This window comes from Sus scrofa, chromosome 6 (assembly GCF_054392235.1).
Source record: "Sus scrofa isolate SSC_HxYL_T2T_F1_AM1 chromosome 6, Sscrofa_HxYL_maternal_Yorkshire_Landrace_v2.0, whole genome shotgun sequence".
Classification (NCBI taxonomy): Eukaryota; Metazoa; Chordata; class Mammalia; order Artiodactyla; family Suidae; genus Sus; species Sus scrofa.
Window position 1 is genome coordinate 66,196,950 of NC_139388.1, and position 107,680 is coordinate 66,304,629.

Below are 107,680 nucleotides of genomic sequence, written 5' to 3' on the forward strand. Positions count from 1 at the left end.
ACCAATCCAGATTTCTGTGGCCATGCTGGGCTAAGCACCATGCTGAGAGATCTCTAACAATAGACTGTACAAGCCTCCTCAACCTCTCAGCACCTCAGGAAAAATATTTAACTAAAAAACATAGTAAAAACTTTATAGGTATTATCCAGAAAATATTCAAAAGAGAGCAACCATTTGCTAAATTCATCCCATCAGTAAGTACTGGAACTGTTGACCTGGTCTGACTAGACAATTGTATGGTTTTTCACAAATTATGTTGCTTTGAGTTCTGCCAAATTCCAGAGCAGCCAGCTGTATCGGTATCTTTACCTCTATCCATCCACCACTCTGCTGATCCAGTCAAGATTTCCTTCATGTTGTACTGACTTTAAGCTAATTGTATTACCGAAGTAGCAATTGTGTACGGATATTCTTTTTTTTTTAATTTTTTAAAATTATTATTTTTTTTGTCTTTTTGCCTTTTCTTGGGCCGCTCCTGCGGCATATGGAGGTTCCCAGGCTAGGGGTCGAATCGGAGCTGTAGCTGCCAGCCCATGCCAGAGCCACAGCAACTCGGGATCCAAGCCGCGTCTGCAACCTACACCACAGCTCACGGCAACGCCGGATCCTCAACCCACTGAGCAAGGCCAGGGATCGAACCTGCAACCTCGTGGTTCCTAGTCGGATTTGTTAACCACTGAGCCACGACAGGAACGCCCATGTACGGATATTAATTCTTAATAATGTAATTGAGGAGTTCCCGTGCAGCCCTAATAAAGGCAAAAAGACTAAATAAATAAATAACTGGAGTTCCCGTCGTGGCGCAGTGGTTAACGAATCCGACTAGGAACCATGAGGTTGCAGGTTCGATCCCTGCCCTTGCTCAGTGGGTTAAGGATCCGGCGTTGCCGTGAGCTGTGGTGTAGGTTGCAGAGGCGGCTCGGATCCAGCGTTGCAGTGGCTCTGGTGTAGGCTGGTGGCTACAGCTCCGATTTGACCCCTAGCCTGGGAACCTCCATATGCCACGAGAGCGGCCCAAGAAAATGGCAAAAAGACAAAAAATAAATAAATAAATAAAAATAAAATAAATAAATAACTAATAAATAATGTAATTGACAGTTAGCTAAATTGGTCCTTGTAAAGAAATTGCTCTTTACTCCTGTGTTTCCAGTACAAATATTTTGTAATTTCAACATGGTGATTATTGTGTAGTTATTTACAAGAGTGAAGTCATAGATTACAAAGATTACAAAGTACATATCCTCTTGAATGGTATTGAAAGGTAAAGTGGACCATCCCTAGGGTGGGCACTGAGTGGTGGGTACTGAGACCAGCCAGAATCTAGGTAGAATGAGCAACTTATGCTCGAGGAAAAAAAATTTCAAAATTTATGGTCAGATTCTCTAGTTCAATTTCTTCCTGTGTATTTATGTTGTGTTGCCCTCCTGAATTAAATAAAACCTGTTGAAATGTTTAAAAAATAGTAAAAAGTTTAAAAATAGGTAATAAAAAGATAATAGAGAGATCTCCTTGTGGCTCAGCAAGTTAAGAACCCAATATAGTATCCGTGAAGATACAGGTTCAATCCCCTGGCCTCGCCCAGTGGGTTAAGGATCTGGCATTGCCACAAGCCGCAGGGTAGGTTGCAGATATCGCTTGGATCCTGTGTTGCCTTGGCTGTGCCGTAGGCCAGCAGCTACAGCTCAGATTTAACCCCTAGTCCGGGAACCTCCATATTCTGCAGGCACGTCTATAAGAAGAAAAAAAAAAAAAAAGATAACCTGCTTGCATTGTCTTTGTGTACTAACGTTAATTGGTGCTCAATTTCAGTAGTTCCCAAAGCAAACATCAGCATTACCATGGAATATGCTGAAATTGCCTGTCCAAGAGCCCCACCCCACCATCCACTAATAGCCTGAAAATGAAACTCCCAAAAGAGCACTAAATCCTGGGGAACTGTGAAAAATGAAATCACTAATACCCAATGGGACATCCCAGTGGAGGAGCAAAAATGAGGACATAATGAAGACATAATTTCAAATCACTCTGCCCATATGCCATTGCCCCAAACTCATTTACATGGGCCATGTAAGGGAAGCTGGGTATGTGCAATGAAGAGAAAATTGGATACGGGGAGTTCCCTCCTTCATGGCTCAGTGAGTAATAAACCCCACTAGGATCCATGAGGATACAGGTTTGATCCCTGGCCTTGATCAGTGGGTTAAGGATCTGGCATGGCCGTGAGCTGCGGTATAGGTCGCAGACACGGTTCGGATCCTAAGTTAATGTGGCTGTGGCGTAGGCCACAGCTTTAGCACCCATTCCACCTTTAGCCTGGGAACTTCCGTATGCCACTGGTACAGCCCTAAGGAGAGAGAGAGAGAGAGGAAATTGGATAGGAGAGCATCTACTCAGCTTGTCATAAAATCCATCAGTTTAGTCACCAGATAAGCCATTTTATTACTCCTCCTACACATTCAGCACTATTACTTTTGGGATGATAACCTCAAATTCCTTACCTCCATCTTAATGTTAGTATTTCTGTTCCTAATCTCAATTAAGACCAAACAAAAAAAATAAGTTGCCACTCAGTCCCAATGTAATCATGGTTCTGGAATACAGTAGAACTATTCATTTATTTGTTTTTGTTTTTTTTTGTTTTTTTGTCTTTTCCATGGCCGCACCCACGGCATATGGAGGTTCCCAGGCTAGGGGTCCAATCGGAGCTGTAGCCACCGGCCAATGCCAGAGCCACAGCAACGTGGGATCCGAGCCACGTCTGCAACCTACACCCCAGCTCACGGCAATGCTGGATCCTTAACCCACTAAGTGAGGCCAGGGACCGAACCAGAGTCCTCATGGATACTAGTCGGGTTGGTTACATATGTGGATGGAAACAACTGCTCATTTGTATTAAACATGAATAACATTTCCATGTGGAGTCAGAATGAAAGAATTAACACACAAAGTCACAATACATGTGCTGATAAAGGACATAATGGTTAATGCTCCAATGTCTTTGCCTGGGAAGACAAAAAAGTATAAATCTGTGCTCCACTGTTTTCAATAAGTGATTGTAAAACTTAGCTTAAACAATAACAAAATTAGAGTATTTGCTTTCTGAACTAGAATAAAATGTGTCACTAATTAATAGAAACTGTTTTGTTATGCCACACTTGCTGCATGTGTCATTTCCCATGGTAGGGGTCAAATCGGAGCTGCGACTGCCGGCCAACACCACAGCCACAGCATCGCCAGGTCCAAGACTCATCTATGACCTACACCACAGCTCACAGGAAAACCAGATCCTTAACCCACCAAGCAAGGCCAGGGATCAAACCCATATCCTCATGGATACCAGTCAGGTTTGTAACCCGCTGAGCCACAACGGGAAACTTGAAAGTTTTTTTAAAGTGGAGGGTGGTGCAGAAAAAGACCAAGGGATGTCAAAAAAAAGAGAGGGAGGATATACTTAAACACAAATTATGTATATAAATTATTATATTAAATAAATATGGAATAAAATAAACTAGCAGTTAGCACTTTTTTGATGGCTCAAAATTACCTTCACAGATTTTCAAAGGGAGGTTTTTAATTTGAATTCAAAGCACAACTAATAGGAGTTCCCACTGTGGCGCAGTGGATCAGGGATCTCGTGTTTTCTCTGAGGGGGAGCGGGTTTGATTCCTGACCTGGCACAGTGGGTTTGAGGATCTGGTGTTGCTGCAGCTGTGGAAGGTGGCAGCTGCAGCTCAGATTTGAACCCTGGCCACAGAACTGCCATATGCTGCAGGTGTGGCTGAAAAAGGGGAAAAAAATGCACTGCTGGTGCACCCTAAAAAGACAAAAAGGGGGAGGTAACATGTGAATAACCATAGCTGGATTTTAAGCATATCCACATACCTAACACTATGACAGGCACTTTATAAGACTAAACTTTAACCTGCATGACAACGTGATGTGGTGAGTTGGACAACCCACTTGTTTCATAAATAATGAAGTTGAGGAGTCCACGGTTAGAGTCCACGGTTATGTGATCTCTCAGTTGACAGGGAGATGAAACAAGTCTCCTTACTGCTCACCACACCCTCCTGCCTAAAAGCATCTAATTTGGGTACGGCCTTGTGTCAGAGAAATAAGAGCATGGAAAATTCAACTGCCTATACAGACATCATGGGGACAAGAAGCCATCCGTCCCTTTCTATGTCTCAAATAGGAACCTGCCGGAGTCCCGCTCCAGCCAGACCAGGGCCTCCTGAAGGATGAGCGGCGTCGGGCGAAAGAATGGACAGAGACCTGATGCTTCTGCAGGACTGCTCGTTTATTGTTTGAATCAACCAAGCTTATATACAATTTTTCTTTTCCTATGGCATACGTCGTGCATCATACATCTGGCGATATTTTTTAATTTTCCACTCCGTCAAATGTTACCTTATGACCTGGCACATGACCAGGTGCATTTGGGAACACAAATGATGCTCTTTTTTTGTACTTTCCACTTGACTTTTTAGAATTAAATGTACTCATGTTAATGATCTAACTTTGTGGGTAGCAAAAGCACAAACTTATTAACTTTATAATTAAGAATATTTTTATGTGCCTAAAACCTAAGGCCAAACTGTATTCTATTAGTAAAGGTTAATCATATATATCAAAGGTTATTTTGATTCTCAAAGAACTAGAAACCATAGCATCGACACTCCTTGAGGTTGGGCCAACAGGCCTGGCATAGCAATATACAAGTGACTGGGAGTTCCCGTCGTGGCTCAGTGGTTAACAAATCCGACTAGGAACCATGAGGTTGTGGGTTCGATCCCTGGCCTCGTTCAGTGGGTTAAGGATCCGGTGTTTCCATGAGCTGTGGTGTAGGTCACAGATGCAGCTTGGATCCCACGTTGCTGTGGCTGTGGTGTAGGCCATCGGTTACAGCTCCGATTAGACCCCTAGCCTGGGAACCTCCATATGCCATGGGTATGGCCCTAGAAAAAGACAAAAAAAAAAAAAAGGACAAAACAAACGAACAAATAAATAAATAAATAAATAAATAAATAAATAAAATAAAAAAAGAACAATTGACTGAAAGTAGGTAATTTCCTGACCTGCATTCAGTTACATGGTGCAAACTGCACAAGTTTTTCTATAACTAAGGCCCAATATCTACCCTATTCATCAATTAGTCCCTAGCATAGAAAAGATCTACCTGCTGGAGCATGGAGAGACCTGAGCCTCAAGCCTCTGTTATGCCTCCAGGATACTTCTACAGGTTAAACAATAACAGTCCAAACATGAAAGCATTCTATTAGGATCTCTGCAGAAAAAGGGGAGGGAACTCAGAAGTGAATGATGATTATCATAGAACAAGGGGGTTGTAGGAATTTTCAGGTAAACACTAAGCCCCAACGTTTACCCTCCTTGGGGTCTTTTTTCGGGGAACTTTGACAGCAATTTCCCAGCTCTCACAGTTTTTTTTTTTTTTTTTTTTTGTCTTTTCTAGGGCCAAACCCATGACATATGGAGGTTCCCAGGCTAGGGGTCTAATCGGAGCTGTAACCAATGGCCTATGCCATGGCCACAGCAATGCCAGATCCAAGCTGCGTCTGTGACCTACACCACAGCTCACAGCAACGCCAGATCCTTAACCCACTGAGTGAGGCCAGGGATCGAACCCGCAACCTCATGGTTCCTAGTCGGATTCCTTAACCACTGAGCCACGACTGGAACTCCTCTCGCAGTTTTTATTAACAGCATAAGCAGGCAGAGAAGAAGCAGCAGGACCGTCGCTTTCCCAGACATGCTGTGCAGTCTGGGGTCCTCAGTCTCCGGGACTTTGTCAGCAGGCAGACCTTCGCGAACGGCTCCCAGCAGGAACCCCCACTTTTTTGGTCATTTTAGGGCCACACCTGTGGCACATGGAAGTTCCTAGGCTAGGAGTCAAATCGGAGCTTCAGCTGCCAGCCTACACCACAGCTCATGGCAATGCTGGATCCTTAACCCATTGAGCGAGGCCAGGGATTGAACCCACATCCTCATGGATACTAGTCTGTTTGGTTTCTGCTGAGTCAAGATGGGAACTCCCCCAGAAAGGAAACCTGAGCTTCACTTGCTCATTCAACAAACTTGCTAGGTGCTGATGGAGAAATTGGGCCACAAGACCAAGCCATTCATCACATTTCCCATGGATGCAAAGGGCTCTCTTAAGGACTGAAAGGGAAAAGTCATTCCCTAGGCGTCACCTCAACATCCAAATTATGCACATGTCCTGTCTGCTCTGTCTCTGTGTAATGGCAAAGAACTTTCAGATGTTGAAAGAAGGTTCCTCTGCTGAGAACTAAGTCATGTGTCAGGAGAGACTGGTCTCCGTCTCTGTAGTGCACAGGCTCAGCTACAGGTAAAGGTTACAGCAGAGTCAGAGCAAGAACTGAGTACATGAGGGAGGATGGAGTTTCTCTTAGGTACAAACTCTTGGATGCCAAAGAACATTTTTCCTCTGGCCAAATGATCTGCCACAGTAGTTACTTTATTTTCAGTTTTTTTTTGGTTTTTTTTTTTTTTTTTTTTTTTTTTTTTTGTCTTTTTAGGGCCACACCTGTGGCATATGGAGGTTCCCAGGCTAGGGGTACAATCGGAGCTGTAGCCACCGGCCTATGCCAGAGCCACAGCGAAGCAGGATCCAAGCCACATCTGCGACCTACAACACAGTTCATGGCAACGCCAGATCCTTAACCCACTGAACGAGGCCAGGGATCAAACCTGCACCCTCGTGGATGCTAGTTGGGTTTGCTAACCCCTGAGCCATGATGGGAACGTCCCACAATAGTTACTTTAAAAAAGGTCTGTCTCCAGGATGACTTCTCTGATGTTGACAGAGCCCTGCCTTCTGGTAAAAGGCCTTCCCACACCTCTTGCACTTGTAGGATTTCACTCCACTATGAATCTTTTGATGGACAGTGAGGGTTGAGCTGTAGCTGTAGGTCTTTCCACACTCACTGCACTCATAGGGCTTCTCCCTAGAGTGACACCTCATGTGTCGAGTTACAGAAGAGCTATAACTAAAGGCTTTCCCACATTCTTTGCACTCAAAGGGTTTCTCTCCAGTGTGGGTTCTATTATGCCGAATAAAATCAGAGTGGTGGGCAAAGGCCTTTCCACATTCACTGCATGCATAGGGCCTCTCACCACTGTGACTCCGCTGGTGCTCTGTAAGGTGTGATCTGCGGCTGAAGGCTTTCCCACAGTCAACACAAACATAGGGCTTCTCACCATTGTGACTCCGGTGGTGCTCTGTAAGATGTGACCTGCGGCTGAAGGCTTTCCCACACTCAATACACTCATAGAGTTTCTCCCCCGTGTGAATGCTATAGTGTCCAGTGAGGTCTGCTCTCTTGAGAAAGGCCTTCCCACACTTCTTGCATTTATAGAATTTTACTCTAGTGTGAATCTGCTGGTGTCGAAGAAGGAAGCAATTCTTGACAAACCCTTTTCCACATTCCTTACATTTGTAGGAATTCTTCCTGTCATGAAACAATGAGTCTTTCCTTGATCCATGTGATTCACACTCTTGGGTAGCATCTCCTGTAGAGACTCCACCCTGTAAAGCATTTGAGCACAGAATGTCACCCATTCCCAAATTATCACATTCTGTGTTCATCTTTCCAGGGAGGGTCAGCTTGTGGAGGACTACTCCTGTCCTCAAGTGCCCTCTCTGCTGTTCTGATAGTTCTGGATTCCTGGGTTGCCCCAAAGTGGACACACTGGAGCCTTCTTGAGTCAGTGACCTCTGGAGTAAGCATCCCTCAAACAAGGATGGCTGAGAAGCAGTAGACACTGAGATCTTGGTTTCTGCTTTGTGATCTGAAGGGAATCCAATACACAAAAGAGGCCTGTCAGCAATGCCAACATAGAAGAAACAAAATCACCAAGCCCACAGGAAAGCATATCATTGCCCTGATACCTGATACCTGTTGGGTTCTCGCATTTCTGAAATGCAGGTTATTGTTTTGTTTTGTGCTGGTCCTTGGATTCTTGACCCCTTTAAAGGGACAGCCTTGAAGAGACTGTGAGGCAGGGGCTTGAGGGGGCAGAGTTGAGTCCCTTCCTCACTGTCCAAGGAGAGAGTAATGATGGCACTCTGGGCTGGACTTGTTCTAATAAAAGATGTCATGTCGTGCCACGAGAATAAAGGAAGGGAGCATCTAATCCAGTTCAAATGAGAAAAAAATCAGGGAAGGCTTTCCAGAAGAGGTATCTTGAGGTCTGAGTCCTAAAGAACTGGGAATAGTTATCAGATACAGAAAGCGAGAGGGCACTGCGGCCAAAGGAGACAGGGTGTACAAAGGTTCAGAGTGGATGTCCAGGGAATGGCAGGGCATGAGAGGATGCTAGAGATATAGACAGAGATACAAACATGGTGCTGATTCCCAGGGTTTGGATGGATGACTGAAAGGACAGTGGGTGACACTCCCAGGACAGGGGCTACAAGGCTGAGAGTGAGTAGGACCTGGGGGGACATATTAAACCTACTGGGTATGGGGAAACCTAGCCATTATAAAACATAAAAACATAGATAGTAAAATTTGAAATACTGACTCCAACGTATTAAAGAGAACCAACACGAATGGAGAAATTAATAACAAAGCTGTCAATTTTCTTCCCCACCCCACGACATATGAGTTTCCAGGACAGGGATCAGATTTGGAACTGGAGTTGCAGCCTATGCTGATAACTGTGGCAACAGCACATCCTTTAACCCACTGCAATGGGCAGGGGATTGAACCTGCATCCTAGCACTTCAGAGACACTGCTGCTCCTTTGCATCATAGCAGGAACTCCCAAAGCTGCCAATTCTCAACCATCTATGAGTTAGTTCATTACCACTCCAGATCAAAGGACTTTCCATAATACTTGACAAACTGAGTCTAGAATTTACATGGGCCAGGGACATCACCAAAAGAAAGAAGAGTAAGGAGAGAAGACGTGCCCTCTCAGCCACTAGGACTACGATGAAATTACAGACATCAAGACAGGGTGGTATTGGCACAGATAAAAGAAAAACTGGATACAGAAAACAGTGCTAAGAATCTGACTCATGAACATATAGAGCTTTCATATACAGCAGAGGTGGTACTGCAGATCAGGGGGAAAAGAAGGAAATAAACAACAAATGCAGCTAAAAAACTGGTTTCTCACATGAGGAAAAAGTTACTGCATGTCTACCTCACACCACACACAAAGTTAATTCCAGATGAGTTCTAACTTAAATAGCAGAAGCTAAATTTCAAAATATTTTAGTAAGCCTTAGAAAAAAAGAATATATTTTTGTTAGTTTAGTTTTGCTTCATCTTGTTTTGTTTTGGGCTGCACCCACAGCATACGGAAGTTCCCAGGCTAGGGGTCGAATCAGGGCTGTCGCTGCTGACCTACACCACAGCCACAGCAATGCGGGATCTGAGCCTCGTCTGCAACCTACACCCCACAGCTCATGGCCTTAACCCACTGAGCGAGGCCAGGGATTGAACCTGCGTCCTCAAGGATACTAGTTGGGTTCATAATCCGCTGAGCCACAGTGGGAACTCCCATCTTTTTGACTTTAGTGGAGTGGAAGATTTCTCAGCAAAACATGAAAAGCAAAAATCATAAGATAAAAGATAAAGTGACCTGGCTAAACAAAATACCTTTTCATCGAAAGATACTTTTTTTGGCCACACCCATGGCATGTAGAAGTTCCTGGGCCAGGGATCAAATCGGCACTGCAGTTGCAGCTGCAGCCTGATCCACAGCTATGGTAATGCCAGATTGTTAACTCACTGCACTACAATGAAACTTCCCATTAAAACATACTTTAAGGAAAATAAAAACACAAGATTAGCTCTAGTAGAAAACAACAGCGCATATAATGGGTAAAAAATTATTATCAGGAATATACAAAAAAAGCGACAAATCAAAAAGACAGGAGCAACCATCTTAATGGAAATTTGGGGCAAAAAAAAATCATGAGCTGGCAGTTCCTGCTGTGGAGTAGTGGGTTAATGATCCACTGTTGTCACTGTGGTGGCACTAGTTCAATCCCCGACCCAGTACAGGGAGTAAAGGATCCAGCATCACTGCAGCTGAAATTAAAAGGGAGAAATCTAAACAGAAACTGCAGAAATACAAAAAAACATGAGAGAATACTATGAACAATTATAGGCCAACAAATCTGACAACCTAGAAGAAATGGACAGCTTTCTAGAGACAGACCACCAAAACTGAATCAAGAAGAAATAGATCATTTGAACAGAACAATCACTAGAAATGAAACTGAACTGTAATAAAAACACTCCCTACAAACAAAAGTCTAGGACCAGATGGCTTCACAGGCAAACTCTACCAAACATACAAAGAAGAATTTATACCTATCCTTCTTAAACTTTTCCAAAAGGCTGAAGAGGAAGGAACACTCTCAAAGACATTCTATGAAGCCGCTAACACCCTATTACCAAAACCAGACAAAGATTATACCAAAAGAGAAAATTATAGGCCAATATCTTTGATGAATACATACATAAAAATTCTCAACAAAAGTTTAACCAATCATATCCAACAAATATAAAAAAGCTCATATGCCACGACCAAGTGGGATTCATCCCAAGTTCATAAGGATGGTTCAACATATATAAATCAATCAACATCATACATCACACTAACAAAAGAAAAGTAAAAAACCACATGATCATCTCAATAGATGCAGAAAAAGCATTTGACAAAATCTGACATCCATTCATGGTAGAAACTCTTACCAAAGTGGGTATAGAGGGAACATATTTTAATACAATAAAAGTCATTTATGACAAACCTACAGACAGTATAATACTCAACGGAGAAAAGCTGAAAGCCTTCCCGAGAAAATCTGGAATAAGACAAGGATGCCCACTCTCAACACATTTATTCAACATGGTATTGGATGCCCTAGCCACAGCAATCAGACAAACAAAAGAAATAAAAGCTTTCCAAATTGGGAGAGAAGAGGTAAAATTGTCACTGTATGCCGATGACATGATACTATATATAGAAAGCCCTAAGAACGTCTACATAAAAACTACTCGAACTGATAAATGAACCCAGCAAAGCATCAGGATACAAGATTAACATTCAGAAACTGGTTGCATTTCTATATACTAACAATGAAATAGGAGAAAAGGAATAGAGGAGTTACTGTCATGACTCAGCGGAAATGAATCCAACTAGGAACCATGAGGTTTTGGGTTTGATCCCTGGCCTTGCTCAGTGGGTTAAGGATCTGGCGTTGCCATGAGCTGTGGTGTAGGCTGCAGACGCTGTTGGGATCTGGCGTTGCTGTGGCTGTGGCGTAGGCTGGTGGCTACAGCTCCGATTAGACCCCTAGCCTGGGAATCTTCATATGCCACAGGTGCGGCCCTCAAAAGACAAAAAGACAAAAAAAAGAAAAGAAAAGAAAGGGAATATAAAAATACAACATCTTTCAATACTGCACCCCCAAAAATTAAATACCTAGGAATAAACCTGACCAAGGAGGTTAAAGACTTACATGCTGAGAGCTATAAGACATTAATCAAGGAGATTAAAGAGGATTCAAAGAAATGGAAAGATATTCCATGCTCCTAGAGTGAAAGAGTTCATATCATTAAAATTGCCATACTCCCCAAAGCAATCTACAGGTTTAATGCAATTCCTACCAAATTCCCCATGACCTTTTTCACAGAACTAGTATATATAATCCAAAAATTTATATGGAATCATAAAGAGGCATAACTCTCCCAGACTTCAGACAATATTCTAAAGCTACAGTAATCAAGACAGTGTGGTACTGGTACAAAAACAGACATACAGACCAATGGAACCAAAGATAGAACCCAGAAATAAATTGAGGGTCATCCAATCTTTGATAAAAGAGGCAAGAATATAAAATGGGAAAATGACAGGCAAGTGGTGCTGGAAAAACTGGACAGCTGCAGGTAAATCAATGAAACTAGAACACACCCTCACACCATGTACAGAAATAAACTCAAAGTGGCTTAAAGACTTAAACATAAGAGAAGACACCATAAAACTCAGAGTTCCTGCTGTGGCACAGTGGAAAAGAATCCGACTAGTATTCAGGAGAATGCAGGTTCTATATCCGGCCTCACTCATTGGGTTAAGGATCCTGCGTTGCCATGAGCTGGACAGTAGGTCACAGACAAGGTTTGGATCCTGGGATCCAGCGTTGCTGTGGCTGTGGTGTAGGCCAGCAGCTGCAGCTCCAATTCGACCCCTAGCCTGGGAACTTCCATATGCCATCGGCGTGGTCCTAAAAAGGCAAAAGGCAAAAGCCAAAAAAAAAAAAAAAAGAAAGAAAGAAAGAAAACAAACCAAAAAAAGAAAGAAGAAAAGACAAAACACCATAAATCTCCTGGAAGAGAACATACACAGACCATTCTCTTATATAAACTATACCAATGTTTTCTTAGGTCCACCTCCCAAGGCAATACAAATAAAAACAAAAATAAACCAGTGAGACGTGATCAAAATGACAGGCTTTTGCACAGCAAAGGAAATCATTAAAAACAAAAACAAAAACACCAAAAAGACAACCTACACAAAGGGAGAAAACCCTCCTCCCTCCCAGGGGCGGTTCCTCATCCGGACATGCTGCCCCTGGGTCCACACGTCCGTCCACGAGGAGGACTGTGCCTCTTGCTCCATGATTCGAGGTGAAGACAGAGGGAGAGCAGGCAGAGGAGAGCCCAGAACAAGGCGGGGACTCGGGGGGGGGGGTGGGGAGGGCGGGCACTGCCAGAGACCTGCCCACCTTCCCTCGAGGACTTGAGAGAGAGGATGGGACGAGTGGGAGGCTGCAGGGCCCCTGCCTGGAGATGAGGAGAGGTCTTACCCATCGAGAGCAGGAGCTGGAAGGTCTCCAGCATCACCTTCCGGTACAGGGTCCTCTGAGCCTGGCCCAGCAATTCCCGCTCCTCCCTGGTGAAGGTCACGACCACATCCTGGAAGGTCACCGGTGCCTGGAAAGTCAAAAGGAGCATCATGCGCGCTGGGGCTGTGGGCGGGGATCGGGGCCTGTCACTCGGTCCCTGGCTAAGGTGCAGAGACCCAGCCCCGAACCACCACCAAGCTCTGAGGACCGAGCTCTGTGCCAGGGTGAAGGGCGAGACAAAGGCTGCGGAGAGAAAAGCCTCCGAGGGCGGAAACGGTGGAGCCCGACACGGACAACGGCATTCATGGGAGAACTCGGGGGGCTCTGGGAGGACCCCGGGGGCTCTGGGAGGTCAGAGGAACAGGGAATGTGGGCGTGATGGTAATTCACACAAGGGTAACAGCAGCTGGTCCTCACTGCGGGCCGGCCCTGGCCTGAGGGCTTCACAGGCTGTGGTGAAGGGGTTAAATGTCCCCACCGCTGAGGCTGACTCCTGGGTTGGAAGTCCACTTTTTTTTTTTTTTTTCCCAGGCTAGGGGTCCAATCGGAGCTATAGCCGCCGGCCTACACCACAGCCACAGCAATGCCACATTCAAGCCGTGTCTGAGACCTACATCCCAGCTCACGGCAACGCTGGATCCTTAACCCACTGAGCGAGGCCAGGGATCGAACCTGCGTCCTCATGGTTTCCAGTTGGATTCGTTTCCGCTGTGCAACAACAGGAACTCCTGAAGTCCACGTCTTGAATCAACACCTGCCTGCTGGGTGACCCCAGGGAAGCCCCTTCATTTCTCTGGGCCTTGATTTCCACCATGAGTATAAGAATTCTCACTTCATCAGGTCATGTGAGAATTGGAGAGCAAATGTCCATAAAGCCAACACTGGAGTCCCTGGCACATGACAGGCTCTGCATATTTTCTCACTTTGATTCATCCTCCCACAACCATGGAGGTCACCAGTCAGAGCTGAGGCCCAGGGAGCGCTAGTGAGTTGCCCAGAGAGACCCCAGTCTACACAGCGGGGTGGGATGTGAAGCCAGTCCCTCTGGTCCAGTGTCCGTGTAACCCCCACATTCCAGAGGTGAAGCACTTCTAGAAACGGTTGCTGTCAATTCACCAGCCATCCCTTTACGTGCGTCCATGGCTACGGGCAGAGGACCAGAGCCGTCCTTACCCACCTCTCGGGAGAGGCGTGGGGAGGAGGGGTGCCACCTGCCCGTGGAGTGGCAGGGCCTGGAGCCACTCCTCGTGCCCACTCAGGGCCCCTGGCCCCGGGAGACTCCCAGAGGTGATTTCACAGGGACCCCCCCCGTCGGGTTTCCCTTCCTGAGTCCTGACAGCACTCAGCCCCCCAGGCATGGGTACCTGAGAGCCCAGGGAACCTAAGTGGGTGAGGCTCAGCTGCAGGCACTCTGACTGCTCATGTCATCTGTCCTGGGTGAGGGTGGGTGACCGTCCAACCAATGAAGGCACACTCTCCCCAAGCCACATCCAAGCCGGTGGGAGAGCCCTCGGCAACCACAGGCCCTCTCATGCCTCCTGGAACAGCTCTGTGCTCCCTGTCCCCACCCACAAGGATTCCTCTGCCTGGGGTGGCTCCCCCACCTCCCGTCCCCAAGCCCACTTGCAGGAGATAAGCCCTGCCCATCTAACCAAGTTTAATTCCAGGGTTATTCTCAGGCCATCCCAGCCAACTACAGCTGGGAACACAGGCTCTGGTGACACATGGTAGCCGATGAAAAAGATGGTGAGTTTCAACTCCGTAAGAGCTGTGTGACCTTGGGCAGGTAACAGCATCTCTGAGCCTCAAGTTCCTTTTTTTTTTTTTTGGCTGCACCCACAGCATGCAGAAGTTCCAGGTGGCCAGGGCCGTGACCCTTAGTGACAATGCAGACCCTTAACCAGCTGCATCACAAGAGAACTCCATTTTTTTTTTTTTTTCATATAAAGCATCTGTAACATGACAGAAACTAACTCCGAGGAGGTGGGGACTGAATGAGATGAAACATAACAACTGTTCCCCAGGGCAAATCCAGGGCTCAAGGACAGTGGAGCAGGAGGGCAGTGAGCCGGATGGACAAGGACACACAGGCAGCACAGAGGGACAGCCGGGCCACGGGGGTGGAAGGGGGTGTTGAACTTATTCTAAAAGTCAGGAAAGGAGTTCCCGTCATGGCTCAGCGGTTAAAGAATCTGACTAGGAACCATGAGGTTGTGGGTTCGATCCCTGGCCTTGCTCAGTGTGTTAAGGATCCAGCGTTGCCATGAGCTGTGGTGTAGGTCGCAGACGTGGCTCAGATCCCGCGTGGCTGTGGCGTAGGCTGGCAGTTACAGCTCCGATTCGATCCCTAGCCTGGGAACCTCCATATGCCGCAGGAGCAGCCCAACAAATGGCAGCAAAACCCAACCAGCTCTCCAACCAGCTACTGAGCCCCAGGGCAGGCGCTGCTCTCATTCTAGGGATGGAGCAGCAAACGCGGATCCACAGATCCTCAACGAGCCACTGAGTAACACAGCAAAACAATGTCAAGGGGCTCTAAGGGTCCTGATGACCAGAAGACAGAGTGGGCAGATTCGAGAGGCTGGGGGCAAATCCTGGAAGGCCTCTCTGAGGAGGGGCCACTGTGGCATGACTGGAAAAGAAGGGACAGGGCCACAAAAATGAACAGAAAGTGAATTCGAGCAAAAAGTGAATTCACAAGACAAGAGTAAACAGGGTCACGCGCTGGAGAGGCATCTGGTGCCTGTGTTGACATCCCAAAGCACACCCACGTGGCACAGTGCCACAACATGATGGACCCACTCTTCACATGAAAGTCAATGTTTGAAACAGAAAAATGAATGAACTCTGTGAGCGGCAAGCCAGCTTTGTGTGCTGTAAATAATCAGCAAAGGCCAAGATGAATCCATGACCTTCCTGGCTCCCAGTCCGCCCAAGGCCCTCCTAGCAGAGAAGCAGCGATTCCAAAAATGCTGCAGCTGCTGTGCATCTGTCCCCAGGCTCTCCCTCTTTCTTTCTTTCTTTTTTCTTCTTCTTTTTCTTTCTTTCTTTCTTTTTTTTTTTTTTTTTACCTTGCCTCTGGCATACAGCAAGTCCTGGGCCAGGGATGGAATCCCTGCCACCACAGTGACCACTCTGGAGTCTTAACCTGCTATGCCACCAGGGAACTCCCCCAGGCCTCAAGTGGATACAAGCCTGAGACCAGGGAAACCCAGGGCTGAATTTTTCCCTGGGTGAGTTCCTAAGATTATCACAGAACAAGAGGCTCTACTCCCAGAAAACTGGAGTGATGCTACCTGACCAAAGCCAGATAGCAGAGAACACATACCACACACAACCTCTCTGATCCCCTTAATCCAGGGCGAGGAATTTTTTTTTTTTTTTTTTTTTGGTCAAGGCATACAGTGGCTTCATGTGGGATCTCAGTTCTCTGACTAGGGACTGAACCTGGGCCACAGAGCGGCACAGTGGTGAAAGCGCCAAGTCCTAACCAGCAGGCCGCGAGGAAAGCTCTGAGGGAATGTAAATATTTTCACTAACCCCAAGAGAAGAAAGACAGGGGCAGTGCTAAGACTCGCTCAAGGTCACAGCCCCAGGAAGGGCAAGGTCAGAATGTGCACTGAAGCCTCCACGCTGTTGCTTGAGCTCTTTACCAAGGCCCAGTCCATTCGGCTGGTGCAGCAATGGAGGGGATTCTGAGATGTCCCATTTCTCTCGACTGCACTGCCATAAAGACAAGAGCAGGGACAAGGCCTCATCGGCCCCTAAAATCCGAGTAATGAGCAGTAACAACTAGCATTTCCTGCGTATCCCTTGGGTGTATTCAGTGGGTTTCACCACTGGCCCACCTCGTGTCTCTCCAGGACCCCCAGAGAGAAGGCACCGTGATTCACCCCAGGTAGCAGCTGAGGAAACTGAGGTGTCAAGACGCAGCTGACTTTTTCACTACCAGACAGAGCCTGGAGCTGAACTCAGACGGTGGGCTCCAAACCTCGTTGTGCACACCTGAAACACACACCTGGGCTGGGAGGGTGTCCATGCATGGGTGAGGGTTGCAGGGAGCTCCCCGCTGCCACGGACTCTGCCCACCCCCACGTCTGCTCTTCCCTCTACAGGTAGGGGAAGCCTACTAAAACCTGGGTCTGATCCTCTTCCTCCTCACTTCCACATCTTCCACAGTCCCCATCAACCGAAAAAGAGGCCCCGTTCCTTGGCCCGGCATCCCAGACCTGACGTTTTTCTCGACACTGTTCCCCACAGACAAAATGGAGATCCACAACGGCACGCAGCCCAGCCTCGCCACCCAGCATTTTTTTTTTTTTTTTTTTTTTTTTTTGTCTTTGTCTTTTCAGGCCCACACCCGCAGCATGTGGAGGTTCCCAGGCTAGGGGTTGAATTGGAGCTGTAGCTGCCGGCCTACACCACAGCCTCAGCCACGCCGGGATCCGAGCCGCGTCTGCAACCTACACCGCAACTCAAGGCAACGCTGGATCCTTATTAACCCAGTGAGAAAGGCCACGGATCGAACCCGCACCCTCGTGGATACTAATCAGGTGCGTTAACCACTGAGCCACAACGGGAACTCCCCCTCCCAGCATTTTCACCTAGTGGTTCCTGTGCCGGGAACACCCCTCTACAACTCAGCCATTAACTGAGCTGAGAACCGTATCAACCCTGGCCTGGATTCTGGGCACTAGGCTGGCACTGACTGACCAGCCTCCACCACTGCCGAACTCAAAGGCAGAATTAGGGGCAGTGAAAAGACACAGGACCACACTTTCCTCTATATGGGGGCTCCGGAAGGACGGGGCTGGAGGTCCAAAGGGCCTGGGGACCATCCACTCACCAGTGCCGGGTCCGTCTGTGCTTCTGGCGCTGCCATGGACCCTGGAAGGGACCCGGACCCGCAAGGTGCGAGAGCAGGAAGGGTCCAAAGGGCTCGGCTGACGCTCCTCCGCTGCCCGCCCACCCTCAGCCTCGCCTCTGTGCCGGCCGTGCAGGAAGCCTCTTCTCCAACCTCCCTGCGCCTGGGCCTCAGGCTTGAGCACAGCCCGGCAGCTCTGATCCCAAGAACTAAACCCGGGGCGGCCAACCCACTGCCACGCGGACGAGGACGCCGTGGCAAGTCTCGCCTGTCACGGGATCACCGTCCTGTGCCGTCATTGGCTCAGAGCTACCGCCTCGTGCCGCAGAGCCTGCTGGGTAACACGGCTCCGGCAGCTCCGCCAGGCACCTCAAGGGACTTCCTTCCAGGCATCTCCGGCGAGGATTAGGGGTGACCGGGTAAGGGCCACTGTGAGATGACACCTCAGCAGCCGCTGGGGCTTGGGTGAGGCCTCTGCGCTTCTTCTTAAATGGCCCCCCTCACTCCTCCCCAATTTCCAGCGCTTGTTTTGTGCCGTTTAGTCATGTTATTTCATTTGTTCCCGTGGCAAGATCCCCAAGGGCACACCAGCTGGTGGTACTATTATGCAGGGAGAGAGTCCACTTAAAGATTTGACCTAATATGATCTTGATGATCTTCAATTACAGGAAAGACTGAAGCTCGAGAGTCATTCTGTGAGCTTCACTACCGGTTAGGGACAACAGGAAAAAGACCTCAGAGAGGGGAAGAAAGCGGAGATGATAGGCAGCCTGGAATCACATAACCAAGATGCTGTCTCTTTTTCCTTCAGAAAGTTTTCCCGCCTGTAAACTCACTGATGGAATTCATGACCAACCCAGCCATCGCATCAATATAGCTGTTTCTTACTCCGTATTTCAAAGCATGTTCACTTCTGCTAGTAGTGTGACACCTGAGATCAGTTGGAAAAGGAGATTTACCAAATTCCAATTCCTGCTATGACGTTCCCTGCAGGGGTAAAAGTGTGTAGAAAGCGGCCACCGGAAATCTGAGGTAAACTTTCAGGTTTTCTTGATTTCAATCTGTTTCTGTAATAGCAGTAGGATCTGCCAAAGGATCTGAAATGATCTCTGAAAAACATTTGTGAAAGGCAAATGACTCACCACTTTCAGTCTCCTGGCAAGGTTTTGCACAGTTACTGCATCCTGTGAACTAATATTTATTCAATAAAAATTCACCCCAAGATGTCCCATGTTCTTATTATATACTATCTTTATTACTGAGGATCTGCACATGATTTTGGTTACACAGCTCTTTGTCCTTAGATCAGAACGTGGCTTCTCCACCTCCCAGTCAGCTTCACAGTACGCTAATCAGGATGACTCAATGTTTGTCTAAGCTGGAAGATGGATTTGTCACTGAGATGGGAAGGGTGGTGGTGTAGATGGGGGGGGGGTTTAGGAGAAAATATTACAATCTCACTTTTGAACATACCTATTTTCAGAATCTATCAAACACCCAAGTGAGGCAGACTATAGGCATTTTGGTGTGGGACTTTTTTTTTTTTTTTAAACAAGTCAGAAGTTTTATTCTTTGATAGACAGATTTTTTAAAGAATGACCATAATGGACTTCTCTTGTGGCAGAGGATGTTAAGGACCCCGCATTGTCACTGAAGTGGCTTGGGTCACAGCTGTGGTACTGGTTCAGTCCCTGGACTAGGAACTTCCACATGCCATGGACATGGCCCAAAAGAACCAAACTAAACCAAACCAAAATTATTTTTCTTTTTTATTATTTTTTTTTAGGGCCACACCCATGGCATATGGAGGTTCCCAGTCTGGAGGTCGAATCGGAGCTGCAGCTGCTGGCCTACACCACAGCCATGGCAACACAGGATCCAAGCTGTGTCTGTGACCTATACCATAGCTCACAGCAATGCCAGATCCTTAACCCACTGGGCAGGGCAAGGGATCGAACCCGTGTCCTCATGGCTGCTAGTCAGATTCATTTCCACTGAACCATGATGAGAACGCCTCTTTTTCTTTTTTAAAGGAAGTCTATGCAATCTAGACTCCTCAACTGAGGAACTAATGTTCAGAAATAACAGAAAGCAAAATGTCTCATTATAGATTCCTGCAATTACAAGTAAGTCCAAATTTTTAGTAAAAGTAAACACAGAAAAGTCTCTCTGGGGCATATTTAACGACTGTCTGCCTTGACGTTACAAAATGATGCTCCTTTGTCTCAATGTGGGACAAATGTGTGGTTACAATTTACAGGCCAGATCTCTAAAGGCGATCAGGTCAAGGTAGATTCCACATGAGGCCACACATTTGCATAGTTATCTTCCTTCCCCTGTTCTCTGTCATTCAAAACCTCCTGATAATTTCCCCTGAATAAATCATGTCATTGACCCCTATGTCAGGTTCTGCTTCTGCAAGATCAGACGTTAGGCGGAACACATTTGGGAAAAACCTAACATATTAATCATGTGAATTATATCAGTGATATTACGTTTCTTTTCCATAAGAAGATGAGCAAAGGCCAGGATAACTTCCTTAGATGTGTACCTGAAGAATCAGACTTAAAATGGTCCAATCCTATTTATAATAAGACACTGAGTTGTTTTTCAAAGACAGCAGAATAAAACCACAAGTCAAGCAGCCAAACCATGTACTGAGATTTTGATCTGAAACGACACCTAGAAGCAAAATTTCTCCAACACCCCCTCCCAGCCACTGCCTGTAATTTTCATTTTTTCTGATGTCTTTGTCTGGTTTTGCTATCAGGGCAATGGAGGCCTTATAAAATCAATTTGAGAGTGTTTCATCCTCTCCAACTTTTTGCAATGGTTTGAGAAGGATTTGTCAGCTGATCTTTATATGTTTGGCAGAATTCCCATGTGAAGCCATCCATGCCTGGACTTTTGTTTCCTGGGACTTTTTTTTTTTTCCTAAATTCTGAAGAACCCAGAATATATATTCTTTTCAAATGCACATGGAACACTCTTTAACATAGACCAGGGAGTGTCTATGGCCATCCACCCTGAACACACCCAAACTCATCTCAGATAGACCAGGGAGTTCCCATCTTGGCTCAGTGGTTAACGAATCTGACTAGGAACCATGAGGTTTCGGGTTCGATCCCTGGCCTCGCTCAGTGGGTTAAGGATCCGGTGTTCCCATGAGCTGTGGTGGAGGTCACAGACGTGGCTCAGATCTGGGGTTTCTGTGTCTCTGGCATAGGCCAGCAGCTATAGCTCTGAAGCCTGGGAACCTCAATATACCATGGGTGTGGCCCTAGAAAAAACAAATAATAATAAAATAAAATAGACCACATACTAGGACATGAAACAAGCCTCAACAAATTTAAGAGGACAGAAATTATTTAAAGCATCTTTTTTGACCACAATGGTAAGAAACTAGAAATCAACCACAGAAAAAAAAATGAGAAAAAAAAGTTACATGGAGACTAAACAACATGCTACTAAAAAACCAACTGGTCAAGAAAAAAACAAATAGAATCGAGGCAAATGACAATGAAAAAATGAAAACACAACCTTACAAAATCCAGGGGGTGCAGCAAAAGCAGTTCTAAAAGGGAAGCTTGGAGTAATACAGGCCTTCCTCAAGAAACAAACAAACAGAAGTTCCTGTTGTGGTGCAGTGCTTAAGGAATCTGATTAGGAACCATGAGGTTGTGGGTTCGATCCCTGGCCTTGCTCAGTGGGTTAAGGATCTGGTGTTGCCGTGAGCTGTGGTGTAGGTTGAAGACGTGGCTGAGATCCCACATTGCTGTGGTTCTGGTGTAGGCCCACATCTATAGCTCCGATTAGACCCCTAGCCTGGGAACCTCCATATGCTGTGGGATGCAGCCCTAGAAAAGGCAAAAAAAAAAAAAAAAAAAAAAAAAAAAAAGAAATCTCGAAAAAACTACCTAACCTACCACCTAAAATAATTAGGAAAAGAAAAACAAACAAACAAAACCCCAAAGTCAGGAGTTCCTGTTGTGGTGCAGTGGAAATGAATCCAACAATTATCCATGAGGATGCAGGTTCGAATCCCTGGCCTTGCTCAGTTGGTTAAGGATCTGGCATTGCTGTGGCTGTGGTGTAGGCAAGCAGCTGCAGCTCTGATTTGACCCCTAGCCTTGGAACTTACATATGCTGCAGGTGTGACCCTATAAAGAAAAATTAAAAATAAAATAATAAATGCTAGAAAGGGTATAGAAAAAAGGCAACTCTCCTACACTGTTGGCAGGAATGACAACTGGTGCAGCCACAATGGACAACAGTGTGGAGGTTCCATAAAAATACTAAAAACAGAATCACCATATGATCCAGCAATCCACTTCTGGGCATATATCCAGAAAAGACAAAATTCTTTTTTTTTTTTTTTTTTGGTCTTTTTGCTATTTCTTTGGGCCGCTCCCGCGGCATATGGAGGTTCCCAGGCTAGGGGTCTCATCGGAGCTGTAGCCCCCCGCCTACGCCAGAGCCACAGCAATGCAGGATCTGAGCCGCGTCTGCAACCTACACCACAGCTCACGGCAACGCCGGATCATTAACCCACTGAGCAATGGCAGGGACCGAACCCGCAACCTCATGGTTCCCAGTCAGATTCGCTAACCACTGTGCCAAGACAGGAACTCCCAAAACTCTAATTCAATGGGCCACTGAGGTGTAAGTGCTGAATATTAACCAGGAGAGCACCAGAGAACTCCCATAATTACTGAGTTTCGACATTGCTTCATGGATTATTGATTAAGGTCCTCTAATGGAGGTATTTACCAGTGAGGCCCTGAGAAGCAAAAATAAAATAAAATAACTAGAAATGAAATACTGACATTTGCAGCACCATAGATACAACTAGAGATTATCATACTAAGTGAAGCAAACAGAAATATTGTATCAGTTATATGTGGAATTTAAAGAATAATACAAATGAATTTATTTACAAAACAAACACACATGGACATAGAAAATAAAACATTTGGTTATCAAAAGGGGAAGGGGACAGAGTTCCCGTCATGGCACAGTGAAACAAATCCAACTAGGAACCATGAGGTTGTGGGTTCGATCCCTGGCCTCACTCGGTGGGTTAGGGATCTGGCGTGGCTGTGAGCTATGGTGTAGGTCGCAGATGAGGCTTGGATCTGGCTTTGCTGTGGCTGTGGCATAGGCCGGCAGCTGTAGCTCTGATGAGACACCTAGTCTGGGAACCGCCATGTGCCGCAGGTGTAGCCCTAAAAAAAAATAGCGGGAGTAAGGAGGTAAGGGAGAAACTAGGAATGTGAAATTAACAGATAGACACTACTATGTTGACAAACAATGATTTACAGTTTAGGGAGCTATATTCAATTAACTTGTATTAAGCTGTAATAGAAAAGAACCTGAAAAAAATTATACATGTAACCAAATCACTTCACTGTACACTTGAAACAAAATATTGTAAATTAACTATACTTCAATTTTTAAAAAAGAGTCCAAATTTTGATAACTTGAAACTCTACTGAGTTTTGCTAAGTTAAACAATGGAAGATTACTATCTAGATCTTCACAAATAAGAAACTAGGATCATTAATTAGTGAACACAGGATTCATGACGCAGAGAAATTAAAACCATTTAGGACTGTTGGAGTTCCCATCATGGCTCAGTGGAAATGAATCTGACTAGCATGAATGAGGTTGCGGGTTCGATCCCTGGCCTTGCTCAGTGGGTTAAGGATCTGGTGTTACCATGAGCTGTAGCGTAGGTCATAGACGTGGCTTGGATTCCACATTGCTGTGGCTCTGGCACAGGCCAGTGGCTACAGCTACGATTCGACCCCTAGCCTGGGCATTTCCATATGCTGCAGGGGTGGCCCTAAATTATAGAAGCAGGAAACTATCAGAAAAATTCTCTCCTTATATTTGGGAAACATTTTGAATTTACAATACCAAAAGAATAATCTGTAAAAGAATAAATAAAAAAAAATCAGACTACACTGAAATTAAAAACACTTTCTCTGGAAAAGCAACTGAAATGACAAGACAGAGTCTCAAAGAATATTGGTAAATACCTCCATTAGAGGACCTTAATCAATAATCCATGAAGCAATATCGAAACTCAGTAATTATGGGAGTTCTCTGGTGCTCTCCTGGTTAATATTCAGCACTTACACCGCGGGGGCCCAAGTTCAATCCATGTTCTGGAACTGAGCTGCCACATGAAGTCACTGTACACCAAGATGAAAAAACCCTCAAAAGCCAAAAACAACTCAGTAATAAGAATGACAAATTATGTTTCAATAAATAAATATGGGGGAGTTCGGTTGTGGCTCAGTGGTAATGAACTCGACTAGTATCCATGAGGATAGCGGTTCAATCCCTGGCCTCACTCAGTGAGTTAAGGATCCAGGCATTGCCCTGAGCTGTGGTGTCACAGGCACAGCTCGGATCTGGTGTTGCAGTGGCTGTGGTGTAGGCTGGCAGCTACAGCTCCGTTTTGATCCCTAGCCAGGAATCTTCCATATGCCACAGGTGTGGTCCTAAAAAGACCAAAAAAAGAAAAAAAAAAAAAAGGTATAGTTAAAAATACATCGAAAACCACTTACACTCTGTCATGAAGAAAATGCTAGTTAAAATCACTAGATTCACCTATCGCAGCACTGAAGTTAGAAAGCCTGACCATATCAAATATTGGAAAGAGTGTAAGGAAAAGGTTCTGGTGCTTCTGTTGAGACCATAAAAAGATACCATCACTTTAGAAAAGTCTGACTGACCGCACATACATTACTTTGTATGACATAAGAATCGTGCTGCTAGATTTTACTTTTTCCTTTTAAGGCACCACCATGGTACCTCAAAGATCCCCAGACCAGGGAATGAACCCAAGCCACAGTTGCAGCAACACCAGATTTTTTTTTTTTTCCATCTTTTTGCCTTTTCTTGGGCCGCTCCCTTGGCATATGGAGGTTCCCAGGCTAGGGGTCTAATCGGAGCTGTAGTCACTGGCCTACAGCACAGCTCACAGCAACGCCGGATCATTAACTCACTGAGCAAGGCCAGGGATGGTTCCTAGTCATATTCGTTAACCACTGCGCCACGATTTTTTTTTTTTTTGTAACCCACTGCACCTGGGCCAGAGATCGAACCCAAGCCTCTGGACCAATCTAAGCCATTGCAGTGGATTCTTCTTTTCATTTTTGGCCACCCGGCAGCATATGAAATTCCCAGGCCAGGGATAAGATCCAAGCCACAGTTGTGACCTATGCTGCACCTGTGGCAAAGCCGGATCCTTAGCCCACTGTGTCAAACCGGCAACCCAAGGCTCCCAAGATGCTGCTGATTCTGTTGCGTCACAGCAGGAGCTCCTGCCGGTGGATTCATAACCCAATGCACCACAGTGGACCTCCTTCCAGTGCTGCTAGATATTAACTCACATGAAGGAAAGCCTATGATCAAAAGGCACTTCCCCAGTGTGTACTTTGTTTATGAGCCTGGAGCTGCCTACAAAGAAATACACTCAAGGCATTTCAACAGCGTGGATTCTCTGCTGGACAATAAGACATGTTTTGTGAGTGAAGGGCCTCCCACACTCACTGCGTTTAAATGGTTTTACTCCAATGTGGGCTTTTTGGTGCCGAACAAGAGCGTACTTGCACATGAAGGCTTTCTCACATTCATTATACTCATGTGGTCTTTCTCCAGAGTGGATTTTCTGTGCTCATGAAGTTTAACTTTGTCACTCACTGCTTTGCACCTTCACTGCACTCATGACACCTCCATGCAGTGTAAACATTCTGGTGTCTCCTGAGGGCAAAGTTACTTGTAAAGAATTTCTCACACTTGTTACACCCATAAGCGTTTTCTAAAGTATGAATTCTCTTATGGACAATGGGACTTCCTTTGTAGATATAAGCTTTCCCACATTCACTGCACACGAGGTCTTTCTCCAGTGTGGATACACCGGTGATACAGCAGCCTTTTTTTGAAGACAGAGGACTTACCATATTTGCTACACACATAAGGCCTTTATCCACTATGGATGTGCAGGTGCACAAGAAGATTATTTTTGTTTTTTGGGTTTGTTTTGGTTTTTTGTCTTTTGCCATTTCAGGGCCACACATGCAGCATAAGGAAGTTCCCAGGCTAGGGGTCAAATTGGAGCTGTAGTCACTGGCCTACACCACAGCCACAGCAACACGGGATCCTTAAACCACTGAGCAAGGCCAGGGATTGAACCCACGTACTCATGGATCCCAGTCGGGTTAGTTAATCACTGACTCATGACGGGAACGCCAAGATTATTTTTGTAATGGAAAGGCTTCCTACATCCACTACACTTATGATGAGTTTCTCCAGTGTGGATTTTGTGGTGATGAACAAGTGAATCCTTTCAAAGGAAAGCGTTCCCACATTCTGACACTCATAGGTCTTTTATTATTTATTTATTTTTTGTCTTTTTGCTATTTCTTGGGCCGCTCCCGTGGCACATGGAGGTTCCCAGGCTAGGGGTCAAATCGGAGCTGTAGCCACCGGCCGATACCAGAGCTACAGCAACGCAGGATCCGAGCCGTGTCTGCGACCTACACCACAGCTCACGGCAATGCCGGATCGTTAACCCACTGAGCAGGGGCAGGGATCGAACCCGCAACCTCATGGTTCCTAGTCGGATTTGTTAACCACTGAGCCACGACGGGAACTCCTCATAGGTCTTTCTCCAGTGTGGATTCTCTTGTGCTCATTAAGTTTATATTTTTGGGCAAAGACTTTCCCACAACAGCACTCGAAAGGTTTTTCTCCAGTGTGAACTCTCTGGTGCTCCGTGAACTTATACTTTTTAGTGAAGGCTTTGCCACATTCACTGCATTCGTAGTGCCCTCGCCCAGGGTGGGAGACCTCGCTGCTCTTCCTCCTTCTCCGTGGATGCTCTCCATTGCAGGTGGGCTGGTGCTGGAGAAAGCCCAGGCTGCCTAGGAAATCCTTCTCAACCTCTCGGCACGTGAACATATTATCAGATACAAGTACTTGGCAGCTTGTCACAAGCATGGTGCCGTTCTCCTCCCTTCTGAGCTGTTTCTCTCCACGGAGCTGCTTCTGGTGCTGCTGCAAGTGAGAAGTGAACATTTTCCGACAAGCTCCAGGAAAGGACTGTTTCGGCCCAGGATACACTCCTTGGTGCTCAGCCAGGAAGAGAGCATCTTTTGCTACCAGAGCATATGTATCAGAAGTGAGAGTCTTCAGGAAGGACGGTCCAGCTTTGGGTTCCTGGCTTGTGCCACTTGTTCTATAGAAACACACTGTTCAGGTATGGCTTCCTCGGCTTCTCCTCCATGCCAACAATCTGAAAGGAAAAAAAAAATGCTGATAAGGTGTAAGGAAACTTTTGTGGGACACGAGCCCATTACAGAACATATCTGAGAATAAGTACAAGGGGTAGTTTTCGGAACAAGGGAGGGAAGGTCAGGCAGTAGAAAGGGATGGTGTGAGTACTGGACGTCTGATGGTCACAGAATAGGGGCAGATCTTATCAACAGCAAGAACACAGGAAACCAAGATACGGCACTACGTTAAGAGGACAGGCCTGGAACGATCCACTACTTGGCCAATGGTGTTCAGCAAGATACTCTGGTGATGAAAAGTATCCTATGCAGCTGTTCACAATAGCAAAGACATGGAAACAGCCTAAATGTCCATCAGTGGAGGAATGGATTAAGAAGATGTGGTATAGATACATAATGGAATACTACTCAGCCATCATAAGGAACAAAAGAATGCCATTTGCAGCAACATGGATGGAACTAGAGACCCTTACACTAAGTGAAGTAAAATAAGTCAGAAAGAGAAAAACAAATACCACATATCACTTACATCTAGAATCTAATATATGGCACAAATGAAACTTTCCACAGAAGAGAAACTCATGCACTTAGGAGAACAGACTTGGGGTTGCCAAGGGGCAGGGAGAGGGAGTGGGATGGACTGGGAATTTGGGGTTAGTAGATGCAAACTATTGCCTTTGAAATGGATAAGCAATGAGATCCTGCTGTATAGCACTGGGAACTCTATCTAGTCATTTATGATGGAGCCTGATGGAGGATAATGTAAGAAAAAGAATGTATAGGAATGTGTGACTGGGTCACTTTGCTGTACAGTAGGAAACTGACAGAGCACTGTAAACCAGATATAATGGAAAAAATCAAAATCAATTAAGATGAAAATAAATAAATTTTGGAGTCACCATCGTGGCTAGGAACCATGAGGTTGCGAGTTCAATCCCTGGCCTCACTCAGTGGGTTAAGCGTCCGGCGTTGCCATGAGCTGTGATGTAGGTCGCAGAGGCGGCTCAGATCACGCGTTGCTGTGGCTCTGGTGTAGGCTGGTGGCTACAGTTCCGATTAGACCCCTAGCCTGGGAACCTCCATATGCCAAGGGAAGCGGCCCTAGAAAAGTAAAAAATAAATAAATAAATAAATAAATAAATTTAAAGAAAATTATACTGGAGTCCCCAACGTGGCACAGCAGAAATAAATCTGACTAGGAACCATGAGGTTGTGCGTTCGATCCCTGGCCTCGCTCAGTGGATTAAGGATCCAGTGTTGAAGTGAGCTGTGGTATAGGTCACAGATGCGCCTCAGATCTGGCATTGCCAGGGCTGTGGCAGTGGCCAGCAGCTGTATCTCTGATTAGACCTCTAGCCTGGGAACCTCCATATACTGTGATGCAGCCCTAAAAAGCAGAAGAAAAAATAAAAAAAGTATACCATGCAGAATATGCATCCCACTCCAGGAAAACACAAATCAGCCACTGTTCTTGGATTTCATCTATATATATATGTCTGTGTGTGTGTGTGTGTGTGTGTGTTTGTGTGTGTGTGTGTGTGTGTGTGTATATATATATATATATATATATATATATATAATTTATTTATTTATTTTTGCTTTTTAGGGCCGCACCTGCTGCATATGAAGATTCCCAGGCTAGGGGTCAAACTGGAGCTACAGCTGCCGGCCTACACCACAGCCACGGCAACGCAGGATCCGAGCCACATCTGTGACCTACACCACAGCTCACAGCAACGTGCGATCCTTAACCCACTGAGCAAGGCCAGGAATTAAACCTGTGTCCTCATGGATGCTAGTCAGATTCCTTAACCGCTGAGCCACAACGGGAAGTGCAGGGACTTCATAGTTTCTCGCACCTCTCGTGTTACATTAGGAAGAGATCACTACTGAAAAACACAGCAGATAGAGGGACAGACGTGATGGGGAGGCCACTGACGTAGAAATCAGCCAAGGGTAAGAAGTGAGAGTAGAGGGAGAGCAGAGAGAGTAGAGCGGAGGAAGCCAGGCCGAGGTCCTCACCCCTCCGCCGCCCCTGCCCCTCTGCCACAGGCCCTAGGCACCTCTGTTCCCTGGAAGGGGAAAAAAAGCACCATTTCCCTTCAGCAACTCTGTCACCCAGCCTGACACCCTTCAGGCTCCAACACAGTCCGTGCAAAGCTCTGAGGCCCTGGAGGGGAAATAAGGCACCAGGCCTGCCCTCCCGGCATCCGAACCCCATCCCTGCTTCCCCCTCGGTACCTTCCTCACCCACCGAGACGCCTCTGCGCCATCAGGACCCCTCCCACCCCCACACTCACGGTCACTGTCCTGCCTCATCCTCAGTGATGACAGCCACCCCGGCCAGGGGCCCGGGCACCTGAGCCAGGCCATGGAGAATCCCCTCCCCACCTTCCGGGCACCGGGACCTGCAGGGCCTTGAGTGTGACAAGGTCTGCACACCAGCCACCTGCCTGGGAGACTCTCCCAAGCGAAACCCCCTCCCTCACCTCCAGATGTGTGTTCCCAGCTGCCCACCTGACACCTCCCCTGAGACACCCAGGTGAGGGGTCGAATCGGAGCTGTAGCCGCCGGCCCTCACCACAGCCCCAGCAACACCAGATCCAAGCCGCATCTGCAACCTACACCACATCTCACGGCAATGCCAGATCCTTAACCCACCGAGCAGGCCAGGGATCGAACCCATGTCTTCATGGACACTAGTTGGATTCATGTCCGCTGTGCCACAATGGGAACTTCCTGCCACCCAGCTTTATTGGCCCAGGTCACGGGTCCTGCAGATCCCCGGACACTCCCCTCGCCCCCTCGCCTCCGGCCACAGGGACAGGCTGACTCCCGGGGCTAAGGAACAGCTTATCCCTTGACCTTTTCCACTGGACACATTTGAACACCTCAGGACAACGCCTGTCGCCAAGCTTCCCGGGCCTGAGGGGACCCCAGGGGTCCAGAGCGAAGGACCGACCATCCCAGGACAACACTGGATCCTAAGTCTGGGCGTCAGGGCCAGGGGAGGGGACGACGTCCGGCAGACTTACCTGTGCGGGGACCATACCTACGGCAGCTCCTTGGGGACCCTGTGAAAAGAGGACGAGCTGAGGTGAAGGCGGCCTGGGGAGGACGGAGTGGCTGAGCCGGTTCTTCCTTTCTTCGTCCTGGAGATGAGTGATCTCAGGCCGACCTCCGCCCTCAGTTTCTCGGTCTTCGGAGCTGGAGCCGGACAAGTCTAGCGCCCTGGACAAACACGCAACCTACCTAATTCAGTTTCTAAATATGTAAAATAGCATCTCTTAGTGGTGTTCTTCTCCAAACACTGCATTGGTGCGTTTCCATCGCTAAGACTGAGCTATTGCGGGTCAGAAGATTCACATTTCCGCGTGTTTTTGAAAACTGGATATTGTTTATGTCTTTCGAGTCATGATATAAATACGATTTAATTTTTTTTTTTTTTTTTTTTTTTGGTGGGGATGCAGCTCTTGTGGCATGTGGAAGTTCCCTGGCCAGGCATCAAACCCGTGCCACAGCAAAAAGCCAAACCACTGCAGTGAGAACGCCTGACTCTTAATCCAGTGTACGAGAAGGAAATTCCCGGCAATTTTTACACCTCGTCTTCAGATTACCTCGGATCCGTAGGAGGTCCCGGGTGGGGTTGGAAGTGTAAACTTCTACTAACTGGATGTTTCTGGTGACCAGTCCCATCCTGAAGACATCTGGAGGACCCACCCTAAGTCACTTACTTGAACTCCTGTGTGAATAACAACAAAACACTCCTGAGGCTCAGGAAATTACAAAGGATCCAGAGTCTTATGTGAAGAGCCCGAAACAAAACTAAATGCACATATGTGTGTATATATATAATTTACATATACTTAAATTATTATTATATATATATATGTACACACAGACATATACTGCCATTTTAAGCAATTATTGCTTGCTCAAGAACAGCTTGGAAACCTGCTGAGGCACCTGTGCCCTTGAGGGGCCTGGGTGCTCCCCCAAGCAAGGCTGACCTCCTTCTGGCTCCACAAGGACTGGACACTCTGCTGAGGGTTGAGAGCAGTCGAGCTATGTCCCCTCACACCTCCTTCTCCATCTCCAGCTCAGGCCTGGCTCCTTATACCCTTGCTTCCCCAGGAAGCCCTAGAACCTCGGGGCCCTCCCGCTTCAGGCGGCCTCACAAGGTCCCACCCACTTTGCCCTGCCCTCCAGCGCCAGCTCTTTCTTCTTGCCTCTCACGTCCCCTCTCACAGCAAAGCAACAGGACAAGACGTTCCCTCCTACATTTGACCTCCAGACCTGGCCCGAGTCCCCCCAGGCACATCGCTGAGCCACCACCTCCTCCCTCAATGACAGACAAGAGACTCCATGGCACAACTTTGGGAATCTCAGAAGCTTGACTCGGAATCTTATTTCTTATATTTCTATGAAAAAAAATTAATAATGGAAACACCCAGTAGAGCTGGCACAGCAGAAGTTTGAGCCCTCATGACCTGAGACAATAACTGAATTTAAAAGGAAGAGAAGGGGTTCCCGTTGTGGGGTGGAAACAAATCTGACTAATAACCAGGAGGTTGTGGGTTGGATCCCTGGCCTCGCTCAGTGGGTTAAGGATCCAGTGTTGCCATGAGCTGTGGTGTAGGACACAGATGCGGCTTGGATCCAGCGTTACTGTGGCTGTGGCACAGGACGGCAGCTGTACCTCTAATTCAACCCCTAGCCTGGGAAGCTCCAAATGCCACGGGTCTGGCCCTAGAAAGCAAAATAAATAAATAAAATAAAAGGAAGACAAATCACTTCTTTCCTAGAAAGAAAGCAACCAATGAAACACTGTGGACACTCTGGTGCGTTATTAGCCCTTCTATCTTCCTTTTTATAATCTCTATAGGTGTTAGCTCACCATGGTTGCAACACTCCAACTGCATTTCCCTGGTGATCCTGAAAAAAACTCATCTTTATAGAAGAAATAGCGCTCAGTTTATCTGTTTGCGGCCACCAATTTTCATAGCCATCACTCTGGCCCAGAAACCACTTTATTCCTTAGAGTCTAATGCAGCAAGCTCTCCCAGCTCCCCCTGCCTTCACCCTCGTCAGCCTCTCCCTGGTCTGTTCTCCTCTGACCCTCATGGATACTAGTCAGGTTCCTTACCCCTGAGCCACAAGAGGAACTCTGAAAAAGTTGCCCAGCTCAGTGGGTTAAGGATCCAGTGTTGCCCGTGAGCTGCGGTGTAGGTTGCAGACGCGGATGGGATCTGGTGTGGCTGTAGCATAGACCCGCAGCTGCAGCAGCGATTCGACCCTTAGCCTGGGAACTTCCATATGCCGCCTGGTGCGGCCCTCTGACAAAACAAAAAAACAAAAACCCTGTAACTCAGAGTGTGTTCCTGCTTTAGTCACAACCCTTCACTGACACCAGATGCTCAGACTGCTGACTCCTCAAATTCTCTACCACTTGTAGAAAGGAGTAGGAACCGAGGATTCCCAAATACTCCGGGCCCTTGTTCACCTCCAAGGATTTGCTGGTGGCGCGCCCACGGCCTTTAACCCTCTCCATAAACCTGTCAGAGACGGAGCCACCACACACGCACACCTGATGTTTCGGAGACAGGAGGCTGAACCCCAATGCCCTGAGCGGAAGACCTTCACGGGGGGCTGGGGGACTTGGGTCAGGATCGCGGGGCGCAAGAGTCACCTGGGCCGTGGCCTTTGGCCCGCTGGTTGCCATAGGACCTTTTGGGCGCAGTGGTGCCAGGAGACGAGCGCGTGATGATGGTGGAGACCCGGGTTGATAATCCCGGAAGCACGTTCCGCAACCCGCTCGCTCCCGTGTAGTGTGGACCGCGCCCCCTCGGGCGCTTCCGCGTTTCCTTTATCTCGGTTCTACCCACTGACATACAGGCTAAAATCCTGCCGACAGCAGCAAAAGTCGCCAAACAACCGCCATCAGAAAGACGCCGGAAATCCTGTCCACCTGCTAGTCACATTTCCGGAAAAGCCCCAGCCTGGGGCGGCAATTGGTGCGGAGCTCAAGGCCGGTCTGCGCACAGTCCTCTGAGTAACGTAGTTCCCCTACCTCAGGTTTGTAATATGCAAACCTGTGGGTTATTAATGTCCCAAGTCTCTGAGGGAAGCAGAAATTGAAAACGCACCAAAATAGACTCGACAAAGTCTATATCTATAATTTTTACAAAAGTAGGACTTAATTCACATTCCTAAATATCAAAATGATACAGGATTAGGAGAAATAGATCATTCCAATTGTGAAAAGACTGTAAGCAGCCACAGTCCTTATTTGTTGTTTTTGATGGAAATCTTGGGAGGATTTCCAAGTAAGAAAAGTCAAGTCATTAAGATTTTGTAGAGTTCCGCTGTGACTCAGCAATTCTGACTAGTATCCATGAGGACACCTTGCTCAATGGGTTAAGGATCCAGCATTGCTGTGAGATGTGGTGTAGGTCGCAGATGTGGCTCAGATCTGGTGTTGCTGTGAGTGTGGCATCAGCCAGAGGCTACAGCTCCAATGTGACCCCTACCCTGGGAACCTCCATATGCTGCAGGTGCAGCCCTAAAAAGCAAGATAAATTAAATAAATAAATAAAAATTTAAAAAAAGAAAAAAACATGTCACTCCTGCTTCAGGACAAACTGAGAGGTCCCAGGCATGGAAAGAACCCTTTGATGAGAGACAGAGTGTTAGCAGTGGTACTTACCAGCTCTCCCAAACCCAGTGGCACAGCCACAAGTACAGTCAGAGCTGGAATGCATCCCCTTCCAGAGAGAGGACAAAGGAGGGTTCGGTCTTTAAGCCTCCATTCTTGGAGTTCCTTTGGGCTGCAGTAGGTTAAGGATTTGGCACTGTCACTGCAGCAGCTCTGGTCATTGCTGTGGCTCAAATCTGATCCCTGGCCATATGCCATATGCCACAGGTGCAGCTGGGCAGGGGAGAAGAGTCCATTCTTTCCCAAAAGATAGAAAACTATGCACATTCTGGGTTAACGATCCGGCGTTGCCGTGAGCTGTGGTGTAGGTTGCAGACGCGGCTCAGATCCCATGTTGCTGTGGCTCTGGTGTAGGCCGGTGGCTACAGCTCCGATTCGACTCCTAGCCTGGGAACCTCCATATGCCGCGGGAGCGGCCCAAGAAATGGCAAAAAAGACAAAAAAAAAAAAAAAACTATGCACATTCTCCTGAAAACAAAAAGAAATAGAGCTCTTATAAACCCATCAAAAAGTGCAGCCATACTATGTGCACTACCACCATGAAAATGTGAATTTGTGTGTGCACTGTGTTAAAAGGCTCTGAAGAAGGCTGCAAGTAGAGAAATGACCATTGTATATTTTCCCGTATAGTTTTTTTTTTTTTTTTCTTTTCCTGTACTCGTGGCATATGGAAGTCCCTAGGCCAGGGATCAAATCTGACCTAGAGCTGTGACCTACACCACAGCTGCAGCAATGCTGGATATTTGACCCACTGAGCTAGGCCAGGGATAGAACCTGTGCTGCCAGAGACAACACTGGATCCTGAGCCCACTGTGCCATAGCGGGAACTCTTGTATAGTACTTTTTTTTTTTTTTGTCTTTTGTCCTTTTTGAGCCACACCCACGGCATATGGAGGTTCCCAGGCTAGGGGTCTAATTGGAGCTGTAGCTGCCAGCCTACACCAGAGCCACAGCAACGCAGGATTCAAGCTGTGTCTGTGACCTACAGCACAGCTCACGGCAATGCCGGATCCTTAACCCACTGAGGGAGCCCAGGGATCATACCTGCAACCTCGTGGTTCCTAGTTGGACTCATTTCCGCTGTGCCGTGATGGGAACTCCATCATATAGTACATTTTTTAACCTGAATTAACAAAGATGATCTTGTGTAGCCTGAAAACTAGTCACAAAGAATCCCAGGAAAAATTCCATGTACTCACATCCAATGCAAACACGAGGGAATAAGCTTCTGGTGGCAACTGTGAACCCCAAGAAACACAACACCTGCAGGTATATATCTGAATTCACCTGTTACAATCTCTGCCACTTTATTTTGCAAAAAGGAAAAAACTTCACACAAACATTTATAATATCAGACAAGGAGAATCCTCCTCTGTATTTTATGAGTTTCTCACGAATTTAACTCAGATGTCTGTTTTATTTGAATGGTTTTAGCTCTAACGCAACCCCTAGAAAGCTGTATAGATGGGGACTGGAAAAGCCCAGTCTACTCCACAGGCTTAGAAAACCTGAGAAACAGCAGAGAGAGGAAAGAACTAGGACTCGCCTCGGAAGGTCACACACGTTCAAGATGATTACCTTGCTCTTGGAGAAAAGAAAGAAAAGACAGTTCCCGCTGTGATATAGTGGGTTAAGAACCAGTTGCAGCGGCTTGGGTCACTGCAGAGGCGCAGGTTCAAATCCAGGCCTGGCGCAGTGGGTTAAAGGATCTGCCGTTGCTGTAGCTACAGGGTAGCCCACAGCTATGGCTTGGATTCAGTCCCCGGCCTGGGAACGTACACATGCCTAAAGTGAGGCAATAAAATTTTTTTAAAAAGGAAGAAAACACACAGAATAGAATCAAGAAAGAGTGAGAGCGGGGTTCCCGTCGTGGCTCAGTGGAAACGAATCTGACTAGCATCCATGAGGACGCAGGTTTGATCCCTGGCCTTGCTCAGTGGGTGACGGATCCCACGTTGCTGTGAGCTGTGGTGTAGGTCGAAGATGCAGTTCGGGTATGGCGTTGCTGTGGCTCTGGTGTAGGCTGGCAGCTACAGCTCTGATTGGACCCCTAGACTGGGAACCTTCCTATGCTATGCGTGTGGCCCTAAAAAGACAAACGACAAAAAAAAGTGAGAGGGGTTTCCATCATGGCTCACAGGTAATGAACCCAACTAGGATTCAGCTTTGATCCCTCGCCTTGGTCAGTGGGTTAAGGATCCTGAGTTGCTGTGGCTGTGGCGTAGGCCAGCAGCTGCAGCTCTGATTTAGCCCCTAACCTGGGAACTTCTATATGCTGCAGGTGTGGCTCTAAAAAGACAAAAAAAGGAGTTCCTGTCATGGCTCAGTGGTTAATGAATCTGACTAGGAACCATGAGGTTGCAGGTTCGATCCCTGGCCTTGCTCAGTGGGTTAAGGATCTGGTGTTGCCGTGAGCTGTGGTGTGGATCGCAGACTTGGCTTGGATCTCGCGTGGTTGTGGCTGTGGGTGTGGCGTAGGCCGGTGGCTACAGCTCCGGTTAGACCCCTAGCCTGGGAACCTCCATATGCCGCGGGAGCAGCCTTAGAAAAGGCAAAGAGAAAAAAAAAAGAAAAAAAAAAAAGGAAGGGAGGGAGGGAAGGAGGGAGTGATGAAAGAGACAGAAAGAAAGAAAGAGCGTATTGGATGTTTAAAACTACAGGAGTTCCCTGGTAGCCTAGTGGGTAAGGACTTGACATTGTTATGGCTATGACGCAGGTGTGATCCCTGGGCCAGGAACTTCTGCATGCTGCAGGCATGGCCAAAAAAACTAACACAAAAAAACAAGTTTCGACAGCTTTTAGGGGTCACATTTTAATATGGACATTAATCTATGGATCATTTTCTCCTTAAAAAATACAAGTGTGATGTTATTTTCAGTATTCTAATTTCTTACAAGTTCAAGTAGCTCATGACTGAGCCTTTGCATTTCTCACAAAGAATTATGCTCCTGCAGTTTCCTGGTGGCTTAGCCAGTTAAGGATCTGGCATTATCACTGCTGTGGTGCAGGTTCAGTCCTTGGCCTGGGAAATTCCTCATGACCCAGCATGGACACACACACAGACACACACACACACACAGACACACACATGCTCTGAATGGCCAGAGATGTTTGGAACAAAGGTTTCCAACAAAAACCGGTAGAGTTGCCCTCGCCGTCCAACTTTCCTAACACAGGATGGCAGAAAATACGTATTAAAAAATTCCGGGCTGGAGTTCCTTCCTCTTTCCAACACTGCCTGACCAGGACATAAACGCAACACCAAACTGCAAGAGGCGTGGCCCGCGAGTTGGCAAGAGCCCGCAGAAGCATTTGCCTTTGCCATCTCTAGCCTTCGTCTCCGTCGCCTCCACCTCCCGTTTATTTTTGTTTTTAACATTAATGCTCAGATGGCTCAAGTGCAAACCAAGGGACAGCCCTGTGGCGGAAGGTTGATAAAAGCGCACAGCGACCCTGGGTCTGTCTCGTCTGCACTTTCACACAGGGAAAGCCCAGGCTCTTTCAAGGTCCAGCTGGACTCTGTGTGACAAGGGGTGACCTGACACAGGAGGCTTTCTCAGGGCACTCATAGGCGCCTCTTCACTACATACTCTCGGGACAAAGGAAGATTCTCTTCTTTCTGCTGAGGGTGTCCTTCTGGGGATCCTCACAACGTCCTTCCCGGGAATGATCGCTGCTGCTGATGGAGCTGCACCCATGGGTGACATGGTTCCTCTGCAGCATAAATTCTCTGCTTTTCATGGCATCCCCAAGGCGCCTCTCCAAGGGGACTACTTCTGCGTTTCAAGAGCTGCCCCCAAACCCTTTCCAGCATTCTTTGCACTCAGAGGGTTCTTCCCTCCAGCCTGGATGCCCTCGCCAATGGTGAAGGCGGAGCGGCAGGGGAAGGCCCTCTGCTCAAGTGTGAACCCGCTGGTGCTGCAGGAGGTGGGACCTGCGTTTGAAGGCCTTCCCGCACTTGGCACACCTGAAGGGCGTCTCCGCGGTGTGGATGACCGAGTGCTGCAGCAGGTACGTGCTCCGGTGAAAGGCCTTCCCACATTGGCCGCACTCGAAAGGCTTCTCCCCGGTGTGGAGCCGCTGGTGCTGCAGCAGCTCGGAGCCGCACCTGAAGGCTTTCCCGCAATCGGTGCAGTCATAGGGCTTCTCGCCCGTGTGGATGATGTAGTGCTGGATGAGGTGTGCCCTGTGGCTGAAGGACTTCGCACACTCTTTGCATTCGAAGGGTTTTTCTCCAGTGTGGGTCCTACTGTGGCGAATGAAAGTAGAGCGGTGGCTGAAGGCCTTTCCACACTGGCTGCACACATAGGGCTTCTCCCCGGTGTGGATCGGCTGGTGCTGCAGGAGGTAGGACCTGCGTTTGAAGGCCTTCCCGCACTCGGCACACTTGTACGGTTTCTCCCCCGTGTGGATGAGGTAGTGGCGGACAAGCGTTGAGCTCTGGCTGAAGGCTTTCCCACACGCGTTGCATTCGTAGGGCTTCATGCCAGTGTGAATCCGCTGATGGCGAACAAGGTACCACTTCCTGCTAAAGCCCTTGCCACACTGCTTGCATTTGTAGAGGTTATGAACCAGGGGGCCTTGTCCTGGTCCCTGGGGGTCACGGTCACGGAGGACATCTCTCTGAGAGATGCTTTCCTGTGCCACACTGTCGTCTGGGCCCAACCCATCATCGTCAAGGCTCCTCTTCCCAGGATGGGTCTCCTTGTGGGCGTCTGTCTCTGGCCTCAGTTGACCTCTCTGCATGTCCAAAAGCCTTTCCAGATCCCTGGCTTGCCCCCAGCTAGAGTCCCTTGAAGACCCCAGAGTCAGGCTTCCTCGGAGCAAGGCTCCCTCGGACAAAACTGATTGAGACGTGCTTGGCTCTTCGGTCTGACGTTTTGCCCTGTCACCTGAAAGGGACCCAATACACAAAGGAGGACGTTAGTTGACGCAACACAGAAGAGACAGAAGCAACACTTCAGTGGACAAGTGAGGATGCAAAGAAGCACCTCTGATGTTTGCTGTGTTCTTACATCAACATAACCTAGATTTCCCATTACTTGTTATGATTCTGGAACCCGGACAGCATTAGAGAGAAGATCGGCTGGCAGGGTGGACCAGGAGACAGAGGACTTGGGTTGGAGCTCCTTCCTTGAGGTCCAGAGCAGTGGAGGGAGGCCAGATTTGATAACACGGCTTCAAGGACAGATGTCCCAGTGCTGAGAAGGGGCACCTACAGGACTGGGAAGAAAAGGGGCAGCTTCCCAGGGAGGTGGCCCACAGGCTGGGTCCTAATGGCGAGGCCAGAGCTGTCAGAAAGGAGAAGGGATGGAGAGACACGGCAAGGACAAATGGTACAACAGACAAGTTGGTGCTCTGTTGGGAGGCATCAGTGTGGTGTTGCCAGGGAGGCCTCAGGAGCCAGAATGCCCCAGTAGAGCCCTGCCTCTTGTAAGTGAGCTGAAATCGGATGGATCACTTTCTTCTTTAAGTCCTAACTTCCTCACCCGAGAGACTAGAAGACACAGTTCCCCTGGCAGTCGTGAGGATTAAATGAGAAAAATGCCCATGAAGCTCTTGGCACAGTTCCTGACCCAGTGTATTTGCTAAATTGTGGGTCATCATCCTTAATATTTGTGGTGGTTAATTTTTTTTCTTTCTGGCTGCGCCCGAGGCATACAGGCGTTGCCAGGCCAGGGATCAAATGTGCGCCAGAGCAGTGCCACTGGATCCGTAGCTGCTAGGGCACCGGGGAGCTCCTGTGGTGGTTAATTTTATATGTCAACTGGGCTTGGCTACTGAGCCAAGCTGTTTGGTCAGACACCATTCTGGATGTTGCTGTGATGTACTTTTTACAGACGCCTGACATGGAACTCATCAAACTTTGAGAAAAGCAAGTAGCCCTTTATGATCCGGGTGGGCCTTGTCCAATAAATTAATGGCCTTAAGAGAAAAGACAGGAGAAAAGAAGGAAGGAAGGGAGGGAGGGAGGCAAAATAGATTTAAAAAAAAAAAAAGAAAGAAATTGAGAAAAGCCACAGATCCCCTTGGAGGGAAGGACTTCTGCCTTCAGACTCAATCCTGCAGGCGTCTACTCTTCCAGCTTGCTGGCCTGCCCTGCAGATTCTGAACTCATTTAAGCCTTCACAATCTCACAAGGCCCAATCCATGTATGCCCACCTCCCTTGGCTCTGATTTCCTGAAGAAGCCTGGGCTTGTTGTTCTCATTGTGGTCCCAGGCAGTCAGCATGACCGCAGCTGCCAGCAGCAAGAGCAAGTCATCCTGTTTGCAGGCCCAGGAAAGAGGCCCCAGTAGAAACCAACCCTGATGCCACTCAGCCTCTAGAACTGAGACAAGAGGAGTTCCTGTCGTGGCTCAGCGGAAACGAATCTGACTAGTATCCATGAGGATGCAGGTTCGATCCCTGGCCTCGCTCAGTGGGTTAAGGATCCAGCATTGCCGTAAGTGTAGCTCTGATTCAGCTCCTAGCCCGGGAACCTCCATATGCTGTAGGTGGGGCCCAAACAACACCAAAAAGAAAAAAAAGAAAGAAAGAAAGAAAGAAAAGAACAGAACAGAACTGAGATAAGAAATTTCTGTTGGAGTTCCCGTCGTGGCGCAGTGGTTAACGAATCCGACTAGAAACCATGAGGTTGCGGGTTCGGTCCCTGCCCTTGCTCAGTGGGTTAACGATCCGGCGTTGCCGTGAGCTGTGGTGTAGGTTGCAGACGCGGCTCGGATCCTGCGTTGCTGTGGCTCTGGCGTAGGCCGGTGGCTACAGCTCCGATTCAACCCCTAGCCTGGGAACCTCCATATGCCGCGGGAGTGGCCCAAGAAATAGCAACAACAACAACAGCAACAACAACAACAAAAGACATGTGCATGTCACTGCACACTGATATTCTACAAAAATTACATAGATTTTAAACAAAAGGTATAGAAATGTATAGTTAACCCTTGAATAACCTGGGTTTGAACCCCACGGTCCACTTACATGAGACTTCAGGGCCCCGTGTCTGTGGGTTCCACATCCAGGGAATCAACCAACCATGGACCAAAATACTACACAATCTAGGGGAGTTCCCTGGTGGTCTGGTGGTTCCGAATTGGCACGTTCACCAACTGGGTCCAGGTTTGATCCCTGGTCTGGGAACCAAGATCCCCTATCAAGCCACTGCATGCCATAGCCAAAAACCAACCCTCCGGCCGCAAAATCCCAAAATACCACACAAGCTGCAGACGACGGAATCTGCAGACGTCGAGCTGTGCACACAGAGGAACCAGCCTGTGGTAAAGGACTGGATTTTGATATCTGCGCGGGCCCTGGACCCAATCCCCACAAAGACCAAGGGACAGCTGCACATCGTTTCCAAAATGAGACAATTCTTTCGAGAGTGATCAATGGTCTGGGGGCTATTACGGACCTAAAAGCATTTTTTTTTTTTTTTAATGGCCACACCTGCAGCATATGGAAGCTCCTGGGTTAGGGGTGCAATCGGAGCTGCAGCTGAGGCCTGTACTACAGCCACGGCGACTGGGGATCTGAGCCACATCTGCGACCTACGCCGCAGCTTGCAGCATCGTCAGATCCTTAACCCACAAGCTACGTCCGGGATGAAACCCACATCCTCACGGACACAAGTTGGGTTGGTCACCGCTGAGCCCAGTGGGAACTCCTAAAAGCACTTGTTTCTATTCTGTTTTTCTGCAAGTGCAGGCAACTTGAGTGCATTTTAATATGGAGGAGAGAGAGAATGAAGGCAGACAAGTTAGAAAGAAGAGGGAGGAATGAAGTTCCCTGAGAAGACGAAGGTATGGTGGCAGCTCTACTGGAGGAACTGGACTCCGCCTGAGACGCCCTCCACTGAGGGCAAGATGGGAAGCCATGGGCGAGAAACTGAGACAAGCCCTTAAGGGTTCAAGGGCAAGAAGCGGGACAGAGGCTTTGTGACACTAATTAAAGCTGAGGCAGCAGGAGTTCCTGTCGTGGCTCAGCAGTTAACAAACCCGACTAGCATCCATGAGGATGCAGGTTTGATCCCTGGCCCTGCTCAGTGGGTTAAGGATCTGACATTGCTGGGGCTGTGGTGTAGGTCAGTGGTCACAGCTCCGATTGGACCCCCAGCCTGGGAACCTCCATAGGCCGCGGGAGCAGGCCTAGAAAGACCAAGAAAAAGCTAAGGCAGCAGCAAGAGAGGAAGAGGTGAAGACTCCGAGTGCATCTGAGTGGCTGCGGGACAGCAGGCAGAGACAGTATAAACCAAGTCGCTGAGTCCTCTCCTTGGGCACAGGGCTGACCCATGTTCTTCAGTCCTGAGCATCCAGCGGTGGCCAAACGCCAAGGTCTTGTCCCCGGGAGACGCGGGAACAGAGGACGTGTGTGGCCAGGTGTGGCCTCTCCCTTCCTCTCTGGTCTCCCCACCACCAGCCGGAATACCCTGACCCGACCTCAGAATCACGCCCTGACCTCAGAGGGTGCCTGACGCACACTGTACCCTGATGTGAGAGAAATAGCCGGACCCACAAAGGGTTCCACACAGAAGCTCGAGGCACTGCTCCCCACGTGCACCGAAGGCTGCCATGCACCCACCCACCTGCCCAGCAGCCACCAGCTCCTACCTGTGCACGTGCGACGTGAGCGGCCTCTCGTGACTGCCCACGGCTCCTGCCTGTGCTCCAGCAGGTGGGTCAGCTCCGGCTGGGGAACTGGATGCCCTGGTGAGGGAGAAAAAAGCAGGATGTGGGTGGTGTCTTTTTTCTTTTTAGGGCTGTGCCTGCAGCATATGCAAGTTCCCAGGCCGGGGGTCGAATCAGAGCTGCAGCTGCTGGCGGAGGCCACAGCCATGCCAGATCCAAGCTGCATCTGTGACTATGCTGCAGCTTGTGGCAATGCCAGATCCTTAACCCACTGAGTGAGGCCAGGGATTGAACCCCCATCCTCATGGATCCTAGTCAGGTTTGTTAACTGCTGAGCCACAAAGGGAACTCCCCCACCTTTTTTTTTTTTTTTTTTCTTTTTTGGCCACCCGCCCCCACCTCCCGTGGCAAATGGAAGTTCCAGGCTGGGCATCACACTCGCAATGCTGCAGTGACCCAAGCCAATGCAGTCAGATCCTTAACCCACGACACCACAGTGGGAACTCCAGGATACAGGTGTTTTTGGTGAGAAGACAGAACCTCCCCCATCCCGCCTGGGACTGGATGACAACAACGAAAAGACCACACACGTAGCTGCTCCCAAAGTAAAGAAAATATCTATTTGTGACCTGGAAACGGAGGACACAAACACTACTCCCAGGCGGCAGCTGCGGTACAGGGGGGTGTGGCGTCTACACCACACCCCGCCCTTGAACTTCATCAGTAGAAGCCAACCCTGTGCCGAGGCTTCTGTGCCACTGTCCCACGCAGCCAATGGACACCGGCAAGCTGAGTCCCTCCTTACAGCACTTGTTTTCCGTTGTTTTTTGGCCACGCCCGAGGCATGGAGAAGTTCCTGGGCCAGAGATCAAACCCGCACCACAGCGGCAAAAACGCCTGATCCTTAACCTGTGGTGCCACACGGGAACTTCCCATCTGTTTGTTTCTGCGGAGGGCTGTTTGGCCGTGCCCGCAGCAGGAGGGAGTTCCTGGGCCAGGGACCGAGTCCGAGCCACAGCAGTGACACCAGATCCTTAACCTGCTGAGCCACCAGGAACACCTAGCCATTCATCTAAGTCACTGCTTCTCAAACACCCTCTGCTTCAGAACCACCCAAGGATGCCCGACCCCAACAGCAAATCAAAAAACAAAATTTATTGGGAGTTCCCTGGTGGCCTAGTGGTTAGGAGTCAGTGCTCTCCCCACTGTGGCCTGGGTTCAATCCCTGTCTGGGAAGTGAGATCCCACATCAAGCCGCTACACATTGAAGCCAAAAAAAAAAAAATTTCATGATCATTTTTTTACTTTTCTTTCTTTTAGGGTCACACCTGTGGCATATGGACCCCAGACTAGGGATCGAATCGGAGCTACAGCTGCCAGCTTAGGCCACAGGCATAGCAACGCCAGATCTGAGCCGCATCTGCAACCTACTCCACAGCTCATGGCAATGCTGGATCCTTCACCCATTGTGAGGCCAGGGATTGAACCCAGGTTCTCACGGATAGCCAGGACCATTGCTGCTGAGCCACAACAGGAACTCCAAAATTAAATTTAAAAACGTCTTCGGGTCAGGCCCAGCCAGCACCATTTCTGAAATCTCGCCAGAGGACTCTCGTTCCCAGAGGCCTGAAAACGACAGGAGGACAGGAAGCAGCGAACGGCATCCCTGACCAGCAGTGACCCGAGGCAGGCAGGCCCCCTGGGCTGACTGTCATTCTGGGAAGGAAGCCTTTACTCAGACATGGGATGGGTGGGCTGCGCAGGGGGCCTGCTGCTTCTGCCTTGGCTACAGCATCCCCGGAGGAAGCTGGCCTGAGGAGAAGGGAGGTGCTGGCTGGTGGGGGGGAAACAGAACCTTTGAATCAGAGGATAATACAGCTGCTGCATCCAAGATGGCGGCCCTGCCTGCAGGCGTGCCCTCTGCAGAAGTGGTAAATTTTCTCCCCGAGGCAGCTGCTTTTCTGAGACACGGAGCCAAATGCATCATCTCAGCGAGGACGGGGCTCTGCACAGACATCTCCAGACCCACCAAGGACTCGACTGGCAGATTCCACCCTCAGCCCAGGATTCACGCAGACAGGCCCCAGGACTGGGCACCAGTGAGTGCTGAGTGCCTGACACCGAGCTCAAGGCAGAGGCAGGAGCAAAGGAGACTCGGACGAGCCTTGGGGCGGCCGAGAGTTGAGCCCCCTCTGACTGCAGGGCCTTCTCTTGCGCTGGTTCCCCCTCCGGGAATCTCTCATCACCCTCCCTCCCAGCCCTCAGCCTGCAGTCTCGGGTCCCATGACCCTTCCTGAGGTGCCTGTGGAACGCACCCACGTCACATGATGACCCTCGCTCATATCCTCAACACCTTCTTTTTCTTTCTATGACTTATCACAAGTCAGCTATTCCCCAGCTGAACTCAGAGAAGGGGTCTGCACAGCACATCCAGGGGGGCCACCATTACCAAGGGCTTCTCTTTAAAATGACTCAGTTTTGGAGTTCCCTTCATGGCTCAGTGGTTAACGAACCTGACTAGGAACCATGAGGTTGCAGGTTCGATCCCTGGCCTCGCTCAGTGGGTTAAGGGTCCGGCGTTGCCGTGAGCTGTGTTGTAGGTCGTAGATGCGGCTCGGATCTGGCATTGCTGTGGCTGTGGTGTAGGCGGGTGGCTACAGCTCTAATTCGACCCCTAGCTTGGGAACCTCCATATGCCCTGGGTGCAGCCCTTGGAAAAAGACAAAAATAAATAAAAGAGAAGCCCTTTTTGATGGAGCAAATGAGGAAAGTCAGTTTCCCTTCCCATAAAGGGAAGTCTGCCACCAAAACACAGCAATGATGGGAGTTCCCCAGGCAGGGGCGGGTGAGGTGAGTTAAGGATCCAGCACTGTCACAGCTGTGGCGTGGGTTCAATCCCTGGCCTGAGAACTTCTGCACGTGGCGGGGGGCTGCCAAAAAGGGAAAAAAACAAAAAACAAACACCACACAAACAACAATGAAATCAAAATAAGGCCGTCAGGGTCCCGGGGGATTCAGGTAGACTTCTCAGGGCTGGGAGCTAGAGGCCGTCCCCTCCGCTGAACAGAAAAATGAGCCACCACTAGGGACATGGGACATGCACTCACACTGATGGAGACTCCCCCTGACGACAATCAGCAGTCTGGACAGAGAAGGGAAAAGGACTGGCTTTTGCAGGGGTTCCTCCCTGACATTTCAGGACGTTCCTGTGCCGCTTTTTTTTTTTTTTTTTTTGCCTAGTGCCGCACCTACAGCATATGGAAGCTCCCAGGCCAAGGGATGAATCGGAGTTATAGCCGCCAGCCTACACCACAGCCACAACAATACAGGATCCGAGCCAAGTCAGCGACCTACACCACAGCTCACGACAACGCCGGATCCCTAACCCACTGAGCGAGGCCAGGGATCGAACCCACAACCTCATGGTTCCTAGTCGGATTCGCTTCCATTGCACCACAACGGGAACTGCCTGTGCCTCTTCTGAATGATGCCCCGCCCAGCGGACGGTTGTGGTCCTGGCCTCAGAAAACGTGTGATGATGATGGAGGGGCCAGGGACCTTTTTTTCTTTAATGGCCACATCCGATGCACATCCCAGGCCAGGGGTCCAATCGGGCTGCAGCTGCCAGTCTACACCACAGCCACAGCAACACTGGATGAGGCCAGGGATCAAACCCACATCTTCGCCAAGATTACATGGATCCTTAACCCACTGAGACACAATGGGAACTCCAGCACCAGGGCCCTTTAATCTGAGACTGTGCTGTTCAGAAGATCCCTGGATGGCCCTGGTGACAGAGGCCAGGTGGCCGTCTGCCTGACTTGGTCTCTCTTCTGAGAACAGGCCGTCCCCCAGGACCCTGTAGCAGGGCTGTGGGGACACTTGACCCAACCAGGCTGGACCAGTCAGCCTCCCTCCTGTGGAATCTGGAACAGGGACCGCAGACTGAGGCCCGAGCGTGCGGGGACCTCGACAAGGGCTGGTGTCTGGAAGGTCTAGAAGGACACTGTGTTTAATCCCCGATCCCTGATACAGACACAAAGACACCAGGCAGGAGAAGAAGCGCCTGGGAGGAGGAAAGGCGGCTCCTGTGACCCTGATCAGCCAGGAAACAAGGAGGCGAGGGTCCCTAGAGGCCTAAGAGGTGAGCACTTAGGAGTTCCCATCGTGGCTCAGTGGTTAACGAATCCAATTAGGAACCATAAGGTTGCGGGTTCGATCCCTGGCCCTGCTCAGTGGGTTAAAGATCCAGTGTTGCCATGAGCTGTGGCGTAGGTCGCAGACGCGGCTCGGATCCCGTGTTACTGTGTCTGTGGTGCAGACCGGCGGCTACAACTCCGATTAGACCCCTAGCCTGGGAACCTCCATATGCCGCAGAAGCTGCCCTAGAAAAGGCAAAAAGACAAAAAAAAAGGAAAAAAAAAAAAAAAGAGGTGAGCACTTACCCAGTGAAACCAGGAGCCCACAGGTCTCCAGCATCACCTCCCAGTACAGGGTCCTCTGGTCCAGGTCAAGCTGTCCCCACTCCTCCCGGGTAAAGGTCACGGCCACATCCTTGAAGGTCACTGACACCTGGAGAGTCAGACGCAGGTGGTGGGACTGGCCTTGGGCCCCTGGGATCAAGCCTGTCACTCAGGTGCTGGCAGAGGTGCAGAGAGACCCAGGCCTCCCAGGGCCAAGTCCTCTGCTGGGCTCAAGGGGAGGTGGAAGCAGACTTTGGGCATAATGGAACCGTGGCTGAGAGCAAAGACTCCATGGGGGAATCCACTAGACACGACACAGTGGGGATCCACGAGGACCGTGGGGCAGACGGCCAGCCCTCGGGGGAAAAGGACCACGATGGTCATTCCAACAATGGCCGTGGCGGCCTCAGAGTCGCCCTGGTCCTCACAGTGCACCTGCCCCAGGCTGGGAGCTTCACCTGCGAAGGTAAAGTCACTAAAGATCCCTTGCTCTGGAGCCAGACTTCCAGGGTTCAAGTGAAGACCCTTAAACCTGACGCTTGCTGGCTGTGTGATCACGGGGAGGTCACGCCATCATCCCTCTAAGCCTTGATGCCATGGCAACACAACCACCATTCCCACTTCACCAGGCACTTTGGAGAACGGGAACCACGGAGCAGATGCTGGAGCGCCGGGCCCAGTTCAGCGCACAATGTCCTGTCACTGCTACTGTCACTCCCGCCGCCCACAAGGCAAGTGCCAAACTCTTCCCATGTCACGGCCAGAGGCCCGAGGACCGGGCAGCTCTAGGAAGTCACCCACAATCTCAAACTTGAGGAACGGGTTGGCATTTGAACACTAGCAAAAGGCGACACAGCGGTGCCAGAATATAGGGCAGGTGGGGGACCAGGGGTACCTTAACCAGAAGTAAAATAGCCAGGAAAAGGGTGTTCCAGCTGGGGTGCAGCGGGTTAAGGATCTGACGTTGTCTCTGCGACACTCGGGTTGCTGCTGAGATGGGGGTTTGATCCTCAGCCTGGTGCAGTGGGTTAAGGACCTGCATTGCCACAGCTGTGGCCCCGGTCATAGCTGCAGCTCGGATTCTGCCCCTGGCCCGGGAACTTCAAGATGCCACAGAGGTGGCCAAAAAAAAAAAAAAAAAAAAGCCAGGAGGAGATTATCCTAAGACATGACACTGGTACAAGGGAAGCATGAAGAGCGGGCCCTGCACAGACCTGGGAGCAGGGCCCCAGATGAAGGACACTGCAAGGGCGGAAGTTGCCCGTTGGCAGGAATGTTGCCAGTTTAGGGCTGCCTGGCCAGCCGGAGTGAGCGGGGTAAGCACGGAAGGGAAAGAAGCCTGGAGGTTAGTTAGCAAGGGGCAGCTCAGGCGAAGCACTGTATTTATTGTTAGTGTGATGGGAGCATCCGAGGGGGTGACCCATTCACTCATTTAACGTTTTACAGGCCCAGGTCATTCTGGGTCTTGGCACAGAGTAGCAACAGGTGCTCGTGTTTCGAGGCTGGAATGAGGTGCTAAACAAGCAACTAAATAAATGAGCAAAACAATGTCAGAGGGGCCCTCAGGTTCCAAAGTCAAGGTCACAGTGAGAAGACTCAAGAGGTTACAGTCCACGTCAGATGGGGCACCAGGGAGAGCCTCTCTCAGAACAGCACTCTGGAGTGAGTCTGAAACAAAGTGAGGAAGGGAGCCACCTGCGTGGGAAATTAATATATAAGCCAAGTCCAGAGTTCCCGTTGGGGCTCAATGGGTTAAGGATCTGGGGCTGCCACGAGCTGCGGGGTAGGCTGCAGACATGGCTTGGATCTGGCGTGGCTGTGGCTGTGGTGCAGGCCAGCAGCTGTAGCTGATTCAACCCCTAGCTTGGGAACTTTCCATCTGCTGCAGATGCAGCCATAAAAAGCAAAAAAAAAAAAAAAACCACATAAGCCAAGTCCTGACAGAGATCAGGACTATGATAAGGTTACCCGATTATTTATTTATTTAATTAATTGGCCAAATCTGTGGCATGTGGAAGATTCTGGACCAGGGGTCAAACCAGTGTCACAGCAGTGACCTGAGCTGCTGCAATGACAAGGCCAGATCCTTAAACAGGTGCACCAAAAGAGAACTCCTGATGAGGGACAGGGTACTTTTGATGGCACACAGTAACCCAGAGCCTCTTGTGAGTTTTTTTTGGTCCAAAGGGACCACACTCTCCTACACACTATCATCACAGACCATCTGAATGGACTCATTCTTTTTTTCATTATTTTTTGGGGGGGCTGCACCCTTGGCATGTGGATGTTCCCGGGCCAGGGACTGAACCCATGCCAGAGCAGTGACCCCAGCTGCTGCAGTGACTATGCCCGGTCCTTAGCCCACTGTGCCACAAGGGAACTCCTGGACTCGCTTTTCAAATGTAACAACCTCAAACTGGAAAACAGACTCAACGACTGTCAGTGGGAAGCTAGTTCTACTGGCTGTAAGCTGAAAGAGAAAATTCCTTGGCCTTCTTAGGTCCCGGCCTTTCCTGACACCTTTTCTGTCCCAGCAGAGCAGCAACACGCAAATTGCTGCAAGCTACCGCTCCTCTTCCCCAGCGCAGACCTTATCTTTGTAGAGGTTACAGGACAGGAAAGCCCAAGGATCAAATTCCCTCAGGGCTGAGGCTCTAAAATCAAGATAGGCTCAGGATGCCCCTCGGTGGAAAGAGCCAGAGTGATGTTCCCTACACATTACCCATGTGCCTTTTCTAGTTCCCTCAACCCAGTTGGAGGAATTTTAATATTTCTATCTTATGTCCAAAAAAACAGAAGCCAAGGGCAGCAGAGGAAGTTGTTGACGTTCATGGCCTGGGGAAGGCGCACGGCTGCAACCCACAGAAAGCGCTCCAGCATGCGCTGCCCATGCTCTTTCCTGCAGGTCGTTCCACGCGAGCAGCGGGGTCAGGGGGATTCTAGAAGCCACACCTCTCTCTTCCAGACTGCATCCCACTGACTGCCAAAAATGAGACCCTTCCCCTGGAGCCCCTGGCGTGGAATCCGACCCGGAGCACAACTGACCCCATCCCGAGGTGAGGACAACAATGGCCTGTACAGAACAGGAAAGAGAGTCACAGGACACCGCAATGCTACGCAGCGGAGCGCCTCGGCCACGTGGGTGGCGGCCCCAAAGGGCGTGGCCTGGCGCAGCGCGCACTCACCTGCCGCGCGGTCACCCACGCCGCCATCGGAGTGCGGAGAGTGCGGCGCCACGCGAGGGCGCTAGAGAGCGGTGCGCCAGTGGGCTCACGTGACCCTCGCCCAGGTCGCACAAAGGCGCACGCGGGTCCTCCTTGCGGCCCTCCCCGCCAGACTCCGAGGACCCAGGGCGAACTGACCCAGGAGAGAGACACACCCACCCCCCCCACCAACAAACCGCCTCCCGGGCGACACAGGAAGTCCCCCCCCCCAAAACGCGCGCCAGCACCGCCGCCTTTCGGTGACGTCATTCGTCCGGCTCCCTCGGCCAGTTTGCGGGGCACAGCCTTATGGGTAGTGTAGTTTTCGTCATACATCCGTCCAGGTCGGGGAGTCTCTGCTCCTTCCAGGAGAGACCTAGAGACTGCAGCTGGCAGAGGAATGGCAGAGGCTCTAAGGAAGCCGACAAGGAATCCGATGTGCCTAAAGGCGACGCACCCAGATTTCCTTGTTGTATTTTCTGTATCTTGTCAATTAAGCTTCTAATTGTACACACTGTATTGTAGATTGTTTAAACTTCCTATTCTGTTGCCCTGACATCCCCCCAAAAAAGGTTATGAGCACCTCCACCCAGGTGACCAGGGACAGCAGCATTATAAGGCTGGCCTCTGAAACAGCCTTCTTGTCCTTCCCTGTGACCTAGTGATGTTCCAGCACGTCTATACTCCTTCCTGACCCCCAATAACGGCACTTGTCCAGCCCGCCTCTCTCACACTCTCTCTAGGCTCTCCTTTAACCAAACTGAGCCTGCTCCCATGATATCATGACATCACTCACATACAAAGTACCTAAGCTCGGAGTTCCCGTCGTGGCTCAGTGGTTAACGAACCCAACTGGGAACCACGAGGTTGCGGTTTGGTTCCCAGCCTTGCTCAATGGGTTAAGGATCCGGTGTTGCTGTGAGCTGTGGTGTAGGTTGCAGAGGCGGCTCGGATCCCTCGTTGCTGTGGCTCTGGCGTAGGCTGGCGGCTACAGCTCCGATTCGACCCCTAGCCCGGGAACCTCCACATGCTGCAGGAGCAGCTCAAGAAATGGCAAAAAGACCAAAAAAAAAAAAAAAGTATCTACACTCATATATGTGAATTAGTAAACTCTATCTTGTTACTGTTCAAATGCATGCAGACTGAAGTTTCACGATCAGTTTTGTGGGTTTCTCTGTGTTTGCTCAAGGTCAAGAGAGAAAGGATTTCACACTTGGCCATTACTGGGATGCTGCAGAAGACGACGCTGGGTGTCCCTGAAAACAGGTGGACAATAGAAAAACTCGGCTTTCTATAAATGTTTAAATACATTTATGAAGTTCCTCAGAAGCATGTGTGGAGGAGTTCCCATTGTGGCTCAGTGGAAACAAATCTGACTAGTATCCATGAGGACACAGGTTTGATCTCAGGCCTCGCTCAGTGGGTTAAGTATCTGGCTTTCCCGTGAGCTATGGTGGAGGTCACAGACACAGCTCAGATCTGGTGTTGGCTGTGGCTGTGGCCCGGGCCAGCAGCTGCAGCTCCGATTCAACCCCTAGCCTGGGAACCTGCATATGCCATGGGCGTGGCCTTAAAAAAAATATGTGTGGAATATAAAGAGAAGATTTATTTCACAAAGTGCTGGGAGTTCTTTTGTGGCAAAGAGTGGTAAGGATCCAGTGTTGTCACTGCAGTGGCTTTGGTTGCTGTTGTGGCACGGCTTTGATATCTAGCTGGGAAATTCCACATGCCATGGGTGCAGCCAAAAAGAAGAAAGAAGGAAAGAGCTTTAACATAAATTATAATTTTATGACTATGTTATTATCTAAGTATCTTCATATTTATTTTGTCCCTTCTATTTTTTTGAATATATATTGTCTTCCTTTAAAGAGAATATTGAGCAAAAAGGAACCCAAAGAAAAACCTCGATGCACCACTGTACTGTCGCCAACTCACAAAGTGCCTGCCACTAGAGCAGTAACCAACAAATATTATCTTATTCTTCTTCAACTTTATATAGATCAAAACTTCAGAGATAACTTTGTAGGCTCCAATATGTGCAGTCAAGGTGAGACAGGCCAGGACCTTCCTGGTAACCTTTGCTGCAATGATTGCACCGAGAAAAACATCTCTTCAAGCAACAGAATACAACGACATTATAAGGCACTAAAAATAACTGTGCAGTGAGGCAAGTTATGAACTATGAGATACCAAAAAAAAAAAAAAAAAAAAAAAAAGCAGACTACCACTTTTTCTTTTTTTTTTTTTTGTCTTTTTAGGGCAATAGCCACAGCATACACAGTTTCCCAGGTTAGGGGTCGAATCGGAGCTGTAGCCGCTGGCCTACGCCACAGCCACAGCAATGCCACATCCCGAGCCACATCTGGGACCTACACCACAGCTCACGGCACCGCCAGATCCTTAACAAGGCCGGATCCTTAACCCACTGAGGGAGGCCAGGGATGAACCTGCATCCTCACGGATGTCAGTCAGATTCGTTTCTGCTCAGCCACGAGGGGAGCCCCCCAACTACCACTTCTGAGGGATCCTAAGTAAAACGAGGATCCTGTGCATGATCGCTGCGCTTAGCGCCTCCAGGGGAGTGACATTCTACCTAAGCCAACCCTCTGGTCCAACCCCTGGACCCACCCCTACCCTCAACCCATTTAAGGGAGCAGCACACACACCCAGTTCCCCAGGGAACAAGCAGGGGATTGAGTTACTTCCCTCCCCTCCCACGCATGGCAGCAGAGTCCCAGGAAAACCTTGCCTGAATTTCTCATCTGGTCTCTTTGCAATTTCTACTGATTAAGGAAGCTATGAACCTGGTCAGTAACAAAGGGAGAAGAAAGAAAAGAGTCAGCCAGGATCTCGACAGGGGAAAAGGATGATGGCTCTAAGGAAGCCTTGGAAGAAGTCGATGATGTGACCTTCCGCCTTGTTTCCCACACAAAATAAGTCCTTCCCGCGCAGGGATATTTCAGTGTTCGTGTTAAAAGCCGAGTAAGCCCAACGAATTTTTCCATATGATATTTCTCCTCAGGAGTTCCTGTTGTGGCTCAGGGGTTAATGAACCCGACGAGCATCCATGAGGATGTGGGTTCGATCCCTGACCTCGCTCAGTGGCTTAAGGATCCGGCGTTGCCGTGAGCTGTGGTGTGGGTCAAAGAGGGGGCTCGGATCCCACGTGGCTGTGGCTCTGGCATAGGCTGGCGGCTACAGCTCTGATTCGACCCCTAGCCCGGGAACCTCCATATGCCCCGGTAAGCAGCCCTAGAAATGGCAAAAAGACAAAAAAAAAAAAAAAAAAGAATGGATCAGAGTTTCCCGGTGGCCCAGTGGTTAAGGATCGGGCATTGTCACTGCTGTGGGGCTGGTTTGAAGTCTGGTCCGGGAATTTCTGCATGCCACTGGCGTGGTCACTCCCTCAACAAAAGAGTAAATGAATCAAGCTCTTTCTTCCTTTTTCTATATTTTGAGGAAACCAAAAAGAAATCATGGCAAAATTCTTTGCGGAGGATTTCTGGCTAATGAATGCAGAAATAGCAATAGTAATATGTTCAAATGTTTTAACAACTTATAAAATAATCAACTACCCAATGATCATCAGAACATGCAGACAATAAATAAAAGATGCATGGCAGGAGTTCCCATTGTGGCTCAGTGGGTTACAAACCCGATTAGTATCCATGAGGATGCTGGTTCGATCCCTGGCCTCATTCAGTGGGTTAAAGATCTGGCATTGCTGTGACCGTGGCATAGTAGGCCAGCACCTGTAGTTCTGATTCCACCCCTAGCCTGGGAACTTCCATATGTTGCAGGTGCAGCCCTGAAAAAGAAAAAAAAAAAGTAAAATAAATAAAAAGATGCATGGAAAACTGGTACTGGATAGAAACACTAATAACACTGGAAACGAGTTGTAAAAGAGAGACACCAAGACATCGGAGCAGCCTTCTCTGATGCAGCCACAGTTTCTCAACATTGCGTATGGAGTATTATGAGCAAAGGCTGAATCTGGATTTCAGTTTTTTTTGGATGACAAGACTATTTACTGACACGGGTCATAAAATTCTGTTATTCATGATAAGCTCAAAGTGACTTTGATTTTTTTTTTGACCTGGCAAGTGGCAAGTGGAAGTTGCTGAGCCAGGGATGCAACCTGAGCCACAGCAGTGAAAATGCCAGTTCCCTAACATGCTGAGCCACCATGTTCAGCCAAGAATAGCTTCTGCCTCCATCTATACATAAAATCCTTTGTAATGTAAACCTTTCTTTACCATTAAAATCTTCCAGCTTTCATTCCCTAGAAGAACACCTTTTGGGTTGCTACTTGAATGTGTGTCTCAAACTGCAATTCCCTGATCCCAAGCAAATGTGTTGTGCTTAATTATTATTATTATTATTATTTTGTCTTTTTTTTTTCTTTTTCTAGGGCTACTCCCGCGGCATATGGAGATTCCCAGGCTAGGGGTCCAATTGGAGCTGTAGCTGCCAGCCTACACCAGAGCCACAGCAACTCAGGATCTGAGCCTCGCCTGCAACCTACACCACACCTCATGGCCATGCTGGATCCTTAACCCACTGAGCAAGGCCGGGGATCAAACCTGCAACCTCATGGCTCCTAGTAGGATTCATTAACCACTGAGCCATGACGGGAACTCCATGTTGTGCTTAATTATTACCTCTCAGGTTTCTTTAGGTCAACACTATCCACGACAGACTTCGTTATCTAAACTTTTTTTTTTAAGTCTTTTTAGGGCTGCACCTGCGGCACATGGAGGTTCCCAGGCTAGGAGTTGAATCGGAGCTACAGCTGCCAGCCTATGCCACAGCCACAGCTATGCCAGATCCGAACCGCGCTGGCAATCTGTACCACAGGTCATGGCAACGCCGTATCCTTACCCACTGATTGAGGCCAGGGATCAAACCTGCATTCTCATGGACGCTAGTCACATTCATTTTTGCGGAGCCATGACGGGAGCTCCTAAATTTTTGTATTTATTTGGACAGCCAATGAAGAAGAATGCTAAGATATTTTGTTGACATAATTCCCTTCCTTACTTGTTATTCCAAAATCTTAATGACTTGATTTTTCTTACTTGAATATTCTTCAAGGTTTGCTTAAAAAAGAAAAACAACAAATAAGGATTGCAGAATTTCCCAAATGGAAAGCTTTTTCCTTTCTTGCATATGTTTGTTTTCTTTTTAAGATTTTAACTTTTTTATTATTACTTATTTACAATGTTCTGTCAATTTCTGCTGCACAACAAAGTGACCAGGATACACACACACACACACACACACACACACACACACACACACACACACACATTCTTTTTCTGACATTATACACTATCATGCTCTACCATAAGTAACTAGATATAGTTCCCTGGGCTATACAACAGGATATCATTGCTTATCCACTGCAAATGCAAATAGTTTGCATCTACTAACCCCAAACTCCTAGTCCATCCCAATCCTTCCCCCTGACCCTTGGCAACCACAAGTCTGTTTTTCACGTCTGTGAGTTTGTTTCTTTTCTGTAGACAGGTTCATTTCTGCCATATATTAGATTCCAGATATAAGTGATATCATATGGTATTGGTCTTTCTCTTTCTGACTTTACTTCACTTAGTATGATAGTCTCTGGTTCCATCCGAGTTGCTGCAAATGGCATTATTTTGTTTTTTATATGGGTGAGCAGTATTACATTGTGTATATAAACCAGATCTTTTTAATCCATTCATCTGCCAGTGGACATTTAGATTATTTCCATGTCTTTGCTACTGTGAAGAGTGCGGCAATGAACACAGGAGTATATGTATATTTTTCAATGAAAGTTTTGTTCAGATATATCCCCAGGGATGGGATTGCTGGGTCTTATGGTAGTTCTATATGGAATCTTTTTTTCTCTTCTCCCCCCCCAAAAAAAAACACCTTTTTTGGCCACACCTGCCTCAACATACATACCGATGTGTATGTATATCTGAGTAATTTAAGTTTGTTTGTTTGTATGTTTTCTGCCTTTTGTCTTTTTAGGGCCCCAGGCTAGGGGTCTAATCCGAACTGTTGCTGCCAGCCTACACCAGGGCCACAGCAATGCCAGATCCTTAACCCACTGAGCGAGGCCTGGGATGGAACCTGCAACCTCATGATTCCTAGTCAGATTCGTTTCCACTGCGCCGCTACGGGAACGCCTGGGTGGTTTAAGTTTAATTTGGAAATATTTTGCCTCTGTACAAGCCAATACTTCAGTGCATGTTTCCTAAGAGCACATTTGATATTAGAGCATTATCATAATCAGTAAGTTCAGTATTGGTAAAATACTCTTATTTATTGCACAGTACATGCTCAAATGTCATCATTCATCCCCTGTTGTATTGTCCCTGTTATTTTCCCTAGTCTGTGACCAAATGCACTTCAGCGTGGTGCAGGCATGGCCAAAAAGAGAAAAAAATACAACAAAAATAGTAAGTATTTTGTACTTTATTATTGCCTCTCTGATTTATTTAGGTTTATTGCCGCTTGGGCTAAGTCTTTACATGATAGACTTCTATGATCTAATTTTATGGGGTGTTTTTTAGCCAGTAATACAAATATTTTGAACATAATTCCGTTTGTGGTTTTTTGGTTTTGGGTTTTTTTTTTTTGCTTTTGCTTTTTTGGGCCGAATCTGGAACATATGGAGGTTCCCAGGCTAGGGGTCCAGTCAGACCTACAGCTGCAGGCCTAACCACAGTCACAGCAAGGCGGGATCTGAGCCACAGCTCATGACAACACCGGATCCTTAACCCACTGAGCAAGGCCAGGGATTGAACCCACAACCTCATGGTTCCTCGTCAGATTCGTTTCCGCGGCGCCATTACGGGACCTCCATAATTCCGTTTTTCATTACAAAATTCTAATGACTTGACTTTTCTTACGTGGAAATTCTCCCAAGTTTTTCATAAAAAACAAAAGCAACAAATAAGGACTGTAGCTACTTGCAGTCTTTTCACAACTGGAATGATTTCCGCCCCCAAATCTTGCATTGCTTTGATGTTTAGAAATGCGAATTAAATCATACTTTTACAAAGATTATAGGTATAGGCTTTGCTGTGTCTATTTTGATGTGTTTTAAATTTGTTCTTCCCCCAGGGACTTGCTACATTAACGCCCTGGAAGTTGGCGCATCACAAACCCGTGGTGAGAGGAACTACATTACCCAGAGGACTGTGCGCAGACCGGCCTTGCGCTCCGCACCAATGACCGCCCAGGCTGGGGCTTTTCCGGAAATGTGACTAGCAGGGGGGCGGGACTTCCGGCGTCTTTCCGATGGCGGTTGTTTGGCGGCTTTTGCTGCTGTCGCCAGGAGCCGAGGCTCTAAATCAGTGGGTGGAACCGAGGTAACGGAGACTGGAAAGCGCCCGAGGGGGCGCGGTCCACACTGCACGGGAGTGAGCGGGTTGCGGAACGTGCTTCCGGGATTATCGACCCAGGTCTCCGCCGTCATCACGCTCTAGTCTCCCGGCACCACTGCGCCCAAAGGGTCCTATGGCAACCAGCGTGCCAAAGGCCACGGCCCAGGTGACTCTTACGCCCCCAGATCCTGATCCATATCCCCAAGCCCCTAATGAGGGTCTTCCGCTCAGGGCACTGTGGTTCAGCCCCCTGTCTCCAGAATATTAGGTGTGCGTGTGTGGTGGCCCCATTTCTGACAGGTGTGTGAAGTGAGAAGATTGTTAAATGTTCAAGGGCGTGGGCGCGGCACGTGCACATCCTTGGAGGTGCACGAGGGACAGGAGCATTTGGGAATCCTGGGTTCTGACTCTTTTCCTCGGAGAAGACAATTTGAGGAGGAGTCACTAGTCTGAATTTTCTGGGGTTCTGGAGCATTGTGAATAAAGCAGGACGGCGATCTGAGAGTTTTAAAACTATTTGAAAAGCTGCTCAGAGGAGAACAGACTAGGGAGGAGATGATGAGGGTGAAGGCAAGAAGACCTGGAGAGCCTACTGCCTTGTTTTATTTTTGGCCATGCATGTGACATGTGGGAATTCTGGGGCCAGGGATGGAACTTGATCCACTGCAGTGAAAATGCCAGATCCTTAACCCACTGTGCCACAAGGGAACTCCGAGCCTACTGCATTAGGCTCCAGAGAATAAGGTGGTTCCTGGACCAGAGTGGTGGCTATAGTATATGTTGACCTGAAACAAATAAAATGCCTGCTATTTCTCATGCAAATGTGTTTTTTTTTTTCCCCCTGAATAATCAAGGAATTGCATTTGGGGTGTGCAGGATTGGTCAGCTAAAATTTTTATAGAGATTTAAAAAGGAAGTTGGGAATTTCCACCATGGCTCATCGGTTAATGAACCCATCTAGGATCCATGAGGATGCGGGTTCGATCCTCAGTGGGTTAAGGATCCTTTGTTGCTGTGAGCTGTGGTGTAGGTGGCAGATGTGTCTTGGATCTGGTGGTGTTGTGGCTCTGGTGTAGGCCAGTGGCTACAGCGCTGATTCAACCCCTAGGCTGGGAACCTCCATATGCTGCAGGTGTGGCCCTAAAAAGCAAAAATAAATAAATAAAAAGAAGTTAGAAAGACTATAGTTACCAAAGTCCCTGGCTTTTCATTGGCTGAGTCCTTTCCAGGATAGTGTTTCTTTCTCCTTTTGAACTCCACTGCTGTCTTAGGTCAGTGAGGCCTACCTTTCTGTGTTGCCAATTCTAGGTAAGGTTTCTGCTTATTGATTTTTTTATTAAGGAATGTAAGTACTAAGATTCCTAATAAACGTTAAAAATAATTGGGGGAGTTCTGTTGTGGTGCATCGGAAATGAATCCGACTAGGAACCATGAGGTTACAGGTTCGATCCCTGGCCTCTCTTAGTAGGTTAAGGATCTGATGTTGCCATGAGCTGTGGTGTAGGTCACAGATGCAGCTCAGATCTGGCATTGCTGTGGCCGGCAGCTGTAGCTCCGATTAGACCTCTAGCCTGGGAACCTCCATGTGCCGCGAGTGTGGCCCTAAAAAGCAAAAAAAGGAAAAAGATAATTGGGGCGTTCCCATTGTGGTGCAGTGGAAATGAATCTGACTAGTCTTCATGAGGATGCAGCTTCCATCCCTGGCCTCTCTTCAGTGGGTTGGGGATCTGGCATTGCTGTGAGCTCTGGTGTGTGTTGCAGTTGTGGCTCGGATCCCATGTGGCTGTGGCTGTGGCTGTGGCTGTGGCCGTGGCCGGCAGCTGTAGCTCCGATTCAGCCCCTACCTGGGAACTTCCATAAGCTGCAGGTGCGGCCCTAAAAACCAAAATTAATAATAATAATAATATCAATTGGTCGTATTTCCTGCCACAGCGAATGTGGCTCTGAAAGGCAGAGTAAAGGCCAGTGAAGGCCTTCTTTAGCTGACCATCGGAAGAGGTGAGATGAGCAGGTGATGTGCGAAATTGGCTTCAGGGAGAGATTACAACCTGCATTTGGGACATGCTTCTGAGATTCCCAAAGTTGCGGTAACCTCTGTGCTGTGGAGTCTCTCGTCTGTCATTGAGGGAGGAGGAGGTGGCTCAGCGATGTGCCTGGGGGGACCGCTGAAGGCCGCGACTTGGGCCAAGTCTGGAGGTCAAATTTAGGAGGGAACGTCTTGTCTTGTCGCTTTGCTGTGAGAGGTGACGTGAGAGGCAAGAAGAGAGAGCTGGCACTGGAGGGCAGGGCAAAGTGGGTGGGACCTCGTGAGGCCGCCTGAAGCGGGAGGGCCCCGAGGTTCCAGGGCTTCCTGGGGAAGCAAGGGTATAAGGAGCCAGGCCTGGGCTGGAGTTGGAGAAGGAGAAGGAGGTGTGAGGGGACATAGCTCGACTACTCTCAACCCTCAGCAGAGTGTCCAGTCCTTGTGGAGCCAGAAGGAGGTCAGCCTTGCTGGGGGAGCACCCAGGCCCCCTCAAGGGCACAGGTGCCTCAGCTCTCCCAGGAAACTACATGAAAAAAAAGTTTACTATCTTGAGCAAGTTAATTTTGTGTTAGAGCGTAGTAATTGCTTAAAATGAGGCTATGTATCTGCTATAGTAATAAATGTATGTTTAGGTTTTGTTTTGGGCTCTTCATACAGAGTTCTGAACTCCTTGGAATCTCCTGGGCGTTAGGACTGGGTTTTTTGTTCTTGTTGTTGTTATTCACCATTAGACTCTTTTATCACACAGGAGTTATAAATTGTAACTATAATGAGGTGACGTGGGATGGGCCCCTAGATATCCTCAAGATTCAAGTGGTCACAGTTCCTTTTGTGGCTCAGGGAAACAAACCCAACTAGGATCCATGAAGATGCACGTTTGATCCCTGGCCTGGTTCAGCATCTGGCATTGCTGTGAGCTGAGTTCCTGTGACTGTGGCCTAGGTCAGTGGCTGCAGCTCTGATTTGACCCCCTAGCCTGTACTTCCATATGCCACATGTGTGGCCCTAAAAAGCAAAAGAAAAAAAAAACAAGATTGGAGTGGTCATCACACTAAATCAGAAAAATTTGGTGATTGGAAGATTAAACTTTCAAGGATTTTCCGTTGTGGCACAGCAGAAAGGAAACTGACTGCTGCCCATGAGGAGGTGTGTTCGATCCCTGGCAGTGCTCAGTGGGTTGAGGACCTGGTGTCGCTGTGAGCTGTGGTGTAGGTTGTGAAAGAAGCTTTGATCTTGTTTTGTTGTGACTGTGGGTTAGGCTGGCAGCGCAGCTCCAATATGACCCCTAGCCCTGGAACTTTTTTTTTTTTTTTGTCTCTCTGCCTTTTCTAGGGCCACACCCACAGTATATGGAGGTCCCCAGGCTAGGGGTGGAATCGGAGCCGTAGCTGCCGGCCTACACCACAGCTCACGGCCATGCCGGATCCTTAACCCACTGAGCGAGGCCAGGGATCGAACCTGCAACCTCATGGTTCCTAGTCGGATTCGTTAAGCAGTGAGCCATGACGGGAACTCTCTGGGAACTTTCACATGCAGCAGGTATGGTCCTAGAAAGAAAAAAGAAAAAAAGAGAGAGCAGATTAAACTTTTAGGTCCATGTAGGACTCCCCAAGTACCAGAGGGGAATTGGAGTTCAGGAATAAAAGCAGCTAAAGAATGAAATCCAGAAAGCTTCTGGATTGGTGAGCATGTTGACATGAGGAAAGTGCCTGGAGGGTGGCATGTCCGAAAATGGCCTGGAAACTCTGCTGCCCTCAAACCACCCCTCACTCCCCACCCCCACACCTAGACCTAGACGTCTCTTCCATTTGGCTGTTCCCGAATCGTATCCATTGTAGTAAACGGGAAAAAGTTAAAAAAAAAAAAAAAAAGTGTTTTCCTAATTTTGTGAATCATTTTAGAAAAATGTCCAAACTAAGGAGGCTTTCCTGGGGAACCCTGACTTTGTAGCCTAGTGACCCGGAAGTAGTGGTAGCCTGGGGGCCTGGGTTCGCAGCTGACTTCATCCAAGAGGGCAGCTCATGGGACCGATCCCTTCAAACCTGTGGATTCTGTTGCGGTGTCAGGTAGTTCACTGATAAAAATGAATTGCAGGCCACCACGATGGTGTCGTAAGTTAGATAGTTGGTGGTCGAAGAGATGTTTCGGCTCAAAAATGCTTGAGAGACACGTAAGGAAAAGCTAGCAGTCGAGGACGTTTGCAGAAATGTTAACCCTGTGTTCTGTAACAGGTGAGCCTGAACAGGGGCGAGGCAGTCATTCATTTGATGTCTACGCAGCATTCTGAAAGAGACGTCTAGAAGTCGCCCTTGTGCACATAAGGACAGTGATGTGCTCGGTGGTTGCATGTTTGTCCAGGGCGCTAGACTTGTCCGGCTCCAGCTCCGAAGACCGAGAAACTGAGGGCGGAGGTCGGCCTGAGATCACTCATCTCCAGGACGAAGAAAGGAAGAACCGGCTCAGCCACTCCGTCCTCCCCAGGCCGCCTTCACCTCAGCTCGTCCTCTTTTCACAGGGTCCCCAAGGAGCTGCCGTAGGTATGGTCCCCGCACAGGTAAGTCTGCCGGACGTCGTCCCCTCCCCTGGCCCCGACGCCCAGACTTAGGATCCAGTGTTGTCCTGGGATGGTCGGTCCTTCGCTCTGGACCCCTGGGGTCCCCTCAGGCCCGGGAAGCTTGGCGACAGGCGTTGTCCTGAGGTGTTCAAATGTGTCCAGTGGAAAAGGTCAAGGGATAAGCTGTTCCTTAGCCCCGGGAGTCAGCCTGTCCCTGTGGCCGGAGGCGAGGGGGCGAGGGGAGTGTCCGGGGATCTGCAGGACCCGTGACCTGGGCCAATAAAGCTGGGTGGCAGGAAGTTCCCATTGTGGCACAGCGGACATGAATCCAACTAGTGTCCATGAAGACATGGGTTCGATCCCTGGCCTGCTCGGTGGGTTAAGGATCTGGCATTGCCGTGAGATGTGGTGTAGGTTGCAGATGCGGCTTGGATCTGGTGTTGCTGGGGCTGTGGTGAGGGCCGGCGGCTACAGCTCCGATTCGACCCCTCACCTGGGTGTCTCAGGGGAGGTGTCAGGTGGGCAGCTGGGAACACACATCTGGAGGTGAGGGAGGGGGTTTCGCTTGGGAGAGTCTCCCAGGCAGGTGGCTGGTGTGCAGACCTTGTCACACTCAAGGCCCTGCAGGTCCCGGTGCCCGGAAGGTGGGGAGGGGATTCTCCATGGCCTGGCTCAGGTGCCCGGGCCCCTGGCCGGGGTGGCTGTCATCACTGAGGATGAGGCAGGACAGTGACCGTGAGTGTGGGGGTGGGAGGGGTCCTGATGGCGCAGAGGCGTCTCGGTGGGTGAGGAAGGTACCGAGGGGGAAGCAGGGATGGGGTTCGGATGCCGGGAGGGCAGGCCTGGTGCCTTATTTCCCCTCCAGGGCCTCAGAGCTTTGCACGGACTGTGTTGGAGCCTGAAGGGTGTCAGGCTGGGTGACAGAGTTGCTGAAGGGAAATGGTGCTTTTTTTCCCCTTCCAGGGAACAGAGGTGCCTAGGGCCTGCGGCAGAGGGGCAGGGGCGGCGGAGGGGTGAGGACCATGGCCTGGCTCCGGAGGGGCAGCGATCCTGCAGGGCTGGATGGCGGAGAGGGAGGGGGTGTGAAGATGTCCTCGGGGCCGGGCTACAGGCTTTCGTCCGGAAGGCTGAGCATTCGTGTCACCGTGTGCGGCCTGATCCCTGGGCTCCCTGGAGAGGTGACTTAACAGAGGCCTGGGGTGTGTGGCAGCCTGGGGCATGGAGGGCACTGCCTGTCTTCCCATCTGCTCTGACTGGTGGGTGGAGACCGTGATCAGAGGGACATGAATGAAAGCAGGTCCCTGGGCATCAGGACCTGGAATCTCCCTTGGGCCGGGGCCATGGGAGGCGGTTGGAGACCTGGGGGTGCTGGTTACCGAGGCTGCTGTAATCTCATCTGTCCCCTGATGACAGGGCCATGTGACCTTTGAGGATGTGGCTGTGTCCTTCTCCCAGGAGGAGTGGGGGCTCCTGAGCGAGGCTCAGAGACTCCTGTACTGTGATGTGATGCTGGAGAACCTGTCACTTGTGGCCTCCCTGGGTAAGACCTTGTTCCCACACCATCGCCCTGGCCTCCACTCTGCCCTGTTTCTCCTGGCTCGCTTCCCAGCCTGGACGGTGCACTCTGCGTACCTCCCTGAGTTCCTGGCCTTCGAGCTGGGTTTCCCATCCTGAGTGTGTGCCGCCCTTCACCCCACATGCCCTCAGGCCTTTCACAGAAGGGTTTGGCCTCAGAGGCTTGACGCCTGCCTGACCGATGGCATTTGGCTGTGACACTGCTCTGTATGTTAACAGTTGAAATGTGTGGAAGGTGTGTGCCGCTCGTCTGAGACCTTGCTGTGCCCGCTGTCTCAGGAATTTCAGGCACTTACATGGCCAGCATTGGGGTCAACCCTAGATTATTTTTTGAGGAGTCTCCTCAAGATTATTTTAGTAATAAATATTCCTGAAGCCTGTCATTGTTTGTTTGTTTGTTTGTTCTTTTTGCTATTTCTTGGGCTGCTCCTGTGGCATATGAAGGTTCCCAGGCTAGGGGTCTAACCTGAGCTATAGCCCCCGGCCTACACCCGAGCCACAGCAACGCCAGATCCGAGCCGCATCTGCGACCTACACCACAGCTCATGGCAACGCCGGATCCTTAACCCACTGAGCAAGGCCAGGGATCGAACCCACAACCTCCTGGTTCCTAGTTGGATTCGTTAACCACTGAGCCACGACGGGAACTTCTGAAGCCTGTCATTGTTGATTCACTCTGGACCAGTGTCTTTTTTTTTTTTTTTTTTTTTTTTTTTTTTGGTCTTTTGTTGTTGTTGTTGTTGCTATTTCTTGGGCCGCTCCCGCGGCATATGGAGGTTCCCAGGCTAGGGGTCTCATCGGAGCTGTAGCCACTGGCCTACACCAGAGCCACAGCAACGCGGGATCCGAGCCGCATCTGCAACCTACACCACAGCTCATGGCACCGCCGGATCATTAACCCACTGAGCAAGGGCAGGGACCGAACCCACAACCTCATGGTTCAGGTCGGATTCGTTAACCACTGCGCCATGACGGGAACTCCCCAGTGTCTTTTTTTAACTGCCCAGTGGTCTCCTTAGGCCTTTGATCTGACAGGTTTCTACAGGCAACTAACTGAGGTTGAGAGGTGGAGGCAGCCCTTGGTGTCTGATGATGTGGATGCCTCTTGAGTCGTAGGAAGAGTGGTAATTGGACCCGGGGCCTGGTGCGTGGGAGCTGTAGGAAGGCATAATGACATCAGCGGGTTTTAATCCTTCCAGGGCTGTGTCCTTCATGCACTGTGGTTTCAGTCTTTAAACCCATCGTGACACTTTCTCGTTTCTGTCTGTCTTCCCCATTTTGACCCTCTGTCTGCTTTTTTGTATCTACTTATTGAATTCTTACAGTTGGCTCTTTTCTACCTCATTGTCAGCGCTTTCCCTCTGCAGTGTTCTCCCATAGAAGTTTATTCTTAGAGGTTCAAGTCATGATGAAGTCCTTGAACACTAGCCGGTCGGGTGTATTGCATTTTCCTGGATCGGGATACATGTTCTTCACAACATGCTCCTCACCACTAAAAAATCCTGCTGAACACCATTGGCCAAGGAGTGGGTTGTTGCAGGCCTCTCCCTCTCTCTTTTTTTTTTTTTTTTACTTTTTAGGGCTGCACCCATGGCCTATGTAAGTTCCCAGGCTAGGGGTTGAATCGGAGCTGCAGCTGCCAGCCTACACCAACGCCACAGCAACGTGGGACCTGAGCCACATCTGCGACGTATACCACAGCCCCCTGTGCAAGGCCAGGGATTGAACCCACATCCTCATGGATACTAATCACATTCATTCCCATTGAGCCACAACAGGAACTCCCTAGGCCTCTCTTAACATAGTGCCGTATCTTGGTTTCCTCTGTTCTTGATATTGTTAAGATCTGCCCCTATTCTGCGACCATCAGACGTCCAGTACTCACACCATCCCTTTCTACTGCCTGACCTTCCCTCCCTTGTTCCGAAAACTACCCCTTGTACTTATTCTCAGATATGTTATACACAATTCTGTAATGGGCTCGTGTCCACAAAAGTTTCCTTACACCTTATCAGCATTTTTTTTTCCGTTCAGATTGTTGGCATGGAGGAGAAGCCGAGGAAGCCATACCTGAACAGTGTGTTTCTATAGAACAAGTGGCACAAGCCAGGAACCCAAAGCTGGACCCGTCCTTCCTGAAGACTCTCACTTCTGATACATATGCTCTGGTAGCAAAAGATGCTCTCTTCCTCGCTGAGCACCAAGGAGTGTATCCTGGACCGAAACAGTCCTTTCCTGGAGCTTGTCGGAAAATGTTCACTTCTCACTTGCAGCAGCACCAGAAGCAGCTCCGTGGAGAGAAACAGCTCAGAAGGGAGGAGAACGGCACCATGCTTGTGACAAGCTGCCAAGTACTTGTATCTGATAATATGTTCACGTGCCGAGAGGTTGAGAAGGATTTCCTAGGCAGCCTGGGCTTTCTCCAGCACCAGCCCACCTGCAATGGAGAGCATCCACGGAGAAGGAGGAAGAGCAGGGAGGTCTCCTACCCTGGGCAAAGGCACTACGAGTGCAGTGAATGTGGCAAAGCCTTTACTAAAAAGTATAAATTCACGGAGCACCAGAGAGTTCACACTGGAGAAAAACCTTATGAGTGCAATGACTGCGGAAAATTCTTTAGACTCAGGGGGGGTCTTTCTCATCACCAGAGAGTTCACACTGGAGAAAAGCCTTTTGATTGCAGCAAATGTGGGAAAGTCTTCATCTACAAATGTAAACTTGTCCAGCACCAAAGAGTCCACACTGGAGAAAGACCCTACGAGTGTAATGAATGTGGGAAAGCCTATGCCCGGAAGGATTCACTTGTTCAGCACCAAAAAGTTCACACCGGAGAGAAGCCTCATAAGTGCAGTGAATGTGGGAAGCCCTTTCTATACAGAAATAAACTTCTTGTACATCAGAGGATCCATACTGGAGAAAAGCCTTTTAAGTGCACAGAATGTGGGAAGTCCTTCAGTTACAAGACAAGTCTTATTATCCATCAGAGAACCCATACTGGAGAAAGGCCTTATATGTGCAGTGAGTGTGGGAAAGCCTATGTCAACAAAAAAAGTCTTGTTGTCCACCAGAGAATTCATACTGGGGAAAAAGTTTATGAGTGTAAGAAATGTGGGAACGTCTTTACAAGCAGCTTTGCCCTCAATAAACACCAGATTGTTCACACTACACAAAGGCCTTACGAGTGCAGTGAATGTGGGAAAGCTTTCAAGAGGAAAATTAGACTCGTTGAGCACCAGAGGATCCACACTGGAGAAAGGCCCTATGAGTGTCATCAATGTGGTAAAGCATTTAAGCTGAAGAATACACTTGTCAGCCACCGAAATGTCCACATTAGATCAAAGCCTTTTAAATGCAGTGAGTGTGGGAAACCCTACAGTAACAAAACAAGCCTTGTTGTCCACCAGAGGATCCACACTGGAGTAAAGCCTTTTCAGTGCAATGAATGTGGGAAGCCTTACAGTTACAAAACAAGTCTTATTGTACATCAGAGAATCCACCGTGGAGAAAAGCCTTATGAGCATAGTTCTTTGTAGCCAGCTCCAAGCTCATAAACAATAAGAAAGTTCAGGAGTTCTTGCTGTGGCACCATGGATTACGAATCTGACTACAGCAGCTTGGGTCAGAATGCAGCTGAGGGTTCAGTCCTCGGCCTGGTACCTTAGGCTAAAGGATCTGGCGTTGCCACAGGTCAAAGCTGTGGCTTAGATTCAGTCCCTGGCCTGGGAACTTACATATACGGTGGATGTAGCTATAAAATTTTTAAAAAGAAGACATTTCACACTGGGGAAATGCTTTCTGGGCTTAGGCATTCCTTCACTTGATTTAATATGTAGCAGCACAGTACCTTTGCCTTGGAGTAGGTGATCGTGTAACTTCTGTGGGGCCAGATAAACTTTTCTTTTTCTTTCTTTTTTTGTGTGGCCACACCTGCAGCATATGGAAGTTCTCAGGCCAGTGGCAAATTGACACTGTAGTTGTGGCCTGTGCCACAGCCATAGCCACACCATATCTGAGCCACATTTGCAACCTATACCAAAGCTTGTGGCATCACCTGATCCTTAACCCACAGAGCAGGCCAGGGATGGAACCTCATCCTTATAGAGGCAGCATCGGGTCCTTAAGCTGAGCTACAACGGGAGCTCCAAGTCAACCTTTTCCGAAGTGATAGTAACCTTTGTCAAACTAACCAGAAACACCAGCACTTGAGTTCCTATACTTTTCATTCTTACAACACGTGGTATGCATAGGCTTTCTGATTTCAGTAATATAATATTTTTGTAGTAGTATCAAGTGATTTTATTTTATTTTTTTTATTATTTAATTTTTTTGGTCTTTTTGTCTTTTCTAGGGCTGAACCCATGGCATATGGAGGTTCCCAGGCTAGGGGTCGAATCGGAGCTGTAGCCACCGGCCTACACCAGAGCCACAGCAACGCGGGATCTGAGCCGTGTTTGCGACCTACACCACAGCCCATGGCAACGCCGGATCTTTAATCCACTGAGCAGGGCCAGGGATTGAATCTGCGACCTTATGGTTCCTAGTTGAATTTGTTAACCACTGCACCACGACAGGAACTCCTCAAGTGATTTTAATTTCCATTTTCCTCGGAGTTACCTGATGGCCTAGTGGTTAAGGATCCACTGTTGTCACTGCTGTGACATGGTTTGATCCCTGGCCTGGTAACTTCTGCATACTGCAGGCACAGCCAAAAAAATTTTTTTTTTCATTTCCCTCGTAACACAAGGCTTACTCGTTTTCCATGTGTTAATTTCCAGCCATATGTCATTTTTGAAATTTGTGCTCATTTCTTTTTTTTTTTTTTTCTTCTTTTTGCCTTTTCTAGGGCCTCTTCTGCGGCATATGGAGGTTCCCAGGCTAGGGGTCTTATCAGAGCTGTAGCTGCTGGTCTACTCTAGAGCCACAGCAACGCCAGATCTGAGCATGTCTGCAACCTACACCACAGCTCATGGCAACGCCAGATCCGTAACCCATTGAGCGAGGCCAGGGATTGAACCCTCGACCTCATGGTTCCTAGTCAGATTCGTTAGCCACTGAGCCATGACGGGTACTCCTGTGTTCATATCTTTTGTTCTAATTACTGAGTTTTGACATTTCTTCATGGATTGTATTTTTAAAACCTGTTTAGCACAAATATTTTATTTATTTCATTTGTTCGCTGCACTTCTGGCATGTGGAAGTTCCCCAGTCAAGGACTGAACCCACACCAAACTGACCCATACCACTGTAGGGACAGTGCTGGATCCCCAACCCAGTGTGCCACAAGAGAACTCTTGTTTTATTTCTTCATGGATTATTGATTGAGGTCCTCTAAAGTAAATATTTAGCAATACATCCACGGAGTTCCCGTCGTGGCGGGAATCCAACTAGGAACCATGAGGTTGCAGGTTCGATCCCTGGCCTTGCTCAGTGGGTTAAGAATCCGGTGTTGCCGTGAGCTGTGGTATAGGTTGCAGATGCTGCTCGGATCCCGCATTGCTGTGGCTCTGGCATAGGCTGGTGGCTATTGCTCCGATTCGCCCCCTAGCCTAGGAACCTCCATATGCTGCAGAAGGGGCCCTAGAAAAGGCAAAAAGTCAAAAAGTCAAAAAAAAAAAAAAAAAAGCAATACATCCTTCTGAAATTGGGCTTTTTTTTTTTTTTTTTTTCCCTTCCTTTTTAGGGCTATACCTGCAACATATGGCAGTTCCTGGGCCAGGGGTCAAATTGGAGCTGCAGCTGTAGGCCTACGACACAACCACAGCAGCACCAGAGCCAAGCCTCATCTGCAGCCTATGCCACAGCTTGTTGTAAAGGCTGATCCTTAACCCCCTTAGTGAGGCTAGGAATTGAACCTGCATCATCCTAGATACTATGTTGAGCCGTAACAGGAACTCCAGGGTTTGGTTTTTCAATCGCCTTTCCAGATAAAATTTTATAATTTTAATGTAGTTTAATCTGTCCAATTATTTTACTGATTATTCTTTTGGTGTTGTAAATAAGAAATGTTTCCCAAAATTAAAAGCAGAATTTTTCCTCTGTTTCCTCCTGTAACACTTACGGTTTATTTTTTTTAATTGCTGTCAATGAATCGTTTTCAGTTAATTTTGAAAGTTACTTTAAAAAATATGGATACCCAACTGCAGCAATGATGTTGATTTAAGATTATAGCTTTTTCCTCAAATTACGTCAATATCTTCATTGAAGGTCAGTCAGTTATGTATATGTTAATTTTTGGAATTTTCCTTCTGTTGCATGTATTGACTTTATTTATATCACTGTTTTCATTTGTTGACTGATTTGTGGGGGAGTTTTTTGTTTGTTTGTTTTTCGTTTTTGGCTGAGCCTGCAGCATGTGGAAGTTTCTGGGTCAACCAGAGCCACTGCAGTGATCACCAGATCCTTAACCCAATTTCTCTCAAGGGAATTCCAACTAATTTTGTTTTTGTAATGTGTTTTGAAATCAAGGTTGTGTATACCTTCGACTTTTTTTTAAAAGTCATTATAGTGGTTCTTGGTTCTTTGCCTTTCCATGTTCATTTTATTATTACTATTATTATTATTATTATATTCAGGGCCGCTCCTGTGGCATATGGAGGTTCCCAGGCTCGGAGTCTAATCCGAGCTGCAGCTGCTGGTCTACAACATAAGCACAGCCACACAGGATCCAAGCCGCGTCTGCAACCTACACCACAGCTCATGGCAACGCTGGATCCTTAACCCACTGAGCAAGGCCAGGGATCGAACCTGTATCTTCATTGATGCTACTCTGGTTCATTACTGCTGAACCACAATGTGAACTCCCATTAGCAATGTTGTTACGTATTTTCTACGTGATATTTTGAATGAGACTCACTGTTTTTTTAAACTCGTGACTTGATCAGTGCTAGTCCACTGAGAGATACCGAACCGAGGATAGATACGATGCTTCTTAATCTAATAAACAGCATTTACAGAGAGCCATTAGAAATACTATACGTTGGAAGAATTATTAAAATATTCAGTTTAGCATAAAAGGACAGGTGTTCATTGTTGTCTTATTCAGTGTCACCCTAGAATGTCAGTTTCATCCAATAAGCAAAATAATGGCTATGTAGCAATGGGGAAGGAAGAAGTAAATGACCTAAAATAGGGGCTCTGTTGTCATCTTCACCTTAAGTCCAGATGTGGACACTCAATGTAGTGCCTCAGCACATTGTAAACTCCTAATTTTTTTTATTATTTTTTTTTTTTTTGTCTTTTGTCTTTTTGTTGTTGTTGTTGTTGCTATTTCTTGGGCCGCTCCCTCGGCATATGGAGGTTCCCAGGCTAGGGGTTGAATCGGAGCTGTAGCCACCGGCCTACGCCAGAGCCACAGCAACGCGGGATCCGAGCCGAGTCTGCAACCTACACCACTGCTCACGGCAACGCCGGATCGTTAACCCACTGAGCAAGGGGCAGGGACCGAACCCGCAACCTCATGGTTCCTAGTCGGATTCGTTAACCACTGCGCCACGACGGGAACTCCGTAAAGTCCTAATTTTTTAATCACTGTTTGCTTCCCTACTTGCTTCCTTAGCACGAATCACCTTCTGTTACTCTGCTACTTGATATCATAGGTGAACTGCTTATTGTATTTGTGTATCAAGCACAGAGCTAATTCCAGTAGGGAAGTGCATATTTACATGTTCTTTGTTTAAAAAAAAAAGTCAAATGTATTTATTTGATATATTCATCACAAGGGCTTAGCCAGACACATAATTTAAAAAACAGAAACAGGAGTTCCCATCATGGCGCAGGGGAAACGAATCCTACTAGGAAACATGAGGTTGCAGATTTGATCCCTGGCCTCACTCAGTGGGTTAAGGATCCGGCGTTGCCATGAGCTGTGGTGTAGGTGGCAGATGTGGCTCGGATCGGGCCTTGCTGTGGCCCTGGCATAGGCTGGCAGCTGCAACTCCTATTCCACCCCCAGCCTGGGAACCTCATATGCTGCTGGTGCGGCCCCAAACAAAACAAAACAAAACAGAAGCAACAAAAATGACACCGCAGATAAGATACAGAGTCCTGTACAGAAATCAAGGAATGGCCAGACCATCTAAGGAAGAAAATAAGAAGACAAGCCAGGAAGAGAGCTGGACAGCCTCTTGGCTGGAGACCTGCTTTGAGTAGTTTTCCTGCAGTTACTTCTTAAAGGCCGTGGGGTTTTTCCAGAGCTTGGCGGCTCGTGTGTTCAAAGGGCTATTGATGTCGGGTTCTGGGAGCAGGCCCTGGATGAACAGCAGGATGCTTCTTCACATGTTCTACGCTGACACAGTCCACGTTCCTAGAAACACGTCTGAAACAAATACGTCTTCATGTCTTAAAATTCAGAACAGAACGACAACACAGATGGAACATTCATCTGCACAACTAAGGATATACCTTCCAAGGCCTCACCCTTCCTTTCTCTTCACTTTCGCTACCCTTGATGCTCTGAGTTAGGGAAAGAAATCATATTTGGGGAGTTCCCATCGTGGCGCAGTGATTAACGAATCTGACTAGGAACCATGAGGTTGCGGGTTCTATCCCTGCCCTTGCTCACTTTAAGGTTAAGGATCCGGCGTTGCCGTGAGCTGTGGTGTAGGTCGCAGATGTGTCTTGGATCCCGCGTTGCTGTGGCTGTGGTGTAGGCTGGCGGCTACAGCTCCAATTAGACCCCTAGCCTGGGAACCTCCACATGCTGCAGCAGTGGCCCTAGAAAAGGCAAAAAGACAAAAAAAAAAAAAAATTGTATTTTGCAAAGAGCCTTTACATCACCTGAAAATCTCCAATACGGATTTTAGTGGTTTCCTTCTTTCACCTATTAGCTCTCAAGTGTTTTTTCCATCTCACGTTCCGTTGGGGTTTCGATTATTTCAGCCCTTTCTCCTCAGCCTTTTTGCGCCCCCCTCCCCCCCTCCCCCCGAGAGGTGTCTGTCCTGTTACGCACTTGAAACAGCGCTTGGTGGTGACGCAGTCCCAGCTGTCGTTCCCAGTTTTTCTCTCCGGTCCTTGTGCAGACACGCTCAGGACGCTTGCATGGGAGGTGGTAGCCGCTGCTCGAGGAGCAGGTGTCGTGGTGGGATTCTAAACCTTTACCGCAGGCTCTTGGGTCCCCATTGCCCACTCTCAGACGCTGTCCTGACAGTCCTTGCCCTGGGAGCAAATACACATCTGGTGCATACTCTTTGCAGCTATTTCATTCTTAGAAAGCTTTTTCCTTAGGAAACCCAAGATTAATTTTTTTTTCTCCTTATGGCTGCACCTATGGCATATGAACACTCCCGGGCCAGGGACCGAATCCGAGCCACAGAGGCAGCAACACCAGATCCTTTAACTCACCGCATCGGGTTGGGGATCTGACCTGACCCTCCACAGCCACTTGAGCTGCTATAGTCAGATTCTCAACCCCCTGTCCCACTGTCGGAACTCCCAAGAGTAACATTTTTGGGCTTCCTGAGGTTAGGACATTGTTCAGAAATACACCATAGGACTGAATGCAGCAGACTAAGGATCTCTCTTTGTCACTGCGCTAGCTTGGGTCACTTCTGTATCATGGGTTTATCCCTGTCCAGAACTTCCACGTGCCACAGGATTGGCCAAATAACAATAATAAAATAACCTAATCTTTGTGTTACTTTGTAAGTTGTAATTTATAGGCTGCTTATTATTATTATTATTATTATTATTTGCTTTTTAGGGCTGTACCTGTGGCATATGGAGGTTCCCAGGCCAGGGGTCCAATTGGAGCTGTGTCTGTGACCTACACCACAGCCATGGCAACACTGGATCCTTAACCCACTGAGCAAGGCCAGGGATCGAACCTGTGTCCTCACGGATACCAGTCAGATTCTTTTCCACTGAGTCAGGACAGGAACTCTTTTTTTGGCTTGCTTGTTTCTCTCTTAAAAAAAAAAAAAATAATAATAATGCTTTTTTCCCTCTTTTTTTTTTTCCCTTAAACCCAAGCTGTTGCTATGACAATGCCAGATCTGCAATGCACTGTGCCACAAGGGAATTCCTAGCTATTTTTTTTTTATTAATCTATTTTTTTCTTTAGGGCTGTGCATGCAACATGTGGAAGTTCCCAGGTCAGAGGTCAAATCGGAGCTGCATCTGCCAGCCTACACCACAGCCAGAGCAAAGCCAGATCTGAGCCATGTCGGCAACTGACTCTGCAGCTCAGGGCAGTGCCAGATCCTTAACCCATTGAGCAGGACAAGGGATTGAACTCAAGTCTAAGTGGATACTAGTTTGGTTCATTACCGCTGAGCCACAAAAGGAGCTCCAGCATTTTCCATTTCTAATGGTTAGAATGTAGTTTCCAATGTTTACAAATTTGTTTAACCATTTTTTTCTTTTTTCTTTTTTTTTTTTAATTTAGGGCTGCATCTGCAGCATATGGAAGTTCCTGGACTAGGGGTGGAATGGGAGCTGCAGCTGCTAGCCTACACCACAGCCACAGCAACGTGGGATCCAAGCCTAGGTTGGGTTCCCAGGCTAGGGGTCGAATCGGAGCTGTAGCTGCTTACCTACACCAGAGCCACAGCAACACAGGATCCAATCCTTGTCTGCAACCTACACCACAGCTCACGGCAACACCGGATCCTTAACCCACTGAGGGAGGCCAGGGATCGAACCTGCAACCTCCTGGTTCCTAGTCGGATTCATTAAGCACTTCGCCAGGACGGGAACTCCCTACTGTTAGATCTTATCTCTGTGTTCATCAGAGAGTTCACAGTGGAGAAAGGCCTTACGAATGCAATGAATGTGGGAAATGTTTTACTGTTAGATCTGATCTCTGTGTTCGTAAGAGAGTTCACAGTGGAGAAAGGTCTTGTGAGTGCAGTGACTGTGGGAAGTGTTGCACTGCTAGATCGAGCCTTTGTCGTCATCAGAGAGTTCATGGTGTATAAAGATCTTATCTGGAAGTTCCCACTGTTACTCAGCGATAACAAACCTGACTAGTAACCATGAGGATGCAGGTTCGATCCCTAGTGTCACTCAGTGAATTAAGGATCCAGCATTATCAGGAGCTGTGGCTCCGACTTCCATATGCTGCACCTGCGGCCCTAAAAAGCAAAACAAAACAAAACAAAAACCCCAACCAAAAAAACTAAATGAGGAGTTCCCGTCGTGGCGCAGTGGTTAACGAATCCAACTAGGAACCACGAGGTTGCAGGTCTGATCCCTGGCCTTGCTCAGTGGGTTAGGGATCCGGTGTTGCCGTGAGCTGTGGTGTAGGTTGCAGACGTGGCTCGGATCCCGAGTTGCTGTGGCTCTGGCTTAGGCAGGTGGCTACAGCTCCGATTAGACCCCTAGCCTGGGAACCTCCATATGCTGTGGGAGCAGCCCAAGAAATGGCAAAGACAAAAACAAACAAAAAAACCTAAATCAGTGCAGTGAATGTGGGAAACCCTTTAGCCAAAGCCAGCTCCTCCATATCCATAGGAAAGTCCACACTGGAGAGAAGCCTTATGAATGAAAGGAATGTGAAAATTCTTATTCAAAGGTGCCATTTGGTTTAACATCAGATTTCAGTAGATAAAGGGTCTATTAATAAATAAATGTAGCCTGATCTGATTTGGGGCCGTTTGGGAGGTTACAGAGGAGGATCCATGCATGCACTCACTGTGCAGCAAATGGACCCTCTCTAGGGAGAAAACAGAGGCACAGAAAAGATGTATTGCTTGGCATCTCCCACGAATGGACAGAGTTCTGGGATTCAGTGCCACTTTGCCTGGTCCAGGGCATGGAGAGTCTGGTCCCTGCATTTTTCTTCCTCTTGCCACCCAGTTTTGAGAACTCAAAGAACACCTTGTCCATCCTGATTCATACCTCTGTACCCCATCCCAACATGGATGGCACCCCAAGATGCCACCCATCAGCATCCCATGCTGATGGACAGGAGACTCTTTTTGCTAGGAACCAACCTTGAGGGCTTTCCTGTGAATCACTCCATTTATCTACTCAACCCGATCAGTGCTAAAAATCTATTTTTTTAAGTTTTTTTGGGGGGGTCTTTTTGCCATTTTTTGGGCCGCTCCTGTGGCATATGAATGTTCCCAGGCCAAGGATCGAATCGGAGCTGTAGCCACCTGCCTAAGCCAGAGCCACAGCAATGCGGGATCCGAGCCACGTCTGCAACCTACACCACAGCTCACGGCAACGCCGGATCCTTAACCCACTGAGGGAGGCCAGGGATCGAACCTGCCACCTCCTGGTTCCTAGTCGGATTCGTTAACCACTGAGCCACGACGGGAACTCCTAAAATTCTATTATTATGTCCATTTGTGGAAGCAAGGGTCTGTAGCTCTTGGAGGTTGAGGGCCTTCCTCTAGGACATACAGCTGCCAGGCTTTTGATGAAAGTGGTGCCTTTCCACTGCAAAGGTCCACTGGCTCTCTTCTGCCCTTTCCAGCAGGGACCCTTTCTGCTATGTCCCAGCCATGAACCACCTACATCCGACACCTGCATCTCCACCAGGGCCCCAGGGCCCTCCCCCACTGCACAGCTCCATGCTGCCCATACGCTCTCTGTTAAAAAGTTTTTCAAAGGGGTAGCAACACCAAACCAGGCACCCCGCATAGGGTCATTCGTGTTATAGCAAATGTGACACTGGCTCTGTCACCACATGCAGTGGTTTGTTTCCAAGGTCCTGTCCATCTTTGTTTTGTTTTGTTTTGTTTTTGTTGTTTTTTTAAGGCCACACCTTCAGCATATGGAGGTTCCCAGTCTAGTGGTCAAACTGTAGCTGCAGCTGCCAGCCTCTGCCATAGCATCACCAGATCCAAGCTGCATCTGTGACCTACACCACAGCTTAGGGCAACACCGGGCCATTAACCCACTGAGCAAGGCCAAGGATCCAACCCAAATCCTCAAGCATTCTAGTTGGGTTCATTACTGCTGAGCCGCAGCAGGAACCCCTGTCCCTCTTCTTTGCAAACCCACATCAGGATGTCCCTGTTGCCTCATTAACAAGTGGATCCACTCACCGTCCTAGGCACCGTGAGGAGCCCTGAAGGACCGAGAATGTCCACTGTGACCCTCCCATGCCCTGAGCCTCTCGCCCACTGCCCCCATGGCATGCGGAGGTTGCATGGCCAGGGCTTAACCCAGAGACACAGAAGTGACCACGTCTGTTCCTTAAGGGCTAGGGCACCGTGTTACTCCAACAAGGCTCCTCCTTCTAACCCCTTTACCTATTTCCCCACTGTTCCTGCCACCCCACCAGAAGACTATAACTCACTGTGTGCTTGCTATGTAATGGGTATTTCCTGTTGTTTAAAATCTTTGGGGTGCAGCCATGCATATGGAAGTTCTCAGGCCAGGAACCGAACCTGTGGCACAGCTGCCAAGCTGCTGCAGAGACAAAGAGTCTCCCTAACCCCCTGCACCGCAAGAGAACTCCGTATATAATGATTGTTCATCAGCAGGGACTTGCCTCTCCCCCTGTGTCAGTCATACTTGACGATCTTAACCTTAAAAGCTAAGCCAGGAGTTCCCGTTGTGGCTCAGTGGTTAATGAATCCAACTAGTATCCACAAGGAGGTAGGTTTGATCCCTGGCCTCGTTCAGTGGGTTAAGGATCTGGCGTTGCCGTGAGCTGTGGTGTAGGTCGCAGATGCAGCTCAGATCTGGCATTGCTGTGGCTCTGATTCAACCCCTAGCCTGGGAACCTCCACATGCCTCTGGTACGGCCTTAAAAAGACCAAAACAAAAAAAAAAAAAAAAAAAAAAGAAAGAAAGAAAGAAAAAAGCTAAGTCAGTGCAGGAGTTCCCTAGTGGCTCATTGGGTTTTGGATCCAGTGTTATCGCTGCTGTTGCTCTGGTACAGCTGTGGCGTGGGTTTGGGGTGATGGGGTGCCGTGGGGAGCTGACAACGCAGGCTGATCCTTCCCATCAAGACTGTAAAATCCCACGATAAAATCATGATGTTTACTGTATTTCTCTCAATTTTCTTCATTTTTCTAATTTTCATGTTACTTAAGTTTCCGTTGCTGTTCGTTTGCTTGTTTTTCTGCACCCACTGCGTGCAGAACTTTCTGGGCCAGGGATCAAACCCATGCCACAGCAGTGACAATGCTGGATGCTGTCCTGCTAGACACCAGGGAGCTCCCTCTACTTTTGTCTCTTGCCTACTTTTATTTTGTGTTTTTTTTTTTTTTTTGCTATTTCCTCTTTCATTGACAAGTAGGAAATCTGGGAGACAAGAAAGACATCTGTTGAGATTTCACTCTTTCACCACTAATGGGACTTCTTTTCTGCATAGAATTGTAATTTGGAATACTTAAAGAAAATTCTAATTTTTTTCTCTATATATTTACTATGCACAGGGTCATGGCCACACACATTACACACGTTGAAGATAAATCTGCAGCTACCTCAGTTTTAAGTCCAGACATTCATTCACACTATAAATCAAGCCCTGGTTGGAGTTCCCGTTGTGGCTCAGTGGTTAATGAATCCGACTAGGAACCAGGAGGTTGCAGGTTCAATCTCTGGCCTCGATCAGTGGGTTAAGGATCTGGCATTGCCATGAGCTGTGGTATAGGTTGCAGACGGGGCTCGGATCCCGAGTTGTTGTGGCTCTGGTGTGGGCCAGCAGCTACAGCTCCGATTTGATCCCTAGCCTGGGAACCTCCATATGCTGCAGGAGCGGCCCTAGAAAAGGCAAAAGGACAAAAAAAAAAAAAAAAAAAAAAGCCCTGGTTTGTAGTATTTGCTGCCCTCTCTGGTGTAGATCCTCCTACCATAGCCAGGGTTAAATTGCCGACTTAATATCACTGAACATGGAGTTGGGAAGTGTCGTGAGTAGCCCATCACTGTATTCTTTTTCCACCATACAGACAGAGTAACCACAAATAATTTTATGAATGTAGCTAATAAACCAAAGTAAAATTATTATAAAGTATAAAATTCTAAATTTTGTTTTAAAAATAGTTTAATGGATGTATAGCTCGTGTAAATTAAATTGCACATATTTGAAATGTACATTTTGACTTAGTTGTACGTGTGTACACCCCTTGAAACCAGCAGTATAGAAAATACCCTGGGGCTGAGATCCCGCCCTCCTCTCAAAGGTTTTGGACCCCACTGTTGATCGGGTGGCTGAGTCATGACATGGCCCAAGACATGAAATCTGGAATGTTGTCCCCAAAGCCAAGTCCTGCCTTTTCACTTCCAAGGCACAATTTCCACTCAGAAGTGCAGTCCCAGGTGGCATAGACCAGACTGCCGCCTCCCAGCCCAGCCAAGTCCTCCTTCGTGTGCCCAGAGACCGAGCTGCAAAGAGAAAGAAAGAAAAGGAGCTTTGCAGCCCCTGGACCCACGTGTGAAGTCAGTCCCCAGGCGCTGCTGCTGCCAAAGCAGCTTCTCTGCTGCCCCTGTTGCACTTTTGCCAGTACTACCTCCTGATGGTTCCCCAGGACTGGAAGTAGCCCACACTCTATGGCCCTCGTTGAGAATCCCGGGCTCCTCAGGGCACCTTGGTGGGGAGATTCCCTCCACTCCCCCGATGTCCACTATCGGGATCTCTCTTTTCCCCCAGGCTGAGATGGTGCGGAAGGGGAGGGCTTTAGAATGTGGCCTGACCAGCATGGAAAGGGGCCTGGGGATCTATGTTCAGTTACCCTGCTTTGGAAGAGGGGCACTGCAGGGACCCGGGGGCTTTGGTGGTCCAGAGACAGACACTGTGGTGTATACTGACAAGGTGTAATAAGCCAGGACCTGAATGATGGAGTCAGATATTGGGTTGACAAGCTGTCCTTAAAAGGAGCTGTCCGTTGTGAGATGAGCAAATAGATTGAGGTCATATGACATACACAGTTAAGCGAGGAAAGCAAACTATAGATCTATATATGAAGTGAGTTTTTTTTTTTTAACTAAACAAATGTATCTAATCATATATGGCCATGCGGCCATACAGACAGAAGGGCGTATCTATGTGCAGAAAGAGCTGTAAAAACCTGGAGTTTCCGCTGTGGTGCAATGGGATCTGTGCTGTCTCTGCAGGGCAAGGAGCCAGGTTCAACACCCAGCACAGTGGGTTAAGAGAATCCGGCAAGTCACACATATGGAACAGGTTGAAACTGCAGCTCAGATCTGATCCCTGGTCAGAGAACTCCATATGCCTTGGGCAGCCAAAAAACAAAGTAAGAAAAAAAAAGAAAGAAAGAAATTGTGAAAACATTATCATGCTGCAAACTTTGTTTTCTGTTAGACTTTTCACTTTGTTTTTCATAGATCTGTATACTGTAGTATATATTTATTAACAATAGTAATTTTGATATTTTATCCACTTCAAAATGACAGTGTATATTGAAGAAGCAAAAACAAAAACAAAAACAACCCCAAAACGAAACAGATTTATATTCTACGGGTAAGGCAATTTTCTGTTTTGGGGATAGATCAGTTGTTGGGCTGCACCCTACAGGCTTGTAAATCTTTTAATTGCCCATCTTCAAGACCAAAGAAAGAGTCCTGAGACCAGGGCAGAGACATGAGTGATTTAATGGATGGGGAATCCTCCTCATCCAAAGTAAGGTCCTGGAGAGACACCACACCAGGGCAGCAGTCTCTCCCCCTGGGAGGACAGGGAGGACAGGGAGGTGACCATATTTAGAGGGAATTGAGTTCAGGTTTACTCATCGGTTATCAAGGAAAGCAGCAAAGGAGCCTGCCCTTTACAGTCTTTCTGATAAGCTATCAATGTGAAGTCCTTATAACCTAAAGATGAGAACAATCACCAGCTGTGGCCGGGGGAAGTACCTAGGCATTTACTGATTAGGCCTTATGATTAGGAGAGAAGTTCAGCCCTGTGAGCAGGGTATTGGTGAATCAAACTAATAGTGCAGGGGATGTGTAAAGAGCAAAAGAACAGCCATCTTGGGTGGCCTGATCATATATCAGTGTCACTGAGCTGGACACACTCACTGAATGTGCAGGCAGGAGGGCCTGTTTTAGGGGGGCCAGAAGCAGCTCTCTTCCTTCTGTCCAGCTGCTTCAGGCCTGGTCAATATCTTTTTTCCCCATTATTCCCAGTCAGGGTCCTGTCGGACTTTTTTCTTTGATCAAAGCTTACACTTCAACCTGTCTGCATTTCAAGAGCAGAAGAATAATGTGTTTTTGCTTCCAGTTACTACTGGATGTCACCTTGGGTTGGATTCAAGCAGTCTGAGATGAGATAACACCCAAGCACTACTGTGATTAGTAGTCCCAGAGAATTTTTTTAAATCTTTATCCTTTTAGGGCCACACGCGAGGCATATGGAAGTTACCAGGCTTGGGGTCAAATGGGAGCTACAGCTGCTGGCCGACGCCACAGCCACTGCAACGCGGGATTCAAGCAGCATCTGAGACCTACACCACAGCTCACTACAATACTGGATCCTTAACCCACTGAGCGAGGCCAGGGATGGAACCTGAGACCTCATGGATACTAGTTGAGTTCAGTCTGTCTGAGCCACGACGGGAATTCAGTCTCAGAGGGTCTTAAATGCTCTTAACACTCTCGGAAAATTTCCAACGCCCCCTCATGAAGGATGGAGCCCATCCAACACCAAGGAAGTCATTTCCCAGCGCTCTTCCAGGTGCTGCTTTTTCCCAGGCGATTCAGGGGCTCGGCAACCTTTTATTTTATTTTATTTTATTTTTTTTGGTCTATTTCTTGGGCCGCTCCCGCGGCATATGGAGGTTCCCAGGCTAGAGGTCGAATCGGGGCTGTAGCCACCAGCCCTAGCCAGAGTCACAGCAACGCGGGATCCGAGCCGCGTCTGCGACCTACACCACAGCTCACGGCAATGCCGGATCCTGAACGCACGGAGCAAGGCCAGGGATCGAACCCGCAACCTCATGGTTCCTAGTCGGATTCGTTAACCACTGCGCGACGGCGGGAACTCTTCAGCAACCTTTTTGAACGCCTTGAACTACATTACCCAGAAGAATGTGCGCTAAGGGACAGCGCGTTCATCCAATGAAACTACAGAAAGAGTATTTCCGGGAGGGAGAACCTCCTGGAGCGGGACTTACGGCGTCTCATGGCGGATAGTTTGATTGCTACAGAGTGTGTGGAGCTCGGTAGGAGTTGGTGTTGGAGGCTTAGGAAGCGAGGTGTCGGGCTTCGAAGGCGCCGGAGGAGGCTCTGCGCGCACCGCCCAGGGCGGGCCTGCGGGTCCGGACACCGCCGCCTGCGGGGAGTCTCGGTGCCGCGTCCCGCCCGGTCGCTGGGTTGTGGTCGCTCCGCTCTGGCCGGAGGCGCCGACGGCGGCGGCGGCCGCGCCGAGGGACCCGGCCGAGGCAAACGCTGTGGGCCCCGGGCGGTTCCCTGCCCGTTTCCCCAGCCGACTAGGAAGGGCCCGAGGGAGCGGCGCCTGGTCCCGGACCGGGAGGCCCGCAGGGGTGGTCTCCCGGTTTCCGACGCTCAGGGTCACGTGGAGTGGGGGAGGCGTGGAGATGCCTGTGAGTCGGGACCTCGGGGGAGGCCGGAGTCCGCCTCGTTTCTGCAAGGAAGGGGGTTTGAGGCCAGGCTGCCCCTGGAGCGGCGGACGGGTGGTTGTACCTTCTTGGGTCCCTGGCAGCTTGGCGGGTTTTGGCAAAGGAAGGACACGATCTGAGTTAGGCTTTTTAAAAGCCTTTTCAGTGGGAGAACAGAATGTAGGGGCGATGAGGACGTTAAAGCAAGAGGATTTGTGGCTTTTTTCCAAGCTCACAGCTGTTAAGAGGTAGCCCTGGGAAGGAGGCACGGAGGTTAGTCAGTCAGCCTGAGGTTACCCGGCCCTGGTGCTCGGCACAGGGACAGGGAAAGCCTGCACCCTTTCATTCCTGACCTGCCTTTTCGCATAGATGCTCAGGGCTGCAGCAGCACCTTGGGTAGGTGGAGGTTGTCCCAGTCCCTCACTGGTTCTGAGCCCCTCGCACACATTTGTTGTATTTGATGTGTGTTGGGTACCTTCCCCTGCCATTCGCCCAGCCCTTTGGTTTGGGGACCTTGGAGAACTCCACATTCAGAGTCCTGAGTGCAGGCTGGGTTCTATGGAGGGGATTCCCATTTCCCACTACCAGTGGGAGAAGGTATCAAGGCTACTCCTGGGACATAGCTGGCAGTGCTTTAAGGTGAACCCGAGCTGGTAAGAGCAGGTCTCCTTTCTTTCTGGTGGGTCATAAAGAGCAGGGAAGAGCAGGAGTTAGGCTTGAAATAACTGCCCGTGTGTCCTCGAGGCAGTGGGAGGTTCAGATCAGAGGAGGGATCTCAAGAGGCTCCATCTGGTTGGGCGGTGGGGGGGGGATGTGTGGGAAGATGGGCTGTGGGTTTTCAGGAGTGAGCCTGTTCACGGTTTCATTTGTTCCTGTTACAGCAGGGCAGTGTGACCTTTGAGGATGTGGCCGTGAACTTCTCCTGGGAGGAATGGTGTCTTCTTGATGAGGTCCAGATACCCCTGTACCTTGATGTCATGCTGGAGAACTTGGCACTTGTGCCCAAGCTGGGTAAGAGCCTCACAGCACCTGCATCCTCTGAGCCAGGCTGTGTCTTTCTCCTTTTCCCCAGGGGCACCTCTGTCCTTCTCACATCTGGACCATGGGATGTGATGGAGTATGTCCTCTGGGTACCTGGGCTGGGCTGAGTGCATCCCTGCTCCTTGGTGACTGAGCCCTTGTAGGCCCTAAGTCTTGCAGGGAAGGGTTCAGGCTTCGTAGTCTTGCAGTCAGCCCTGTGGATCCCTCCTTGACTTGCCCTCCCTTTGACCTGGTGACTGTCCGCATGTATGGGGCACCCATGTTTTGCTCCATTAGTTTACCTGACTTTTTTTTGTGCCTTACCGTGCAAAACGCTGTTCTCAATGACTTGGCGACTACTATAACAGACCATGAGCTGTTGTTGTAAGACCCCTTTCCAAGTTTCCAATTTGTCTACATCCACGGTAGCATCTGTTTTCTGTTCTTTTCACAAGTATTTTTTTTAAATGAATTTAATTTATGGCTCCACCACTGGCATATGGAAGTTCCCCGGCTAGGGGTTGAATCAGAGCTGCACCTGTGACCTATGCCACTGCTTTCAGCAACTCCATATCCTCAACCCACTGAATGAGGCCAGGGATCAAATCCATGTCCTCATGGAGACTAGTTGGATTCTTAAACCACTGAGCCACAATGGGAACCCCTGTTCTTTTCATAATATCCATCCTAATGGGTGTGAAGTGTTATTACTTTACCATTTTTTTGTTTGTTTTTGTCTATTTGCTTTTTCTAGGGCCCACCCGCAGCATATGGAGATTCCCCGGCTAGGAGTGTAATTGGAGCTGTAGCCTACGCCAGAGCCACAGCAACTCCAGATTCGAGCTACGTCTGCGACCTACACCACAGCTCATGGCAATGCCGGATCCTTAACCCACTAATCGAGGCCAGGGATCGAACCTGCAACCTCATGGTTCCCCTTCGGATTCATTTCCGCTGAGCCACAATGGGAACTCCACCTTTCCATTTTTATAATCAGTTTTGTTTTTTGGTTTTTGTTGAGTTATATATATTGTATCAATATATTCTGGATATTAGTCCCTTTCTATGTGGGCTCTACAAGTATTTCCTCCCATTCTGTTGCCTTTTTGCTGTGTTCATAGTTCCCTTTGTTATACAAATGTTGTTCAGTATCTTTGTCCAGCTTTCTCGAGGTATGATTGACACAAAATATGGTGAACTGTAAAGATATGCAACAATTGTTCATGTTTATGAGGTCCAGTTTCTTTTCCTAGTTACTTGTGCCTTCGTTACAGTTAAGAAATCATGGTTGAGGGAGTTCCCGTCATGGCTCAGTGGTTAATGAATCTGACTAGGAACCATGAGGTTGTGGGTTTGATCCCTGGCCTCGCTCAGTGGGTCGAGGATCCGGTGTTGCCCTGAACTGTGGTGTGGGTTGCAGACGCGGTTCGGATCCTGCGTTGCTGTGGCTGTGGTGTAGGCCGGCGGCTACAGCTCCAATTCAGCCCCTGCCTGGGAACCTCCATATGCCACAGAAGCGGCCCAAGAAATCGCAAAAAGACAAAAAGACAAAAAAAAAAAAAAAAAATCGTCGTTTCTGTTACGGATTGCATTGACTCAACAGTCTTCCTTCCACCTGAGTAGTAAAACAGATGAACCTCTAGTGACACTTTGGTGTTATCACTCCAAATCTGAAGTTTACATTAGGTTTCACGCTTGGCGCTGTACATCCTATGGGCTTTGATAAAGGTATAATGAAATGGATTCACCATTATCGTATCATAAAGACCGTGTTCAGTTCCCTAAAACTCCTCCATGTTCCACCTGTTCGTTCCGTTCCCTGCCCTCCCGGTCTATATTGTGTGTAGCCTTTTCACATTGATTTATTTGACTTAACGTGCATTTTAGTTTTCCGCTTGTCTTTTCATAATTTGATAGGTCAGTGCAGTTTAGCTCTAAATAATCTTCCTGTTTTCTGGATGTTTCATGTTTATCTCTTCAGCGACTGAAAGACCCCTCGATTTCTTCCACGTTTTTGCAGTTACGAATAAAGCTGTTATAAATTTCTATGTGAAAGTTTTTATGTGGATGGGTGTTTTCAGCTCCTTTGTATAAATGCCAGAAAGTACAATTGCTGATGATATATAAGAGTATGTTTAGTTTGTAAGACACTCTCAAGGAGTTCCCATCATGGCGCAGCAGAAATGAATCTGACTAGGAACCATGACGTTGCAAGTTCGATCCTTGGCCTCGCTCAGTGGGTTAAGGATCCAGTGTTGCCATGAGCTGTGGTGTACGTCTTCAGCTATAGCTCCTATTCCACCCCCAGCCTGGGAATTTCCACATGCTGGGGGCGCGGCCCTAAAGAGCAAAAATAGGAAAAAAAAAAGAAACTGTCAAGTGAACCTTCCAAGTGAACTGTGCCGTTAAGCATTCCACCCAGCCGGAAGTGAAATTCTTACTGCTCCACACTTTTATCACCAGTTGGTGTCATCAGTGTTTGGATTTTGGCCATTCTTGTAGGTATGTAATGGTATCTGTTTTTGAGTTTAATTTGCACTTCCTTGCATGTTTGTATAAAATAAATGGTCATCTGCCTATCTTCTTTTCCTTTTTTTTTTTTTTTTTTTTTTTTGCTTGTGACAGTGGCACGGGGAAGTTTGCAGGCCAGGGGTCAAAACTGCACCGCCGCATCCACTGGAGCCTTAGCAGTGACAGTGCAGGATCCTTTACTTGCTGAGCCACCAGGGAACTCCTTGAGTTAATTTTTTGTTAAGGGTGTAAAGTTTGTGTCTAGTTTCTTTTTTTGGTTTGTGTTTTTGTTTTGTTGTCATTTTAGGGCTGAACCCAGGGCACGTGGAGGTTCCCAGGCTAGGGGTCAAATCGGAGCTATAGCTGCTGGCCTATGCCACAGCCACAGCAATGCCAGATCCGAGTCACATCTGTGATCTACACCACAGCTCATGGCAACACCAGATCCTTAGCCCACTGAGGGAGGCCGGGATTGACCCAGGAACCTCAAGGTTCCTAGTCGGATTCGTTTCAACTGCGCCATGATGGGAACTCCGGTGTCTAGTTTCATTATTTGGCATGTGATGTCACTTGTTCCACTTCTTTTTATTAAAAAGACTTCATTTCTCTGAGTTCTTGTTGTGGTTCAGGGAGTTACGAAACCAGCTAGTATCCATGAGGGTGCAGGTTTGATCCCGGGCCTCGCTTAGTAAGTTAAGGATCTGGCGTCCCTGTGACTGGCTGGCAGCTGCAGCCGTGATTCAGCCCCTATCCTGAGAACTTCCATGTGCTGCTAGTGTGGCTGTAAAAAGAAAAAAATTAAAAGGCTTCATTTCTCTCTATTGTTTTGCTTTTCCTCATCTCTCAAAGGTCAGTTGAGTGTATTTATATGGGTCTGTTGCTGGGCTCTTAATGCTGTTTATAGATTGATTTGTCTGTTTTTTTCACTGATAGCATACTGGCTTGATTACTTTAGATGTTTTGAAATTAAGTAGCATTCGTCAGCCAGCTTTATTCTGCTCAGTATTGTCATACCAGTGACACTGACGATCTTTAGCTCACTGAACCAATAGGGAGCTCCTGCAGCCTGGATCCCTAGCCCACTCAGTGAGGCCAGGGATCGAACCCACATCGTCAGGGATACTAGTTGGATTCGTTTCCATTGCACCACAAGGGGAACTCCAGCAGCTGGATTCTTAACCCACTGCGCCATGCCAGGAACTCATAGCTCTGTGTGTGTATATTTATGTGTGTGTGTATATATATATGTATACATATATGTGTGTGTGTGTGTGTGTGTGTGTGTGTGTGTGTGTGTATATAGTTGTTCAGGGATGCACCAGCAGCATATGGAGGTTCGAAGGCTAGGGGTCCAATCAGAGCAGTAGCCGCCGGCCTGTGCCACAGTCACAGCCACGTGGGATCTGAGCTGTGTCTGCGACCCACACCACAGCTCATGCAACGCCAGATCCTCAACCCACTCAGTGAGGCCAGGGATGGAACCCACGTCCTCATGGATGCCAGTTGCGTTCGTTAACCACTGAGCCACGACGGGAACTCTGTTTTTTTTTTTTTTTTTTGTCTTTTTTTGCTATTTCTTGGGCCGCTCCCGCGGCATATGGAGGTTCTCAGGCCAGGGGTCCAATTTGAGCTGTAGCCACCGGCCTATGCCAGAGCCACAGCAACACGGGATCCAAGCCGCGTCTACAACCTACACCACAGCTCATGGCAACGCTGGATCCCTAACCCACTGAGCAAGGCCAGGGACCGAACCCGCAACCTCATGGTTCCTAGTCGGATTTGTTAACCACTGCGCCATGACGGGAACTCCCTGATTTTTTTTTTTAATTAAAATATAGTTGATTTATAATGTTGTATGAATTTCTGCTTTATAGCAAAGTGACATAGTCGTACATATATATACATTCTTTTTCTCATAGTATCCTCCCTATATTGTATTTTTAATTTCAAATTTTACTTGTTCATTTCTAAGATACAGGAAAGTGGTTGATTTAAAAAAAACTTTTTTTTTTTTTTTTGTCTTTTGTTGTTGTTGCTATTTCTTGGGCCGCTCCCGCGGCTTATGGAGGTTCTCAGGCCAGGGGTCCAATTTGAGCTGTAGCCACCGGCCTACACCAGAGCCACAGCAACGCAGGATCCGAGCCTCGTCTGCAACCTACACCACAGCTCACGGCAACGCCAGATCGTTAACCCACTGAGTAAGGGCAGGGACCGAACCCGCAACCTCATGGTTCCTAGTCGGATTCGTTAACCACTGCGCCACGACAGGAACTCCCTAAAAAAATTTTTTATTATACTTCATTTAAAATGTTCTGTCAATTTGTGCTGCAGAAAGTGATTGACTTTTGTATATTAACCCTGTATCCTGAAACCTTTCCAAAATTGCTTCTTAGTTCCAGGATTTGTTTTGTTCTTCTGGGGGATTTTTTTACATAGCTGGTCATATCATCTGAGAATAAAGACAGTAGTATTCCTTCCTTCCTAATCAATATAACTGGTACATAAACTGCTCATCTCAGAGTTCCCATCGTGGCTCAGTGGTTACCGAATCCGACTAGGAACCATGAGGTTTCGAGTTCGATCCCTGGCCTTGCTCAGTGGGTTAAGGATCCGGCGTTGCTCTGAGCTGTGGTGTAGGTCTCAGACGCGGCTGCTGGGGCTCTGGCGTAGGCCAGCAGCTACAGCTCCGATTCGACCCCTAGCCTGGGCACCTCCATATGCCAAGAGAGTGGCCCAAGAAATGGCAAAAAAAGACAAAAATAAATAAAAAAAATAAACTGCTCATCTCATTTCATTAGTTGTGCCATCCAGTATAAAGTCGAAAGTGAGTTGTTGAGAGAGAAAGTTATTGGTTGCTTCTTCATTTTAGTGGGAAGATTTCTAGTTTTTCTCTAATAAGCATGATGATAGTTAGAGGGTTTTATTTAGATTATCATGTTGAAGTTTTTTTTTTTTTCCCCTATATTTAGGTTACAAGGTACCACCCATTTATCATGAATGGGTGTTGGATTTTGTCATATGCATTCTGTCTGAGATTCTTTTCCCACATAGATGATCACAGAACATTGGGTAAAGTTCTTTGTGCTGTGCAGCAGGTCCCTGTTGGCTGATCATTCCATATACTTAAGTGTGCATACGCCAGTCCCAAACCCCAGTCCACCCCTCCGTCCCCCTTAAAGGTTTTCTGTGTTGCTACATCTGTTTCTCATAGTGGGGTAAGAATGATCTTTCCCATTAATATAGCAGATTCAGACTTTTCTATTTGTTAGTCTGTTTTGCCTCATATTTTGACATTCTGTTGTTAGGCACAGACATGTTAAGGAATCTCTTGCATCCTAGAGAGTTGACCTCCTTGGAGTTCCTATTGTGGCTCAGCTTTAATGAACCCAACTGGTATCCATGAGGACATGGGTTCGATCCCTGGCCTCGGTCAGGAGGTTAAACGATCTAGTATTGCTGTGAGCTGTGGCAAAGGTCACAGATGTGGCTTGAATCTGGTGTTGCTGTGGCTGTGGTATAGACTGGCAGCTGCAGCTCCCATTTGACCCCAGCCTGAGAACTTCTGTATGCAGCACATTCAGCCCTAAAAGAAAGACCAAAAAAAAAAAAAAAAAATTGACCCCTTAATCATTGTGTCATTTTTTAAAAATCCCTGGTAACTCTGTTTATGTGAAATCTGCCGTGATTTTAATATACTTATTCCCACTTTTCTTCTTTCTTAAAAAAAATGTTGTTAGCTTTTCCTCTACCCATTTGCTTTTCTTTTCTTTTCCTTTTTTTTTTTTTTTTTTTTTTTTTTTGTCTTTTTGCCTTTTCTAGGGCCACTCTGCAGCATGTGGAGATTCCCAGGCTAGGGGTTGAATCGGAGCCACAGCCACCAGTCTACGCCGTAGCCACAGCAACGCGGGATCCAAGCCACATCTCTTCATGACAGGCTCCAGATCCTTAACCCGCTGAGTGAGGCCAGCGATCGAAACTGCATCCTCATGGATGCTTGTCGGACTAGTTTCCACTGAGCCCTGACAGGAGCTCCACCAGGCTACTTTTAAAAGGAAGTGGAATAAATACTCAGAAGTTGTCACTTCCAGATTAATTTTACTACATGTTATGATAAATATTCCTAACGTTTATTTGTGACTGCTGTATCTGCGTGGTGGAAATACAATACAATATTGTGTTACTGCACACACTTCTCAAATCTGTTTAGTGACATCCTTTTGGCAATTTGAAATTGGCCAGGATGGGTATAAACACACCAGAGAAACGGACAAAATCTACAAAATGGGCGTTGCTTACTTTCCTGGATGGCTAGACTTAAAGTGGTGAATGTGTTATGAAGGTAGATCATGCTTGAAAGTATTTAGCCTCTGGGAGTGTTCACACTGGAAATAGCACCCAAAAAATTGAGAAAATATTCTGAGTGTATTCAAGAACAATACTTCCATTACGTCACTGCTGATGAATAAGTGAAGTTACAACATATTTTTTTATTAGTGAAAAGGGAAATATCAGCTAACATCCATTTCACAATAAGCAAATGGTATTAACAGTTATTAAGATACACAAGCGGCAAGAAAACATGAAAAAAATGTTCGACATCACGAAACATCAGAGAACTGCAATTGAAATCAAAGTGAGATACCATCACACCCCTATTAAAATAGCTAAAATTAAAAGACTGATTATACCAAGTATCAGCAGGATGGGGAGAAACAGAGGCTTTCATATCATGTTGGTGGGAACACAGAAGGGTGCAATCAGTTTAAATCACAGGTTAGCTGTTTCTTAAATACTGGCACAAGAGAACGAAAGCACATGTTCATATAAACTGTATACCTATGTTCATTGCAGCTTTAATTCTCTTGCTATTTTTGGCCACGCCCACAGCATCTGGAAGTTCCCAGGCCAGGGATCAAACTTGGGCCACAGCAGTGACACAAGCTGCTGCAAAGATAACAATGGATCCTTAACCCACTGCTTCACAAGGAAACTCCCAATTGCAGCTTGCTTTCCTTCCTTTTTTTATTTTTTATTTTATTAAAAAAAAAAAAAAAAAAAAAAGACTGTAAGTGCAGCATATGGAAGTTCCAAGGCTAGGGGTCAGATTGGAGGTACAGCTGCTGACCAACACCACAGCTACAGTAATACCAGATCTGAGCCACATCTGCAACCTATACCACAGCTTGTGGCAATGCTGGATCCTTAACCCACATCCTTATGGGTACTAGTTGGGTTCCTTTCTGCTGAGCCATAAGGGGAACTCCCTGCAGCTTTATTTCTAGTACCAACCCAACTACCCATTGGTGCATGAATGGATAAATAGTAGCATATCCATAGAGAATACTACTGAACAACAACAACAACAAAAAGAACTACACACAAGGAACATTGATGAATTAGTGTGAAAAATAACAAAAATAGAGTAAGCATTTTAGAATTCAATTCATGTAAAAACCTAGACAATGCAAAATAATTTACTAAGTAAATTACTAAGTAAATCACTAAATTCCTCTAGGCTTGGGTAGGACAAGGCGAGACTGTAAAAGAGCATTTGTTAGGGAGTTCCCGTCGTGGCGCAGTGGTTAACGAATCCGACTAGGAACCATGAGGTTGCGGGTTCGATCCCTGCCCTTGCTCAGTGGGTTAACGATCCAGCGTTGCCGTGAGCTGTGGTGTAGGTTGCAGACGCAGCTCGGATCCTGAGTTGCTGTGGCTCTGGCATAGGCCGGTGGCTACAGCTCTGATGCGACCCCTAGCCTGGGAACCTCCATATGCCGCGGGAGCGGCCCAAGAAATAGCAACAACAACAACAACAAAAGACAAAAAAAAAAAACTGAAACCCAAAAACAAAACAACAACAACAAAAATAGTTCAAAGTAAAGAATCTGGCCTCCTGCTCTTTCTGGAAACCAGAAGGTTTAACTTCTCCACTGTTTTCCCCTATCCCTGGGGAAGGGCAGCCCTGAATCAATGCAGGAAATATGGGCAAGCAGTGGAGGCTGTTCCAATCTGGGACAACAGGGACACTGGCTGGACCACAAAAGCCACGTCCTTAGACCACGGCATCTCCATTCTCTGTCATTACCCTGCTTTTACAGCAATGGTGTCTTGAAGTGACCAGTCTAGAAAGACAAGGGAAATTCACAAAACCTTGAGATTATTTGTTCTGACTGATTTCAGCTACAGGAGATACACCGCTCTGGAGATGGCTGTGATTCTTCACAGCTATAGCTGCAGTCAGAGATTTATGAAGGTACATTATGTTTTTTTTTTTTTTCCTTTTCCAGGGCCACACCTGCGGTATATGGAGGTTCCCAGGCTAGGGGTCAAATCGGAGCTGTGGCTGCTGGCCCACGCCAGAGCCACAGCAACTTGGGATCCGAGCTGCGTCAGCGACCTACACCACAGCTCACGGCAATACCAGATCCTTAACCCACTGAGCAAGGGCAGGGACCGAACCCGCAACCTCATGGTTCCTAGTCGGATTTGTTAACCACTGCGCCACGACGGGAACTCCAAAATATTCTTCATTTTAAAGTCTACGTTGTCTGAGTATTGCTACTCCAGCTTTCTTTTGATCCCCGTTTTTGTGAAATATTTTCTTCCATCCTCTCACTTTCCATTTGTATGTGTCCCTAGGAGTGAAGTGGGTCTCTTGAAGACAGCATATATATGGGTCTTGTTTTTGTATCCATTCAGCCAGTCTATGTCTTTTGGTTGGCATGTTTAGTCCATTAACATTTAAGGTAATTATTGATATGTATGTTCTTATTGCCATTTTATTAATTGCTTTGGATTTGCTTTTGCTGCTCTTTTTTCTTTCCTTCTCTTGTTCTTTTCTGCCTATAGAAGTTCCTTTAGTATTTGTTGTAAGGCTGGTTTAGTATTGCTGAATTCTCTCAGCTTTTGCTTATCTGTGAAGATTTTGATTTCTCCTTCAAATCTGAATGAGAGTCTTGCTAGGTAGAGTAATTTGGTTGGAGGTTTTTTCCTTTCATCACTTTGAGTATATCATGCCACTCCCTTCTGGCCTGCAGTTTCTGCTGAAAAATCTGCCGATAACCTTATTGGGGTTCCCTTGTATGAGATTTGTTTCTTTTCTCTAGCTGCTTTCAAGATTTTCTCTTTGTCTTTAATGTTGGTCAGTTTGATTAATATGTGTCTCAGGGTGTTGCTCCTTGGGTTTATTTTATATGGTACTCGTTGTGCTTCCTGGATTTGAGTGAGTGGTTCCTTCCCCATGTTAGGGAAGTTTTCGGCTATTATCTCTTGGAATATTTTTTCTGTCTCCTTGTCTCTCTCTTCTCCTTCTGGCACCCCTATAATACGGATGTTGGTGCCTTTAACATTGTCCCAGAGTTCTCTGAGACTCTCTTCATTTCTTTTTGTCTTTTTTTTTTTTTTTTTTTTTTTTTTTTTGCTATTTCCTGGGCTGCTCCCGCGGCATATGGAGGTTCCCAGGCTAGGGGTCGAATCGGAGCTGTAGCTGCCCGCCTACGCCAGAGCTACAGCAACACGGGATCCGAGCCGCGTCTGCAACCTACACCACAGCTCACGGCAACGCCAGATCGTTAACCCACTGAGCAAGCACAGGGACCGAAGCCGCGAAGCCGCGACCTCATGGTTCCTAGTCCCAGTGCATGTGAATGTCTGTGTGCGCCTTTTAAGAATGGGGTCTCTCCGTTTCCCCCAGTCCCGTGGAGCTCCTGTGCACAAGCCCCACTGGCTTGCAATGCCAGATGCTCCAGGGGCTTTTTCTCCACGTGCCAGATCCCCACACGTGAGAGTTTGATGTGGGGCTCAGAACTCTCCTGTAGGTGAGTCTCTGTGAACCAGTTAGTTTCCAGTCTGTGGGGTTTCCCACCCAGGAGGTATGGTGTTGTTTATATCATGAAATCGTCCCTCCTACCTCTTGATGTGTCCTCCTCTTTTTCTTCTGGAGTAGGATATCTTTTTTCAGGTTTCCGGTCCATTTGGGTGAAGAATGCTCAGTCTTTGGTTGTGAATTTTGTTGTTTTTAGAAGAGAAGTTGCGCTCCAGTCCTTCTATTCTGCCATCTTAATCCCGTCCTAGGAATTAATTTCCCACAGATGCCTGGAACTCTTGAGGAATTTCACACCTCTGGACGTTTCCAAGTGTGAGGCTCAATTTCAGGCAGATGGCTCCCTCACAAAAGCTGTCTGGTGTCCTTAAAATGAACAAGGAGACAGCACATCCCTTTTCAAGTGTGGCACTAAACAACATTAGATGTCGGAGTGAAGGATTTCCCATGTTTCCTGAATTCATGGGGTCTCTCCATAGTGTGAAATTTTCAGTGGAGATTGAGGCTGGAGCGTTGGCTAAAGGATTTGCCACAAGTACCGCATTCATAAGGCCTTTCTCCTGTGTGAACTACCTGGTGTTGAATGAGAACAGACTTTTGCCTAAAAGATTTCCCACACTGCCCACACTCATAAAGCCTTGCTCCAGTGTGAATACTGCAATGCTGAATAAGGCTGGTGCTTTGACTAAAGGATTTCCCACATTCATCACCTTTCTCCAGTGTGAATTCTCTGGTGTTTAGTGAAGATGGCTCTTCTGCTAAAGGACTTCCCACACTGGCTACACTCAAAACGTCTTGTTCTGCTGTGAATTCGCTGGTGTTCAACTAGGCTGTTTGTCTGAAAGATTTTCCACATTTGGCACATGCATAGGGCCTTCCTCCAGTGTGACTTAGATTATGCCGACCAAGTTTGGATTTTGAGCCAAAGGCTTTCCCACATTCCCCACACTCATGGGGCCTCTCAGTAGTGTGAACTCTCTGATGTCTAATGAGAGTGGCTCTTTGGGTAAAGGATTTCTCACACTGGACACACACATAAGGCTTTGCTGTAGTGTGAATTCTCTGGTGTTGAACAAGAGTGAAGCTTTGTCTAAAGGACTTTCCACATTCGCTGCATCTATAAGGCTTTTCTCCAGTGTGGGTTCTCTGGTGCCGAACAAGATTAGATTTGCACCCAAAGGCTTTCCCGCATTCCTCACACTCATAAGGCCTTTCTCCACTGTGAATTCTGCAGTGTTCAATAAGATTGGAACACTGACTAAAGGATTTCCTGCATTCACCATATTTATAAGGCTTTTCTCCAGTGTGAATTCTTTGGTGTATAATGAGGGTGGCTCTTTGCTTGAAAGATTTCCCGCATTCGCTGCACTCATAAGGCCTTTCGGAGTTCCCATCGTGGCACAGTGGTTAACGAATCCGACTAGGAACCATGAGGTTGCGGGTTCGGTCCCTGCCCTTGCTCAGTGGGTTAACGATCCGGCGTTGCCGTGAGCTGTGGTGTAGGTCGCAGACACGGCTCGGATCCCACTTTGCTGTGGCTCTGGCGTAGGCCGGTGGCTATAGCTCCGATTCAACCCCTAGCCTGGGAACCTCCATGTGCCGCGGGAGCGGCCCAAGAAATGGCAACAACAGCAACAACAACAACAACAGACAAAAAGACAAAAGACAAAGAAAAAAAAAAAAATAAGGCCTTTCTCTAGTGTGGACCCTCTGGTGCTGAATGAGTGAATACTTACAGCAGAAGTCATTCCCATATTTGCTAGACTCATAATCCCTTTTTCTAGTGCAGACTCTCTGGTGATAAACAAGACTGTGTTGGTGGCTGGAAGCTTTCCCACATTCCCGTGACTTGCAATGACGTTTTCCAGCATGAAAGGCCTCCCCATGCTTGGTGATTCCGTTGGGCTTCTCATCATTGGAAATGATCTGGTGCTGGAGAAGATCCAGTGTGGCCAGTAAGTCGTTTCCAACCTTCTTCCTACCAGTGAAAGGGTGCCCTGACACATGTAATATGTAGCTCTTTGCAAATGCCTTATCTATGGCACTATTCTCTGCACTCAAGTGCTTCAGAAGCTGGTATAGGTTTGCACAAGCCCCAGTCAAGTATGGTTTCTGCCCAGGTAGATTAGCCAGATGCAAAATGTCTGTCAGGATTGGGACATATTTCTCACAGGGGTGAGTCTTCCAGGTGAATGGACCTACCTTTGGAGTCCTGACCTATGACAAATCTTCTGGAGAAATACTCTGCTGAGAAGGTGTGTCTTTATTCTCTGTTCCGTCCCAACAAACTGAAGGAGAGAAATGTTTATGAATCATGCTGGTTATGGTGGTAAAGTATTACTCATTGTGGTGTTTTGAGGTTTTTTTTGGCTATGCCTGATTGAACATGCACCACAGCAGCGTCCTGAGTGACAGCAGTGACAATGCCAGATCCTTAACTTGCTGTGCCACCAGGGAACTCCTATTCATCATTATTTTAACTTTCTGTATGATATGATGTTTTCATAGTGCAGGGAAAATTCTCTAGGATACATCATATGGTAGGTTACAAAACATAGCTAATTTTAGAAAACTGAAATAATAATCAAATACATTTTCTGACCAAAAAGTAATTAGTTGAATAAAAATCAGGAGTTCTTGTCATGGCTCAGTGGTTAAGGAGCCTGACTGGCATCCACGAGGATGCAGGTTCAATCCCTGGCCTTGCTCAGTGGGTTAAGGATCTGGCATTGCTGCGAGCTGGGGTATAGGTCACAGACATGTGGCTCAGATCCCACATTGCTGTGGCTCTGGTGTAGGCTGGCAGCTATAGCTCTGACTGGACCCCTAGCCTGGGAACCTCCATATACCGCAGGTGCAGCCCTAAAAATAGGGAAAGACCAAAAAAAGTAAAAAAATTAATAACAGGAGGTTTGGAAAATTCACAAATATGTGGAAATTAAACAATGCACTCTTTAACAAATTGTGAGTCATAAATGAAATAAAAAATATCTTGGGGAGTTCCCGTCATAGCTCAGCGGAAATGAGTCCGACTAGGATCTGTGAGGACAAAGGTTCGATCCCTGGCCTTGCTCAGTGGGTTAAGGATCTGGCGTTGCCATGAACTGTGGTGTGGGTTGCAGACTTGGCTCCGATCTGGCATTGCTGTGGCTGTGGCATAGGCTGGCAGCTATAGCTCCAATTAGACCCCTAGCCTGGGAACCTTCATATGCCATGGGTTTGGCCCTAAAAAGACCAAAAAAAAAAAAAAAAAAGAACACAATGTACCAAAACTTATGCCACCAGTAAAAGCAGTTCTAAAAGGGAAAGTTATAGCAGATAAATGTCTGTACTAAGAAAAAAGAGATCTTAAATGAACACCTTATCTTCAAACCTTAAAGACTAGAAAAAGAACAAACTAAGCACAATGTTAGCAGAAGGAAGGAATCAATAAAGATTAAAGTGGATATACAGACTACAAAAACACTAGAAAAGATCAAAATTCAGAGATGTGGGGAGTTCCTGTTGTGGCTCAGCAGCAATGAATTCGACTAGTATCCATGAGGATGCGGGTTCAATCCCTGGCCTTGCTCCGTGAGGTAAGGATCCAGCATTGCCATGGTCTGTCCGTGGAAAGGGCAGAGCTGCCTCTGGGGGACAAAAGATAAGATAGAGACCTGGACACCGGGATGAGGGCCTTACCCAGGGAGGCCGTAAGTGCCAAGTTCTCCAGCATCACAATGTGGTACAGGCGCCTCTGAGCCTCATCAAGGAGCCCCCACTCCTCCTGTGAGAAGTAAATGGCCATATCCTCAAAGGTCACACAACTCTGCCATGGTGGGGACAGATCATTCCATTATCAACTCTCCTAGGACCCCAAGTTCCTTCACCCAGACATCCATCTCCAGCCCACCCTCCTCCCAGTGTCCCCACCTTAGAGGAAATATCAGGCCTTGGGGCCAGAGATACCAGTTCTCATGGTATCAAGATCATGGAATTCCCAGGAGTTCCCGTTGTGGCGCAGCGGATATGAGTCTGACTAGTATCCATGAGGATGTGGGTTCAATCCCTGGCCTTGCTTAGTGGGTGAAGAATCCAGCATTGCTGTGAGCCTGTGGTGTAGGTAAGATGTGGCTTGGATCCCACAATGCTGTGGCTGTGGTGTAGGCTAGCAGCTGTAGCTCTAATTCGACCCCTAGCCTGGAAACTTCCATATCCTGAAGGTGTAGCACCCCCCCCCCCAAAAAAAAGGTCATGGAGTACCTGTGTGTTAAGAATCCGACTGCAGCGAGCGGCTCTGGCCACTGCAGAGATGCAGGTTCGATTTTGGACCAGCATACTGGGTTGAAGGATCTGATATTGCTGTGGCTCGGCGTCAGTCCCTGGCCCAGGAACTTCCATGTGCTGCAGGTGCGACCCACAAAAAAGACCTGCCCACAGGAACAACACGCATGTGGGCAGGCACATGCCATCTAAGCTCTGAGCCTGGTGTCAGAGCACATGACCTCTTGTCAGGTAATTCGCCTGGAGTACCACATCGCGCCTCCAAGAGACAAACAAATGCGGGCCCTCCTTTCACCCCTGTGTCCTCAGTGTCCTGGCCCCTCTCAGTTGATGCTTTCAGTCCATGCTCCTCTTTCTACCACACCTCTCTCTCTCAGTCTCACTCAGGCAACCACTTCTACCAGCCTGCCCACAGAAGCGGCCTCTCCCTGGCCTCAAAAGATGTCAGCATACGGCATCCAGACGGCACTTGGCACATTCGGACAGGCTCCTGTACTGCCCCGGGCTCCTGAAGGTCGCACCTGCCAGAGGGGATGACAACTGCCCAGTTCTGCCCCGTGCTTCCCTTTCAGCCTCTGAGAACCAGCTTGAGATCTTAAAGAACCACGGGTGTCGTCCGCTTGTCCTGCAACAGGTTACTGCCTTCCTCAGTCCACCTCCTGATCATTAAAAGCCCAGCCCTGGGAGTTCCCATCGTGGCGCAGTGGTTAACGAATCCGACTAGGAACCATGAGGTTGCGGGTTCGATCCCTGCCCTCGCTCAGTGGGTTAACGATCCGGCGTTGCCGTGAGCTGTGGTGTAGGTTGCAGACGCGGCTCGGATCCCGTGTTGCTGTGGCTCTGGCGTAGGCCGGTGGCTACAGCTCCGATTCAACCCCTAGCCTGGGAACCTCCATATGCCGCAGGAGCGGCCCAAGAAATAGCAACAACAACAACAAAAAGACAAAAAAAATAAAAAATAAAAAAAAATAAAAGCCCAGCCCTCACGGTGCTCCCCCTCCGGCCCAGTGACTCTCCCAGATGGTGACTTGTGTCCCTGTGTTGACCTGCCAGGTGCTTGAAATACCAAGATACACTTGTGTATCACAGCAAAATCCTGGTAAGCACTAAACAAGCACCAGTCTGGAGCTCAGGGTCCCATTTGAGAGGGCCGGAGAAGAGTGGTGTCATAGATCTAAGCACATTTAAATGTGAATACTCCCAATGTGCTTCCTGGTTAAAATGAAGACTGTGGCTTATTTAGATAAATAGGATGTTAACCGTGCTTTTCACAAAGGGAATGAGACCATAATTACCTCCAAAGACTATGCTCATTGGATACGTTAAAAACCCTCACAGTATTTCAGTTCTTTTTGTGCTCTGGCCTTCCCACGGCAGCCTCCCCCATCTGGCAGGTCATCCGCTCTCCACGGCCCTTCTACAGCCATCTCTGTCCCACGGCTGGGTTTGTCACCCACCAGCCCACTCAAGCGCCCAAGCCTGAGACCCCGTCCCAGCCCTCGGCTCTCCCTTGCTGGGCTGCTGACACCATAGCGACCCGGATGCCCCTTCCTGTGTGGGGTCCACTGCTGCACCCTAGTGCAGATACTGGTCACCACCATTTGCACGTCTCCTGATCCCCTCCTCAGAGTTACAGACCTGTGTGGCCATCTGCTAAGTGTTCTCTGCAAATTGCTTTCAAACCTCTCAGACTCTTAAGATGGCCCAAACCCAAACTGCCAGCTAGCTTCAATGAAAACTAATCTTACTACCAACTTTTTTTTGGGGGGGGGGCATATGGAGGTTCCCAGGCTAGGGGTCCAGTCTGAGCTACAGCTGCTGATATACACCACAGCAACATCAGGTCCGAGCCGCATCTGCGACCTGCACCACAGCTCACGGCAACGCTGGATCCTTAACCCCCTGAGCGAGGCCTGGGATCAAACCTGCAACCTCACCGTTCCTAGTTGGATTTGTTTCCGCTGCGCCATGATGGGAACTCCCTACCAGGTCTTCATGAAAATCTTACTATTTGGTCACGGGAGTTTCCATCTTCTAGCTGTTGAACTCCCAGACTTTGGAGTCACTCCTGACCTCTACCTTTCTCTCTCTCACACTCAAAATCTGAAGTGCTGGGCAGCCCTAGTTTCAAAAGTGGATCCAGAATCCAGCCAGTTCTCCCATCTCTATGGCCCTTACACCACTACAACCACCAACATTCCCCTGAAGTATGGCATGTGCCTCTTTCTGCTCTTCCTGTTGCCTCTCTACACCTATAGTCTCCTCTCCAAGCAGCCAATGATGAGACCTGGGTCACATCACTTTTCTTCTCTGTCCCAAACCTCCTATTTGTCTCATCACCTCCAGAAGAGATCCCCAACTTCTCATGGAGCCATTTCTAGCCTTACACCTTCCCACCTGCCCTCAGCTTGCCTTTCTTTCTCATAAGAATGGAGAGCTCGGGAGTTCCCATTGCGGCTCATCAGAAAAAAATCTTACTAGTATCCATGAGGACGCAGGTTCAATCCTGGGCCTTACTCAGTGGGTTAAGGATCTGGCATTGCCGTGAGCCGTGGTGTAGGTCACAGACACTGCTCGGATCTGGCGTTGCTGTGGCTGTGGTGTAGGCCAGGAGCTACAGCTTCAATTCAACCTCTAGCCTGGGAACCTCCATATGCCTCAGGTGTGGCTTTAAAAAGACATAAATAAATACATAGGGAGAACTACAATTCTTGAACTGAGTCTCACCTCCAAGAATTAGCACATTCTGGAACCTATGTCTGGAACAAGTTTTTACACCAAATTGCATTGGTTGCCAGAAATAGGAACTCTCCTTTTCACCTCTAGTCTGGCTTTACAACCCTGGGCTTGTGGTTTCTTCAGGGTCCTCAGGCCCATGGACTGGAAGAATCCCAGGACACAATCCCTGAGACAAAGGGTGGGGTCAGGACCACTGAGGGCCCCAAATATCCTCCACTCACCTCTGTACGGTCCATAAGCACCTCTGTAGTCATGGGAGTCTATGGGAAGAAGGAGGTCATTAGAGGGATATAACCACGGCAGCCTCAATGGTCTCTGGCCTCCAGGTATCCTTCTGCAGCCCTGGAACAAGATGATGGCAGGACTGCCTTAACTTTGAGTCTCGGTCCTTCCTGCATTTATAGGTGTGTGACCTTGGACCGACTCAACCGCCCGCCCCTCGGTGCTTTTCATCACCTTTTGTCTGTTCTTGCTCTGAGCAACTTCTGGAGAACTTGAAAAGCCTTACTCACATCATGTGCCTCTTTTGTGCACAGGACTCCACAGCTTCTACCGTCCTGAGATTAAAACTCCTCGTTGAAGTTCCGTCGTGAAGCAGTGGTTAACGAATCTGACTGGGAACCATGAGGTTGCGGGTTCCATCCCTGGCCTTGCTCGGCGGGTTAAGGATCTGGCATTGCTGTGACCTGTGGTGTAGGTTGCAGACGCGGCTCGGATCTGGCGTTGCTGTGGCTCTGGTGTAGGCCGGTGGCTACAGCTCCGATTCGACCCCTAGCCTGGGAACCTTCATATGCCGCAGGAGTGGCTCTAGAAAAGGCAAAAACAAACAAACCTCCTCGCTTTGCCATTCCAGGCTGAACGATTCTGGCTCAATATCCCCTCCACGACTTTACGTAAGCTGGTCCCTCTGCCAGTAGCACTCTCCTACACCTCACCACCCTGGTGTTCAGGTATGGACACTCGCCCAAGAGATCCTTACCGATCTGGACACAGGGAGCAATACGGAGCAGGCGCCTCGCCCTCGGGGCTTTAGCGTCTGCTGGGGCGAGGGCAGTGAAGGCCCAGAGGACGAGTTTTTGCTTGAGCCGGGTCACTCAGCACCGCCGCCGCCAACCGAGTCTGTGGGAGGAGCGGGGTGTGACGGGGTGGGCGACCGAGACTGAGCTCGGGTACAGTCGCCGTTCACCGCCGCGGCTCTGCAGACGAGCCGTTGTGCAGTGGGGACAACCTTTCCTCCAGCGCCTCCTCGCTGCGGTCGCCTCGAGGCTGACTCCGCGCTCCGACAGGACTCAGATCGCTGCTGGACCCCGGAGCAAAGGGACGGCGCCCCCAGCGGAGCGGGAAGTCCCGCCCACACCGTCTCGTTCCCGCGCGGAAACGCCCTTGCAAGTCCTTGGCCACGCCGCGTGGGCGGGTGCGGGGCATTGTGGGTGATGTAGTTCTCGCGGCCCCGCCCGCCGCCGGGGAGGGCCCGTCCCGCCAGGACCTGGAGTCCTGGAAGCCGTGGCAGCAGCGGGGGTCCAGGCAGCGGTCTGCCCTGGCGGCCGGTACGGAGGTGGTCCGGGAAGGGGCGGGTGCGGGGTCGGCGACGGTCCCGCTGGGGTCCGGTGCGGGCTCTGCCGTCGGAGACCAGGCGGACGCACGTGGGCGCGGGCTAGAGGGGCGGTCTCCCCCGCGCGCGGGTAGGGGGACGACAGGGACGGCACTTTTGAAGAAAGGCGCTGAGTCCCCTCCCCGGAACTCCCACCCACCCGAGAACGGGCTCCCGACGTGCCCGGCTCGGGGGTGGCAGGTGTGTCTGCGCCTGGAAAGGTCGGGATTTGGCTTTGAAGACGAAAGGTTGAGAATCCGCCGTCCCTGGATGGCAGCGCGGACGTGTGGTCGGCGCCCCGGGTCCGCACCTGACCTCTGTGCGGAGAGGGAGTGAGGACCGGCGGTGGGGAAGTTGTCCCTAGAGCGCAGAGGGGCCGAGGGAGACCTTCCGGGAACTCCGGCTTGACTCTGTCCGGGAAGACCCAGCAGCATCCGTCCGCCGGGTCTGGGGGCCCTCGCGCGTCCCCGCAGCTCCCTGCTCTTCCACCGGGAAAGTGCTCCGGGCACCTTGCGGCCTGGTGGCTGCACGCGGAAGTCGGAATTCGGCCCCTGAGTGCAAAGGAGGAACTCAAACTCTGGGTCAAGGGATGGAGACTCAGTCGGGAGGGGAGTGGCCTCAAAGACCTCCCCGGAGGAGTTCCCGTCCTGGCTCAGCGGAGTCTGACTAAGGTCCATGAGAACGCGGGTTCGATCCCTGGCCTCGCTCAGTGGGCTGGGTATCGGGCCTTGCAGTGAGATGGGGTGTAGGTCGCCCACCGCATAACACCCCGCTCCTCCCACAGACTTGGATGGCGGCGGCGGCGCTGAATGACCCGGCTCAGGTAAAAGCTCGAACCCTGGGATTGGATCTGGCGTGGCCGTGGCTGTGGTGTAGGCCCGTGGCTGCAGCTCCGATTGGACCCCTCGCCTGGGAACCTCCATATGCCGCACCTGCGGCTCTAAACATAAAAATAAGGTCTCCGCCGCCCCCTGAGCTTCCCTGTTGTCTGCCTTAGTCGCTGTCAGCCCACAGGCATGGAGCACTGTGGGGTCTGGGCTTCCAGCCTGTCCCTCCTGCCACAACCACTGTGGTGTCGCTGTCCTCGGCAAGATGCCACCTCAGGGTCACACTCGGCTTCGCCGCCTTGAAGCGCATCTGATCGTGGAGGAAAATAACTAACCAGGTTCCAGGTTCCCTCGGGAAGGCGGGAGCAGGGCGTCACTGCCCCCCAGCGTGCAGCGCAGGGAGGAACCTAGACCAGCCTGGGCTCGGTTCCGTCTGAAGGAGGTCCCTCCGTGGACGGGGTTGGCTGTCAGCGGTCTCCCCCTCGCCCCACTCATCCCCCTCCCCCGCCTCACGCGCATGTCTTCCCGGAGTCGTGGTGTCTGGAAAACAAACGCATTTTAGTGGTGGGTTCTGTTGAAACATCACTCCTTCAGTGATTAAAAGAGAGTTGTTACCTACTTGAAGAGAATTCAGAGAGTAAGAAACCCTTATGGGGGAGTTCCCTTTGTAGCTCACCGGTTTAAAGACCCCATTTTTTTCTGTGAGGATGTGGGTTCCATTGCCGGCCATGTTCTTTGGGGTAAAGATGAAACACATAGAAGAAGAAGGAGAAGAAGAAGAAGAAGAAGAAGAAGAAGAAGAAGAAGAAGAAGAAGAAGAAGAAAGGAAACAGAAAATCAAACAACACAGAAGCAAATAAAAATTATCTCAAATCCTAAAAAAAAAAAACAAAAAAAAAAAAAAAAAACAAAAAAAAAAAAGCAAAACCCACATTGTAGCCAGCTGTGGCTGAGGTCTAGTGTTACTGCTGTCACAGTGGCTGTGGCATAGGCCTCAGCTGTAGCTTGGATTGGACCCCTAACCCAGAAACTTCCATATGCTCCAGGTGCCACAGGAAAAAGGGAAAGGAAAGAAAGAGGAGTTCCCGTCGTGGCTCAGTGGTTAACGAATCCGACTAGGAACAATGAGGTTGCAGATTCGATCCCTGGCCTCACTCTGGGTAAAGGATCCGGCGTTGCCGTGAGCTGTGATGTAGGTCGCAGACACAGCTCGGATATGGTGTTGCTGTGGCTGTGATGTAGGCCGGCGGCTACAGCTCTGATTCGGCCCCTAGCCTGGGAACCTCCATATGCCACGGGTGCGGCCCTAGAAAAGACAACAACAACAACAGCAACGCACGAAAGAAAACCCTTATGTGAAAGTAAGACACCCAGCCTGAGGATCACCGCTGCTCTTGTTTCCTCCAGGCCCCTCTGCCAGCTGCTGCAGTGCTGCCTGACCAGGGCAGACACATGGCTTAGAGCATGCTCTTACTCCTTTTTTTTTTTTTTTTTTTTTTTTTGTCTTTTTGCTGCTTCTTTGGGCCACTCCCGTGGCATATGGAGATTCCCAGGCTAGGGGTCCAATCGGAGCTGTAGCTGCCAGCCTACGCCAGAGCCACAGCAACGCGGGATCCGAGCTGCGTCTGCAACGTACACCACAGCTCACAGCAACGCCGGATCATTAACCCACTGAGCAAGGGCAGGGACCGAACCCGCAACCTCATGGTTTCTAGTCGGATTCGTTAACCACTGCGCCACGACGGGAACTCCCATGCTCTTACTCCTAAATGAAGCGTTTTGGGGGTCTCCACTGACCATCTAGGTGTTCGGGGAGGTGCGCCCCCTCTGGCAGGTCAGGATTCTGATACTGCTGCTCGGTGCAGCCTGTGCACCCTCTGCCCGTTCTCAGCCCTGGCAGAAGTTCTCTGTGCATCCCTGTGACGTCTCACCCCGAACACACAACTTAGTTTCCCTCCAGACACCCTGGTGACCCCATGAAGATTTCTGAGACCTCTTCAATGCTCATATCCCATTTTCTGTCAGCCCCACACAGGAATTCAAGCCGCCTCCTCCGTCCTGAGCTCTGCCTACACGGAAATCCACAAGTATGGTATGAAACTTCCACATAGTTTAAAGGCTGGACGAAATCTTTTTTTTTTTTTTTTGTCTTTTGTTGTTGTTGTTGTTGTTGTTGTTGCTATTTCTTGGGCCGCTCCCGCGGCATATGGAGGTTCCCAGGCTAGGGGTTGAATCGGAGCTGTAGCCACCGGCCTACGCCAGAGCCACAGCAACGCAGGATCCGAGCCGCGTCTGCAACCTACACCACAGCTCACGGCAACGCCGGATCGTTAACCCACTGAGCAAGGGCAGGGACCGAACCCGCAACCTCATGGTTCCTAGTCGGATTTGTTAACCACTGTGCCACGACGGGAACTCCCCCCTTTTTTTTTTTTCTTTTTTTTTTTCTTTTTTGTCTTTTGGTCTGTTGTTGTTGTTGTTGTTGTTGCTGCTATTTCTTGGGCCGCTCCCGCGGCATATGGAGGTTCCCAGGCTAGGGGTTGAATCGGAGCTGCAGCCACCGGCCTACGCCAGAGCCACAGCAACGAGGGATCCGAGCCGCGTCTGCAAGCTACACCACAGCTGAGCAAGGCCAGGGACCAAACCCGCAACCTCATGGTTCCTAGTCGGATTCGTTAACCACTGCGCCACAACAGGAACTCCTGGACGAAATCTTTTTTTTTTTTTTTTTTTTTTTTTTGGTCTTTTTGTCTTTTTTGTTGTTGTTGCTATTTCTTGGGCCGCTCCTGCGGCATATGGAGGTTCCCAGGCTAGGGGTTGAATCGGAGCTGTAGCCACCGGCCTACGCCAGAGCCACAGCAAGGCAGGATCCGAGCCGCGTCTGCAACCTACACCACAGCTCACGGCAACGCGGGATCGTTAACCCACTGAGCAAGGGCAGGGACTGAACCCGCAACCTCATGGTTCCTAGTCGGATTCGTTAACCACTGCGCCACGACGGGAACTCCATGGACGAAATCTTAAAGTAGGAGCCCCTTTAGGAAAGACATGTTCTTCCAGTAGGAAAGTTATTTTTCGAGCTGAACAAGCGAGGAGGAAACTCCCTAAATGACTGGCTCGCATCACATTTTATACCGCCTCTGTTCCTAATAGGACATGTCTACTTCCCATTGGAGATCGGTTTTGCTGGGTGGCGTTTACTCATGGAAAGAGGGCTGGATTTCCCTGGCTTTATTTGGGGAATGGAAGAGAGCCTGTGAGGGAAGGAATTTAACATGTGGGCTGCAAGCCTGACCAGGATGGGCTGTGGGGAAGAAGAGCCAGGGAGCCTCAGGAAATGGAAGAGCTAAAGCTTGAGGGAGGTGGTGGACAAAAGGGAATTTTCTTGGTAGGCTCGTAGGTTATCAGTCCATGTTTGTACACTCGCGGGGGGTCAGAGGGGGTAATAGATTGAGAGGGGGAAACAGAGGAGGAAAAGGCTCATGAAAAACAGAAGTAAATGACTTAATATGTCAGCATCATTGTATCCCAGGGACACCACGAGACGCCAGTCTACATCCAGCAGGGAGGAAAAAGGGAAAGTAGCAAGCATTGATCAGTGGAGAAACTGGAGCACTTGCGCATTGCTGATGGGAATGTAAAATGCTGTAGGAAAACCAGTTTAGCAACTCCTTAACAACTTAATACAGAAGTCCCATTGGATTGAGTATTTCCCCTCCTAGATATACACCTGGAGGAACTGAAAACGGACTCAACACATCACTGTTCACACCAGCATTATTCACAATCACTAAAAGGTGGAAACAACTGAAGTGTCCCTTAACACATAAATGTATTTTTAAGATATGGTATATTTGTACAATGGAATATTATTCAGTCATTAAAAAGAATTAAGTTCTGATATATGCCACCCCATGGATGAACCCTGAAAACATGCTAAGTGACTAAAGCCAGACATAAAAGGATACGTATTATATGATTCTACTTATAAGAAATATATAGAGGAGTTCCTGTCGTGGCTCAGTGGTTAATGAATCTGACTAGGAACCATGAGGTTGAAGGTTCAATCCCTGGCCTCGCTCAGTAGGTTAAGGATCCAGTGTTGCCATGAGCTGTGGTGTAGGTTGCAGGCGAGGCTTGGGTCCCGCGTTGCTGTGGCTGTGGTGCAGACCGGCAGCTACAGCTCTGATTCGAACCCTAGCCTTGGAACCTCCATATGCCGCAGGAGAGGCCCTGGAAAAGCCAAAAAAAAAAAAAAAAAAAAGAAAAGAAAAAGAAAAAAGAAAAAAATATCTAGAATAGGCATGCTTGTTCAGATTGAAAGCAGATTAGAGTTTACCAGGGGCTTGATGGAGAGGAGAATGAGGGTTGTTGCTTACACAACACATTTTCCATTTGGTTTGATTAAAAAAAATAGTGGTGGTAGATGCAAAACACTGCAAACATATTTAATGCCACTGAATTGTATACTCGAAAATATTTAAAATGGCAAATCATTTTAATGTATAAAATGATTTAATGTATAATTTACTCTGTTTTTACTCACACACCAAAAAACCACAAAGCGAGAGTTTGTTTTTGAACTTTTTTTTTTTTTTTTTGTCTTTTTAGGGCCGCACTTGTGGCATATGGAGGTTCCAAGGCTAGGGGTTGAATCAGAGCTGTAGCTGTCAGCCAACACTTCAGCCACAGCCACTCCAGATCCAAGCCACATCTGTGACCTGAACCGTAGGTCACAGCAGCTCTGGATCCTTAACCTACTGAGCAATGCCAGGGATCGAACCTGCATCCTTACAGATACTTGTCAGGTTTGTTAACCACCAAGCCACGAT

General features: G+C 48.5%; 5 protein-coding genes and 2 pseudogenes across 34 annotated transcripts; 2 read left to right on the top strand and 5 right to left on the bottom strand.

The window, feature by feature from the left end:
- Window positions 1-5,441: 5,441 nt before the first annotated feature.
- LOC110261326 (uncharacterized) lies at window positions 5,442-18,689 on the bottom strand. Its single transcript, XM_021097339.2, has 4 exons — window positions 17,751-18,689; window positions 12,866-12,992; window positions 6,600-7,830; window positions 5,442-5,513 (listed from the first exon to the last, which is right to left on the bottom strand). Exons 1-3 carry the CDS (start codon window positions 17,784-17,786, stop codon window positions 6,797-6,799), a joined length of 1,197 nt encoding a protein of 398 aa, XP_020952998.1. The 5' UTR covers window positions 17,787-18,689; the 3' UTR covers window positions 5,442-5,513; window positions 6,600-6,796.
- Window positions 18,690-26,168: 7,479 nt separating this feature from the next.
- Window positions 26,169-27,252, bottom strand: LOC146402509 (zinc finger protein 549-like; annotated as a pseudogene).
- Window positions 27,253-35,064: 7,812 nt separating this feature from the next.
- ZNF550 (zinc finger protein 550) lies at window positions 35,065-50,297 on the bottom strand. 4 transcript variants are annotated; one of them, XR_014806872.1, is made up of 5 exons: window positions 50,057-50,297; window positions 46,854-46,980; window positions 42,391-42,486; window positions 36,527-38,680; window positions 35,065-36,307 (listed from the first exon to the last, which is right to left on the bottom strand). XR_014806872.1 is itself a non-coding variant. In XM_021097338.2 (4 exons), exons 1-4 carry the CDS (start codon window positions 50,081-50,083, stop codon window positions 37,686-37,688), a joined length of 1,245 nt encoding a protein of 414 aa, XP_020952997.1. In that variant the 5' UTR covers window positions 50,084-50,297; the 3' UTR covers window positions 35,065-37,685. The 4 variants fall into 4 exon arrangements, 3 of the variants coding, with proteins under 3 accessions (XP_020952997.1, XP_084818538.1, XP_084818539.1); XM_021097338.2 differs by having other exon boundaries at window positions 35,065-38,680; XM_084962412.1 differs by having other exon boundaries at window positions 35,065-38,680; window positions 46,854-47,959; window positions 49,939-50,297.
- A 7,046-nt stretch (window positions 50,298-57,343) lies between these two features.
- Window positions 57,344-73,237, top strand: LOC110261320 (uncharacterized). Of its 27 annotated transcripts, none has more exons than XR_014806838.1 (5): window positions 57,344-57,619; window positions 61,708-62,030; window positions 63,444-63,570; window positions 65,640-68,437; window positions 72,278-73,237. XR_014806838.1 is itself a non-coding variant. In XM_021097314.2 (4 exons), the coding sequence occupies exons 2-4, from the start codon at window positions 61,806-61,808 to the stop codon at window positions 67,136-67,138; spliced, it is 1,851 nt and encodes a 616-aa protein (XP_020952973.1). In that variant the 5' UTR covers window positions 57,344-57,619; window positions 61,708-61,805; the 3' UTR covers window positions 67,139-70,618. The 27 variants fall into 27 exon arrangements, 3 of the variants coding, with proteins under 3 accessions (XP_020952973.1, XP_020952979.1, XP_020952978.1); XR_014806845.1 differs by having other exon boundaries at window positions 65,640-67,954; window positions 72,286-73,237; XR_014806850.1 differs by having other exon boundaries at window positions 61,835-62,030; window positions 65,640-67,966; window positions 72,286-73,237.
- Window positions 73,238-79,119: 5,882 nt separating this feature from the next.
- LOC110261383 (uncharacterized) lies at window positions 79,120-101,149 on the top strand. The gene is made up of 5 exons (XM_021097582.2): window positions 79,120-79,161; window positions 81,665-82,060; window positions 82,957-83,086; window positions 98,069-98,325; window positions 100,835-101,149. The coding sequence occupies exons 1-5, from the start codon at window positions 79,120-79,122 to the stop codon at window positions 101,021-101,023; spliced, it is 1,014 nt and encodes a 337-aa protein (XP_020953241.2). The 3' UTR covers window positions 101,024-101,149.
- Window positions 93,840-94,829, bottom strand: LOC146402510 (uncharacterized; annotated as a pseudogene).
- Window positions 94,828-97,263, bottom strand: LOC110261327 (zinc finger protein 416; the record flags this gene model as incomplete). The annotated part of the gene is given in 2 exon segments (XM_084962438.1): window positions 94,828-95,716; window positions 97,110-97,263. Coding segments are annotated over 2 exon segments (885 nt in total), but the record flags the coding sequence as incomplete, so codon positions are not given.
- Window positions 101,150-107,680: the final 6,531 nt, after the last annotated feature.

Excerpts from the sequence above, each read along its gene's own strand:
- LOC110261326 (XM_021097339.2), bottom strand. The coding sequence starts at position 17,786 with ATGGCAGCGCCAGAAGCACAGACGGACCCGGCACTG. Across the intron at positions 12,993-17,750 it reads CACAGACGGACCCGGCACTG|GCACCGGTGACCTTCCAGGA; the intron begins GTGAGTGGATGG and ends TTGACTTTCCAG. Across the intron at positions 7,831-12,865 it reads CCAGCTCCTGCTCTCGATGG|ATCACAAAGCAGAAACCAAG; the intron begins GTAAGACCTCTC and ends GATTCCCTTCAG.
- ZNF550 (XM_021097338.2), bottom strand. The coding sequence starts at position 50,083 with ATGGCGGCGTGGGTGACCGCGCGGCAG. Across the intron at positions 46,981-50,056 it reads CGTGGGTGACCGCGCGGCAG|GTGTCAGTGACCTTCAAGGA; the intron begins GTGAGTGCGCGC and ends CTGACTCTCCAG. Across the intron at positions 38,681-42,390 it reads CTCACGTCGCACGTGCACAG|GTGACAGGGCAAAACGTCAG; the intron begins GTAGGAGCTGGT and ends GGTCCCTTTCAG.
- LOC110261320 (XM_021097314.2), top strand. The coding sequence starts at position 61,806 with ATGTGCTCGGTGGTTGCATGTTTGTCCAGGGCGCTAGACTTGTCCGGC. Across the intron at positions 62,031-63,443 it reads TAGGTATGGTCCCCGCACAG|GGCCATGTGACCTTTGAGGA; the intron begins GTAAGTCTGCCG and ends CCCTGATGACAG. Across the intron at positions 63,571-65,639 it reads GTCACTTGTGGCCTCCCTGG|ATTGTTGGCATGGAGGAGAA; the intron begins GTAAGACCTTGT and ends TTTTCCGTTCAG.
- LOC110261383 (XM_021097582.2), top strand. The coding sequence starts at position 79,120 with ATGTCCACTATCGGGATCTCTCTTTTCCCCCAGGCTGAGATG. Across the intron at positions 79,162-81,664 it reads TTTTCCCCCAGGCTGAGATG|AGTGTGTGGAGCTCGGTAGG; the intron begins GTGCGGAAGGGG and ends TGATTGCTACAG. Across the intron at positions 83,087-98,068 it reads GGCACTTGTGCCCAAGCTGG|TCTCACTCAGGCAACCACTT; the intron begins GTAAGAGCCTCA and ends TCTCTCTCTCAG.